At 40.1% G+C, this 144,179-nt stretch overlaps 1 protein-coding gene across 2 annotated transcripts; it reads right to left on the reverse strand.

Moving 5' to 3' along the window:
- Positions 1-12,486: 12,486 nt before the first annotated feature.
- Positions 12,487-109,678, reverse strand: LOC122563692 (bone morphogenetic protein 7-like). 2 transcript variants are annotated; one of them, XM_043717755.2, is made up of 7 exons: positions 109,025-109,678; positions 55,151-55,343; positions 36,617-36,765; positions 31,528-31,725; positions 30,431-30,507; positions 24,403-24,513; positions 12,487-13,540 (listed from the first exon to the last, which is right to left on the reverse strand). In XM_043717755.2, exons 1-7 carry the CDS (start codon positions 109,413-109,415, stop codon positions 13,391-13,393), a joined length of 1,269 nt encoding a protein of 422 aa, XP_043573690.1. In that variant the 5' UTR covers positions 109,416-109,678; the 3' UTR covers positions 12,487-13,390. The 2 variants fall into 2 exon arrangements, with proteins under 2 accessions (XP_043573690.1, XP_043573688.1); XM_043717753.2 differs by having other exon boundaries at positions 30,431-30,510.
- Positions 109,679-144,179: the final 34,501 nt, after the last annotated feature.

Below are 144,179 nucleotides of genomic sequence, written 5' to 3' on the forward strand. Positions count from 1 at the left end.
CTGAGACTTCATGACGCGTCAGAGTGACTTCAGCTCACCATTTGCTCCAAAGGACCGCTATGTTGGACAGCATGTTCAGGGAATGCTTCTTGGGCACCAGCCACATACGCCCACATTCATGGACATTGGCATTTGATATGTGCCAGCCTCTAATGACTCCCATGGCCCCATCTCTGAACCATTTACAGTACGCATCTCCATTTCAATGTAGCACCTTGGAACACAATGGCAGCTATTACTATAATGCTGCAACAAGGATACTTTTTCTCAGGGATACACACCCAGTTCATAGGCTGGACTTGGCTGCATCTCTCAGCTGTTTGCTTGCTTTCCTAGTGCTCACACATTATGACCCTATCTAAATGCTTGCAGGATCGCTGCCTTGCCTTGACTTTTGCACTTTGCTCCTCAACCAGAGATGCCAGGCTCATAATACTGCTAATTTGTTGTGGTGTTAAGCGCAGATACAAAACCAGGTTGCTTATCATGGTTATCAGCAATTCTTAGTCAGTGCAGGGAGGTGGTCAGAGAGGTCCCAGTACAATAAGTCTCTGCGAGCAGTCCAGGGGCTTAGGCACGGTTAGTCAGACATTTTGGGGCAGTCAGATTCAGGATGTCCTACTAATAAGGGGTAAGGAGCTGAATGTCAGGCATTCTCACATTCCGCTTAATTCTTTCTGCTCTAATGTGTTTTTTTTTGGAAGAGAGAAAATTAAGTATCAAGGGGAATTAAAATGGGTGACACAGATAGTGCTATTAATGTAGGTGTGGAGGTATTCTAACAGAATGATTAAGGAGCACAGAGAGTGAGCAGGGTTAGTAGTGTTGGGGTTTAGGTGGGTGACAATGAGTGAGGGAAGATGTTGCAGGGAAATGGTAGAGCATGAGCTTTGCTATGAGTTGAGTACGAAGCTCACTTGAATATGAATGGTGGCACTGTTGGAGTGGAGAAGGCACTCATCTTCAGACTATTCTGACATAGTGTGATGTTATGGCCTTACTCTGTTGGTCCTGGGGGAAGAGGACATCCTGCATCTGTGCCACCCATCCAGCAGGACCTCTAGGTCGTGGACCAGAAATCTGAAATAACTCCTTAGAGGCAGGTTTCTCATCACCAGTCACCTTTTATTTATATGGAGAGTCCTTGACATTGATTCAGCTCCCTAAGAGCCAGCTCTCAGAGTGAGCAGGATGTCTGACATGCCTATTCTTATCTGTCAGCCAGGGATCCCTGATTGGACCAGGTTAACAACCCAAATCTGGGAATTCATATTTTATGAGGTCCACCTGAATGACCTCGTTACAATCACTACAACAGTGATGTCCTATTGTCCCTTCTTTGCCACAACTGGGATACATGTTGGGAACTGGGCAGGGAAAGTTCTGAACTAACATTGATTTTCTGGGTGCTCTATGACCTTTTAAAGATGATGCTGATGTCAGTCAATTCTGGGATGTCCGTTGAGTGGTGAATTGTTCCTGGAATGGCAGTGGTAGGATGGATGAGAATCATGCAAAAGAGATGCCATAAGGCAGGCAGTTAATGAGGATAGTTTGATAAGATACAGCAAGAAAACTCACATAAGCAAAACAAAATCACAATATTCAGGCCATAATGTGCAGGCAATAACAATAAATTGGGCTGCAATTTTAAAAGTTCTCTACTGATGAGAGCAGGTCATTGAAATATTCAAGAATGATTTAATCAAGGTGTTGATTTACAAGTGAATCAATGTTTATGAGAGTGGGAACAGTGGGGAAAGCAGGCAGGAAAATGGGTTGAGGTTACAAATATACATTATCTGTGTATATGTGACGAGAATTATTGAACAGTGGAGTAGGCTTGAAGGGTTGAATGATCTGAGTTAACAATTAGTTTTCAAATGTTCTTTGCTTTTAATGCTTGTTTTAAGCAACAGATGATAAATGAGCCTGGAATCTCATTCGGTAAAAGAAAAAAAATAGGCTGACTGGTAGAGTAAATTCCACTCTGTGGAATTTTGGTTATGTTAAACTAATCCCTATTTTGACAGTAAGCAAAAGAGGACCAATGAATGTCACATATATAAACTTTCTGAAGGCACCGGAGAATATTTGACACAAGACTTTAATGACAATATGGTTAATATTAGTAGAGGTAAAATTAAAAATCTTGATAGTATTAGATGTAACTGTTCAATTTCAGTTGTAACAATTCTTCAGAGCAAGGAATTGAAAGCCATACAAAATGAGTGAGTTACCTTGGAAACTAGTAGACTCAAAGCTGAGATAAAGTGGCCTGCAAAAAGTTGAAGAATTATAAATGTGTGATACAGAATTTATATGATTGAGAGGCTCTATGGATAATTGAAATGAACTTCTTCCTTTCATATGCTTGAATAAAATCTCTCTTGCTTGAACCATGCCGACACAAGAATGGTCTTACAGTAATTAAAGTTAAAGTATATGGAATTGGAGACTAATTGACCAATAAGTTGGAAGCAGAGTATTGGTATAAGAGAGTCATTTGTGAATTGGCAGGCAGTGACAAGAGGTAACATCAGGGTTGATACAGTACTGAGGTCCTAAACATTTGCCCTGTAAATACATTACTCAAATTTGTTAAAAGAGGGGGGCATATTCAAATGTATCTGTCACTATAAGCTAGGCGGTCTATCAAAATTGAAAAAAAGATGAAGATATATCTATACATTGGTGCCTATGTGTCTATATATATAAATGGATTAGATTAAACTGAGTGGTGGAACAGTGACAGCTGGAGTTTTAAGTAGTAACTGTTGACTAAAGTGGGAAATATGGAGTGGAGGGGTGGATGAACAAAGGCATTTGGAGTAGGGGTAGGGTTTGATAAATGTGCTGTTGGCTTCAGAGGCATGCTGTAATTTAACTGTGACCTCAGTAGTCATGCAAAAGATATTCCATTAGAAGATCGGACCCAGAGCAGTTCCAGGCAGCCACTGCCTGCGGCTAAATCATCATGAATATATTGATAATAAATATTGTTTAAAGAAACACCTGCAGGTCTGACCTGAGTTTATCTGAACAGATGAACCCATAGTAAACCATTGAGGGATACTATTCAAATCTTCTTTAGATCTCTTCTTTTTCAAAGGCATCATTTACTCCCATATCAATTGATCAAACATTTGTTGAGAGTTGACTCACACTGTTCCTACATCTACTTGTTTGATTATAATTATTTGCAGTAACAACACCAATATGTCTTGTGATCTGAAGTGAATTGTTGTGCATATCACATTGCTAATGTTTGAATCACTCTAAATCAGATGGATCACGTATTTAGTGAGTGAAGGCATGATAAAAATTTTACTTTTTAAAATAGAACATATTATGCAAAAGCCAAGACATTGAGTGGAACCTATTTCCAAGCTGGAGCAGTGTGTTTAACTTTGGTGATCATTCTTTAGGGTTGACATGAAACCTTTGAAGAGAGTAAGGAAGAGATTTATTAGAATGGTTTCAAGCATGAAAAATTGCACTTATATGGATAGATGGGAGAATCTAAGGCTCTCTTCAGAGAAAGCTAAGAGGTGATCTTTTAGAAATTTAGGATCATGAAGGATTGAAACAGATAGAAAAAAAAACTGCTTCCAATAACTGACAGAATGACAACTAGAGGGCACATATTTACAGTGTTTGGCAAAAGAACCAGAGGCAATATAAGGAAAAGCTGTTTTTTGCTTGAGTGGTTACGATTGGAATGCAATAGCTAATTGTGCAATGGATCTGAATCAATAATATTCTTCAAAAGATAATTAGAAAACTATATTGATTAAGAAAGAAAAATATAAGAATATGGGATTAAAGTAAAGGTGGGGCTAATTGGATTGCACTGTGAAACAGTAAGGTAGACTCAATAGATTAAATAAATACCTCAAGTGCTGTATATTCAATGATTGTATAGAATCAGTAAGCTGCTCTATTTCAAGACAAGGTGAACAAACAGAAGGACAGGTAGGAGTGCATCATTGAATTCAAACATTACTTCTTCCAGTGATACTAAATAAAGAATATGCCACACTTTCCTGCATCAGTGAGTTAACTTGCTTCATTTAAACAAATGTCTTCCAACAGTTCTTCCAACATGTCAAACTCAGTCCGTGTAACATTCTCTTGAAAACCTTACTGCCTACACAACATACCATTTTAAAATAAAACAGCCTATGGTCTGGTTTTCATCTTGTAGAAATTCTGGCAAATACATGCCTTACTTAACTTCCAATAAATAACAGTTTAATGTTTTACGTTCAGTTTTGAGTCTAGGAATGAATAATACTTAAATAATTCAACAAATCATCTCTCATTAACAAGTCTGGGTGAAATTTGAGCTGATTTCCTGAGTTGATTTATCCAGATAAGAATATCTAAAAGCCATTGATTGAAGGTAATCCTTTCTTGCAGAATTAGCAAGGAAGAAATCAGACAAGACATGAACTAAAACTATTTATTAGCTACAAGATCAACATTTAAATACTGAGTATATGGCTGAGTATAGATACAAATATAAAGTCTGCTAGAGATAAATTGCAGTTTGAATTTCAACAATTAATGGACAAAGAGACTTACAAAATGAATAGCAGAGATCATAAAGAAAAAACAGCAATTTCTTCATTGTTTATTACTAACAGCACCAATAACCATCAAGTTAAGGCTGAGACTAGTAGGTGAAACTATTCAAAATTGATGAAATTACGTTAGGAGTAACTCGCTAGATAGTCAGCAAGGTAACAGACTTAGAAGATTAATCAACTGGTCAGATGTATGCCTTGATGAATGCTAATGGTTGGCAATGTTGGAGAGCATATTTGAGATGGTTTCCTGCCTTATCTGGAACAATAGCATTAACGTCTGGAGCATTGTCTCAATGACTCTCAGAAGCACTGGGATTGTATTTCCAATTTGAATCCTAGGTCTGGCTAAACTCACTTTACTTATGACTAATGATATCTGAGCTTGCCTAATTCTTATTTTTCCTGATCTCAGACATTTTGTATAATTAGCTCTGAAACTGGCAGCTGTACCCAGTATTTAACTTATTTCAATGTTGCTGTTGAAAGAACCTAGCTAAGTAAAGATGACTACAAAGAGAATCTCCCTCTGATTACAAGGAGAAGTTGAGGCAATTTAAGAAAGTCAAATAAAAAATGCTTCTTCATTTCTCACAAATATTATAGACTACTAATATTACAGAAGCACCAAGTACTTTCCTAAAGCTTTAAAAATTTCCTTTTGTGATACTATGTCTTTAAAAGGTGTATTTTATCTTTGTTTTTCTTGAAGAGAGATATTGAGCCATAGGTACTGAGCTGTTTCCTCCAAGCCAATAATGTAAACAGCTTGTGAGACCTTGAGGTTCTTTTTTTAAGTTGCAACAATAGAAGCAACATGAATGGGTGGAGTCAGGCTCCCACAGAACTAGGGTTTGAATTTAGCTTTCAGTAATTGTTGGGGTTTTGAAGTTGGTTGTGGAAGCTGCATACCTATCTCTCTACCAGAATTTTCTCTTAGTGTTTTTCCCTGTGGACTAGAGAAACATCGCATGTGAGACAATCTATTTTATTGAATTTGCATTGCTAAGGGTGTGTATATGGGCTGTTACTATATTGGAACAGTTGCTGTTTGGTAGTTAAATAATCTATTATTCTGTTACATTTTCCAGTAGAGTTAAAGTTATACCAATTCTTCTTTCTTGAGTTTGTATTTTAACTGTATGGTAAGAATAAAGTGTCTTTTGCTTAAAACCAAGTAGGTTAACCAATTGAATTGCAACTGGATCTCAGCACCTTACACTTGCCTTTGAATAAGATAAAAGTTAGGGTCTGGGCTATCTCCTTGATATATTTGAAGGGAGTTTGGTCTGATTCATATACTTTCTTTACAACCAGCCAATCTTTAGAGACATATTGTCGGGGTTTCCCAATGTCAAATCTCTCATCACCAACAATCAGTATGCTTTCTGAGAAATATCAACATAGTTAGAGGCTTGAATATTTTGAGGCTAACCAATTCTGTGAACCTTTAGCTAAAACAAGCAGGATTCACGGTTGCAATCAAAGGATAAACTAAAACATAACATTTTCCCTTGTACAAGATCTTGGTCATAGAGTCATAGAGATATACAGCATGGAAACAGACCCCTCGGTCCAACCCGTCCATGCCGACCAGATATCCCAACCCGAACTAGTCCCACCTGCCAGCACCCGGCCCATATCCCTCCAAACCCTTCCTATTCACATACCCATCCAAATTCCTCTTAAATGTTGCAATTGTACCAGCCTCCACCACTTCCTCTGGCAGCTCATTCCATACCCGTACCACCCTCTGTGTGAAAACGTTGCCCCTTAGGTCTCTTTTAAATCTTTCCCCTCTCATCCTAAACCTATGCCCTCTATTTCTGGACTCCCTGACCCCAGGGAAAAGACTTTGTCTATTTACCCAATCCATGCCCCTCATAATTTTGTAAACCTCTACAAGGTCACCCCTCAGCCTCCTTTAGCTAGAGTACTGTATCCAGTTTGGTGCTGCCAGATAGTGGGGAATATTGAAAAATATGCAAATGAGTGCCAGAATTTTGATTTCCAGTGTCTTTTTTTAAAACACCTTGGTTACTCAAATAGAGTCAAAGAGAAGAATAGGTAAAATTCAGATAAGGTTGCTTTTGGATGATTTAATTGAATTATCAAATGATGATACAATTAGAATGTGTTTTTGAGGAAGATTATTTAAACTGAATTGATTAGAGAGGATTCTGACTTACTTATGTAAGGGTAATTCTAGTTTGGAATTTCCATTTTTTTCTAGAACAGGTTGCTAAATCTTGTTTTGTACACTCATTCACTACATTCCTTCAAAAGAGAACTGGTCTTGCTACTGGATGAGGTGGAGATTACCTTGTAACTCATAGGAATCTACTCTACATCAGGGTCAATGTGATCTCTTTGATTAATTTTAATTTCTTCAAAAGTTTGGAATTGAACTTCTTCGACTTTTCTTTTAGCCTAATTGACCTAAGTTTTTATCAGGGATTTTGATGTCTCCAAAGAGTTTAAATAGCTTCTGGTCGGTTGGATATAAGGCATTGTAACAATTTGGGACAAACTAGATAGACATGTTAGTCTTTTCCTGTCTGACGTTGCCATATGTTTGTGTGTCTAGATGATTCCACTTTACTACTCACCTTTTCTACCTATCAAGAGGTCTCATTCAAATACGAGGGGACATGACATGACTATTATCACTTAACATTTGACTCCTTCCAAACATTTTCATAAGACAAGTGAGGAATGTCTCATTTTTGCGCATAATTCTTTATTGTGTAACTGACTCAGGGAATTTTTTTATGTATTTAAATGATGGGATGTAGGAGTGCTTGATTAGGTCAGCCACTCACCCAGTTGCTACATTCCTCACTAACCAATCCAGTTTAAATAATCTTCCTTTATGACACATTCTATTTGTATCATCATTTGATAATTCAATTAAATCATCCAAAAACAACCTTAACTGAATTTTACCTATTCTTCTCTTTGACCCTATTTGAGTAACCAAGGTGTTTTAAACTGGAAACCAAAGTTCTGGCCCTCATTTGCATATTTTTCAATATTCCCCACTATTTGGCAGCACCAAACTGCATGCAGTACTCTAACTAAAGCCTTACCAAGGTCTTGTACAAGGGAAAATGTTATGTTTTAGTTTATCCTTTGATTGCAACTACAAATCCTGTTTCTTTTAGCTAAAAGTTCACAGACCTAATTGCCTAGAGGCCAGTTGACTCTCAATCACGTTATGAGGATTTTGAATCACACATGGGCCAGACTAGGTAAGGATGGCAGATTTCCTTCCCTAAAAGACTTCAGAACCAGGTGAGTTTTGGCAACAATCAAAAACAAAAAAATCATCACCACTTGGCCAATTTTAAAAATTTACTTCAAATTGCTCCATTCCTATATGAGATTTGAACCCATGTAATTAAGCTTGGGGATCATGGACTACAAGTTTAGTAATATTACCACTACACCACCACCTTCCTGAACCTCAATTAGCCACAGCTACATGGTCTGAACTGTTGCAGCAAATCTAACCAGAGGATGTCAACACCAGTGAAATACTGCATGAAAGATTTTCAGTTGTAGCTAAAAGTGGCAAACAACATTCGTCATAGAATCACAGAGTCATAGAGATCTACAGCACAGGAACAAATCCTTCGGTCCAACTCATCCACGCCGACCAAATATCCTAACCTAATTTAGTCCCATTTGCCAACACTTGGCCCATATCCCTCTGGACCTTTCCTATGCATACACCCTCCAGATGCCTTTTAAATGTTGTAATTCAGCCCACTGGCCCATCTGATCAAGATCTCGGTGTACTCTGAAGTAACCTTCTTTGCTAACCACTACACAGGACAAAAAAGCTGCAGATTCTGAAATCCAATGTAGACAAGCAGGAGTCTGGAAAAACACAGCAAGCCAGGCAGCATCAAGAGGTGGAGAAGTCAATGTTTCGAGTGTAATACAAGTCTGAAGAAGGATTACACCCGCAACATTGATTTCTCTACTTCCTGATGCTGTCTGGCTAGCTGTGTTCTTCCAGCCTCCTGCTTGTCTAAAGTAAACCGTTGGCATTTCATACTCAGGTTACCATTTTAAATATTGAAAGAAGTTGATTATCTTGTAGAGTCTTCCAATCCATAAGATTCTTCATAAAAGACAGATTGAGGGAAGTCTGCATCCTCACATGTCAGACTGTACTATGCCTTCTGTGAGCAAGAATTACGTTCCTTGGAAAACTTCTATCGTGTTGGTTTGTTTATAATTTACCTTCCAGGATAACTAAAACTGCAACCAATGGCATCAAGAATTTATTTTTATACACGGTCACAGATTTGTAAGCCCTGCCAGAGCTTATTTTGGCAAGTATTACTCCATGAGGAAAATCTGGTATTTTCTGATTCAATTTTTCTACACTAACAATACTGTACATGGATCAGACATGCTTTGGGTACAGTAATAGAACCTAATGAGGCAACAAACTTCATTAAAAAAGAAAAAGTCTAATTTTTAATGTGTGAAATTTGTAAAACTGGAAACACTACAGTCACCAAAAATGAGTAACAGAGTTATTGATAAGGTTACGTTGCCATTATTTCAGTAGCTTGTGTTATCAGACTGGACAAATCTATGAAATACTGGGCTGAATGTTATAAGAAGTTATAAGTGTCAATATGGTGAGTTTCATGAAGGGTTTCTCATCCTGAGTTTGAGCAAGATTTCTTACATTGTTGTTCTAAAACTCGCCTTTTTACCCATGCACCATGCCTCTATGGTACTCTGTTCCTACTGTCTCCTAACAATGTAAACAACTTCCCAACATCCACTCTGTCCAGGCCATTCAGTATTCTATATGCTTCAATTAGATCCCCCTCATCCTTCTTTATTAAAATGCCAGTAGTTACCGGCTGCCATCCTAAAAAAGACTTCTTTATGCCTCTCTGCCTGGTCTGGTCACTCCTTGGTCAGGGCCCTTCATTCAATTTGGTCAGGGAAAAGGGGCCACAGTTCAGCCCTCAGGTCAGCTCAAAGAAGGTTAGTGGAGGTTATCAATGCCAATGCTGTGGTAGGGAATATAGGGAAGTCAATTCCTGGGATTGGAGGCAGAATATTTGGATGCAGAGGAGTTAATAATTATGAAGGAGGGAAATTCAACATACAAAAGTAGAGATTATAGTGCATAGCAGGGTATGGGGGGAGTAGTGCAGCACATTATTTGGCAAAACCAGGCTGAAGAACTGGGGCTCAGGGAATAATTATGGGAGATGTAGTAGTATTTCAAAGAGGTGGAAGAGAATGTTTGGAAGCTCAGTACTGATGGGCTTGAAAGGGAATGCAGGGAAGAAAGGAACATGAAAGCTTAGGGTTGGGGAGGGGCCTTGTTAACCAAACTGAGTTTGCGACTCCCCATGCCAAGCATGATCTGTGTTGTCTTCCATAATCTGTGACTCTTAAATGCAAATTGGAAATGGAAAATGGCTGCTACCAAAGCTGGAGTGGGCAGAGAAAGTGTTTCATTTTCTTTCTGAGCACTTGGACTGTAGTTTGTGAGCAATGTGAGGCCATTCAAGGAATAATTGCATTAATCAGGTACTGTCAGAGTATAGAATGAATTTATCACCCTGGAGTTGTTCAGGGAGAGGTGGGCGCCGCAGGGAGTGGAGTGCATTATTTCCCCTCCAACTCGATTTTGATTTAGTCCCTACCTTCCCCTTCACTGTTTGATCACACAGCACTGCCCTTTGATGTGAAGGGCAGTGCTTGTCACTGGCCACTCGGGTGTTTTCCAATCTTCCTGGTGGTGGAAATTGAATAAAGATTCGTGCACTTTGTGTCTCTCACTGTGTCTCACACGTATACACACACACCATGGTGCTGGGGAAAAAAATAAGCACTACCGCACATAGGTGGTAGTGTGGGGGTTAAATTAAAAAAAAAGAAAAAAAAAGAAAAAAAATAGAATGAATTTATCTATAATCATAGCACCCTGCAAGTGAAATGCTTGCAGTCTCCAACTGTGTGGGGTACGAATTCTGGTCAGAAGTAATCCTCACCTTGTTAATAGTCATTGTAAATTGATGATTATCATTTCTAAATGCATTGGTGATCTGTGGACTGATATCAGTCTCTGTCCTTGGCTTACTGTGCTGGGACCACCTCTCTGAACGCTTTGTCACTTTTCCTGACTTCAGACTACTCTTCATAGACTTTGAGACTTGGCCATTTGGCTTAAGAAATGCAGTGTGCTTGTTGCATAAACTGCTGGCATATGGTGCAGATGTGAGATTGCCTTAGCAGTACTGTACAGCAAAATGTGTGCCCCCTTGACTGATCACTGCTGACAACCATGACAAGCTGCCTGGCTTTATGTCTGTGCTAAACAGCAAGGCAAGGCAGAGGTACTGTGAGCCTTCCAGCTCTGGCTGAGGGGGCAAAGACTAAAAAGGCAAGGCATAGATGCAGTGAGCATTGAAGCAGATGAAAAGTGAATGATTGTTAAGTGAGCAACACTGAGCTGTACCCTGATCCAATACATGAGCCTGTCCCTGTACATAGTGTGTCCTGACAGCAGTATTACCATGAAAGGTGCTGGTGCACTCCACAATGCAGTCCTGATGTGCCAAACTGAATCGTAAGCAAGTAGGTGCATACCATGAGGATGCAGAAAGATTGGCATACATCTGATGCCAACCATCATGGTTGGTGTTTGTGAATAATCGCTGCCCATGGAGCATGCCTTGAGATGTTGGTGAGTGCCGCCCAAGATGGAAGACTGGAGGAGCACCAGTGGATTGGAATTGCCAGGTATCCCCTCAGACTTTCATGTTTGCCATTGTACTATCTAGTTTCTATTTTATTTTTGAGATTTTTATCTCCTGGTTGTATTTATTTTTCATTTTTTAATATACCCCCACACTACTGCCTAATAGCAGTAGTGAGCATGCTGTGAGTATCTAAGCAGATGCAAAGTGAACGGTGGTAAGACAGCAAGCAAGCAACACTGGGGTGGCACGTTGGCTCAATGGTTAGCACTTCTGCATCACCTTGCCAGGGATCCTGGTTTGATTCCCACCTCGGGTGACTGTCTGTGTGGGTTTCTCCCGTGTCTGTGTGGGTTTCCTCCCACAATCCAAAGATGTGGAGGTCAGGTGAATTGGTCATGCTAAATTGCTCATAGTGTTAGGTGCATTAGTCAGGGGTAAATATAGGGGAATGGGTCTGGGTGGGTTACTCTTCAAAGGGTCAGTGTGGACTTGTTGGGCTGAAGAGCCTGTTTCCATATTGTAGAGAATCTAATCTAATGTAATTTCTGTTGATCTCACCCTTTTTTCCCAAACGAGTTGCCAATGCCCACATCATTCAGGGGCTAGCAAAATTTTGCCTATTGTCACACAAGATGTACATTACCCTTGTTATAATACTATTATCCTTTACATATGCATTTTTCTGTGCCTTTTGATCTCATGAAAACTCAGAATAAAGCTTGAGGTATTCCACATCTTTCATCATTACAACGGAGCAGAGTCATAGATCATACACGAAGCCACTAAATGCTGCTTGATAATTCTTTCTTGTCATAAGAGCAATTGTTTCATATCATGAGACACCTCATCAAAATGGCTCCAGCTATAACTATATAATTCTGCTGACTGGCAAAGTCAGTGTGAACACTAGCAAAACATAAAGACCCAACAAAAGGTCTACAAAGACTCCATATTATAATTGAGAAATAACAGATATCTCTTACAAAATGAGTTCTTTTTGCACAATGTTTTCGAATATAAGATAAAGTATGGAAGTCCAGTCTGCTTCTGGCAGCTGCTGTAGATTGTTTAATCCAAGACTAAAAATGAACCACTTGTGATTTGTCTTTTAAACTTCCAACTTAACCATTTGGGTCTCAGCCAGTCATATAGCAATGCAGGATAATTTGGAGGATAAGAGAGGGAGACCAAGTCAATTAGTTGTCTGTTCTGGATGTGCACTGGAATGCTCATAGGTAGGGATTTTCTGATTATCTTGTTACAAAAATCTACTCATTTACATTTCTTGCTGCAAGTCATCAAATAATTAAGTTGATTCTACAAAATCTCATTTACTCACAGACCATAACTTGAGACCTCAAAATACATACAGTTCTATAAACGTGGAAATAGTTTAGTAAAGCACAGTTTTTTTGCAATGAAGACTTGCTCACTGAAGAGTTAAACAGCTTACAGTGAAGTCAACACCTCAATGACACTTTAGGGTTAATCCTGTTTACAATACAGGCAAAAATGAAAACACAAATGTAAGCATTACATTTATTAAAAAGCTACTTTAAATTATTTTTTCAATCAGTAGTGCTGTGTCAATCAACATAATACACAGTATTGTCTGTTGTAGAAACAGAATGTACATAATGAGGAGAAGGAGGGTGCACAGTCTTCCCTATCTGTGGGTTATAGAGTCTTAGTCACCAGCAGGATGAATCAATGTCTTTTTTCCAAATTGTCTATTTTGTTTGTACAAGGGCAAAAAAGCAAGGTAATTTGGTACAGTATTATCAAAAATATTATTTAAAAATTTTTCTTCTCTTCAGTGTTGAAGTGCAAGTGCTTTGGTATATTTAGATAACGTTATCTTGGACCATTTTATTTATATCTAAAGGCTTTAAAAATGAAATTCGACTGTACAGATCTAAATGAAATTGCGATATATTAAATATTAACACTTGGCAATACAAAGGAGACTGCAGTGCTTTGTTCACTTGCTATTTTCTCGATGATATTCTTCCTTGAATATTTTACCAAGCACAATTGCAACACACTTGGAAAAGATTATTGACAGCCACATGACTTTGCCACCATATTCCGGTACTTTTTTAATATCACATTGTATTTCTCATCAAAGTAGAGTACTGAAGTGGCACTAAGTTTTGTTGGTGCACAACATGGCTTTGGAACTGCTTCTGGCTTCAACAGGTGAGCCTGTTAAGAGAAGAAAATATCTTAAATTTGTTTTTTGTTTTCTCCAGTGCATGACTAGACAATTTTCCTCTCCATGGACATCAAAAGTAATTTCCAGGTTCCAAATAGTAGGACATTAATCAATGCTCCAGACAATACGTCAGACAATATGCTCCTGGCAGGTAGCATGTGAGAATCCAACAGGAAAGGTATCATCACCTTCATCGACAAGGAGAAAAGGGACGAGGGAGGAGTAGCAGAAAGCCTTCAACAGGATATTGCACACATACATGAGGGATATGCTCTCCAATTTAGGCTTTGGGAGGGAATCCAATTGCTTTACACCAACATCAGTAGCACAGTGCAAAGTAACAGGTGGAGTCTAGGTCGGTTGATCAGATCTGGGGTTAGACATGACTGCCCATTCCTCCTGCCTTGTTTGTGTGTTGTGTAAAACCCTTTTGCTGAGTTCCTTAGGAAGGATGTGAGCTTAAGAGGGGTGATTACTCCAGGCAACGAGGGCCTGCAGATCAAGGCCTCCCTACATTGACAACGGTGCCGTTTTATGCTTGGATCTGCTCATGAGCATCTTCACCAAGTACAAACTGACCTCAGGAGCAAAGGTTATTTAAGGCAAGGGCGAGACTGGGAACTGAGCCGACCAATTCTTTATCCCCTTCATTGGTCAGGTCAGATTATCTGAAGGTGTTGGGGACATAATCCGAGGGGCTTCGGAGTGCATGAAAACTTCAGAGGACCATATTGCCAAGGTGTTAGGCAGAAACTGGGCTTATGGGAGCATCGCTCCCTCTCCATTGTGGGTAAAAGCCTGGTCATCAGGTGTGAGCTATTCTCAATATTATAGCACAGATCTGGCCTATTCCCCAATCCTGCACCACTCCACTCACCTGAGCCATCTTCCACTTCATCTGGAGGTCAAAGATAAACTGTATCCACAGGGACACCATGCATGAACCTGTAGATAAGGTGGAAGGGTAGTTGGATATATCCAACACTGCCCTCAAGCTAATGGCTACCTTTGTGTGTTGCTGTATTAGGTTATGTGTAGACTGTCAGATCACAAACACCATGTGTCACTTTGGAATGAGGTTCCACTTGTCCTTGGTGTTACCAGGATGGCCTGGACTTGGTGCCATGGAACACTCCGAGTTGTGTTCGAATGGAGCATTCCATATCACTTGCCCCTCGTTGGAAAATTTGTAAAGGAAAACATCTTTGACCATTAGATCATCAGGAAGTGGTCAGCAGGTAACGACCTCAGGATCCGATAGGAAAGGGACAGAATGAATTCTGTTGTGTGGTTCCCTGAGCAGACTGTCAAAGTCATTCGGCAGAATACCCTATCGCTAGAACTTTCCAACAAGCACCAAGATGTAGCTTGGCTGGTGGCCCGTCAAATCATTCATGTACACCTGGACTCTCTCCGCCACCACACACTGCCCTCAAAGTGGCTGCACTGGTGAAGACACTGTCACACATTTCCTTCTAAAATCTGCCTATTCAAAGAAGGTCTGTTGGGAGACACAATGGTTTTTGTCAAGGTTCATCCTGAGCATCTATGTGATGTGGAACTCTAGGCTTTACAGGCTGTTTCCCAGGACGCACACTGAGACAAACATTGACTGTGCCTGGAGGACATTCAAAGGCAGATGACCTCAGGGCACGGTTGGGAATATTGGGCTGGGATATCATAGCAATTAAGAGAGTTGGCTCAGGGATGGACAAGACTGGCAGCTTAATGTTCCAAGGTACAGATGCTATAGGAAGGATAGAAAAGGGGGCAGAGAGGAGGGGAAATGGCATTTTTGATGAGGGATAACATTATGTCTGTACTTAGGGAAGACATTCCTGGGAATACATCCAGGGAAATTACTTGGGTGGAACTGAGAAATAAGAAAGGGATGATCACCTTATTGGGATTGTACGATACATCCCCAAATAGTCAGCAGGAATTTGAGAAAGAAATTTCTCAGTTATCTGTAAGAATAATAGGGTGATAGTGGTAGGGGATTTTAACTTTCCAAACGTCGACTGGGACTGCCATTGTGTTAAGGGCTTGGAGGGAGATAATTTGTTAAGCGTGTACAAGAACATTTTCTGATTCAGTATGTGGATGTACCTACTAGAGAAGGTGCAAAACTTGACTTACTCTTGGGAAATAAAGCTGAGGTGTCAGTGGGGGAACACTTTGGGGCCAATGACTATAATTCTATTAGTTTTAAAATAGTGATGGAAAAGGATAGACCTGATCTAAAATTTAAAGTTCTAAATTGAAGGAAGGTCAATTTTGACAGTATTAGGCAAGAACTTTCAAATGTTGATTGGGGGCAGATGTTCACAGGTAAAGGGAGAGCTAGAAAATGGGAAGCCTTCAGAAATGAGATAACGAGAGTCCTGTTAGATCCTGTTAGTCCTATAGATCGGTGAGCCTGACATCAGTGGTGGGCAGGTTGTCGGAAGGAATTCTGAGGGACAGGGTTTACATATATTTGGAAAGGCAAGGGCTGATTAGGAATAGTCTTTTGTGCACAGAAAATCATGTCTCAATAACTTGTTTGAGTTTTTTGAAGAAGTATTGAAGAGGATTGATGCAGACAGAGTGATAGATGTGATCTAAATGGACTTCAGTAAGGTGCTTGACAGGTTCTTCATGGTAGACTAGTTAGCAAGATTAGATCACATGAAATACAGGGAGAACTAGCCAATTAGGTACATAACTGGCTCGAAGATAGAAGACAGAGGGTATTGGTGGAGGGTTGATTTTCAGGCTGGAGGCCTGTGACCAGTGATGTGCCACAAGGATCGATGCTGGGTCCATTGCTTTTCCTCATTTATATAAATTATTTGGATGTGAACATAGGAGATACCTTGAGTAAGTTTACAGATGACACCAAAATTGGAGAGAGAGTCGACAGTGAAGAAAGTTACGTCAGAGTTCAAAGCAATCTTGATCAGATGGGCCAATGGGCCGAGGAGTGGCAGAAAGCATTTAGTTTAGATAAATGTGATATGCCACAATTTGGGAAAGGCAAATCAAAGCAGGACTTATACATTAATGGTGAGGTCCTGGGGAGAGTTGCTGAACAAAGAGACCTTGGAGTACAGTTTCACTGTTCCTTGAAAATGGACTTGCAGGTAGATGGATTGTGAGGAAGACATTTCGTATGCTTGCCTTTATTGGTCAGTGCATTGAGATCAGGAGTTGGGAGGTCATGTTGCAGCTGTACAGAACATTGGTTAGGCCACTTTTGGAATACCGTGTGCAATTCTAGTCTCCCTACTATAGGAAGGATGTTGCGAAACTTGAAAAGATTTAAAAGGATGTTGACAGGGTTGGAGTGTTTGAGCTACAGGAGAGGCTGAATAGGCTGGGGCTGTTTTCCCTCGAGCGTTGGAGGCTGAGGGGTGACCTTATAGAGGTTTATAAAATTATGAGGGGCCCCACAACTGCTGAAGCTGGATTGGGGGCTGCGCCGGGTGCGGGTTGAGCAGGCCCACTGGGTTGCTGTTCACAGGCGCGGGTTGGATCAGCGCCCCCGCCTGGCCCAAGTGCGACTCCAGCACTATAGGGACAAGCAAATGTTGCTGGAGGCCTCCAGAGCTTTGGGGAAGGATCCCCAAGCCGTGGTATCCAAAGGATCCAAAATAATGCTGTTTCAGGACTTCTCTCTAGTCGTGGTACGTAAGACGAGGTAAAGAAATGTCTGAGGGATTTAAGTATTCAGTACTCCTTGAGATACCTGACAACGCTGCGCTTCAGTCACGGAGGATCTGTGTATAATTTCAGTTCGCCAAAAAAAAAGCAAAAGAATTTTTGGATGCTCTTAAATGGACTGAAGGACCTGAATTATATGGACATTTTTTTTCTTTACCCCCTTTTGTTCCTCCTTCTCCCCCTTTTTCTTCTGATTTTTTTCTGGGGGGGGTCTTTTAACTTTTATTTATAATTTGCTTGGTTTATCTGGTTGTTGGGGAGTGTTTTGAGTTTTTCCAGTTCTTTTTGAATATTTTCTGAGATCGTAATTTTATACATTTTTTTTCATGATGCTGCTTTGTTAAGAATGTCTACGGTAATATTATGGAGGGGCTGGGTTGGATGCCCACTTTTAATTTCCTTATTATAAGACATTGGTATTTCATTTTATTTAGCGATGTCTGGGGCGAGAGCATAGCTCCAGCTGGAAGGTGTTATGGTGGGATTATTGGACAGTAGGAGTGCCCCCTGTGGTCAAGGGGGAAAGACCCCTTTTAGCTATATCTTATGTTATTTTTTAGGAGCAATTTTTAGTAGTTTTAAAAATGTTGTTTTTTTAAACTTATGTGGATTGTTCACAGTTTTTACTCAACGCTTGTTGTGTGGGGTTCTTCCTCCTGGGGGGTCTCAGACTTTCTTGGGCGATCATGCCCAGCCATTCGTTTAAATGGTGCACCTGGAATGTTAAAGGGAGCCACTCGCCAATAAAAAGGAAAGATATTATCAAGTCTTAAAAAAGAGGGTTGATGTAGCCCTTTTACAGGAGACATACCTAACTGACAAGGAACACTTGAAGCCGCAGCAGGGAGGATTTGGCTAGATGTTCTTTTCATCCTTCTGCTAGAATAGTAGGGGAGTGGCCATTCTTATTCGGAAAAATCTTCCAATCTTCCAATCCAAATGTTAAGCCAGATAAAAGATGAGTCCAGATGGTTTATAATACTTAAAGCTCTAATATATGGAGAGGAGTATGGGATTTTGAATGTATATTGTCCCCCGCACATCCTTTTAAATTCATAACAGATGCGTTCTCCAGGCTGATGGCCCTTGGGGGTATATCACATAATTATAGGGGGAGATTTTAATTGTATCATTGATCCCAAGGCGGACAGGATACCTAGGAGCTCTGCGGGCATATCTCTGCTATCTAGGCAGTTGGTTGATCTGAATAGGGAGCTGAGACTGGTAGATATGTGGAGGTGTCTTCAACCTGAGGGTAGAGATTTCACTTTTTATTCTAACCCACACAAGTGCCATACCAGAATTGATTTTTTTTCTCCCCTCAACCTTTCTGAGTTTGATACTGTCCAGTAAAATAGGGAATATAGCTATTTCTGACCATGCAGCAGTCTATATGGAGGTCATATGGAGACTAGTGGTGATAAGATAGACTCCCGACACTGGAGGTCATATGGAGACTAGTGGTGATAAGATAGACTCCCGACACTGGAGGTCATATGGAGACTAGTGGTGATAAGATAGACTCCCGACACTGGTGTATGGACCCTTTCCTACTGAAGGATAGTAAGTTCATAGAATAGTTCTTGCAGGAATTTAAAGTTTTCTGGGACATTAACTTAGGTACAGCCAGTAATCCATCGGTGATGTGGGAGACTGCTAAGGCATATGTGCGTGGCTTAATTGTTTCATATTCTGCAACCCAGAAACGACAGAGGGGAGAATAACAACGTCTGTTCGAAGCTCGCCTGAAGGCAGCTGAGTCAGCATATGCTGATAGGCCATCCATAATTAAATTACAGCGGATTACAGCCCTCAGGACTACCTTGAATGCTACACTTACTCAAACAGCAAAGAGGGAGATACTATTTGCGAAGCAGAGACTATCTTGAATAAGCTGGGCAGGTAACTAGCATACCTTGCTAGAAAGAAGAAGGCTCCCCAATCCATTACATCTATTAGAGATGGTGTTGGTACTTTGATTTGTGATCCTAAAAAGATCAACTCAGCTTTTAGAAAATTTTATTTTGAGCTGTACCAGTCAGAGGGCTGTGAAGATAGAACGAGAAGGATGGAGTCTTTTTTTTAAGAATCTAGATCTTTCGGGCATAACCTCAGAGCAGGTGTCCTCTTTGAATGCCCCCCTGACAACTCAGGAGGTGCAGGAGGTGGTGAGGCAGCTCCAGAGTGGCAAAGCGTCGGGGCCAGGTGGATTCCAGGTTGAGTTTTATAAAGAGTTTATAGATGAGTTGGCTGGACCACTTATAGACATGTACAACTACTCATTTAGTCAGGGTTATCTCCCGCCCTTCCTGAGAGAAGCAAATATCTCTCTCATCCTCAAGAAAGGGAAAGCCCCAGATGATGACTGTACCTTGTATGGCCTATATTCTTATTAAATGTGGACTTTAAAATCCTCTTGAAAAATGCTGGGAATAAGACTGGAGAAGGTTTTGCCATTTATTACAAAAGAGGATCAGACGAGGTTTATTAAGGGTTGCAGATCTACTATTAATATCAGAAGAGTGTTAAATATGGTACAAGTCTCCCAGCAAAAAGCAATACTGGCATTAGTTGTCTCCTTAGATGCAGAGAAAGCATTCGATTGGGTAGAATGGCCATACCTTTTTTTATACTGTGGAACGGTTTGGTATTGGAGAGTTTTTTACTAAATTGGTCACAGTTTTATATAATGACCTGAAAGAAGCGGTGATTACCAATGGCATAAGATCGGATAGTTTTAGTGTCAGCAGAGGTTGTCATCAAGGGTGCCCTCCCTCGCCACTATTATTTACACTAGTGATCGAACTGCTGGCGGAAGCCATCCGAACTGACCACAGTATAATGGCCCCGGAGGTAGGATAGGCAAGCATATGCGGATGATGTTCTTCTTTTCTTAAATGATCCATTAACATCTATGCTCCTCTTAATTCAAGTGGTTAACTTATTTGGTGTGTTTTCAGGGTACAAAATTAATTTCACAAAATTAGAGGCCATGCCAGTAGAAGGTCTTATCAGCATATCCAATTTTGAGGATGGATTCCGCTTCCCCTTTCAGTGATCACTGGGAGGTTTTCTCTATTTAGATATTTTTATTACCCCGTATTTGGTCAGTTCTATAAAGCTAATTATATTCATTTATTAGAGAAAATAAGGCAGGACCTCCAGCGTTGGGAAGGTCTCCCGATATCCTGGTTTGGAAGAATAGCTTTGGTTAAGATAAATATCCTCCCACGCTTATTATACCCCATGAGAATGCTTCCCTTGATGTTGCCAAGACAGGCGCTGCGCAAGCTTTATGGTTGGCTTGGTTCCTTTGTTTGGAATCATAGACAATCCTTTATTAAATTAGATAAATTACAGCTCCCACAAGTAAGGGGAGGTCCAGATTTTCTGCATTTTAGAAAGTGCCAACTAAGCTCTTTGCTATCATATGTGGCTGACTGGGTCTCTTGCGATTCACAATCAATTTGGCTGGATATTGAGGCTTCCCAATCAAAATGCCCCCTCATCAATCTATTGTTTATGGATAAGATGAGAACGGTCACAGATCATTATAAAAGCCCGATTGTCCTAAACACAATCAAAGCTTGGAGGATGATGCAACAGGGTGAGGGTAATCTACAAAAAATCTCCCCCTTTACCCCCATAGTGGGAATGCTGGGATTTCAGCCAGGCTTGACAGATGCTGAATTTAAAATCTAGGAGTCCAGAGGAATCTCCTGCTTGGGAGATTTATTTGATGTCCTTTGAACAGCTATGTAAGAAGATCGAGTTGCCTAGCAAGGATCTCTTTCAATATTTTCAAGTACGAGACTTTGTACAAAAAAAAGACCACACTGATGACCAATCCTTATAAATCAGATATGGAAAGGAGAGTGCTTTGGCCGATGGGTGCACCCTCGGTCAGTACTCTTTATCACTCGCTGGATAATAAGGACATGAAACGGCTGTATAAAACGTGGACTCAAGAATTAGGGATGGAAATCCCCTTAGAGATGTGCGAGGATATCTGGGAAAATGCCAGGAAGATCTCTATTTATAGAACTCAAGCTATTCAATTGAAGATACTTCATAGGGCTCATATAGCACCTGAGCGACTTGCAAAGTTTAAGACTGGAGCATCTCCAATATGTCCTAAATGTCAAATAGACGTTGGTACTCTCACTCATTGTTTGTGGACATGCCATAAGATTTGTAGATACTGGGACAGTGTAGCGAATGCTTTGGCAAAGATTTTGGGAACAGAGATTGGGTTAGACTAGGTGTCTCTCCTTTTGGGCTCTTCAAATTTTCCCTCTCTAGATGGATATGGGAAGAAATTATTTTCTATCCTCCCCTTTTGTGCAAGGAAAAACATATTAGCAAGCTGAGTATCTGAAAGTCCTCCTGGACTTTTGAACTGGCATTGGATAGTTATGGAATATGTCCCTCTAGACTTCCTTACAAATATGGTGCACCAAAAAACGGAATTGTTTTATAGAACGTGGTGGCCCTTCCTGAGCTACACTGATGCAGATGTACCGGCCATACTGTCGAGGCCCTAGGGCCTTTGATTAGCCATGAGGACTATGTCTGTCAATTCGGGAATCCCTGGGAGGAAGAATCCTGTATAAATACAGCTTTTGTTATGACTTGACATAATTTTACTTTGAATGCTTATTTATTTATTTACTTTTTCCTTTTTTCCCTCTTCTTTTGCTGTTAGTTATGTACTGTACTGTAGTTTTTTTGTTAATATATCGAGTTTTTCTTTTTATATCTTATTTTATGTATTGGTAGTTTGTAGAGTAGATTAGTAGTTAGCTTTTTTAATATTGATATTGTCATTATACTGTAAAGTGATTACACTATTTTGTATTAGTTTTGTAATTTTGTAAAAAACCTAAAAACTTTTTTTCTTTTCAATAAAAATATTTATTTTAAAAAATTATGAGGGACAAGGTCTTTTCCCTGGAGTGGGGGAGTCCTAAACTAGAGGTTTAAGGTGAAAGGGGAGAGATTTAAAAGGGACCTAAAAGGCAACTTTTTCATGCAGAGGGAGGTGTTATGTGTGGAATGAGCTGCCACAGGAAGTGGTGGAGGCTGATACAATTACAACATTTGAGAAGCATCTGGATGGGTATATGAATAGGAAGGGTTTAGAGGGATATGATCCAAATGTTGGCAAATGGGACTACATAAATTTAGGATATTTGTCGGCATGGACAAGTTGGACCAAAGAGTCTATTTACATGTTGTATGTCTTTATGACTCTACAACTTGACCAAAGACGCTCTTTGTTAAAGAACTGACTTCAAATGAGTGTTGCAGACTGGCACACTCCTGTGTCCAGGACAACGTGCTGTGAGGCACATGAAAGCTTGAGGCAGCTGCTGCCAATGCGTAGTAGGGAAATACCACCATCTAAGGTCTTTCAGTCAAATTACAATGGGGGCCTGTTCAGTTCTCAGACCCTCCTATTACCTAACGCATGGGAGATGTCAAATTCCAGTTTGTTGTTTGTGTCATTTTTTCCCTCCGCAAAGCATGTATGGAAGAGAGTAAAAATCCTTTGTATATTCTTATAGTTTTTTAAATCAATAAAGCTTTTTTTAAACAATAAAACAAAACTCAGAATCTTTTTGTCAGCGCCAATAGAAATTATTTCCTTTAAGTTGCTGCATGTGCAGCTGCATAAAAACATTTACAAATTCTATGCACAACAACAATCTAGGAACCATTTTCAATTCTAGCAGAAATGACTGGACTCGAAAAGTTAACTCTTTTTCTTATAGGGATGCTGCCAGACCGCTGTGTTTCTTCATCACTTTCTGTTTTTGTTTGAAAAAAAAGAGTAATTACTGTTTAGTGATCCTGGAAATCTCAGTTTACATTTGTGAAATGTTTTGTCATGATAGAAATGTTCATATTTTAAGTTTTCAAGCTTATCTTAGATTCTTTCTTCATGCACTCATAATAATTCATTAAGCTATCTAAAATTTTAAATAAATAAACGCAGTCATTGTTTTTACTTCCTCTTTTGCTTCTTTTTGATTGATTGCTTAATTCTTTGCTAACTGATTGCCAGATTTGAACTGGCAAAAGAAAAATCCCAGTCAGAGAGATCACGACAGCTTTGGCAGCATCTTTCTTCATGGTCAGCAGTAGGACTTATGCTTCCCCGTTGAATGCAGCATCTAGGACTCTCAATCTTTCATCCCGTCCCTCCCTATGGAGTAATATAAGTCAACCCATCCTGGGATTTGGGACAGGATCAGCTTTAGGACAACTATCAGACAGAGATCATGCATTAATACACTTCTGAATGCACAAAGGACTAATAGGAATTCTCAAGCTTCCTATCTTCCAGGTAGGTTTTGATGTTGATTCCAACTACATTCCAGAATTTGAACATGTGATACACACCGACTTCTTATTGCAAAACTGACTGAACATATATAATCATTCAGTGGTGCTGTCTTTAGGATTAGGGGACACTAAAGACTGCAGATGCTGGAAATCAGAGTCAGTAGATGTGAAGCTGGAAGACACATCGGAGCAGCAGGAAAGTCAAAGCTTTGGGCTGAAACCCTTTATCTTAATGAAGGTTTCAACCCGAAACATTGACTTCCCTGCTCCTTGAATGCTGTCTGACCTGTTATACTTTTCCAGCTGTCTTTAGGATTAAATGACTTTACTTTTTGTTGGATTGATAAAGTTAAGACTGCAGATGCTGGAGATCAGAGTTGAGAGTGTGTTGCTGGGAAAACACAGCAGGTCAGGCAGCATCCGAGGAGCAGGAGAATTGACGTTTCGGGCATAAGCCCTTCATCAGGATTGCCCTGTACACAAAACAGCTGTGAGTCTTTGTACATGAAAAGGTCAATGCCTTTCAAAATGGTCCACTGACTATGAAGCACCACGAATTTCTGAAGAGTCACAATACATGCCATTTAAATATTTCTTTTACCTTTAATATTATACCCACATGAACCATCTTCCCTTTAATTTAGTTTCAATATTTATTTTTTCAATTTTTTTCAGAAAGTGCATACTTTTTTATATTTGATACATGTTTCATTTATAAGTCACTACTACAAGCTGTGTTAAATGCATGGCAGCAATTCAGAAATAGGCTGACCCTGGTCAAAGGGACTCATACACTTACCAATGTCTGAACAACTGCATGGTTGGTTGCATTCATGTGGGAGTCAAGTGGAAATGAACATTCTCCATCACAATAAAATGCTGCGTAACCCTCTGGTGCAATTATCCAATCCTACATTGATAGACAGAAAAAGTTAATCCACACAGACCATCATTTCTACTCACGTGGTCAGTTTGACTTTGATGAAAGACATTTCTTTGAAAAACTTTATCCATCCACAGTGCCTATCTAATTAAAAGGAATTCAGATTCATCAACAGAATTTAATTCAGTCATGGATCTCTCTCTTCTCAAATGCTCTAGCTTTTCTTATTTTCTTTCTGTCCTTTTCATTCCTTTTCATTTTAACTTTTTTTTAGAATTAGCATAATGATCACATGATTTCTTATTTCCTTAAGTTGTCAAGAAGATACAAATGCACTTAAGAACCCCTCTCATATGAACATTTGGATACTTCCATTAGTGAATGACCATAAGACCATAAGACCATAAGACAATGAAGCAGAAATAGGCCATTCAGCCCATTGATTCTGCTACACCATTCAATAAGACTATGACTGTTCTGATAATCTTTAGCTTCATTTTCCTGCCTTATTCCCATATTCCTTGATTCCCTTACTGATTAAAAACCCCTCTATCTCAGCCTTGAATATACTTAAATACCCAGCCTTGACAGCCCTGCATGGTAAAGAATTCCAAAGATTCACTACTCTCTGAGAGAAGAAATTCCTGCTCAATCTCTGCCTTAAATGTGCATCCCCTTACTTTGAGATTATGCCCTCTAGTCCTAGATTGTCCCACAAGAGGCAACAACTTCTCTAGTCTGTCAAGCCCCCCTAAGAAACTTATCTATTTCAGTAAGATTCTCTCTCATTCTTCAAAGAATGGACACCCAACAATATTCAACTTCTCCTCATAAGAAAAACTCTCCATATTAGAATCAATCTAGTGAACCTTCCCTAGATTTCTGCCAATGCCAGTATATCTTTCCTTAACAAAATGAACCAACTCTGTTCATAGTATTCCAGATGTGGTCTGACTAATGCCTTAAATAGTTTTACCAAGTCCTCCTTATTTTTATACTTCAGTCCCTTTTAGATAAAGACCATTTGCTTTATTATCTACTGAACTCAGATGCTATCTTTTTGTCGACTTGGCCTCTCTGTACTGTAGCTTTCTGCAGTTTTTCCCCTTTAAATAACATTGATTTCTCCTATTCTTCCTGCACATTTCCCACATTATATTCCATTGGCCAAGTTTTTACCTATTCACTCAATCTGTCTATATCCCTTTGTAGATTCATTGTGTCATCCTCATTACTTCCCTTCCCAACTATTTTTGTATCATCTATAAACTTGGTAATAATATATTCACTTCTGTCATGCAAGCCATTAATATATATAGTAAATAATTGATCCCTCTGGGATTCCATCATACAGGTTGTCATCCTGAAAATGCCCCCTTTATCCCAATGCTCTGTCTTCTATAATTATGCTAATTCCCTCATCCATTCCAATATACTACCCCCAATACCAGATACTCTTATTTATTCTGTAGCTTTATCTGTGGTAATTCATTAAACACCTTTGGAAACCTAAATATATTACATCTATTGGTTTTTCTTTATCTATTCAGCTTGCTACCTCCTCAAAGAACTGTAATAAATTTGTCAGACTTGGTTTCCTCTTCATGAAGCCATGCTGACTCTGCTTGATGGTATTTATTATGCATTTCTAAATGCTTTGCTATTATATCCTTTAAAATGGACTGTAACATTTCCCTAACTGGCCAATCCTCTGGGACATTCCCAAACTAAGGATTCTTGGAAGTTTATTTCAATTATTTCATTACCCCTGCAGCTACGTTTTCTAAAGTTTTGAGATGTAAACGATTTGTGGACATAACAGCCTTTAGCCCCATTAGTTTCCCTGGTACTTTTTTCTTAGTGATTGTTATTGTATTTATTTTTCCCTCCCTCCCTTGGGCCCATTGATTATTTAGTGATCTTGGAAGACTGATACAAATTATTTATTAAACTTCTCTGTCACTTCCTGGTTCTCTATTGTTATTTCCTCAGCCTAATTCTCTAAGGGACCTACAATCATCTTGGCTTCTATTTTCCTTTTTTATATTTTTAAAGAAGCTCTTACTCTCCACTTTCATAATACCTGTCAGTTTGCCCTCATAATTTATTTTCTCCCTCTTCATGTTTTTTTCATCATAGAAGCATAAACAAAGAAGATTGGATTAGGAAGAGACCATTCGGCCTTTCAAGCCTGGTTCACCATTCATCATGATCATGGCCGATCATCCAATTCAATAGCTTAATCCTGCTTTCTCCCTATAACCTTTGATCCCATTCACCCCAATTGTTATATCTAGCCACTTCTTGAATAAATTCAATGTTTTGGCATCAACTACTTCCTGTGATAACGAATTCCACAGGCTCACCACTCTTTGTGTGAAGAAAAGTCTCCTCATCACTGTGCTAAATGGTCCACCCAGAATCCTCAGACTGTGATCCCTGGTTCTGGATGCACCCACTATTGGGAACATCCTTCCTGCATCTACCCTGTCTAGTCCTGTTAGGATTTTATAAGTCTCTTTGAGACCCGCCCTCCCCTACTCATCTGAACTCCAGCGAAAACAATCCTAATCTAGTCAATCTATCCTCATGTGTCAGTCCCCCGAATCAGCTGGTAAACCTTTGCTGTACTCTCTCAAGAGCAAGAACATCCTTCTTTAGAAAAGGAGACCAAAACTGCACATAATATTCTAGGTGTGGCCTCACCAAGACCCTGTATAACTGCAATGACACATCCCTGCTTCAGTACTCAAAAGCTCTCACAATGAAGGCCAACATACCATTTGCCTTCTTTATTGTCTTTTGCACTTCCATGCTCACCTTCAGTGGCTGGTGCACAAAGACACCCAGGTCCTGCTGCACAATCCCTTCTTCCAATTTACAGCCGTTCAGGTAATAACCTGCCTTTGTGTTTTTATTTCCAAAGTGAATAGCCTCGCATTTATCCAAATTATACTGCGTCTGCCATTGATTTGCCCACTTGCCCAACCTGTCCAGATCATGCTGAAGGATCTCTGCATCCTCATCACAGTTCACCCTCCTTCCCAACTTGGTATTATTTGCAAACTTTGAGATGTTACATTTTGTTACCTCATTTAATTCATTAACATATATTGTGAATAGCTGGGGTCCGATCCCTGTGGCACCCCACTAGTAACTTCCAACCAATTTGAAAAGGATGCATTAATTCCTATGCTTTGTTTCCTCTCTGCCAACCAGCTTTCTATCCATTTCAAGACACTTCCCTCAATCCCATACACTTTAATCTTGCACAATAATCTCTTATGCAGGACTTGTCAAATACTTTCTGAAAGTCCAAATATACCACATTGACTGGCTCCCCCTTGTCAACTCTACGAGTTGCACCTTCATTGAATTTCAACAGATTAGTCGAGCATAATTTCCCCTTCATAAATCTATGCTTGTTGTGTCTGATTCTGCCATTTTTGTAGACTTTGAGAACTTTCCTAATCTTCTGGTTTATGACTATGCTTTGCCATATTGTATGTTTTTTTCCTTTCACTAGTTTTTTTACTGTCTTAACTTCCTTGGCTAACCATGGTTGGTTTATCCTCATTTTAGAATCCCTCTTTCTCTGGGATATATCTTTGCTGTAAGCCATGAGCTGTTTTCTCAAAGATCTGCTATTGTTCCTCAGCCATTTTTTCTGCTAAATGTCTGTCATAGTCTACTCCAGCCAATCCAGCCCTCCTTCCAGTGTAATTACCTTTATTTATGTTTAGTACAGTTGTCACTCAGTCTCAAATTGGATGCTAAATTCTACCATGCAATGGTCACTGTTCTCTAATGTAACTCTAAGATTGTTTATTAAATCTGCCAAATCCAAAATAGCCTGATCCCTGGTTGGATCTACCAGATATTGTTTCAGGAAACTGTCCCATATACACTCTATTAATTCTTCCTCATAGCTACCTTTGTCAATTTGACTTTCCCCATCCATATGAAGATTAAAGCCACCCATGATTAATGTAATGCCTTTAAAAATAAAATTCCTTAATTATGCCTTAACTTATTCTCTATCCTACAGACCAGCTGCTCTTAGGGCCTACAGATGACTCTCACTAGTATCTTCTTCCCTTGTTATTTCTTACCTCCACCCATATAGATTCGACAACATCGATTCAAAAATGAATGTAGCTCATTTGGCTGTGCTCAGTTAAAAAAAAAATGAACTGAGTAATAATACTAGTCCATTGCATGTAAAGTGTTAATTTTATTTTCTGAATGAAGCAATTTTCTGCAAACATGCATATACTTACTTCATTCTCATTATATATAAACAATTGTTACACAATTATTTTTTTCAGTTCCTCCTGCACAAAAGGAAAGAAGTTAGAACATGAAAGCTGAGAATATTTTGGCAGCCACCAATGAGTTTTTACGTCTGCTCTGGTATAAGAGGCTAGTTTACACTACCCATAAGATTTAGAATTACTTGTATGCTCATCTGTCTCTGATAATAGTTTCATTTTCCATTTTAATTCCTTTGACTTCATATTGAAAGCTTTAGTAGAACAACAAAGCAAGGTTATTTAGCAATATTATGGCCATGATGCTAAATGTCTTCCATAATAATCAAGATTTAGGCTGGAAGAGAATTCAGTGTGTTCATTACAATAAATACTTCCTACATATATGTCTTAGTTATGCCAAAATGTTCACATTTTATTCTGAATCAAACAGGGTTAGTGTCAATGGTGAAGAAATGAGGATTGGATAACCATAGATTAGATCTTGAAATATATCTTGGGTGACTCCTTACAACTTATGCAAAGTTTCATTTTAGATGTTTTACTATGTTTGTAAGTTAAATGAGATGTAATTGTATTCTTAATGACATCTAATCCATCAAGCTTTAAAACTTGAATCCAAGTCTAAAAAGTGTTTGACTGCATTAATTGACACCAACATCCAAGATGTTGACTGCTTTTACTTCCCAATAAGGAAACATTCATCTCCTTAGATAACAATCTAATACCTTCTTCTTCCTACAATCAAAGTTGGATAATGCCTCCCCACGCCCCACACCTCGACATTAGCAGATCTGGCAGTTTGAGAGAAAACTTGTGGTGCTTCAGAGACACGAGATGAATTTAAATTCATGTCAATGACAGCACTGTCACAGCACAGGATAGATTTTGGGATAATCTAACGGTATGACTATTATATATTTGATCGTCCATATGCATCGTCTTGATGTACATTTGGAGTATGATTATCACTTATTAGTTCGTGAGAAACTGAAAGCTGTGAATTGCTGTTATTGCTGATTGTCGGTTCCCAATGACTGAAGCAGTGACTGGTACTTATATTGTTTCATCAGCCTGAAGAGGCTCCTATATTTCAGCATCTTGGGAAATCCTGCTTTCACAGGTCATAGTAAAATCTATCTGCATGACGTAATGCACGTTGTTGAGAACTATATGAGCTCCTGGAAATTTGGAGGTATGGTGAGAAGCCATAGCCTGTGCATTCTGATCTCCTGAGAAGCCAGTTGTGTTTACAGAAGCAATATAATGGTTAAAAATTCATTAAATTCTTGCAAAGTGTGAAAATCAATGTGAGTGTAGGTACATGCGCCTTGATCATTTGCTGCCAAGTGTAAATTGGACTGAAGAGTGCACCATGATGCACATGATTGATACGTGTTGCCCAAGGAAAGAAATGGATGTACTTTAATACCAATTTTAAAACAGTAAATATATCCAATTAATACTAGTGGAAACAGTTGTCATTTAGTTAAAAATTATCGGTGAAGTCAAAAATTAATGAACTGGCGAAGAAAAAGCAAATAACTAATGCAAACACATAAAACCCATCTTGGAAAACTGGAAGGGCTTCAGTCACCAATTTGCTCATAAGGTTACACATTAAAAACACCTACATACATTTTCTGCCCATCACAGAAATAGAGGCACCTTACCTGCCAGCCAAGGTCGCGGAAGCTAACGTACAGATCATGTCTCTTACATACTCGCCTGTGATCTCCAGAATAACGGGCTGCTTAATATGCGTAATTTAAAAAAAGACAAAACAAATCATATTGTGGTAACTAACCCACTTATCTTTGAGTTTAAAAAAGCAATGTGGAATAAGTTCTAGACCAGCCTCACAGGAGATTCATTGGGTGATGGAGTGAACACAATGGGCAGAATTTAATCCAGGCCATGAACTTTTAATGAAGCCAGTTATATCAGATGCCGGCTAAGGCACCAGTGATGGGCCCACTCTGGAATCAAGGATACTGGTGTGAAATTCCATTGCTGTCCATTGCTGTTAATGCCGCTGGGAGCAGTGGGGGTTGAGTGTTAGATGCAAAGGCAGGGGACTGGACTTTTGGGATGCTATTCCCGACGCCAACTCTGTCGGCACAGAGTGCCTTTGAGTGAGTGACTTCCCTGAAAGCCTTTGGGCATCCCATGTGCCAACTTCTCCACCAATTGTTGATTCAAACCAAGTCCATGTAAGAACTTCTGAATGGGAAGACCATCCATGACTCTTCCTGGCCTGGACTTAATCAGGCAGAAGTTAGAAAACAACTGGGTTCCAAACTAACACTCTTGCCCAATTAAAAGCCACTATCACCTCCAAAATTGCTGCAGCAGGGGAATTAATTTCCATCCTCTACTCTCATCAGCCTTCTAATTATGCTTGTTTACTTAAAGGTAGCATTTTAAGATTTTTGATTTCTCTTTGTAATTTACCTTCTCCACAGGGGCTGTTCTATCCTTACTCTCTCTCCTTGCTCTGAATTCCTCAACCACTCAATGTTACATAGCCCATTATCAATAATTTATGTAGTTTTTGAGTACTGTGACAATACTTTTGCACCAAAATTAAGAATTAGTTACATAACAACTTGAAATACAATATTCTAACTCAGCTTTGATTCAGGTTTCTGGGCGATAGTATGTCTTTCATGACATAAGGGAAAACAACTAAAGTAATACATTAGACTCATAGTTTAATGCAAATTTAATCTGTACAATATTAGTTATGGTCACATGTTGACTGCGTTACCTGATGTGCTAGGTAGTTTCTCACAGGATTCCTGTGATTGGTTGTGCTTCTTACGACCTCTGCGTGGTTTTGTAGTCCGTGTTGTACGAATTGGTGCTGGACTTGCTCTGAAAAAGGTTACCATGAATGGCTGCTTTGAACGGGCTCCTCGTCGTCCTACCAGCCCAACAGAGTCAGGGTCTAGACTGCGTCCAGGAGCTTAACATGGAGCAGTGAACAATCAGGAGAAAGTGAGGACTGCAGATGCTGGACATTAAAGTCAAAAAATGTGGTGCGGGAAACGCACAGCAGGTCAGGTAGCATCCGAGGAGCAGAAGAGTTGACGTTTCGTTTCATTTCAGGAATGATGAAGAGCTTATGCTCAAAACATCGAATCTCCTGCTCCTCGGATGCTGCCTGATTGGCTGTGTTTTTCCAGCACCACACTTTTTGGCAGTGAACAATCAGTACATTATCCAATTTTACATGACTGCTACTTTAAATATCACTTGGATTTTTAAAACACAAAAATGTAGTAGATCTTTCTATCTTTATCTGTCCAAGCTAGGCCCTGTAGTTGGCTCTTAGAATGTGCTGGCAGACGTTTGCTAGATGGCTGGCTAAGCCACTCAAAAACCAGAACTGCTGCGTTTTTAAAATGAATGGCTGAGTTTCCTACCTTCACTGACTTGGATATATTTTCCACAATCTTCACTATTGTTATAATGGATGTTCATGACAGTGTCAGCACATAATTAGCTTCTGCAGCATTAATTTCATTTTCCAGAACATCCTGCGAACATATGGCCATTAAAGTAAATAAAATTGGGATTCATAGCTGCATGTCATATAAGGCCTTATGCAAACTATGCCTTGGAGTAGCAGGCCACATAAACTCACTTCTAAGTTACTACATGGTGTGTTCCTAGTCTCAGCTGTAACTCCATAAGGAGCACAGTCAATTATCCCCAAATCTGGGAGGGAAATTCAGAGGAACCATTTTGCAAGACTACTACAGTGTACAATCCACCCCCCTTCTTCCCCCCATCACGGATGGTTTGAAAATTACATCAGAAGTCATCAAGCAGCAGTTTGTTGGCTCTTTAAACCAGGTACAGGTATAAAGAGACAAAGGGAGAGGAAAAAATAATTAGCAACTTTTAATATGCTGCAGAAACAAAGTGGATTTTTACTCCTTATGTTCATTCAGGTGAGATAGAGAAGGGCATGAAAAAGATGGGGGAGTTGCATCACTGATTAAGGAGAATGTCACAGCTGTACTAAGAGAGGACATCTTGGATCACATATCCAGAGAGGCCATATGGATAGAACTCAGGAATAAGAAAGGTGCAATCACTATGATGGGTTACGTTGTAGGCCTCCCAATAGCCAATGGGAAATAGAGGAAAAGATATGTAGGCAAATCAGGGAAAGATGTAAAAACAACAGAGTTGCTATAGTGGGTGATTTTAACTGCCCCAGCATTGATTGGGACTCCTTTATTGCCAGGAACCTAGATGGGGCAAGATTTGAGAGAGGTGTGAAAAGGTGTGGCGCTGGAAAAGCACAGCCAGTCGAGGAGCAGGAGAGTTGACGTTTCGAGCGTAAGCAATTCATCAGGAATTTCTCCCAGAATTTGAGAGAATTAAAACTACATTTAAATTGTTCAAGACAAAAATAAAAATTGCTGCAAATGCTCAGCAGGTCTGGCAGCATCTGTGGAGAGAAATCAGAGTTAATGTTTCAGGTCGGGTGACCCTTCCTCAGAACCCTTCCAGCAATTTCTATTTTTGTCTCTGATTTACAGCATCCGCAGTTCTTTCGGTTTTATGTAGATAGTCCAACTAGGGAAGGGGCTGTGCTTAACTGTGTATTGGAGAATAAGCCTGGCCTCGTGGTTGAAATTTCAGTGGGGGAGCATTTAGGAACAGTGATCATAATTTCATAAGTTTTAAGATAGTAATAGATAAGGATAAGACTGGTTCTTGGGTGAAACTGCTAAATTGAGGGAAAGCTAATTCAAGCAGTATTAGTCAGAAACTGTGAAAGTTAGATTGGGAGTGTTGGCTATTTGAGGGTAAATCCACATCTGACATGTGGGAGTCTTTTAAAGGCCAATTGGTCAGAGTTCAGGATCAGCATGACCCTGTGGGGATGAAAGATATGAAAGATTCAGGAACCTTCGATGACAGAAGATATTGAAAGATTAGTCAAAAAGAAAAGGAAGACCATTGAGGAATATAAAGAAAGTAGAAAATAACTTTAACAAGAAATTAGGAGGGTCAGAAAGGGCCACGAATTGTCCTTGGCAAGTATGATTAAGGAGAATCCCAAGGCAATTTATACATAAATTAGGAACAAGAGGGTAGCTAGTGAATGGGCAGGTCCACTCAAGGACAAAGGAGGGAATTTATAAGTTGAGCCAGAGGAAGTGGGTGAGGCCCTTGATGAGTACTTTGCGTAGGTATTCACTAAGCAGAAGGACATGGATCATGGTAAGTTTAAGGAAGGGTATGTTGATATTCTGGAGTATGATGATATTAAGGAGGATGAGGAGAAGACATTAAGTTGGATAAGTCCCAGGACCTGAAGGGATCTATCTCAGGATACTGAAGGAGGCAAGGGAGGAGATTGCTGGAACCTTGACTGGGATCATTGTGTTTTCTTTAGGTCCCAGAAGACTGGAGAATAGCCAATATTGTTCCTTTGCTTAAGAAGGGCAACAGGGATAATCCAGGAAATTATAGGTCAGTAAGCCTTACACTAGTGGTAGGTTAATTATTGGAGAAGATTCTTAGGGACAGGATTTACTTGCAGTTGGAGAAGAATGAACTTATTATGGATAATCAGCATTGGCTCGTGCAAGGGAGATCATGTCTCACAAACTTGATTTTTTGAGGAAATGATAAAGATGATTAATGAGGTTACAGCAGTAGATGTTGTCTATATGGACTTTGCTAAAGCATTTGACCAGCTCCCTCATGATAGGCTGGTTCAGAAGTTTAAGTAGCATTGGATCAATGGCAAGTTGGCAAATTGGATAGCAAATTGGTTGGGTCATAGGAGACAGAGGTTAGTTATGGATGAGTGTTTTTCTGACTGGAATTTTGTGACCAGTGGTGTTTCACAAAGATCAGTGCTGGGACCTATTTTGTTTGTCATAATATATAAATGATTTGAAAGAAAATGTTGGCCATCTGATTAGTAAATTTGACACAAAAGTTGGTGGAATTATGAATAGTGAGGAAGATTGCCAAAGGATATGGCAAGATATAGATCAGTTGGAACGTTTTGCGGAGAAATGGCAGATGGAGTTTAATATGGATAAGTGTGAGGTGATGTATCTTGAGTGGTCAAATGCAAGAGAAAAATGTACAATAAATGTCAGGACCCTCACAAGCATTGATATATAGAGGGATCTTGGGGTGCAAGTTCATAACTCCCTGAAAGTGGCAACACAAGTGGTAAAAAAGGCATATGTCATGCTTGCCTTCATTGGTCAGGCCATTGAGAATAATAGTTGGCAAGTTATATTGCAGCTATATGAAACTTTAGTGAGGCCACATTTGTTGTATTGTGTGCAGTTCTGGAAGAATGTGGAGACTTTGGAGGGGGTGCACAAGAGGCGACGAGGATGTTGCCTGGAGTGGAGTAAATTAGCTAGAAGGAGAGGTTGGACAAACTTGGGGATTGTTTTTGCTACAGTGTCAGAGGCTGAGGAGCAATCAGATAGAAGTATGTAAAGGTATGAGAGGCATGGATAGGGTGGGTAGTTAAAGTCATTTTCCCAGGATGGAAAGGTCAAATACCAGGAGGATAGCTTTAAGGTGAGAGTGGAAAAGTTTATAAGACATGTGCGAGGACCGTTTTTTATACTGAGGGTTGTAGGTGCCTGAAATGCACTGCTGGAGTGGTGGTAAAAGTTTAAAAAAATCACACAACACCAGGTTATAGTCCAGCAGGTTTATTTGGAAGCACTAACTTTCGGAGCGCTGCTCCTTCATCAGGTGGTGGTAGAAGAAGATTTGTTCACAAAGTTTAAGAGGCATTTATACAGATATGTAAACAGGCAGGGAATAGAAGGATATTGACCTTGTGCAGGCAGATGGGATTATTTGAGAATGACATCATGGTCAGCATAGACACAATGGGCCAAAGGGCCTGTTCCTGTGCTTTGCTGTTCTAAGTTCTATGATCTTTTTGTGATTTTTTTGACTTCAAATAAATTAAATGTGAAGTTTTTGCAAGATTCACTTAAAATATTGAATATGCAGCAGTGGGCATACACGGACAATGTTAGTTTTTACTCCTCCCTCCAGTACTCATCAAAACAATAGTCAATTAAAAGTGGAGCTGGAAAGGCACAGCAGGTCAGGCAGCATCGGAGGAGCAGGAAAGTCAATCTTTCGGGTCAGAACTCTTCATCAGGAACAATAGATCCATGTCAAGAGATGAGTAGTGAAATCACAAAGCAATATCCTGCTCACGGTTTTGCTACTTGTACCTACCATAATGATGTTTAAAATGATGTGAAAGAAAGTTAAAATCGTGTTTTTTAAAAGAAAAGCTCTACTTATTTTGTTTAGTGTATTTTAAAAATGTAATTAGAAGAAATTTATTTGGAGGTGACAGCACTTAAAATTAATAAGGAAAAGGAGGCAGAACTGGCAGTGTTGTATCCACATTTCCACCCTTCAATGCTGTGTGAAGAAAAGTATGAGAGTTAGTTCTTCCAAATGCTCTGAGCTATATTGTTAATGAGGCAAGGAAGATGATCTGGTATAATTACATGTGCTAATAAACCAGATGCATAGTTGGTTAAGGACTATGCACATCTTAAAATTACCTTACAAACCATGAAATGTTCATGTTGCAATAAATAAGAATTGAATCAATGACAGATTGAAACATTCACTTTTGGTTAACACTTCCATTAAAGGCATGCTATAGGAAAATACCTTATAATGCTTGAACCAAAAACTTTAGTTGCCTGGGCCAGGGGTGGGAGTGAAATCTTTTTAGAACAAACACTCAAAAATAATAAGAAATTGCAATCTAGTGTGACTTATTTTAATCTTGGAAGTTAATTATGTGACTTTAAATATAATACCTTCCTCAGTTTCCACACAAAGGCGCAGACCCAGATTATAATGAGGATTCATCAGCCAATCGTTGCTTGTTGCTGTGATGTCAAACTCCAACCACCCTTCTTCTGTGGGCCATACTTCTTGATTGTCCAATAGGAGGAGCTCTGGTTCTCTACAAATGGAAAAAGAAGGCAGTCAATTTGAGCTGACGGATAGGGAATTATGATCTGTGGCCTTATAAATACCAACAACCTACAAATAATAAAAACCTCAAAGGAACATTGCAGGGAAATTACAACACAAGATATAACATAGAGTCATAAAAAGCATAAAGTCAGGTGACCATGTATAAGTTTGAAGGAATCTCTTAAAGGTCATGTAGAGCAATGTAGTTAGCTCCAAGGCAACTGAAATATCATAACAGCATCAAAATTAGATAAAACTTGATCTCCTCCATTTTTGAGCTTCCCTGAAAACACAATACAGGTCATTCTATTCAATTTTATGGAATCATACAATCATTACAGTCCAGATTGAGGCTACTTGGACCATCGAGTCAACGCCAATCTCTGAAGAGCATCCCCCCATACCCTATCCCCGTAATCCTGCCTTTCCCATGACTAACCACCATGCCTGCACATCGCTGGACACCATGGGAAATTTAGCATGGCCAATCCATCTACTCTTTAATGTCTTCTCTGTTTGCTTCTGTGCTATTATCTCTGGGGTTCCCTAAGAATCCATCCTTGGCTCACTCTTATTTTTTATTTACATGCTGCCCTTTGTATATCACCATAAGATCCGGCTGCATGTGTGCTGATTATACCAGGCTCTGTCGCTCTGCCACTTCTCTTGACCTCTCTGCCATTACTGATTTGTCATGATGCTTGCCCAATAAGAGAAAGCTTTCTCCAACTAAATATCAGGATAACCAGAGTCATTGTCTTCAATCTCCACCACAACCTTAATTTCCAAGCCAGCCACTCCATTCCTCTCCTTGGTGATTGTCTGAGGCTTAACTAGATCCTTGGCAACTTTGATGTCTTATTTCATCTTGGGATAAACTTCAGACCATGTATCCACTCTATCATTAAGACCATTTACTTGCATATCACCTGTTTCTACTTTGCCTCAGCTCCCTTGCTGCTGAAATCATCATCCATGTCATTGTTCTCTCTGGACTGGAATATTTCAATGAACTATGGCCGCCTTCCCATTTTCCACCATAAACTTGCATTCAACCAAAAAACTTTGGCCATATCCTAAGTGACACCATGTTCTACATCCTTTACCCTATGCTTGCTGAGACACACACAGGATGCTGCCTGAACTGCTGTGCTCTTCCAGCACCACTAATCCAGAGACACATAGACTCCCAGTTTGTCAATACCTCAATTTAAAACTCTCACCCTTATTTTCATTTTCCTCCATGGCTCCTCTATCCTGATCTCTGTAACCTCCCTAAAATCTTCAGAAATGACTGGAATCTCTGTGTTCTTCAATTCTGTCCTCTGGTATATTCCTGACTTTAATTTCTAACACTGACAGATATGTTTTCACTTGCAGTGGCCCAAGGAAAGGAATTGTCCCTTAAACCTCTTCAACCTTTCTATATCTCTTTCTTGTCAGAAGACACTTCTTAAAACCTATATCTTCATTTGTATTTCCTTGGCTGGCTAAGTGACAAACATTTTTGATAGCCATTCTATGAAGTGTCTTGTAATATTTAACTACATTCCAAGTGCTATCTAAATGCAGGTAGCTGTTGCTAGAGTGGATGAAGGCTTAGCACCTGTTAGAATGCATTTGGTAACCATTAGGAAAAACATTATTTAAAAGGCAGCCCTGTAGACTGTTAATGGAATGTTTGGAGATTACAGTTGCAAATATGTTTCTGTGGGGTGCTCTTGACTATTTTAACATACTTTTAAGGTAATATTCAGTAATGAACATTATTCATCAGATCCTTTTGAGAAAGAACCTCAAACAACTGTGCATGTGGACAGAGTAAACTGATGGATTCTGACTGCTGTCATTTGCAGAGTTCCAGGTTTAAGTACTGATATGATGAAATAACCATATGCTGAGTGTGGCACCTCAGATTAAAGCATTCTCTATCTTAGTGTGAAGGAACACTGCATAGATTAGCAAGTGAATGGAATCTGTCATACACTTAAAACAAGCTGTCAACTGAAGACTGAGATGAATATTCCAGTAACTGTCTCAAGCTGCAGCTTTACAGTATATGCAGTTGTGCAATTTCAGGTTTATCTCATTAATATTTCATACTCCGTAGATGCTAAAGTTTTGGGAGTAGGGTGGGATAGAAGGGAAAGTAGGTTTCTTCTCTTACCTCAACTTTTGATGTTATCCTTAACAGTTGTGAGCTAAATATATGATTTGGTTGAAACAAGGTTAAATCTGCATCCCCAATGTACAGCTCTCAAAACAACTGTCCAGACTCCAGTTGTCATAACCTTGCCAAATTTCTCCAAACTGGCAATCGCAAACCCTAATCCTCCTGAGCCTCTCCTTTATTTCTATTCTGCTGGTACTTCATCCTCAAACCTCCATTAAATTCCTGTTCAGAGATGGACGTTTCCTCGAATTTCTGCAAAGCATTCCCTCCCAGCTACTTTTAAACTTACCTTTTTTTAACAAACGGCATATTCCGTTGTTAGTAACCTCAAGCTTACAGTTTCCAATTGTCCTTTCTTGATTAACCTCTTGAGCAGTGAAGCAACATATTGAGATGAACTAAAATACCAACAAGTTTGCCTTTTTACTTCATTCTCTTTGACTAATTAATAAAGCTACCTACAATGGAGTGTGTGCAATGCAGAGTCATTGTAGTCAGCCATGTGTATTGTTACAGTCATGTAGCATAGCTGCCACCTCAGCAAGCATAGAAGCTACACTATATACAAGCCTGAGTTCTTATAACAATAAGTGTTGTTAATAAACTCAAGTAATCTGTATTGACCAGAATCTGGTCTTCTTTGATTGTGTTACATGAGCTAACACAGGTAAACACTCAAACCATATCAGACTGGCAATGGTGGTGTCACCCATCACGGTTGCACTGTTAGGAACTAAATGCTGGTGGAAGCCAGTTGGCACTAAAGGCTGTAAAGGTGATAGCACAATGGCAGTGTGAAGAGCTCTGTTTTCTAACCATCACTCTGAATTCAGAGATGAAGTTTGCAACTAACAACCAAGATTACAACCTATACTGAAGCATAACAAATTCAATGGAGGAGAAATGTTTATGAGTATTCTCTTCCTCTTTAAAAAAGTGCATCTGTTTCAAGAAGCTTTGCTTTGCTCTGCTTTCGCAAAGTGAACATAGAACATAGAAAGTGATCTTCAGACGAAACACAGCAAAAAAAGTTTATAAGAAATATTCTATTTACTATTGAGGTATTACTTGTATCCAAACATTGGGTGATTCCATTGATTGTGTTTTTTCAGAAATTGCATGAAAGCTGCAATTACCCTGATATCTCTTTTGGCGAGAATGCTATGTACAATGACTACTCAAATATTATTTTAAAGCCACAACTTTTAAAACAGCAACAATAAGAAAGATAAAAAAAAAACAAGAGAAGCCAACAACAATAATAAATAATATTACATTGCAATACAGATTCTTTGCATCCAGGCATTTTTAAAGAACATTAACCTGCACAATAAAGATGGAAAACATACAGTTGAGCATGGATTGGTGCTCCATTGACATCTATCACAACTTCACTTATTTAAAGAAAGGATAAATCTTGACTTCACAGATCAATAAATAGCTGATAAAAGAAAGTCACTCAAACTTTGGAAAATGAAGGGTTAAGAAGAATAACAACACTCGTGGGTGTTTCTAATGATGACTGCAAAGATCCTGACAAAAGGTTTGCAATTTTTGTTTTAGGAGGTCAGCTTAATGCTTGAGTCAATTTCAGAACTTTCAGACCTGAGTTCATATAATACTGACAATAGCTAGCTGAAACAACCAACCAGTCCTAAGGCAGATGACGATGCAAACGTAAGAAATGTGATTTCACCAAAACTAACTTAGCTAAAAGGTTTATGGAACTAGTCACTGCCTCTGCAACAATTAAATCCTTTTAAAAGGTACTTTTAGTCAAATGCATAAACAGATGATCAAAATCACTGCTTGCAGATAGATGCATGCTTGAGTAATTTTAGATGGTCTACAGCATCTAAAGGTATTTGACTGTACAACAAGTATTGTGGCCATCATTATTTCAGCAGCATAAGCAGTAAAACATTCAAATCTTATAAGAGATGTGACTTGGCTCACCCACCAAAATAGGGTTCAGCATTTCATGGCATATGCAAGATATGTTCTACAAGAAGACATTACTTAAAACAGGGAAGAATCCAAGTGCCCAGAGAAACACAAAGTGAAACACAATGCTCCATAGGGGCATGTAAAGAAAACTCAAGCAAGGAACAATGCCAAGAATGTTTCCAAACTTTCATTCACAGCACACAAGTGTGTCAATGAAGACCAGGAGGTATCTGCAATGTTACTGCTAATAGATCCCTGTCAAATAGTACTTGTGGTGAACTCCAAACACCACATGCACATCATCAGAGAAGCTGAAGCCTATATGTCCACTCAAATAATATACCCTGAAAGCAATGGACAACATGCACTAAAAACCAAGATTGATACTGGTGCAAGTGTGAATACTATCCCTTAACACACCTTACATGAAATATACTTAGAAAACTGGCATAATGTGGTGCAGTTCATGCATACTAAGCAATACCATGCATTGACATTTTCCATCTTCAATGTCAATATGGCTCTTCGGGATGGACACCTGCAAACTTTTATATCATTGAAACAGTTAAATCAACTATTATTGGTCTACCAATGTATGCAGATCTATGTATAAGTATGATCCATGAGGTAAGAAATGCATAAATTGCAACACCAAAGGTTCCAGTCCATAACATCAAGTTTATCCATGGTCTGATTGACCTTTATCCAGATAGGTTTGACTGTAGCAATACATTGATATCATAGTCATCGAGTCATAGAGATGTACAGCATGGAAATAGACCCTTTGGTCCAACCCGTCCATGCTGACCAAATATCCCAACCCAATCTAGTCCCATCTGCCAGCACCAGGCTCATATCCCTCCAAACCCTTCCTATTCATATCCCCTTCCAAATGCCTCTTAAATGTTGCAATTGTACCAGCCTCCACCACATCCTCTGGCAGCTCATTCCATACACGTACCACCCTCTGCGTGAAAACGTTGCCCCTTAGGTGTCTTTTATATCTTTCCCCTCTCACCCTAAACCTATGCCCTCTAGTTCTGGACTCCCCAACCCCAGGGAAAAGACTTTGTTTATTTATCCTATCTCTGCCCCTCATAATTTTGTAAACCTCTATAAGGTCACCCCTCAGCCTCCGACACTCCAGGGAAAACAGCCCCAGCCTGTTCAGCTTCTCCCTGTGGCTCAGATCCTCCAACCCTGGCAACATCCTTGTAAATCTTTTCTGAACCCTTTCAAGTTTCACAACATCTTTCCGATAGGAAGGAGACCAGAATTGCATGCAATATTCCAACAGTGGCCTAACCAATGTCCTGTACAGCCGGACCTCCCAACTACTGTACTCAATACTCAATACTATCCTATCTACCTGCGACTCCACTTTCAAGGAGCTATGAACCTGCACTCCAAGGTCTCTTTGTTTCCAAGTTGTACCAGCCTTCTCCCTAACAGAGGTAATAGCTTGGGAAGCTTTTTTCCTCCTAGTTAGGTAAGCCAGATAGCTACCAGGCTAATCTCCGAATTCAAACAGGCTTTGTTTGGCAAAGGAGACCTTTTTTTTAGCCACTTGTGTGTGCATTGAGTCAAGAGCAGCCCGGAGACCTGTGACCTGCTGAAGCTTAACCAATGACGGCCTATTATAATATGTTTTCTCAGCTACCTTCAGCCGGGTCTTCAGCATCCATTGCTGCTCCTCCCTCTGCCTCTTTCTAGTCGTCGAATATGAAATGATCAGACCTCGTAAATATGCTTTAGTGGCCTCCCAAAGCATTGCCAGATTACTAGCCATATCTGAATTAATATCCCAAAAGAGCCTGAACTCTCTTGTAATATATTTAATAAATTTACTATCCCCTAACAAAAATGGATCCATACACCAGTGACGTGCATCCATTCCACTAGCCTTGATTTTAACATCTAAATACACTCTTCTTCACCCAAAGAGTGGTGGCTGTGTGGAATGCTCTGCCCCAGAAGGCAGTGGAGGCCCAGTCTCTGGATTCGTTTAAGAAAGAGTTAGATAGAGCTCTCAAAGATAGTGGAATCAAGGGTTATGGAGATAAGGCAGGAACAGGATACTGATTAGGAATGATCAGCCATGATCATGTTGAATGGCGGTGCAGGCCCGAAGAGCTGAATGGCCTACTCCTGCACCTATTGTCTATTGTCTATTGTCTATTGGTGCATGATCCAAAACAGCTATATCCTTAACAGTTAGAGCTAAGAGCAGCAAGGAGGGGACATGAAAAGTCCTTAGTTGGTAGGATAAGGATTCCTATAGGTATGTCAGGAATAAAAGAATGACTAGGGTAGGAAAAGGTCCAGTCAAGGATAGTAGTGGGAAGTTGCGTGTGGAGGCTGAAGAGATTGGGGAGACACTGAATGAATACTTTTCGTCAGTATTCACTCAGGAACAGGACATTGTTGCCGATGTGAATATTGAGTCACAATTAATTAGAATGGACGGCTTTGAGGTATGTAGGGAAGAGGTGTTGGAAATTCTGGAAAGGGTGAAAATAGATAAGTCCCCTGGGCCTGATGGCATTTATCCTAGGATTCTCTGGGAAGCAAGGGAGGAGATTGCAGAGCCATTGGCCTTGATTTTTATGTCCTCGTTGTCTACAGGAATATGCCAGTAGACTGGAGGATAGCAAATGTGGTTCCCTTGTTCAAGAAGGGGAGTAGGGATTAGATTAGATTAGATTACAGTGTGGAAACAGGCCCTTCGGCCCAACAAGTCCACACCGACCCGCCGAAGCGCAACCCACCCATACCCCTACATTTACCCCTTACCTAACACTACGGGCAATTTAGCATGGCCAATTCACCTGACCTGCATATCTTTGGATTGTGGGAGGAAACCGGAGCACCCGGACGAAACCCACGCAGACACGGGGAGAACATGCAAACTCCACACAGTCAGTCGCTTGAGTCGGGAATTGAACCTGGGTCTCTGCGCTGTGAGGCAGCAGTGCTAACCACTGTGCCACCGTGCCGCCCACTAGGATAACCCTAGTAACTATAGGCCGGTGAGTCTCACTTCTGTTGTGGGCAAAGTCTTAGAGAGAATTGTAAGGGATAGGATTTATGAACATCTGGATAGGAATAATGTGAGCTGAAAATGTGTTGCTGGAAAAGTGCAGCAGGTCAGGCAGCATCCAAGGAACAGGAGAATCGACGTTTCAGGCATAAGCCCTTCTTCAGGAATAATGTGATCAAGGATAGTCAGCATGGTTTTGTGAAGGGCAGGTCGTGCCTCACAAACCTTATTGAATTCTTTGAGAAGGTGACTAAGGAGGTAGACGAGGGTAAAGCGGTAGATGTGGTGTATATGGATTTTAATAAGGCGTTTGATAAGGTTCCCCATGGTAGGCTACTGCAAAAAATACGGAGGTATGGCATTGAGGGTAAGTTGGAGGTTTGGATTAGGAATTGGCTGGCTGGAAGAAGACAGAGGGTAGTAGTTGATGGTAAAGGTTCATCTTGGAGTGCAGTTACTAGCAGAGTTCCGCAAGGATCTGTTTTGGGACCATTGCTGTTTGTCATTTTTATAAATGACCTGGAGGAGGGGCTAGAAGGTTGGGTGAACAAGTTTGCGGATGATACGAAAGTCGGTGGAGTTGTTGATAGTGAGGAAGGATGTGTCAGGTTACAGCGGGATATAGATAAATTGCAGAGCTGGGCAGAATGGTGGCAAATGGAGTTCAATGTAGGTAAGTGTGAGGTGATTCACTTTGGTAAGAGTAACAAAAAGACGGGGTACTGGGCTAATGGTCGGATTCTTGGTAGTGTGGATGAGCAGAGGGATCTTGGTGTCCATGTACACAGATCTCTGAAAGTTGCCACCCAGGTAAATAGTGCGGTGAAGAAGGCATATGGCGTACTGGCTTTTATTGGTAGAGGAATTGAGTTCCGGAGCCCTGAGGTCATGTTACAGTTGTATAAGACTCTGGTGCGGCCGCATCTGGAGTATTGTGTGCAGTTTTGGTCGCCATACTATAGGAAGGATGTGGAGGCACTGGAACGGGTGCAGAGGAGGTTTACCAGGATGTTGCCTGGTATGGTAGAAAGATTGTATGAGGAAAGGCTGAGGCACTTGGGGCTGTTTTCATTGGAGAAAAGAAGGTTTAGGGGTGACTTGATAGAGGTGTACAAGATGATTAGGGGTTTAGATAGGGTTGACCATGAGAACCTTTTTCCACGTATGGAGTCAGCTATTACGAGGGGGCATAGCTTTAAATTAAGGGGTGGTAGGTATAGGACAGATGTTAGGGGTAGATTCTTTACTCAGCGTGTCGTGAGTTCATGGAATGCCCTGCCAGTAGCAGTGGTGGACTCTCCCTCTTTATGGGCATTTAAAAGGGCATTGGATAGGCATATGGAGGATAGTGGGCTAGTGTAGGTTAGGTGGGCTTGGATCGGCGCAACATCGAGGGCCAAAGGGCCTGTACTGCGCTGTATTTTTCTATGTTCTATGTTCTATATTCCCAATTTTGCACGCCAATGTTCTGTCCAAACTGTCAGTTGGCATAAAAAACATGTCAATTCACGTATGGCACTTATGTGGGTTGGAATAGAACGTGAAGTCACTTCCATTAGGGTGGAGGTACCTCCACACATCCACTAATCCCAACTCATCGTGCATATCCACCAACTGCTTAGACTGCGTGGGTGTTTTACCTGCGTGGGTGTACTTGCCAGGCCCTTTGACATCCTGTCAATCTCTGAATCTATTAAGTGATTAAAATCTCCTCCTATAATTACATGGCGAACCCCAAGATTCATTAATTTAGCCATTGCATCAATTAGAAATTTAAGAGGGTGCGCTGGGGGACAATATACATTCAAAACACCATATTCTTTTCCATGTATTAGGGCTTTAAGAATGATAAACCATCTATTTTCATCCTTAATCTGCTCTGTTACCTGGAAAGGGAGGTTCCTTCTTATTAGTATGGCCACTCCTCCACACTTAGATCTGAAGGATGAGAAAAATATCCTGTCATAACCCCCTGCTGCAGTTTCCAATGTTCCTTATCAGTTAGATGTGTATCCTGCAGCAGGGCAATATCCACCCTTTCCTTCCTGAGGCTTGATAAGACCTTATTTCCTTTAATAGGAGAATGGCTCCCTTTTATATTCCAGGTGCACCACCTGAACAAATCACTAGCCATGGTCATCTAGGGCAGCCCGTGGGTTCCCAGGAGGAGGGAACTTATCTGAGGTGTGATGAGCTACAAAGATATTAATTCTATGCGATCCAAGAACTATTGCTATAAAATCAACTACAACTAAAAAAAAACACTACATTTAACTGAAACAGACACCCAAATAACCCCCAATTCGCTCGAACTCTTCCCCCTTGCCCATGGGGGCACCCCTCCCAATCCTTACTACCATCTTAGCTCCCTCTAGCTGAGGCCATGTCCTAGCCCCAGGCAATTCACAAATGAAGAAAACCTGTTGTTTAAATTCTGAGAGTTAACAATGGATACCCACCGCCCCTGCATTCATCTTAGCCACAGATATAACCATCCCCAGGACAAAATCAAGAGGACAGCAGTAAATAAAAGGAACCCTAGATAAGACCCAACCGACCAATTATATAAAATAATTCCAATTTTACAATTTTACAACAAAACAGTACATATAAAACCAAGAAAAAGGGAAAAGGGGAGGTAAGTAGAAAGGGGGTTAATAAAAAAAAGCCCTGAACCATTGTCCAGAATGGTGCCCCCTCCCCTCCCATCCCAGCTCAGGTCCTTCAATTCAAAGACTTCACAAAGGCCTTTGCCTTTTCTGCAGAGTCAAAGATCTTGAAGGATCCGAACCTGGTCTTCCAGCGTTCGGATTCTTCCTCCCGAGACCTCGGTAATGGTCTCCTCCACTGCCCCCAGTCTTTGTTCCAACAGCTGGATGTCCTGCTCATGCTTTATTAGCATGGCAGACAGTGGCTCAACTGCTGCTTGAATCCATTCTCGGAGTTTGGCAAACTCCGAGAGTAAGGGCTGTTATCCTGCCGGATCAATAGGGGCCATCTTGGGAGACTCAGCACTGGCTGCAGGCACCCCCAATGCTGTAGTGGAGTGTCCTGTCTGCTGTGTTCCTTTAGGTCCCTTTCCTTTACCGGATTTCATACTGGCCTTAAAGCTGTCCCAGACAATTTCAGCATCTCCAAATATTCAGTAAGTTTAAATTAATACTTTTTTCTCCTGGAAGTGAGTGATAAGGGGGGGGGGGGGGTGCGGGGTGGGGGTAAACATCTACCTTGCTCGGGGGTGTGGCACAGAGTCCAGCACAGCAGACCACTCAGACTGCCGCCATCTTGGATCCCCCAAACATGACACAAACCTCCATCAGTTCATGGCAGCAGTAAGGAAACATGACCCTGTTTCCAACAAGTCTTATCAAGTCAACATAGGCATATAAATTTATTCAGATCAATCTACTGGTAAAATGGTATTAGACATAATCCTACCAAAATAAAAGTTGTGCATAGGTTGCCCATATCACAAACCAAAAGTGACTGAGAAAAGTGTCTCAGTTTCTTCAACTTTTCATCTCCATATATACCAAATTTATCCACAAAGTCTCTACTGTTCATGATCTTACCTGCAAAGATACATTATACACATGGCAGGAAGATCACCAACATATTTTTCAATCTCTCAAAAATGCTCTATCATCCAGCATGTAGTTCTTCAATATTATGATCCCACCACACTCACTATGTTGGAAGTAGATGCATCTCAGATAGGCCTCAAAGCATGTCTATTACAGGATGACAAGCCAATTGAATTCAGTTCGCGGTTCCATATAACAGCTCAAGAAAACTTCTCCAACATTGAAAAAGAAACTTCTGCTCTAGTTTTCAGAATGCAATGGTTTCTCACAAACTTATTTAACAAGCATTTTATTGTCCCACAATGTGTTGGAAATTATCCCAGGCACAACTCACAAGTGTCCCTCCATGACTCTAATGACTACATATGAAGAACCAAGGGTATAATTTGGAAATATGATACAAACCAGGTTCACAGATGAATATCTCTGATTCTCTTAGCAAACTTCCAAATCCTAACAAGAACAAATCCTAACAAGGGAGTTCCTCAACAAATTGTGTACAACTGTCCGCAGTACATTAATGGACCTTTGCAAGACATATGAAGGAAGTGGAATGTCCAACATGTTACCACTTTATACTAACCTCAACCTGACAGTTTTGCAGAATGCATTGTCTATATGGTAAAATCCAAGAGAGTGAAGTATAAAGCGACGTGCCAAGATTTTTGGTTAACTGTGCTAAATCTATGTAATACTCTTCAAGATAATGGTTTAGCATCACTGGCAGCTCTCAGGTTTGGAAGACAAATCCACATAGTTCCTCTCGCAAATTCACAGCAGCCAAACATATGTGCATGGCACATCTTTGGACACAAGGGACAAAATGGAATAGGAACAGAACAATGAAAATGAACAGTTATCTCAAATTGAACCAAGCCAAAGGTAAAAGTTGGAGATTTTCATGTAAACACATAGGTTTGTGGAAGGATTCCATATCAGGTAACATTTAAAAAAAAAAATGGTTGAATCCTGCAAAGAAATAGTTGACACAGTCAAGCATCATATTATTAACCACTCATCTCAAAGGATGACAACCAAGATAGTGAAAGTATGATTCATGACAACACATCCAAAACAAATGATGCACATCCACCATAACAAAGAGCCACGTTGTTATAACTGTGTAAGTACTGGATCCATTTGTGCTGTATATCTATCAAAGCACTATTTTATTGAGCTGAAAATGTGTTGCTGGAAAAGCGCAGCAGATCAGGCAGCATCCAAGGAACAGGAGAATCGACGTTTCAGGCATAAGCCCTTCTTCAGGAATGCCTGAAGAAGGGCTTACGCCTGAAACGTCGATTCTCCTGTTCCTTGGATGCTGCCTGATCTGCTGCGCTTTTCCAGCAACACATTTTCAGCTCTAATCTCCAGCATCTGCAGTCCTCACTTTCTCCTCACTATTTTATTGAGTAGACTTGATGTATCCACATGCATTCTTGTATAAGAGGATAGGGATATTGGGATAGGGTTCCCATTCTTTAAAGGAAAAAAGGGAAATGCTGTACTATTGCATAGAAAGGAGAGTACCTTTAAGATAGTTAGGTGGCATCATGTCCTTTGATGTCCAGTATAAAGGTCCTTACATCATTTCAGCAGTCACAGTACAATGGAATCGGTGCACTATGTTGTCATTGCAGTCATCTATTTTCAGTGTTACAATCATGTAATCAGCTGTAACATTAGTAAACATAGAACCCTGACTATGTGTAAGTGTGAGTTCTTATAACATTGTAAATAGTTAGTGTTGTTCATAAATTACAAAATGTCTGCTGTACAGCTGCATCAAAGCACTATTTTATAGTGTTTCACAGCTGTAAACTGACATCCATCTGCAATATGGAAAATTGTTCAGGTATGTCTTGCACACTAAAACAAGGACAAACCCAAATCAGCTAATTATTGCCCCATTATTCTACTCTCAACCATCAGTAAAGTTGGGGAACAGGTCATCAACAGTGCTATCAAGAAGCAGTTGCTTAGCGATAAACTGCTTATTGATGCTGAGTCTATTTCAGGGGTACTCCAGGGCCACTCAGCTCCTGAGATTATTGCAAACTTGATTCAAACTTGCACAAAAGAGCTGAATTCCAGAGGTGAGGTTAGAATGACTGCCCCAGACATCAAAGCTTGATTTGACTAAGTGTGGCATCAAGGAATCCAAGGAAAACTAGAGCAAATTGGAAAAAGGGGAAAAACTCTCCATTGGTTGAAGTCATATCTGACGCAAAGGAAGATGTTTGTAGTCATTAGAGGTTATTCATTTTAGTGCAGGGATATCTCTTCAGGAGTTCCTCAGAGTGGTGTGCTAGGCCCAATCATCTTCAGCTGCTAGAAGGTCAAAAGTGGGGATGTTCACTGATGACTGCACAATGTTCAGCACCACACATGACTCAAGAAACCCATGTCCAAATGTAGCAAGACAATAGTCAGGCTTAGGTTGACAAGTGACAAGTAACATTTGAACCCTGGTGTTCATACCAGCTGCAAGTGCCAAACAATGAGCATTGATAATGAGAGAGAATCTAACTGTTGTCCCTTAATATTGAATAGCATTACCATCACTGAGTCCCCCACTATCAATGTTCTGGGGGTTGCTATTGACCAAAAATTGAACTGGACAATCGACGTTTCGGGCAAAAGGGCTTTTTACCGGAAATGTCGATTTTCCTGCTCCTTGGATGCTGCCTGACCTGCTGTGCTTTTCCAGCACCACTCTAATCTAGACTCTGGTTTCCAGCATCTGCAGTCCTTGTTTTTACCCAGAAATTGAACTGGACTAGGCATATAAATACTGTGTCTTTAAGTGCAGATCAAAGGCTTGGAATCCTGCAAAAAAAACTTATCTCCTGATTTGACAAAGTCTGTCCGCAATATATAAGGAACAAGTCCAGGAGTGTGATGGAATAGTCCTCACTTGTCTGAATGACTGCAGCTCCAACAACACAAGAAACCTGACATTATACAGGACAAAGCAGCCTGCCTTTTTGGCATTACATCCACTAACATACACACTCTCCATCACCTACACACACTAGCAGCAGAGTGTACCATCTACATGATGCATTGCAGAAATTCGCCAAGACCTCTTTAACATTTTCCAAAACTGACAACCATTAACATCTAGAAAGACAACGGCATAGATACATGGGAATGACATCTTTTCCAAACTCTACTCTAAGGCACTCATCACCGTGGCTTTGTAAAATATTGCTGTTCCTTCACTAGGTCAAAATGCTGCAACTCCCTCCCTAATAGAATTGTGCATATACCTATACAAACTGGACTGCAGTGGTTCAAGAAGGCAGCTTACTATCACCAACTTTCAAGGGCAATTAGGAATGTTAAATAAATGCTGATTCAGCCAGCAATACCCACATCCCTTGAATGAAAAATAATCCACTCTCCACAGTCTATGTTACGTGGGCTAACATATAGAAAAACATTTAGACCACATCATACAGGCAATGGTGTTTGATGCAAGAAACCACATCCGTAACTATTCAACAGGAGAATTATTCCAGCAAATAAGGATAAGAGCCAACTGCACATTCTTAGTGTGAAACTTCATTTTTCTGGGAGTTTATATCAGGAAATGAGACACAGGCTGACCTGATTTTCTGTTGATAGCAGACCAGAGCCTTTATGAGATTCCCTAGTGTGCACATCCAAAGAGCAAGGCTTTCTTCTGGGATCTAAAAGTGGAACTGTATTCTGGAGACTCCAAGTGCCATGGCTACTATATTCAGTCTGTTGGGTGTTGCTTTATAACTCTAATATCAGAGTTTCAATCTGTGTTTTAATTATTATTTGGATTCAGAGTTCCCCAAATGTCAAATCTGAGATAGGTTTACTAAGATGAAGGGTAGTGGTGGGGAATAAGCAAACATTTGCTGATACAGAATCCTTCACCGCATCACAATATACTATTCACATTTTCACAGGATTGATGAGGGAAACAACTGACCATAGTCAGAACAGTTTATTTTATCCATTGAGAGCCTATCTTTCTGGGTGTGGGAGTCAAGCTTGAAAATGGAAATCAAATAAGGAACATCAAATAAGACATTTTGATTTTTAAAATATTTTACAATAACTATATTTGAATTCATTTCATCCATAAGTGCTCTACTTTTACAACTCTGTGCAGCTGGTATGAACACCAGATAGTGCCATTGGAATAAGTTTATTCCTCTCTTTTGGGTTGACATCTCCATGCTACATCGTGAATTGGGCAGCAACTAGACAACGAAACAGCCTAAAAACTCATCCCGGCATTAGATAGCCCTGGGATTTGAACTCTTGACTGTCTGCCTGTCAGACCAGCTCTCAGCACGAATGACTAGACTGCCTCACTTAAAGTCCTTTGATCCCATGATTTTATCTATACTGCTTATTCTACCCAGGAAATGCTATTTTCAATAAACATTTTGTTGGGTCTCATGAGAGGTGATAGCAACTAACTGAATAACAGTCATAAAAAGAAACAGAAATGCAAATAACAGCTCTGATCAAGAGTCCCACCCAAAATTTTAATCAAGCTTTTTCTTTCAGATGCCAACCATATATTTTGAGCTGGGCATGCTTTTATTTTTGAAAAATTAGTTCTGCTCACATCACTTAAAGGTCCCCGTGGTGCTAAATGAATTCTCCTCCTAGTTGTTTTGCTAAATATATTCAGTTTTGACATTTACTATCAGCTCCACTGACATTTGTTTTAAAAATAATTCAAGGGATGTAGTTATTGTTGGCAAGGCCAGCATTTATTGCCTATCCCTAATTGCCCTTGAGATGGTAGTGGTTAGCTGCCTTCTTGAACTAAGACGTTCGGACACCCACAGTACTGCTAGAAAGGAAATTCCAGAATTTTGACTCCCAGCCCCTCACTGCCCAACCCACCATCTATTACCCAACTGGTGATACAGTTCCAAGTCACCCTGGTGTGTGGCTTGGAGGGGAACTTGTAAGTGGTTGTGTTTTCAAACTTGGCATCCCCAGAAAAAAACTACTAAAACATGCTTAATACTGGATTAGGTTGAACATCTATTCAATGCCTATTAATAAGCATATTTTTCTCTGGTTACCAATGACTCATGTCTATTGCTCAGTGTTCTGTTGCATCGATCTAACCAATGGGCCATTAAGTGAGCAACAACTATCTAAAAATATCATCTTGGGAACATTAGGGCTAAATCAGTGGTAACAGTAAAATGTTATTTTGTAAAACTTACTCATTGAAGGATTACCTTTCCAAAACCATGACTCTACCAGCTGGAAGGATACGGGCAGCAAATGCACAGGAACACTACCCATGTCCAGTGACCATGTCCCTTGCAAGTGCAGCCAGGCTCCTAACTGTGGCAATTATCTCTCTCTAATTTTAATGGAATTCTACTTTTATGATCATTATCTTTATGTCTCTTTATGTTGACCATGTCTCCTTTATGCCCATACAGTTCTAAATTATGCTTACATTCAATATGAAATTTCTAAACCCTTAAAAGCCTCAAACAAATATTATCCTCCTACAACCTCCCAGCTGCTATATATCTTGAAACATTTCTGTACCTACAGCGACCCACACCATTCCTTTACCTTCACTAAATCAAATTCCTGGAACACCCTTCCTAACAACACTACAGATATACATACACTGCATGGAGAAGGTGGCTAACCACTACCTTCTCATGAGAAATTAAGGATAGACAATAAATGCTGAGGGAGCTAGCAATGCCCCCTCCTAAGAAAGAATTTTTAAAAACCCTTTTGAAAATTGGCTTAGCTCATACGTGCATTTGGATATTTACCAGAAAGGTGACAGGTTCAATACCCAATATATTCTGAGTTCGTTAATCCTGATGAAGGATGAAATCATGTGTTACAGTCAATCTCCCTATTAGTCAGCATGGTAGCATAGTGGTTAGCACTGCTACCTCTCAGCACCAGGGTATCTCCACACCACATTCCTGCTCTCTCCTCAAATCTTTGATGGCTTGAGCTTAAAAAATCTATTTCTTTTCAAAATATATTCAGTGGCTTGGCCTCCACAGACTTCTGTGGTAATGAATTTGACAGGTTGACAATTGAGTGAAGACATTTCTCTTCATCTCAGTCTAAAATGGGCCTACCACGTATCCTGAAATTGTGACATCTTGTTCTGAAACCACACCATGCCCCAGCCCCCAGCACTCAGCCAGAGAATACAGCTTTCCTGCATCCAGAGTTCCATCTCTGAATTTCAATGATTCAATGAGATCCCCTCATTTAAAAATAAATCTTGCTTATTATTGGGATTTGCACATGAATAGCATGAGCATCAGTAGAATGTACTTCAGGAATGGTCAATGCCTTCAGGAAAGATAGAGGTGAAACTATTTGGCAAAGCATTGTGAAAATGTTATCAGTGACAGTAACAGGGGTGTCCCCTCCCAATTGGGGAACACTTCAGCAGTCAAGGACATTCAGCCTCGGATCCTTGGGTAACCATCCTCCAAAGAGGATCTTGGGACAGGCAACAATGCAAAGTGGCCAAGCGTCAGCTGATAGCCAAGTTTGGTACCCATGAGATGTCCTCAACCGGGACCTTGGGTCCATGTCACACTATAGGTGACCCCACTGCACCTTACTTTCTCTCTCACACACACACACACACACTACACACACACACACACACACACACACACACACACACACACACACACACACACACACACACACACACACACACACACACACACACACACACACACACACACACACACACACACACCTTACATCTTACGTACCCACACTCATGCAAACTCACTCTCATACACACGGTCTCTGTCATACACACCGACATACAAACCCCCCACCCTCCACCCCCACGCACACACCCTCTCACAGGCTTCTACTCCATCACACTCACACACACTTTACCAAACTTGCACATAAGCAAACACACAGTCTCTCACATGCACACACTCACATTTACTCAGTCATTCTATCTCTCTCTCTCTCTCTCATGCATGCACACACACATATAAATCTATGGGGTGAATTTGTATTTGCAGATACATTCTATTTTGCTTAAAAAATGCACAATCTGCAGGCAGTCAATCCATGTAATATTTGGTAAATTGCATTTTGGAAATAGAACCAGTCTGACTCAAGATTGGGATACAGACAGACTCTAACCTCACACCTTTAATGCGCTGTCTGAGCTGAGATGTCACTTTTTAAAAATAAAATCTTAAGTTATTTTGAGAATGTGACTTTAAAGAAGTTCTGGGATTTACATATTAATGAACTGAAACTTGCGACCCATTCTAAAAGATGAAAGACTTAACAACAGTCTAGGTTTGTTCAAAAATCATTTCAGTTGCATGACACTGTAATCTTTTGCTATAAATTTTGTGTCTTATGGTCCTGCTCCACAACCACCTGGTGAAGGAGCAGTGCTCCGAAAGCTAGTGCGCCCAAATAAACCTGTTGAACTATAAGTCGGTGCTGAGTAATTTTTAACTTTGTCCACCCCAATCCAACACTGGCTCAGTGAATGCAGCATTTTTTAGTTTTGGGAAGGGGAAAATACTCCTGTAAACTGCAGGTTAGATGACTCCATGAATAATGAATGGTATGTACTAACCTGTCCTGGAGCACCTGCAACACTTGGTAAATTGTGATATGAAGGGTCATGTTCCCATGGAAATTGTCATTGGCTCCTTTGTAGATCCTAAACTCTGCAGCAGTTACCATTTCACCACGAGGAATCTGAGTTAAATCGAACTTAAATTCTTTCCACTGTGCCTTGTGGTGAAAAACATCTTCATTGTGCTCCACTGTCAAAACAACAACAAAAAGAGCCATTGTTAAACTTGTACCATCTCCAATCCTATGTGAATGCTGCTCTATAATTGGGTACTAGATAAAATGGGAGAGAACTCCAGTTGAGCTCTGCTCCTGCCTGTACTCTGAAACTCCATAGGTTTGGAGAACTGTGGAGGTAATTATGTTTCCTACACTAATATAATCTTCCACGGAGATTTTTATTTTATTAATTGTATACTACTACAAGAAATAGAGAAACTTAATCTCCTCAAAGATCAGATTTTAGTAGAATACTTTCATCATCAATACAGGGTTAACGCTTGCTAAATAAAGTATTTTCAATAGTTAACTAGCAAAGTATTTTAAAGAGAATGTATCCCTTCCTTGTAATTTTCCCCCTTATTCTCCTGTTCCCCGTAGAGTTTTTAATACAGACCAAATTACTTTGTCAAATGTAGGTTCAGCAGTGATTTACTATAGTGCCACTCCTGATACATAAGTCAACTTTTCAGAATGTTTTTGACTCTCACAACCACTCAACGCATATTCCATACAAGGAATTCACTGTGACTGGACATTGTAGCATGGCTAAGGTGAGAAGTTTGGTGATTAAAGATTAAAACTTCTCAATAGTTCTATTTTGCTGTACTTTAACAGTCACATTACACAATGTTGACTAACATAATCTTCACTTTGTGCTGATTCTATTTTCTTCATGTAAAGCAAGGAAAGGGTAGTGGTTCATAAACCAAAACGAAATCCAGAGACATAATTATAGGAATGTTCCGCTTTTAAAAATAAACTCCCAAAGAGAAGGAATTAATTAAAGGGCAAAAAAGGGTGTGTTTCAGAAATAAAAAGGTTACTGAAGATTTTATGTTTTTCTAAATCACGTGCCTCTGAAACTATCAGACATTTTAAACTGGTCTTACTCCAAAGCCGAGATGATGTTACTGGCAGAAGCAGGAATCTTCCATCTAGAAAGATATTTTGAACTTCCTTTGATGTGACTGCTCTTGGTTCTGTTTTCTCGAAATAGATATGGGACAAAATTTCCACTCAGTTCCATTGACAAAGCCAATGGAAAAGATTAAGGAATGTCAAGCATCTTATCCAATGCAAATTGAGTTCCCTTGATCATTGATGGTGGTTTGAAAAACATTGTGCAGGAAACCAGCCCTGCCCACAAAACTGGATACACCCCTGTAAAATTAATCAACATGGCACATTTCTGTCAACTGATCTTGCTTGGAGCCTTTGGTGCAAGTGCATTTGTCGACACTTCAAAATTTGTTTAAAAATTTGAGAAGAAACTGACTAGTGTGGATCAGTGAAACTAGCAAAGGTTTCTTCTTCAAAAATTAATTTCCAGTTATTTAATATTAAGTTGCTCATAGATGCTGAAGCAGCCACTCTTATTAAAAATGTGTATTTTATTTTCTTGATAAAATCATTTTCAGCTGTCTCAACAAAATAGCACCACGTTACCATTCTTAAAAATATCGTAGAAGATAAACAAAGACATTCCAATAGGCTGTTTAATTGTCCTAGTTCTGGGAAGATTTGATGTTTGTGGTTATGCAAGTGTTTTTTGAGCAAAAACTAAAAACATCACTTTAGAAAGAAAAGCATAATTTTGAGCTCAATTGACAATTATCAAATCTGGACTCCCAATTGTGAATCCAAAATGAACTGTCTTAAATATTCATTCACTTTTTAAAAGCATTTTTGGGCAAACATGTGTATATCCTCAATAGCCAAAGTTTTCCCTGATATTTTGTGTTGGTACGTTACCTTGCTTGGAATTAACATCGAAAGCTTGCAAAATTTGATAATATTAACTGGGTTTTGTCACATTTGAACAGTTGTTGAAAGCTAACTTTTTGACATTGAGAATAAATTCTGCAGATCTTTGCAAACTTTTTTTTTCTATTGTATGAATTACAACTTAATTAGATACATATGTTGGTACGAATCCATATGTATGAGCATATATCCACTCATGGTCACATTACCTTCAGCACCCAGACATTACATAAACATTGGTTCTGGGATTCACAATATCACCTAGCTCATAAGCCTGAACTAGTTAGATTGAAATTGAATTTTGTCAAATATGGTATTCTGAATTATTTATAGTATATTGCACATTCAGCTCTTTTCTTTCACTGGTTGACCTGCTGCGGTATTTATTCAGGAATGCCGAGGGTTGGAACTTGTCTGCTTATGATATTCAAACATGTCCAATTTTGGGTAGCAGAGCCAGACAGAGGGTTGAAAATTCATCACAACACGGAAATGGAGTACATTAATGGAAGGCACTGGAAACAGGGCTTAAATGTTACAGGTAACATTTGTGTCACTTAATTATCAAGTAATGGTTATAATAAACCCAACTTTCTCCTCTTGACTTTCAAAGGCATTGCTATCACCAAGTTATCATTGACTCAGAACTAAATTGGATCAAACACCATAATATACCATTGGACCAGTCCATGCTACAAGAATAGAGTACTATCTTGGTACTGTGAAGTGTGGCTTACTCCCTAGTCCCTAAAAACCTATAATCCTGCACCAAGCTCAAATCACGAGTGAGATGGTATACTCACCATTTGCCAAGAAGAGCACAACACTCAGGAAACTCTACGCTATCTGGAACATAGTTGCTTACTTAAACTCTACTGTTGGGCCAAGCATCGATGTTTTGTAACAAGCTTTAGCTGCAGCATGCACAATTGACAGGATACAATTATTCTTCAGTATCCTTCAATTCCCCATTTAAAACCACTGTGGGGGTACCTTTAACATTGGGTGAAGGAGGAGGCCCTTGGGGAAAAGAATCCTTTTCAGTAAATATGGCCTTTCCATCCTCATTTTGTTCAGAATTATTTAGACTTCTGTATATTGTCATGACCAGGTGAGGAGGGGTAATCAGCTCTCCTCTTTTTAAACACCTCATGGACAGTCGCAACATTTTTATTTTGAACATTGCTGCAAAAAGTCCCATTTTGTCAGTGATATCCAAGTTCTGTACTGCCAAATATAATTCTTAAAGATTTCTGTTGAGCATATGAATATGATGGGTATATGAATAGGAAGAGTTTGGAGGGATATTTGCTGGGTGCTGGCAGGTGGGACTAGATTGGGTTGGGATATCTAGTCTGCATGGACGGGTTGGACCTAAGGGTCTGTTTCCGTGCTGTACATCTCTATGACTCTATGACTCTATAAAGCTCATACACTTCCACTAAAGTGGAATTAATTAGTTTAAAATGGAGGAGCCACATTGGAACGTTTTTTTGAATGAAAGAGGGAGGAAATTTATTATCCCCAAAATAATAAATGCAACATCGACACAACAGAATCACAGGTAGTAACCATACAAAGAAGGTGAGAGAGGGATGTTTAGGGATGTCAGGCAGCTAAACGCAACTTCAGTTTAAAGCTCTGAGAGTAGTTGACTTGGTAGCATGATGAGGGTCCTGGCTGTTTAGCTGTTGGCCTTATTTCTTTTATAAACTGGCAACATTTACAGAAACCCTTGAATTCCTGGTGAATAGTTGTTGTTTTAAATCACTTTTCACAGGGAACTAGCTTTTGCGTTTGATGACAAGCAAAGTGAGTGAGAGGGAGAGTCACGATTTTTCTTTAATTTTCTCATTGTTTCAATTTGGAACTGTAAATTGAAGTTAAGAATTGAACATTGAACAGCCCCTTATTTTAAAATAGAAGAGAAAAAAGAGCAGATATTTTCTAGTGGGAATTGGCCTAGAAAGACAATGCAACTTAAGTTGAATTGGTACCATATTGTTGCTAATCCAAGGCTGGCAGCTAGATAGACTTTGAATCAGGGAGAATGGGTTACGACTGACTAGGGTTTGGTAGGAGGCAGTGAAACCTTTTGGAGACTTCCAGAGATGGTGATGTGTGGTTTTAGTCTCCAGTTATTGAATTGTGAAGGTTCTGGGAAAAGAATCAGAGTCTGTAAGAAATAATTAAATATTGTTAGAAGTCTGCTGAAACTGTTTGCATTAACCAGTGACTTCAGAATTCAAGCAAGACATTTGTTCTACTTGCCTGTGAACAACCTATTGTCCAAGGGTTTCATGAAACTGGAAACTTTATTGAACTGGAAAATTATTATTCTTTTGCTTTCTTTCTTAATTTATCCCTTAAGCATGTCTGTCTGTCAGGTATGATTAAAGGAAATTGGGATTTAGATCATAGATATTAATTTTATTACTTTGTTGTTTATCTGCTCTATTAAAGTTACATTAAACTTTTATTTAAGTGATAAACTTAGTGTTCAAGATCTGTTCTTCAAAAAGTCTGGTTAGGAACAATTAGGCAATTTTAAAGGTCATTGGATGTTTTAATTTCATTGTGTTGTGAATCAAGTGATCATGAAGCTGATTTGGTTTGGCTTTCTATCCCTGTGTTGCAACATCTTCCAGTTCATGCTTGTATATCCATTCTTTTCTTGTCTCTGGTTTGTTGTTTAAAAGCAGCAGTTGACATATAGTTCATTGTGTGTTCTGGGATCTAGCTCCATCGTCATCAGAAACTTGCCAACTGGCAGGTAAACCTTTCTTCTTCCAGTATGTAACTTCCAGAATGATGTGAAGCAGCAAGGAGATATAGTTTCAGTGCCTCTTTATAAGAATGTTAATTTTATCTTTGACTGATTCTCATTTTCTCATGGTTTCTTGAACTTGGGCCCAACCTGGTCAGGTAACCACACATATGTTCTATACATTACTTATTCTCAACTTGGCCAGAAAATACAAGGATAGAAGATGACACTATGAGAAAATATGGTTGGATTTGAAAATAAATAAATTAAAAATTTGGGATGGGATTCCTTTGTTTGTGATTGGTGGTTAGCTTTTCCTAAATCTCTAGATATTTCAGTAAATCAGCACAGTTTACAAACAGACCCCAATTATATCAATCAATGAGTAAAATGTTACTCTCAAAATTCAAATTCATGCTATAACCAAAATGTTTATTCATCTCATAGGTAAGAGATTTCTTCAGAATTGATTGATATACAAGTAGGGTGACAAAACGTCTGGAAATGAACCTTCTAGCTCAGTGAGCAAACTTACATCCAGAACCTCAACCTGAGCTACAAATCTTCTCAAAACTTGCTAATACAAGAGCAAGTTATAACCAATATATACTGTATTGTACATCATACTCAACACTGCAGAAGAGAAAATAAAAGGATAGAATTTAAAACATGATGAAAGTAAATAGGAGTGAATTTCACTTGTCTGGAGGTAGTGAGATGGGGGAAAATATTTGGGCGAGTTGGCCCTGGAGAGAAACTTGCCCCATTCTTGCTATCACACTAAGTATGGTCTGAGCGAGAAGGTCCATGGGCCACCAATTAAAGTTCTTAAATGGTTAATTGGCAGCCACGTAAAGGCCTTAACTTGTGACCTCCCCATGCATCTACCTTCCCTGTGAGTGAGAAACTTGAATGGTGACCTGGGCTGGCAGGTTAGGGTTCTTTTTGTGTTGCATATTCTGAGGATAAGTCATGGCCTAGCAGACTTCAGGACCTAGAAGGGTCGGGCCTTTGATAGGGAGACAGCTGTTCATGATCCAGATACCCAGTATCCTGGCCTCTGATTTGCTGAGAAACTTGTCTACACTTGCCTGTCAGCTCTTAATTGACTGGCAAGTGAAGGCTATGTTTTCTTGATAGTTGGGGTGTGATTTTAGTCACTGCCTAACACACTTTTGCCACACTTGAATCAAAAGGGAAAATTCGGCTTGTAGTTACTGATATGCAGAACACCCCTAAACATGCAGAAAAATTATAATATTAATTCTACTGCTCAATGTTTAAAGTCACAGCCCAAAATTATGGTATTGACACGTTTATAGAGATCAGTACTTTGTTCAGGTTTTTAAATTTTATTATGTCAGCGGTTTGCTCCAACGGTGTGTGTGTGTGTGTGTGTGTGCAGGGGGTGGGAATACTATTTCTTTCATGAAGCCTTTTGAATATGTGAGTAGAGCAGCTGAATTGGAGACGGAAATAGAAGTGAATATTTTTCAGCCGCAGACACATGGTGAAAGGCTGAATCAGAGAAGGGTGACTTGGCAGATACTGTAAGAGACCATACATTGCTATTCACTAGTTGATTTTATCCAAACAGTATTATATTTTTATTAACTTGTCTGAGGTGAGAATAAATAGTGAGTTAAAACCAACAGAGCCAGGAATGCAGGTTTACTGAAGTCTTTACAAAATTTACAACCTCACAGCTCAGTGAGAGAAAAAGAACATAAACATTCCCAGCACCAAAGTATTTCCTGATTATTAAAATATCCTTAGAAAAAATATATCTTAACACACTAAAGATCAAGTGTGTAAAATCACAAGATACTTTGGCTTGAGAGTGGCCATTTGGCCAGTCTGAGTTCACAGCATAGAATTTACTACACAGAAACAGACCAGTTAGTTCAACTTGCCAATTGTTACTGCCCGACATACTTATTGGCTGGAGAAAGCAATCATTCAGAATATTTACTCTCCCTTGCTGTTCTCTTTTGCATCTTGAAATACTCTAATTTTTAATTCTAATTTATTTATTAATTCAAATTTCTTCCCTGACAGTTTCCTCTGCCACTGAAGATGGGTGAAGGCAATGATTTCATCCCAATTGTTAGTCTGATTGTCTGTAAACAACATTTCAAAAACTTAATGGACAGATTTCAACAAAACCTGGTACATGGAGAGGGTATGACCCAAAGAAGAACTGAATAGTTGTTGATGAAATCATGGATCCATACCAAATGCTGCAAGTTTTTCAAGTGATCCATTATCATTGGGAGATACAGAAATTTTTAAAAGAAGTAAAATTACTGTATGTGGATTTACTTAGCATGGTTTTGATGGTTTAGAAACTTGTCGATTGTCTTAGCTGCTGTGCAACAAGTTGTTGAAGCTCTGAGCAGAGTTTTCAGAACAGGTTGTTCGATGCAGCTTGTCTGGAAGCCTTCACAGTGGGGTGGAAACTCTTGAATAAAAATATTTCTTTTTTCAGTGCTGCAGGTACAGAGCATCAAACAGGGCAAGGAAATGCCTGGAGGAAGAGCTGTGTAGTTGTAGCAATGTTGGGTTAATATAGTGTGATAAAGCTTTATGTTCCATAGACTGCTCTTTCCACTTGTCACCTTCCCCATTTCAGATGGGGTCAGTAATGTTTTCACCCTGTTTTGTCTGTAAATAATATTTTTGAAAAACTAATCAACAGATCACAATGACACATGAAATATAGTAAAGGTATGGTTGGGGGAAGCATTGATTAGTTGTTGGTGGAGATTTGTGTTTGGATGCTGAAATTATTTTCAAGAATCCATTAACATTAGGAGATAGGGCATGTTGACATTATTTTTAACATTGTTATAGGTTGGTTTATTTAATTTTTAAAAAAATTTAGAATGTTGCTGATTAATTTTGAATGTTGTGGACTGTCTCAGCTGCTGTAAGACCATAAGACCATAAGACATAGGAGTGGAAGTAAGACCATTCGGCCCAGCGAGTCCACTCCGCCATTCAATCATGGCTGATGGGCATCTCAACTCCACTTACCCACATTCTCCCCGTAGCCCTTAATTCCTTGTGACATCAAGAATTTATTAATTTCTGCCTTGAAGATATTTAGCGTCCCGGCCTCCACTGCACTCTGTGGCATGAATTCCACAGGCCCACCACTCTCTGGCTGAAGAAATGTCTCCGCATTTCTGTTCTGAATTTACCCCCTCTAATTCTAAGGCTGTGTCCACGGGTCCTAGTCTCCTCACCTAATGGAAACAATTTCCTAGCGTCCACCCTCTCCAAGCCATGTATTATCTTGTAAGTTTCTATTAGATCTCCCCTTAATCTTCTAAACTCCAATGAATACAATCCCAGGATCCTCAGCCGTTCCGCATATGTTAGACCTACCATTCCAGGGATCATCCATGTGAATCTCCGCTGGATACGCTCCAGTGCCAGTATGTCCTTCCTGAGGTGTGGGGACCAAAACTGGACACAGTACTCCAAATGGGGCCTAACCAGAGCTTTATCAACAGTGCTTTTATATTCCAACCCTCTTGAGATAATTGACAACATTGCATTCGCTTTCTTAATCACGGACACAACTTGCAGAGAATCCTCGACTAGCACTCCCAGATCGCTCTGTACTTTGGCTTTATGAATTTTCTCACCATTTAGAAAGTAGTCCATGCTTGTATTCTTTTTTCCAAAGTGCAAGACCTCGCATTTGCTCACATTGAATTCCATCAGCCATTTCCTGGACCACTCTTCCAAACTGTCTAGATCCTTCTGCAGCCTCCCCACTTCCTCAGTACTACCTGCCTGTCCACCTAACTTTGTATCATCAGTAAACTTCGCTAGAATGCCCCCAGTCCCTTCATCCAGATCATTAATATATAATGTGAACAGCTGCGGCCCCAACACTGAACCCTGCGGGACACCGCTTGTCACCGGCTGCCATTCCGAAAAAGAACCTTTTATCCCAACTCTCTGCCTTCTGTCAGACAGCTAATCCTCAATCCATATGAGTAGCTCACCTCGTACACCATGGGCCCTCACCTTGCTCAGCAGCCTCCCGTGTGGCACCTTATCAAAAGCCTTTTGGAAGTCTAGATAGATAACATCCACTGGGTTTCCCTGGTCTAACCTACTTGTCACCTCTTCAAAGAACTCCAACAGGTTTGTCAGGCACAACCTCCCCTTACTAAATCCATGTTGACTTGTTCTAATCCGACCCTGCTCTTCCAAGAATTTAGAAACCTCATCCTTAATGATGGATTCTAGAATTTTACCAACAACCGAGGTTAGGCTAATTGGCCTATAATTTTCCATCTTTTGCCTTGATCCTTTCTTGAACAAAGGGGTTACAACAGCAATCTTCCAATCATCCGGGACTTTCCCTGACTCCAGTGACTTTTGAAAGATCTCAACCAACGCCTCCGCTATTTCCTCAGCCACTTCCATCAGAACTCTGTGTTGCAATTAATCACAGTTGTTAAAATGTGAGCAGAGCTTGGAGAACAGGTTGTTGGATATGGATTGGCTCGAAGCCTCCTCGATGAAGTCAGAGGTCTAAATAAAGACAAATTATCTTCTTCAGATTTGTAGTTAGAGCATTGATCATTTTATGTATTTGTAACAATATTGAGTTAGAGAGTGGCAGAGCTATATGCTATATAGAGAGCCTGCATCTTTTATCATCCCTGTGAACCCCCCTTCTTCCTTTCTGTGGAATTTATAGAGGTAATTTTCCATTCTTATTTTATTTATAACTTTCTGTTGATCCATTGTGTCAACTTTGTTTAGGTGGCTGTTGCTAGTTTTGGGCTTGCACTTGTCCCATCAACATTGCTAAAACATACATTTCATCTGTCTTCACCTGAAATGTTGATTAATATCCTGTTTTTATCATTTAGACCATTTAGTATTCAAAACTTGTTTATTTGTTTCTGTGCTTGTCTAGTTCCAGCCTCTTGAGCAACCTGTGATTTTAATAGCTTCACATTGGCAACTGTGCTTTCTGCTGGCTAGGCCCTCAACTCTGGAATTCCCTTCCTATATGTTCCTGCCTCACCACCTCATCTTCTTCCTTTAATATGTTCCATAACACTCACTTCTCTGACCATGCATTTGGCCATCTGTCCTAATGCTTGATATGGTTGTCTTCGAAAGCATCATGAGATGTTTTATGATACACATATTATAGAGGTCAGTTTAGCTCAATTGGCTGAATGGTAGTTAGTGCTGCACTAACAGCATGGGTTTAACTCCTACACTGGCTGAAGTTACTGTGAAGGATTCTCCTTCTCAATCTCTCCCCATGTCTGAGGTGTAGTTGCCTTCAGGTTAAATCACCACCAGTTGTTGCTCACTTTTTATTATTGAGAAAGGTTTTTATTTTTTACAAAATTGTAAAAATACAAAATGTAGTATAACTACCTTAACTTACAAAAACATTAACAATAAACTACCTACTACTCTACAAAAAAAACCCAATACTATCACAAAAGTATGGAACAATCTTTCCACGTTATAATTTGATAAATAATTGAATGTAGCAAGTTAGTTAAAAATAATTTAACTTATACTAAACTAACTTAACTTAGCCTAGATTAAGTCAAACTAGACAAAATCAACTTAATTTAATTTAATTTGGTTTGAGTTGAGTTTATTTAAGTTAAATTAAATTATACCTGGCGCACTTTCTGAAGCTCCATTCCACGGGAGCATCAGTTATTATACCTGCACTTATTCAAGTCTCCTCCCCCCAAGGTCCCTGGACCGCCAAACCCGGCCCTCATGGCTATATAAAGGCCCTGGTCAATATGGCTGACAGGTCTGTGTCAATGTAATTTAAAAAGGCTGCCACATCTTATAGAATAGTTCCGTTTTCTGGTACACTGCATTTGTAAGAAAATCCAGGGGAACGTGCTGCATCACTAGTCTATGTCACCCCATGAGACCTGGGTTTTTTTTCTGAGGTTCAGGTCATTAAAATGTTCTTCCTTATACAATATGTGAGAATATTGAATAATCTCTTCCCATCTTCATCTAGTGAAGGCAGATTCAGCAATCCCAAAAGAAGGGATACCGGATCCACCCTAACTTCAATTCCCAGGATCTTCTCCACCTCATTCAATATGGCACCCCAGTACCCACGGATCTTATGACACAATCACAGACAATGTGTCAGGGAGCCACTGCTTGTTTTACATTTTGGGCACCCTGGAATTGCTCCTTTCTTGAATTTTGCTAATCGCTCCGGGTCCATATGGGCACTATGGAGAATCTTCAATTGCATAGCCTGCACTTAATTGCACATTGAGATCTTTTTCACATTCTTCCATATGTTTTCCCATGTTTCAGATGATACTTCTAACCCTAGCTCCTGACTCCAGACTCCGTAGAGTCTTTCCATATCTTCCACAGTGCCCTCTCTCTGTAAATGACATAGAGTACTGACCAAGAGAGTGTCCGATAGAGCATTGTTCTCTCCATGTTGGACTTGTAGTTCTGAGTTAACAGTATGGTCCTTCTCTGTATGGTCCCTAACCTGAAACTAATGGAAGAGGTCCCTACTGGGTAGCCCATATTTGCATCTTAACTGGTCATGAGACATCAGGATCTTTCCTTCAAGTAGGCCTTCCAAACAGGAGACTCCCTTGACCTCCTATGCTTTAAAGCCAGAATCCACTGACCCCGGCCTAAATCCTGGGGCTCCAACTAAGGGAGTAAATGGTGAGGTCTTATGCATGTTGCCCTTGGCCTGCTGTATCACCGTCCATGCTTTAACCGTGTTGAAATTAATCGGGCGTCTACAATGCTCAGTAACAGATTTCATCCTATTTATAAACAGCAAATTACAGAGGGCACACCTTGCCTGGGAGGCCTCGATGTCAAGCTATATTGACCTCGGATCCTTCCACACCCAGTCACTCACATAGCACAATAGGGCACTTATTTGGTATCACTTAAAATCTGGGAGATCTATCACCCCATACCCTGTGGAAGTTGCAATTCGGTGAATTTAATAAGAGGGCGCCTATGACGCCAAATGAAGGATCCAAGGCAACCATTGAGCCTCTGCAGCACTTGTCGGGCAACAGCAATGGGAGCATACTCATGGGATTTGGCAGCCGAGGAATAACATTCATTTTAATCAGGGCTATTTGGTCTAACCATGATATTGATAACCCTTCCCATCACTGAAGATCTTGTTTTATCCTTTAAACAATTGCACAAAGTTAGCTCAATACAACTGGTGGAAAGTGGGGGTAATAAAAATACCCAAATAAAGAAAACCTTTTTGTGACCACCGGAAAGGGAATTGTGTTCCATCCTCCAGGTCAGGCACTCCAATTTTGTAAAATTAATTTTATATCCTGAGAACATGCTGAATAAGTTAATCTTTTCTATTAACCGGGGTACAGACTTTTCCGGGTTAGTCAGAAAGAGAAGGCCATCATCAGCGTAAAGAGTAACTTTGTACTCTCCCATTCCTACCTTTGGGGCAACTATTTTAGAGTCTTTCCATATAGCCTCTGTCAGCGGTTTGATTACTAAGGTAAATAGCAGCGTCAAGAGAGGACACCCTTGTCGGCTCCCTCTCTCAATGCAAAATTATCTGATTTTACCTCATTTGTAAGGACCGCTGCCATTGGGTCGTCATATATCTCTGCCACCCACCTAGAGAAAGCCCTCCCAAGGCCAGAATGTTCCAGGTCACCAAAAAGATATGGCCACTCCACTCCACTCGATCAAACACCTTTTCTGTGTCCATGGAGACCACCAAGCCTGGAACTGACCTCTGCTGACATACCTGTACTATATTCAACACTCTCCTGATATTATTGGAAGAGTTATGACCCTTAATAATAATGGTTAGCACTTTCTCTCGTCTCAAAGCCAGGATTTTAGACAGGATTTTAAAATCTATGTTCAGCAGTGAGATAGGTCTATACGAGGTACAGTCCTCAGGATCTTTCCCTCTCTTTAGAATAAGGGAGATATTGGCTCCCCTAAGAGAGGGTGGAAGACAGTCCTGGCCATATTAGCGGTTGTACATGCCCAATATTGGCTCGGCCAACATGTTTATAGGTTCCTTGTAGAACTCACTCGGGAACCCCACCGGGCCAGGTGCTTTGCCATTTTGGAGCTGCTTTACTGCCACTTGTATCCCTTGTATTATTAAGGGTGCATTCTAAAGGGAGGTTTGCTCTGCATTTACACCTGGGAGGTCCAGATTCTCAAAAAGGATTCCATCCTTGCTATTCCATCCTCACCACCCTTCGACCGATTTAACTCTGCGTAAAATTTCCTAAGTGTCGTATTAATCCTCTTAGACTCGCAAGTGATAGTACCAGTTCCCTCCCTAATGAACACAATGGACTTGGGGCACTTTTCTTTCTGATCAAGTATAACAGGTATCTACCTGGCTTATATCTGTATTCAAATAATCTTTGCTTCACAAAGGAGACCTGTCTCTTTGCCACCTGGGTAAGTACTGAGTTCAGAGCAGCCCAGAGAGTTGTGACCTGCTGTAGCTTAGTGACAGACGGTCCGTCATAATAAGCCAATTTGGCTGCCTTCAGCTGGGCCTCAGCATACCTTGCTGTTCTTCTCTCTGCCTCTTCCTGGTTGCTGAATATGAAATAATTAATCCCCTTTAATAAGTCTTGGTAGTCTCCAAGAGCATTGATGGTTACCCAAGTTAATGTCCCAGAGGTCCTAAACTCCCTGGTGAAGCACTCTATGAATTTGCTATCCTTCAAAAGAAATGGATCCATGTTCCAATGCTGCATGGCTATTCCACTACCTCTGATCTTAACATCCAAGTATACTGCCACATGGTCCGAAATGGCTATATTCCAAATCCTGCAGGATAACTCCGAACCCAGGTAGGTTGATGGAACAAAAAACACAATACTTCTTGTATGACACTTGTGCGGGTTGGAATAAAAGTTAAAATCCCTACTATTAGGTTGGGGACATCTCTACACACCCACCAACCCCAACTCCCCACATCAGTCCACCAACTGTCAGGATTGAGGCAAGATATCCAAGAGACCTCTTGGCATCCTGTCCACCTCGGAGTCCACGAGTCAGTTAAAGTCTCCTCCTATAATTTTATGGCGCACCCCAAGAGCCATCAATTTAGAGAATGCATTGATTAAACATTTAAGGGGGTGGACCGGAAGACAATAGACGTTCAGGATGCTGACTCCTCCCTGTGTATTAAGGCCTTAAGGATGATGAACTGCCCATATTCATCCTTAATTTGGACTATTATCTGAAATAGGAGGTTCTTCTATACTAGTATGGCCACTCCACTACTTTTAGAATTGAAAGAGGAAAAGAATACCCTACCAAACCCTCCCTGTTGTAGTTTCAAATGTTCTTTGTCATTCAAGTGTGTTTCTTGTAGCAGGGCAATGTCAACCCTCTCCTTTCTGAGGTTTGAGAGCACTCTCTTTCTTTTGATTGGGCAATGACTCCCCTTTCTGTTCCAGGGGCACCATCGAAACGAACAACTAGCCATAACCATCCCACAACCCCCTGAGGGGAAGAAGCTTACTCAAGGTGCACCAAGTGGAGAAAAAATAGGATTCATGAAATCTAAAAACTAATGCTATAGATACTACACAAACTAAAAAACTAACAACTACTCCTAAATTAAACAAACATATATACAAACAACTGGAAATTTCCCCCTCGCTCATAGGGGGCACTCATCCAAATCCCTACTACCATCATGGTTCCTTCCAGCTAAGGCTGTGCCCCAAATCCAAGCAGTACAGAGACAAAGAAAACCTATTATTTACACACGTGAAAATCAAAAGTGGATGCCCAATCCATCCCCTCCTAATGTCAACCCCATTCATTTTAATAAAAGAGATAACCACCCCAGACCCAGAAAAGGACAAGGAAATAAACAGGAATTAGTAAAAGTAAAAGGGAAAAACCAACAACCAAGAGAGCAAAGGATATACCATTGTCCATAATTTTTCTGACCCAGACCATCTGTTACAAAGAGTCTAGAAAATCCCTTGCTTTCTCTGCTGAGTCAAAATTGTAAACAGACCTTCCTTGGTTGAAGCGCAGTACTGCCAGGTATCTCACAGAGTATTGGATACTCACTTCTTTCAAACTCTTCCTCATTCCATCAAAAGATTTTCTCTTCTTGATTACAGCCCCAGAGAAGTCTTGGAAAAACATAATTTTTGACCCCTTGTACACCAGATCCTCTGAGTCTTTTCCCAGCCTTCTGGAGGCTTCCACTATCATTTGCTTCTCCTTGTAACACTGGAGTCACACTAGAACCGGGCGGGGACGCTGATCCAACCCAGATCTGCGCATCGCAATCCGGTGGGCCCACTCCACATTCACCTTCCATCCCGAGAAACTGCGGGAGCCACTGCTCCAGGAAGCTGACCAGGCTCTTACCTTCTTCACATTCTGAAGCCCAACTAACCATAAGTTCTTTCTTCAAACTCGATTCTTGAGGTCGTTGACCTGGTCCACAGGGCCCGAATCTGGCCTTCCAGTGTTTGGATCCTGCCCTCCAAATTCTCCACTGTGGTCTCCGATGGTTGCCTCTCTCTCTCTAATGAGAGCTCTTTGGGCGGCCTGATGGCTCAGTGGTTAGCACTGCTGCCTCCCAGTGCTAGGGACCCAGGTTTGATTCCAGCCTCGGGCAACTGTCTATGTAGAGTTTGCACATTCTCCCCTTGTCTGTTTCATCTGGGTGCTCTGATTTCCTCCCACAATCCAAAGATGTGCAGGTTAGGTGAATTGGCCATGCTAAATTGCCCATAATGTTCAGGGATGTGTAAGTTAGGTGCATTAGTTATGGGAATGGGTCTGGGTGGGTTACTCTTTGGAGGGTCAGTGTGGACTTGTTGGGCCAAAGGGCCTGTTTCCACACTGTAGGGTCTCTATTCTATGGTCTGGTAAGACTATGGCAATTTTACCATTACATAAATACATTTTATTGTTGTTATGTTTGCATTTCACAACCAGTTAAAATTTGATTACCCCGGCATTATTGAGCTTCAATGGCACTATGCTGTCCAATTTCAGTATTTTACTTACAATTTGCAGCAAAAAGTGATCATTGTTTCTCATGGGATCTTTTCTCAATAATTATTACTATTGAAAGGAGAGTCAGGAATGTACATAGGAGATCACCTCTCCACTACAACACTGATCTCGCTCATGCAACATCAGCACGTAGATGACCGTGGCACCTCTGTTCTCTTGGAACAGAATCTTTAAGCCTTGCTTAATGCCTTCATGTAAGCATATGGAAGGATTGGTCTCAGCTTCAACCTCAAGAAGACTTCAATCCTTTATCAACCCACCACAGGTCAAGATTAAGATCTGTGGAGAAATCATCCTAAATGTGGAATGTTCCTTTGACCTGGGAAGCTATCTGTCCTCTAAAGCTAACGTTGATGTGGAGACTCAACATCACGGTGAATCTGCAAGCATTGCCTTCAGACACCTGAGGATGAGAACCTTTGACAATCATGACTTCTATTCTGATATTAAGATCCTTGTGTGTAAGACTGTCATCCTTCTGATTCTTCTATGTGGCTCTGAAATATGGACTAAGTATAGATGCCATCCCAAGGTCCTTGAGAAGTACCATGAATGCTGTTTGATATGGATTCTCCGCACCAGCTGGAGGACAGGTTTATTAAGATCAATGTCCTTGAAGCAACTAATAGCACTAGCATTGAGGTCATAATCAATTAGACCAATTCCACTGGGCTGGCCATGTGCTTAGGATGCCTGAGTTCCAAGTGCCAAAATAAAACATCTTTGCCCAGCTCAGGGAATGAAGGGAAGACAAAGGAAGCATTTCAAAGAATCCCTCAAGTCTTCCTCAAGAAATGCAACACAGATGTTAATGCATGGGAGACTCTTGTTCAGACAAACTGACTCGGAAGAAGCTCCTTCACGAACTGACACAATTCTTTCAGAACACTTGTTGGCAATATGAAATACAGAAAACAAACCTGAGAACTAATGCTATGATCTCAAGGCCAAGATCTGATTCCAGAAGCTACAAACACCTGTCAAATGTGTGGTCAGAAATGCAGCTCAAGGATCAGGCTCATCATCCACACAAGGACCCACGGATCCCATGACCAGCCACACAGAATTTCCTAGGTGGATAACCATAATTGTTAGGAAGTGATTACTGATGACTGCTTAATGGCCCGTGGAGGTTGAGTGTTTCACCTAGTTTGTATGCACGGTTTGATTGCTAGCAGGACTTCAATCCCAAATCGACCAGAGAACTCTGAAACCTCCTTCTGTTGCATAACTGATACCTAATTGTCTAGAACAAAGAACAATACAACACAAGAACAGGCCATTCAGCCCTTCAAACCTGCAACAACGCACTTTGCCCTTCCAAAATAAATGGTCTTCACTTACAGGATCTATGTCCCCCTATTCATGTATTCATCCAGGTGCTTCTTGAATGCTGCTATTGTGTCCACCACCTCGTCTGTCAGCGCGTTCCTGGCACTAATGACTCCGTGTGAAAAACTTGCCTCACACACCTCTTCTAGACTCCAACCCCTACCACCCCCCCACCCACCCCCCATCCCCCTAACCCGGCCCTTGAACCTTGCCATTCACAATCTTATAAACTTCTATCAGGTTGCCCCTCAACATCCTGCATTCCAGTGAAAACAAACCCGGTCTAGCCAATCTTTTTTCATAGCTATAATTCCCTATACCAAGCAACATCCTGGTAAACATTTTCTGTACCCTCTCCAAAGCATCCACATCCTTCCGGTAGTGTGGTGACCAGAACTGTATACAATCTAGATCCACAAAGATAATGGGCCAATGCGTGAGGGACAGCAGGGGGCCTGAGACCAGGGGAAATGGAACCTTAAAGATATGCGTCTTCAAGGGTACAGCAGGACAAATAGAACAGGAGAGTTTCATCAAAGAGAGAAAAGCATGGAAATGTAAAACAGTTAAGTTTTATAAAATATCTAATGAAAGAGCATACATTTTAGTTAAAAAAAACCCAAAGAACATTACAAGGGCAGGACTCTCACTGTTTAAGATGTTCCTGGGAAGGGGAAATCTCAGGCTCAGTCCATCTACACTAGGGAAATGAGCTGCTCATGGGTGAAGGGAACAATAATATTTGCCATCTGCGTGACGGCCTCTCATCTCCTGGGACCATGATGAAGTACTCGCCACATTAAAAGAAATGAACTTACAATTACATTGCTTTTCATCCTTATTTACTTAAAGTATCTTCTGAGACCATCTAATCAGAAGTGTATGACAATCACGCACAGGGATGGGTTCCCACCCAGTGGAACAACCCTTCTGGAAACCCTGGTGAAAAGTCGTTTGAATGAAGTGCTTCCTTTGCTTGCACCAGATTTTATGCTTAAGACTTTAATTATAATCAAAAGCAGGAATAAACACAGACCAAATATAAATATGCAAAGTCATTATCTGTAAATCTTGTAGTTGACGTAAAGGAGCTGTTTCCATTGGATAATACCATTGCGACCAAGACAGCTTTACAGCAGACACCCAAGTTTTTAGGCTGAGAATATTCAAAATGAGTAATTTTTTCAAAACAAAAGGCACTGTGAGGGTAGTTTTAGGTGGAGTGTGTTGTCTGATGTTGCCAGAAGGTTGGTCCATGCAGACGGCCAGGTTAGTGCCAATGAGTATTCACTGCCAAATGGGTAACCTGATACAGTCACCAGTTTTCAGCCACCCCAATATTAGGCCATATGATATAAATGCACATGCATGGGAGCCTGGGCTTCATAAATAAAGTCATGGAATACAAAAGTAAGAAAGCTATAATGAAAAAAAAACACTATACTGACCTCAATTGGAGCATTGTTTCCAATTCTGAGCACTGCACTTTAGGAATTTTATGAAGGCTGTAAAGGGGTTGCACAAACATTTTACAAGAATTTTTCTATTGATGAGGGACTTCAATTACAAAAATGGATGAGAGAAGTCGGTGTTGATCTCCTTAAAGAAGATGATTTAATACAGCTATTCAAAATCATGAGGGATTTATACAGAGCAAATAGAGCGAAATTGCTCCCATTGGTGGAAAGTTTGAAAACCAAAGGACACTCTCTTGAGATGAGTGGAAAAAGAACTTACAGCGACAAGAGAGAAAATTATATTCAAACAGAAAATGGTTAGGATTGAGAGTGCACTGAGTGTAATAGAGATAGAATCGAAAAGGAATTGGATACGCAAATTAAAAGAAAGAATTTGCCAGGCTATGGAGAAACAGTGGGGGAGTGGAACAAGCTGAATTGCTCTTGCAGAGTCAACATGGATACAACAGGAAAAATGGTCTCCTGCTGTCCCGTAACCATTTTATATAGAAGCTGACCTGGTTGGCAAGAAAGGTAGAGGGCAGGAGTTGAAGGGAATGAGAGTGGAAGAACCTGCATTATTCTTTTGGATCCTGGATAAGAACTCAACCTCCTGACCCCACAGAAAAAACATTTGAAAAATCTGCTGATTATGATTTCTCTTATGTTGTTCATTTGGTAAAGCCATGATGGTGCTTTGTATGGTATTCAGTTATCTGGTATTTGATTGTGTTGCTGCTTTTCTGTGTCGCGGGTACGGTTACACACAAAGCTGGTTGCTGCAGACAAAATACAATTTTGTCCAATTTTCAACATTGCAGTGGATATTATAGGACATTGATTTGCACATGAAAAGGACCAAAATGTCTGAGCCAGACAGCAAATGTATCCACCTAATGGAAGGCTCCCTTCAGGTTCTTGACAGTTGCAGAACCAAGACAGCAAACCACCTTTTCCTATTTACTCTGGGCAACCCATTAAAGTCAAGACTCAAAATTCTGATTTTTAAAACAGGATTTATCTTTTCATACTTTTGCATCAAAGCTACCCACAAAATTGTCAATGAATTTCCATCAATGAAAAATAAACTTCTGTCTTCAAATCACTCTTCTGAAGAAGAATCACACACAGCTCAAAACCTTAACATTGTTTCTATCTCCACTGTGGTGTAGCGAGACCATTAGATAAATTCTGGCAGCCTTTCAGTGGCTTACTGCTGGGGTAGAGGTGGGCCCAGAGTGAGTGCCTCAGCAATTACTGGTCCTTTCTTTGTCTGATCTCTGCTTCCTTCCTGAAACTTACTGAAACTTTGATAGCACCTCATCATTTCATCTCCCTCCTGGAGCTACAGCTACTGGCAGCACCATACCAATTACTGCCTCCTGCTTTCCCTCCTGGGTGACAGGACTTGTATTCAGTCAAAAGGTTCAGCCCACTGCATATGTTTTACATGTAATTGAGAAATAGGAATAAGCTGTATGTCCACCATTTCAAAACTTGGGAGAAAGTTGCGAGTGTGCAGCACAGGTACCCATTCCTCTGCTCATACGTATGAGTCATAGATACCTGCAAAAGATCATTCCATACTTCATTCTAGAAAAGTACAAACATGTGGAAACCAACCAAAATAGAGCAGTTTAACTGCTCAAGATCAGGGTATGATATTACTGTCAGACTTTCTTCTATGATTTTCCATAATGAGATCAAGTCCTTGCTTGGCTATCTGAAGATATATCAAGATGAGGAAAGAAATCTCTCCAGGGCAAGCAAGGGAAATCCAGGGGTGAATTAATCCACACACCTTTTAGACTAGGATTAGCAGCAAATCCAAAATTGGTGAAGAAAATGGGATTATAACTGAAGTTTTGCTAATGATGAAACCCTTAACACTGTGAATAAGTATTGTGACATTGCATATCATGAATTAAATCTAAAATTGGATCTTTATTTTGAAAAAAAAATCAGAAGTGCGGTGTCTAGCTTTCAGTTAAAAAGCAGCTGTTTAAAACTCTATCTGGTAGCAACCTTGATAAAGAACTTTTCACACTTCTTGTTGGTTATGGAGGGTCCATCTATAGGGAGGGGGTAAATCAGATGGAAAATGAAGAGCTGGTGGATGAGTTGAGTATCTTTTCAATTAATAAAGAAAGTCAGAATATGAGAAAATAGTTTCAGCTTGAGTTAATTCACTCATAGTAAAATGATAAATAAATCATATATGCTTTCCTTTATTGGTCAATGCATTGAGCATAGGAGTTGGGAGGTCATGTTGCGGCTGTACAGGACATTGGTCAGGCCACTTTTGGAATATTGTATGCAATTCTGGTCTCCCTCCTCTAGGAAGGATGCTGTGAAACTTGAAAGAGTTCAGAAAGATTTACAAGAATGTTGTCAGGATTGGAGGGTTTGAGCTATAGGGAGAGGCTGAATAGGCTGGGGCTGTTTTCCCTGGACTGTCAGAGGCAGAGGGGTGACCTTACAGAGGTATATAAAATTATGAGGGCATGAATAAGTTAAATAGACAAGGTCTTTTCCCTAGGTTGGGGGAGTCCAGAACTAGATTAGATTAGATTCCCTACAGTGTGGAAACAGGCCCTTCGGTCCAACAAGTCCACACCGACCCTCCGAAGAGTAACCCATCCAGACCTATTTCCCTCTGACTAATGCACCTAACACTACGGGCAACTTAGCATGGTCAATCCACCTGACCTGCACATCTCTGGACTGTGGGAAGAAACCCACGCAGACACGGGGAGAATGTGCAAACGCCACACTCTCGCCAGAGGCTGGAATCGAACTTGGGACTCTGGTGCTGTGAGGCCTCAGTGCTAACCAATGAGCCACCGTGCCGCCCGTTAGAGGGCATAGGTTTAGGGTGAGAAAGGAAAGATTTAAAAGGGACCTAAAGGGCAACTTTTTCACACAAAAGGTGGTGCGAGTGTGAAATGAGCTGCCAGAGGAAGTAGTAGAGGCTGGTACAATTGCAACATTTAAAAGGTATCTGGATGCGTATATAAATAGAAAGGGTTTAGAGGGATATGGAACTAGATTATTTTAGGATGTCTGGTCAGCATGGACAAGTTGGACGGAAGGGTCTGTTTCCATGCTGTACATCTCTATGACTCTATAAATCAGCCACCTCAGAAAGGAAATGCCAACAAATAACATTGATATATTGCATTTAACATAATAAAACATCTCTCGGGGCTTCACAGGAACATTAGAAGACAAAAAATGACTTTGAGCCACATTAATCAGATGACCAAAAGCTTGTTCAGATTGGCTTTAAGGAGTGTGGTAAAGATGGCAGAGAGGTAAAGAGGGGGAAAGGCTTATAGAAGGTATTCTAGGGCTTGAAGCTTAGGCAAATGAAGACACAGATACTGTACTATAAAAGGAGCTAACAATAGGGTAGTTGATAACTACCAGTGATATAATGTCAGGTCATGTGTTGAAAGTCATATTCTACTGTAGTTGTGTAGTGTCCTCTCCCTCCTCTCTAGATCTTGTATGCAGTAGAATAAAAGGTTCTGGCTACAAAGACTTCTTCCCTGTCCATTTCGGAACAAGCTTACAACATGGTGGCAACAGTAAAACTGGAAAACCTGTCCTTTGGAGAACCGTACAAAGCAGCGCCTGGCACGGCACAACAACTTAAACAAAGGCAAGATGCAAAGGAAGCCATATTTTGTCACTAAAGCAGGATGGGAGAAAAAGCAGTATTCAGGGGAAGGAAGTCAATGCAACTGTCAGAGATCAGAGTAGGCTTTTCCAGGCAATAGTTCAGACTGACAAAGCGCAACAAAAACCGAAAAACACGGAGAAAACAGAACCCAGAAATAAACAAAACGTGAACAGGCAGGCTCCAGCATTAAGCAAACCAGCATAACTTGGAGCATACAGTCTCCATCTGGAAGGGTAACCAGCAGATACTGGGAACAGTTAAAGCTTTGGTCAGTTAAAATGGCGGAAATCATGATAAATGATCTCAGAAGGTAAGAGAAACTAGTGAAATTTCACCTGACTTCTGGCAAAATATATCTATGAAGTAACCTTGTGAAAGAAAAGACCCTCTACTACTAGAATAGACCCAGGCGTTCTATATTTGATGCTGATGATATATTGACAAAACAAGGAATTGCTGAGAATCCAGCAATATATGACCAAGCACTGAAGGCTTTTCATGACATTAGACAGAACATACTAAATTCAGCAGACACATTTAGGACTCAAAAGAGAGCATACGCTCATTTGTGAAGGACTTTGACTGACTTAGAGACAATCGGTGTCAATCAAGGTTCCTGATGATTGAGTTTTAAATTATCTCAAGTTTATAAGAGATAGAATGTGGGAGATCCACAAACATTACATTGAATTAGTCTAACACAGAGTTAACAAAGTTGTGAATTAAGATTTAAGCAGCAAAAGAGTTGAGACAGTGAGTTGGAGTGGGAGGTGATGTTTAGGGTGAATGGTGGCATTTTCAGCATCAAATATTAAGCAAAGGTGTAACCAAACTATGGATGACAAGGAGGGATCATTTACCTTGTTCACAATCACTGGATGTCATTGTGACTTTGGTACTATGGCATGTGGGGAGAAACTAAATTGAAGGGTTTAAAGGATGGAGTTCTGCGTACAGACTTGGCAGACTTTCCCAGTATGTGCAGGCCCAAAAACAAAATTCATTTATGTAGCACCTTTGAGTGAGTAAAACTTCCAGAGTTTCATTTAGCAGAAACTCTTTAAATTGCAAAATAACAACTGTTAATTTGGTAACTCCCCTACTGGGTGATGTGGATTCCTAAACACCCACTTTGTGTCACTCACTCACTCCCTCAGTACAGGTGGTAGTTGCTAACTGGATTGATGAAGTGAGTGATTGATACTATTACCATGTTATGACATTTAAAAATTACTACATGAGTGATTGCAATACAAAATGAGCTGTTTGAATCCATTGGATTTCTTGGAATTTTTTTCTTTTTTGAACTAATATTTTGTGTGACCTTTTTTTCTCCAACTATTAGTAAGTGTTAATGATTTTTCCAGGATAAAGGCTGAACTCTGCCTGTTCAAATGTTGAGTGAGTCACAGATGCACTTTTAGTTTCTGCTGTAATGTTGTGGTTGGTTCTTCAGTTCCAACAGAGATTTTAATACAAATGTGTGGATTCCTGTCCTTGGGAATTGGAGGAAGCCACATTGAAGGCTGGCCATTTGGCAGCATCATCATGTTAATGCAGGAACCACACCAAAGACAACATTCAGCCTGGTAAACCACACAGTAAACTTAAATCAGGTTTATACAAGACCAACTCATCCAAATTTTTTCTAAAATTTGCTCCTGAGTTTGGAGTGTCACTGGGAAGGCCTGCATTTGTTGCCTATCTGTACTTGTCCTTGAGAAGGTGGTGGTGAGCTACTGCCTTGAATGACTGGAGTCCACATGATGGAAGTACACTTACATTAGTATTAGGAAGTGAGTTCCAGATTTCAACCCAGCGATGGTGAAATAACTGCAATATTGTTCCAAATCTGGATGGTGTGTGAGACTCTACAAGTGGTGGTGTTCCAATGCATCTGCTGCCCTTCTTTCTTCTAAGAGATAGACACCACACATTTGGTACTGTGGAGGGTGACTTGGTGAATTGCTTCAGCACATCCCATGAATAGTACAGTCTGTTTACCACCGACATACAGTGGCAACAAAGTGAATGCTTTAGGTGATGGACGGGGTGCCAGTCAAGCAGCTGCTCTGTCTTGCAAGGTGTTGACCTTTTCAAGTGTTGTTGCAGACAAGTGGACAGAATTCCAGAGTGCTCCTGACTTATTCATCAAAACACAAACTTTAGGGAGTCATCAAGGTATAATTTGCTGCACTTTCACTCTTGCAAGATAAAATGTAGCAGAAATTTGTCATGGATGTTGAGAGAATCAGGTGGCTATTTTCTGAATGCCCATTTTATTTCCAGCCCAATATCTATTTTCATTGTTCCAAGTAGAATTTCGGGTGGGATATATAACAGGCAATTCATGTGATACTGTTTGTATGATGCTGCTGCTGAGATTTATAGTCTATGATCTTCTCCACTCTCAGGCTGCTTGTGATCAGCTGCCTTCCTGCAGGCATATGTTTTGGATATAATCTCCAGGTGCATCATTATAGAGGTTGTTTGAAGATTAAGAAATATCACAGATCTGAAGTATTTATTGGGCGTGTATTCATGTACTTCCCAGTGGGAGGTGCCAACATTGGATAATGGAATATTCATTGTGTGCCCATTAATATTATGAACTCCTAGCCCAACACTGCGCAGAATAAATATAGAGTAAATCTTCCTGGACATGGTTTCAAAATGACATTTTAACCACCAATAATAGAATGGAATAGGTCCATTCCATTATTCCAATTGCATTGAGACGAATTTGAATCAAAAGCCAGTTGTGGTACAAATGTTATCAATTTAAAGGCCTATTTACACTATGGATTTGTATTCACAAGATTTTTTTTCTCACTGTCAATATGTCAGTATACTTTAAATAGACAGAATATGTCAGAATATCTTTAAGGTGTTCCTCAGCCCCTATATCCTGTCCCTATCTCTGTAAACCCTCCAGCCTCTACACCCCCTCCCTATCTCTGTAATCTCCTCCAGCCTCTACACCCCCTCCATATGTTCTATATATGCTCATGATATCATACAGTATTACAACATGTGACCTGAAAGAATAAATCTCTCAGGTGTCATCTTACTGGGATCACTTGAAGCATTACAGAGCACAAGTTGTAGCTCTTCTGTTGTAAAAGAATGCCTTAATGCAAACCTACCCCCATATGAGTCTGTCAACATAATAATTACTTATAATAGCCAGATGTAATAAACATCGGTTGGATCTTTCAGTACCACGTTACCTATGCCTAGTTTTTTAATGTTATGACGGTTAACATAAGCATTGCCACATCAGCTAAAATATTCTGCTGGAGGCAAAACCCACATCAGGTACTAGATTATAGCAACCTAAACAGTTCATACAGATTTATGACCAACATGCAAGAAGGGGAGACTTTCACTTCAGAAGGCTTTTGGGAAAGTCCCCCTCACGAGTCTGGTTAGAAAATTTAAAATAGATAGGATAGAAGGGAATGTACTAGCATGGATTAATGATTGGCTAATAGACAGAAAACAGAGTAGAAATAAATGCTTTTGTTTCTGATTTTCAGCATCTGTAATTCTTTGGCTTTTTTTAGGAATAAATGTGTCAGTTTCGCACTGGCAGGATGTTGGGGTACTGCAAGGATCAGTACTTGGATTCCAGCTGTTAACAAAAACTGAAAACTGAAATGCAGGTGCAGCAAGCTATTTGGAAGGCTAACAGGATGATAGCCTTCATTGGAAAAGAAGTTGAGTACAGGAATAGTGATGTCTTACTTCAACTTTACAAGAGCTTGGTTAGACCATACCTGGAGTATTGTGTGCAGTTTTGGTCTCCTTATCTCAGTAAAGATGTTATTGCCCTAGAAGGATTGCAATGAAGGCTCATCAGACATACTCCCTGGATGGAGAAACTCTCCTCTGAAGAGACATTGGGCAAACTGGGCCTGTATTCTCTACATATTCAAAAAAGTGAGAGGTGATCTCCTTGAAACCTACAAAATACTTAAAGTAATATACAGGACAGATGCAGGGAGCTGTTTCCTCTAAATAAGAGTCTAGAATCAGGGAGCACAATCTAAAAATAAAGGGTGATGCCACTTACATTTGAGATGTTTTTACTCAGATAGTTGTGAAGAAGCTTAGTCTTTTAGTATGTTGAAAGCAGGGACTGACAGATTTGAGATTACCAATGGCATACAGGAGTATGGGGATGGGGAGGTAAAAGAAATTGAAGTTTTCGATCAACCATGATATATTGATGGGTTGAATAGCTTACCTTTGTTCTTATTTTCGTCAGTAATCCGATCCACGATTTCAGCTCAAGACTCAAAATTGCTTGTATTAATTTACCCTAAACTGGGTTTGAAACTGACCTTGTGACTATCAGATTGAAGCTAGTTTGTTCAATCATTACTGATTATCCCAGCAGTTACAAAGGCACAGGCACAAACATTTGCTCACTGTCATAGAAACTGTCAAAGGGACAGCTCTATTAAGCCAACCTTCATTAATGTATATCTGTGCTGTTGATAAACTGCTTTTTCATCTGTACAAGGCTTGAGTTATGATTTTAGATACAGGAAGAGAAGGTAAACCATAAAATAATAGAAAGCTATTGCATAGAAAAAGACTATTTGGCCCATCATACCTCTACTAACGCTTTGGAAGAGCTAACCAATTAATTCCTCACCCACATCCTATCTGCAAGAGGAGTCTCTGAGATAGCCAAGCAGGTCTGTAATCAGTGGTGAAGCTAGCCCTGTGGAGGCAGCACTCTTCTTCTGATTTATCTTTCCAGAAGGTGTAACCACCACCATGTAATTTGAGCTAGCCTTCTCCACTGACTGGGTCCCACTTAGGCTGGTGATGTCAATGTTGGAATGTCTGAGTTCCCAGGCACTGATAGCAGTTCCAATCTGTCACTGTCAAGGTTGTCCATGAGCGTCCTGACATGTCAGGTTCCACGCTGAATTTTGAGAGCAAGAACACCTGTACGTGAATTATTTTAATGTGGGGTGGCGATTGTATAGCAGGTACCACATGGGTTTGAGAGAGCAAAGCCTTGCTTTACTGAGAAGGGTGTCCAAGCTAACTGGTGATAAGGCTCCACTGTTTGAGCCTATGGCAAACACACATACTGCTACTGTCCTCAACACTGCCCAAACAACACTTCCTTGATGCTGACAGGGTAGGTACAGAATGGTTCTTAAATGCCCAGTGCAGGTCTCAGATCATGAATAACAAGCTACTGCTCTCTATTTTCCTCCTCTTTCAGCTCTTTTATGGGAGTGCAGTCTGGTAATGCCTCACCAAAATGTTCACTCATGTGGACCAGGATAGAGTTGGTGAATTTGAAGCCAATACAATTGAATTTGGTGTGCAATGCTTACACCTTCAGCAGGGTCTGCTGAATAAGATTAGATTACCTACAGTGTGGAAACAGGCCCTTCGGCCCAACCAGTCCACACTGACCCTCCAAAGGGTAACCCACCCAGACCCATTTCCTTCTGACTAATGCACCTAACATTATGGGCAATTTACCGAGGCCAATTTACCTGACCTGCACATCTTTGGACTGTGGGAGGAAACTCGTGCAGACACAGGGAGAATGTGCAAACTCCACACAGACAGTCACCTGAGGCTGGAATCAAACCTGGGACCCTGGTGCTGTGAGGCAGAAGTGCTAACCATTGAGCCACAATGCCACCCCAAATTCCTACAAATAAAAACAGTTGCTGCTCCTTATCCTTCTCATTGTTAACTATAGTTTTGAATTTTATACTAACTCCATGAACTTTGAAAGTAAACCCACTTTCAAAAATACAGGTCATTAATACATATCAAAAAGAGCAGTAGCCCTAATACTGAACACTGGGGAATACCACTGAATAGCCTTTAGTCTGAATGAAACAATTTACTACTATTCTCTGTTTTCTGTCTTAGTTAAATTCTTATATTTTACCACTGTCCTGACCCTTTAATTTTGACAGTATTATGACTCTGATAGGATGAATGTGCTGGTAATCAAGTACCACTACTCTATAATACATACCGAAAGTGTAAATGTCCAAATGAATCACCAAGACAGTTAAATTGCTTTCCTTTCACTGTGATCTAGGTCAGAAAATAGACTCCCATGAGGTTTCATCAATAACCATAAAAGCTTATGACAAACTAACTTATTCTTTAACAAGTGGCAAAATGGGTTATTAAATACTGCTTTGCAAACTTAAACTGTACCCCTTTTAAACCCAAATACACATACATTCATACAGAAACAGAACAAAGAACTCTAGAATTATTATGAATGGACAGAAAATAGTCAAAATGCAAATCCTTTAGGTCAAGATTCCAAACCACAAGGGAGGAATGAAGTGATGTTTTTGTAGTTCTTTCAGTTGACAAGATCACTTCATTGTCTCCTGCAAGGTAATGGACAATCCTCTGTTTGTGTCGCCGGTTAGACCCAGGTCTTTTGTTAAGTTCGCAGTTCAGTTTTTCAAACTGTCTTTTACTCACAGAGGGAGAGGGAAAGAAGAATAGGCAGAGAGAAAGAGAAGGAGAGAATTCTTTCTCACAACAGTACGGGATTTATTTCTATGGGTAGATTGATAAAGAGAGTGAGACAGGCAGAGTCCTGCATTTGCTGCAGGCTAAATGGAAGTCTCTTTTCAACTGCGTCACTCCACAGTTTATGGCAAAACAAGAAGGAACAGTCCAAAGGCTGCTCTTGGTGACCTGCATCCCAATGCTCCTTTCATTGACTTGTCTAGCAAAAGTAACAAACCTATCTTATCACTCTCTAGACCTTCTCCAAAGGTCAACTTGATCTTTTATCAACAATAAAGAAAGCATATCACACTTCCACTTTTGATCTTCAAGTTTCAAAAAGTCACCTGATAGACTCACTGCATCCTGGGAATTGTCCAAAACTTCAAGTTTTCTAGTTTTCATTCCAAAATAAATATGTGGTTCTAACAAGTCATAAAACAAACTCAGTCATAAAAGAAGAGATACTCTCAAAGGTTTTGATCAATGATTAAGACCAATGAAATATTTAGAAATTTGAACATTCATTGTTATGTCTGGGTCAAGGTATAATTTTTGAAATCTGTCCCCTTCTGTTAATTACCAGTTTTCTCACTACTTGTCTGGTGAAGTATTTATTTTCTTACACTGTCCTGGCCACATTTTGGACAGGCCTGTGATTGACAAGCCACACGAATACCTATTACTAAGACGATGCCTATAATAGTACTTTGGGATAGTTGGTCACCCCACCCTATTCAACATTCCACAAATAGTTATAGTTTGAATCAGACCCAGCCTGGTGTGTCACCAGAGCTTGAGGATGATGGAGCGAAAGTGACAACAGTGAAAAATTCAACTGAATTCTACTCAAGTCTCATTTCTGATGAAGGGCTTTTGCCCAAAACGTCGATTTTCCTGCTCCTCGGATGCTGCCTGACCTGCTGTGCTTTTCCAGCACCACTCTAATCTTGACAGCTTCCATTTTAACTGGCTGTATAAAATAAAGGCACAGAGCCTGGCATTTGGCAGTTCTCCTAGTTTCTTGTTATAATTTCAGTGGGAGACCAGCAGAATCCACCAAATAAATAGTGCAAACAGCTGTTTTCAACAGATTATATTATCAGGGCTTTAAACTGGTTCTGCCACAGTTGCAACAAAAAAGATTGGGAGAAACTCTGGAATTTCAGAACCGAAGCTTTTATTGCAGAAATGTCATGCCTGAAGTATTAACTTTGCTATGTCAGAGGCTGAAGGATTCACACACGTTTCTACATTCTGTTTTATTTAGCAGGAGTTCTTTTTATTACAGTAGGGTTTTTAAAATATAATAGTATTAGATCATCCGTGTGTGTGACTAAGGTGCAAGTTTCTCTATAAGCACAATACATTCCATTGGACATCTTAAAAAAAATCTTTTAATCACATCCTGTCCAGGACATTCAGCAAATAGTGGTATTAGTATAAGCGTTTTGTAAGTGAGCATTAACTTTACCTCATGAATTCCTCTCCTTAGATAAAATTTAATTCTTTTCAATCTTGTTTGAATATGTCTTCACATGTGAATTCTTGAGTGCCAAGGTGTGAGGCACTTTGGAAATCCCTCACCTCCTAAACTCACTGTGTCTACAGCACCATTCTGATGTTACACTAACGTCGATTTTCTTGCTCCTCGGATGCTGCCTGACCTGCTGTGCTTTTCCAGTACCACTCTAATCTAGACTCTGAGCTCCAGCATCTGCAGTCCTCACTTTCACCTTAAAATGGAAGCTGTCCTTCCTCATTGGAATTCAAAATGGAGGAACACTAGCATAATGTCTTGTCAAAAGATGGTGCATGTGGATGAAATAGTTTACTGCTACCATCCACTTCCCTTGACTAGGTTTAACAGTCTTCGGGATTTACACTGATAGAGGAAAACCAATAGTGAGTCTTAACTAGAAGGTGATTTTGTGTTAAAGAAGATATAGCCTGTTGCGAAATAGTAATTGGGTATAAGTTACATTGGTAAGTTAGATGTTGTTTCTATGACACTGGGAGATCTGTGAACATAGGGCTTAATTCTACAAGATCAAATCATTCTTTAAGATTTTGTCTTTCCCCATACAAGTCTTTATGAAGTCATCAGATTGCTTAATGCATGAAATCTTTCAGAACCATGACCTTATTCTACAAAAGAAACAAATTCTAGCTCATTAAATGTTGTGCTATCTGGGTTCAGAAGAAATTTATCGGGATGTTGTCAGCTATGGAAGGCTTGAGTGATAAAGAAAGGTTGGCACTTTTTTCACTGGAACTTAGGAAGTTGGGAGGCGATCTGATAGAAGTTATAAAATAATGATGTGTATAGATACGGTTAATAACAGGTGTCTTTTCCCTAGGTTGGGGGATTTCAAGACTTTAAGGTGAGAGGAGATTTAAAAAAGACATGAGGGGAAAATGTTTTACACAGAGACTGGTTTGTGTGTGAAATGAACTTCCTGAGGTTGTGGTGGATGTGGATACAATTACAACATTTAAAATATATTTGGATAGATACATGAATAGGAAAGGTTTGGAGGTATATGGGCCAGGAGCAGGCAGGTGGGACTAGTTTAGTTTGGGATTATGTTTGGCACAGATTGGTTGGATCAAAGAGTCTGTTTCCATGCTGTATGCCTGTATGACTCTATCTCACAATTGAAAATACTTAATTAGATAATTATATGTTTTGCTCTTGTGATTATTTTTCATCAATCTATTCAGACATGTTGTGGCACACCTCTGGGGAACGTAAGACCTGGACTGGATCTTCTGGCCCTGAGGAAGGGATACTGCCACTATACCACAATAACCAAATTAAAGTGCCTTCTCTGATATCGTGTTGGCATTCTTTAAAGAGTGACTATGTTTCCTGAAGAAAAGTCTTATTGAATTTAAAATGTTAACTCTGTTTATCTCTCCACAAATGTGCCAAACCTGCTGAGTTTCTTAAGTACTTTGCTTTTATTTCAGATTTCTAGTATCTGCAGAATTTTACCTTAAATAGAATAAGGTACAGTTCAAATTTCAATGCACATGAGAGCTTGTTCTTTTTAATTTGTTAAAGAAGAAAATTTTGTGTAGTACAGGGAACTGGTCGGCATCAGAATGGTTTAGGATGTGAGGGATTTCCAAACTGCCTCATACCTGGGGTGGGGTATGTAATAGTGGGAGAGAACTCAACACAGAAATCTGGATTGTACTTGTGGATCCTAGATCTCCTCCTGGCCACATTGTAAGTGTCTTTTTTGTACATATAAATGTCCCTTAAATGTACTCACCAGCTTCCTAGCAGTTTCACATAACAGGGTAGCTCCAGTAGGGACCTGTTTAGGAGCAGGCTAAAATTCCATTGGGTTCCACCTGCATATCTTAGGACACCCAATTTCCACCTACTGTTATCAAAACTGGTGCCTTAGAATCACAGATCAATGATCTATTTTAACTGAAGTTCCATGCTTTTCCAGCCAGTTTGGAAGGGTTGAAATTGCTCCTGATATCTCAGATTTCCAAAAGCTCCATCTGTATTCTTCAGTCACCTCCTTTTAGTTAATGCAGGGCTGTGAATTTATTCATTGCTTAATGAATTAGAGTCATAGAGTCATAGAGATGTACAGCATGGAAACAGACCCTTCGGTCCAACCCGACCATGCTGACCAGCTATCCCAACTCAATCTAGTCCCACCTGCCAGCACCCGGCCCATATCCCTCCAAACCCTTCCTATTCATATACCCATCCAAATGCCTCTTAAATGTTGCAATTGTACCAGATTTCACCACATCCTCTGGCAGCTCATTCATACACGTACCACCCACTGTGTGTGAAAAGGTTGTCCCTTAGGTCTCTTTTATATCTTTCCTCTCTCACCCTAAACCTATGCCCTCTAGTTCTGGACTCCCTGACACCAGGGAAAAGACTTTGTCTATTTATCCTATCTATTCTCCTCATAATTTTGTAAACCTCTATAAGGTCACCCCTCAGCCTCCGATGCTCCAGGGAAAACAGCCCCAGCCTGTTCAGCCTCTCCCTGTAGCTCAGATCCTCCAACCCTGGCAACATCCTTGTAAATCTTTTCTGAACCCTTTCAAGTTTCACAACATCTTTCCGATAGGAAGGAGACCAGAATCTAAACAGGCAATATTCCAACAGTGGCCTAACCAATGTCCTGTACAGCCACAACATGACCTCCCAACTACTGTACTCAATACTCTGACCAATAAAGGAAAACCTACCAAACGCCTTCTTCACTATCCTATCTACCTGCGACTCCACTTTCAAGGAGTTATGAACCTGCACTCCAAGGTCTCTTTGTTCAGCAACATTCCCTCGGACCTTACCATTAAGTGTATAAGTCCTGCTAAGATTTGCTTTCCCAAAATGCAGCACCTTGCATTTATCTGAATTAAACTCCATCTGCCACTTCTCAACCCATTGGCCATCTGGTCCAGGTCTTGTTGTAATCTGAGGTAACCCTCTTCACTGTCCACTACACCTCCAATTTTTGTGTCATCTGCAAATTTACTAACTGTACCTCTTATGCTCGCATCCAAATCATTTATGTAAATGATAAAATGTAGAAGGCCCAGCACCGATCCTTGTGGCACTCCACTGGTCACAGGCCTCCAGTCTGAAAAACAACCCTCCACCACCACCCTCTGTCTTCTACCTTTGAACCAGTTCTGTATCCAAATGGCTAGTTCTCCCTGTATCTATGAATTATCAGGTTAAAAAACAATTCTTAAAAGAGGCACAATTACCTGTAAAATTACCCACAAGACAGATTCACCGTTTCAAGTCAAAACGACATGATCACAGCACAGGTATGATTACAGTTTTTAAAAACTATATTTCCAGAGAAAAACAAACTTATTGAAACCATTTGTAGTGGAACCGGAATTACATTTATCCCAGTTTACAGTTCAACTCAATTAAAACAGATGGCTTTAGCCGAGCTTTCACAGTGAACAATAAGGCTTCCTCCACACTCAAAGCTAATGCACCGTTAAACAGTTATTGTTCAAGAGGTTCATTTGGTTTCAGAGATAAAGACAGCAAATGACTTCAGAACAAACTTCAGAACACAAAACTGAAACACCACTGCATTAACATCTTACAAGAGACTTCTGTGGTTTCTCAGTGGTTTGTCGGTATTTTTCAGGGATGTAGAAAATTTTGTCTGACTTCATTAAATACAAAAATATATCTTATCATAAACCTTAAATTATATCTAATGAGAACAGCCAGGCGTTTAAATGCAGAAAGAAATTCTGGTGAACAGGTCAAATGTGAAGACCAGATCAACATGTGGAACAGCATTGTGGGTCTATGTAGAGTAAATGGATTGCACCAGTTCAAAAAGGCAGTTCACCTCCATCTTCTCAAGGGCAACTAAGGATGGGCAATATATGGTGGGCCAGCCAGTGATGCCCATGTCCCACAAATGAATCAAAAAATTGTAACATCGCTCTGGCCAATTTGCATAGAGTGCAGTTGTGTCCCGGCAAAGCATAACACTGTAGAATCAATGTATCTCATGGTGTTTAGCACGTTTCCTTTGTGTTCACTCACTTTGTACTTACTTGAATGCTCCCAGCATCTTTTCTAAGTCTTGCTTTGCCCTGCCTTTTTGTGTTTTGCCATTTCATTAAGGACTTACAGGCTCACAGTACATCTGTTTTGCCTTGCTATTTATCACAGACACTATGCCAAGCAGCAAGTCATGTTTGCCAGAATTGAGGGGGTGGATACATTGCTATATGGCACTCTTATAAATCAATGTCACACCTGCAGCATGTGTCAGCAGCTTATTTGAATAGCAAGACCGAATCAAATGGCCATGTTACAAAGTCGAAGGGGAATCAGTCAGATTGAGAGGGACAAATAATAGTCATTGATACCACCCCAGTGGGTCAAGGGCAGCGTCCAGTCTCAGTCCAGGGCTTCAACACAGTCAGCCAACCACTTGTGGCAGTCAGAGTCAGGAGTTTTGTATCCTTGCATTCCGGGGCAACAGCCACAGTGAGTCCTGCAGATCTAGTGCAACAAATCCAGGGATTAGCTGTAAGTCAGTCAGGGAGATGCATGGAAAACAATCTGGAGTCTGTTCAGTCATCATTTTGGCTGTTATTCCAAGTCAGTTAGCGGGCTGGGCCATTGTCAGTCCTGGACAATGGTACACTGGGCATTAGGGAAAGAGTAGCACTTCTTCAGGTAGGGTCCTATTCTGGTATGTATAAAACTAAACAAAGAACTGAAGGTACTGGAAATCTGAAACAAAAACAGGAAGTGAAAGAGAAACTCAGGAGATCTGGCAACAGCTGTGGAGAGAAAAACAGTATTAATGCTTCAAGTCCAGAGACCCTTCATCAGAATCCCTACATGCTGTGAAGGGCTATTCATAGCTAGCTGTGTTTGACGTAATGCACTACATCTGGTATAATGGACCCTTTAAGCAGAGCAGCAACTTTGAAAGCTTGGCTGTTTCTATGGCGCAAGTGGTGGAAATCCCAGCAGATCCTGGTGAGAACGTGTACTGCTGGTGAGTGCAAGAAAGCACATGAGCAGCACCGTAGAGAATGTGTGATGCATTGATAGTGAGGTGAATTGTGAGACATAACTCGCTAGAGCACAAAGACAGAAACCCTTGTCAAATTCCCCAAAATTGACACTTAGCTGATTTTTGTTGAAATTCAGTCCTATGCCTCCTTGTACATTTCTTAGCAGTTTGGAAGATGGTAATCAGGTTCAGTGTTGTGCAACTTCTGTAACAATGAGTTTTCTCCTGCTACTTTGAGATGATTTTGCATATGAAACAGTAGCACTTGTTCAAGTTAACTTGCTCAGCTGTATGTAGATGAGAACCCACTTGATCCCATCAAGGCAGGTGGTGCAATGGCACTTCTTAAGAATAGTCTTTTTTGTGTCTTATAATGAAATGCTTTTGTTTTGTTTTTGCCAAGCTCTCCAGCTGCAATTAATGAAACAGGAGGGAAGAGAAATTCATGCCTGCCCCGGGTATTTCAGCTAAGAAATGATTGTCACACATTTGTATAACTCCAGAGAAGCAGAAAATAAGGTTGTGTCCATGTCACCTCACAGGAGGTTCCCACTCTCAGCATTCAGGGAAAGTGATGGGCAAAATAAAAGGAGACATGGCCTTGGGCAAAGAAGGAAAGCTGAGAAGAAAAGCCCCTGTATAATGTACCCTTTAAGCAGAGCAGCAACTTTGAAAGCTCCTGAGCAGCCACATCAAAATCAACCCCTCTATGTAAATTTGCAAACTATTTAATGGGATTGCATATTTAAATGAATCAGACATGCAGTCCATGAAAAAAAACTCAATGTACATTGTTCTGGTACTTCCCTAAAATATAGGACTTAGTATAGTCTGATTCCTCATGACAAGCCTTCATAGCTCAGAGAAAAAAAAAGAGCAAAACAACTTTTAAAAATTGAAAGGAGAATATGAGAACTTTAAATAAAAGCTGCAAAATTCTATACAATTGTGCAATAATTTTCCTCCATTTAGCGTCCTATTTTTATGGGCACAGCTGAGGCAGCTGATATGGATGAACTGGGGAGAAAAGGGTAATCCGCAGCAGACATCTTGGGGTGCTTTTTCTCATTTTGCTTCAGGCAAGCAATGATTTTTGTCAGTAATATGGTTGCCAACTCTGGTAGATATAGCCCTAGAAACTTAGCAGTCGAAGAGCCTTTTCTTTTCTCCACTTATATTTCATAAATGACAGCACTCAAAGAAAATTAAGAGAAAAATCATGGTATTCTTTCAATGCTGTTATGATTTTTCTCCAAGGTTGCTCACAGCAGTGCCTAACAGATTAATCTTGAACTTTTTTAGAAATTCCAGGACAATCTAGATTGTTTTTGGAAACCTTGCGTCAGTTAATGGAACGTGGCATTGGGGCTACTTGTGCTGGGCACGTTGCTCCGAAAGTGATGCTACAAAACCTGGAAAGTAGTCTACATTTTTTAAAAAATATGTATACTTGGCTTTATTTCCAATTTTTTATTGCTTTTAAAATTAAAAGTTACTTTTCAAACTTAAATTTCTTTAAGTATTGACGGAATTTTAAAATTGTTTTAAACCCATATTTTTAACTCGATTGGAAATGAAGGAGACTCTTTTGTTCCTCTGTTTTGATGAGGAAGAGGAGATCAGTAGGGAATTTAGGCTGAAAAGACACCATATGCTTCCTTCACCAAACAAAAGCTGAGTTATGCCAGCTGCCAGACAGCTGCAGGCGTAGCTCATAAGAAAGTCCTTGAGCTGACAAAGATCTAAGGCCAATTTCAAAATGAACTCTCCTCCGGTATTCCTTTTTTCTGACAAGTTCAACTCAGTTGTTGGCTTACTTAGTCTCCACAACTTTCTCAGTAGCGATTTAGAAAGTTTTCTGCTAGTACTCTAACATGTCCTCCTCTACCTTGCCCCAAATCATTCAACACAGCCATCCATACCAAAGATATTTTGCTGAGAACAAATCTGAAACCCTTCCTTTGAAACACTTATTCTTGATGTGGAGATGCCGGTGTTGGACTGGGGTGTACAAAGTTAAAAATCACACAACACCAGGTTATAGTCCAACAGATTTATTTGGAAGTACTAGCTTTCGGAGCAGTGTTGGGCTATAACCTGGTATTGTGTGATTTTTAACTTTGCACTTATTCTGGTGAGAGGTTCACAAACGGCTGGCTGATGATTTGCAGCGAGAGTGGTGGAAGTTTTAAGTGCTATCATTTAGCTGGTCTTGGGTCATCAATCATTTTCCCTTTAAGAATCCTGAAGGCAGGTTGTGTGTCATTATCCCAAAAAACATTTTGATAAAGTCACTCCCACTGGTCCTATTTTGCCTCCTTTGAACTCAACAGTAGATTCCTTTAATTATCCTGAAGAAGCACCAGCTTCCGTCATTTCACTGAGTACTCAGTGGTGCCAAATTTAATAGATACAATATGGATAGCGGGTAGAATCTTACCATCTTTGAAAATACTCTTGCATTTGGGAACTAATATACCACCCAACTAAGACTGTGGGTCAGCACCACACACGCATGATTTTCCCCAGAGACACAGACAATGAAGATTCTGCCTCTGGGAGTCTCTCCAGTTCAGGATGATGGGTGAAAGAATACAGTAATTCTTGTATTTTAGTTGGCAGGACTTGTTTTTGGCCTATCCAAGCCAGCTTCCTTGCACCTTTGCAAATTTATTTTGGCAAGGTTTAACACTAAATCAGCCAACTAATTTCCTTGACAAAGCTTGTTGTTGTTTTAAGTATTCTTTCCAAGAGCCATCAGAGTAGTATATCATTAAGGTAAACTACACAATTAGGAACATCGATTGCAACTCGATTCTTTGTTCTCTAGAAGGTTGATGGAGTATTTTTTCGCCCAAATAACATCACTCAGAATTGGAAAAGACTGGATGATGTGACAAAGGTCAGCTTTTTTTAAGCTCTGGGTGTTAAAGGAACTTGCTAGCATTCCTTGAAGAACATATTGGTAAGAAATCTGTCACTGCCAACACAGAATTTCAAATGAGGAATTAGATAGGAGTCTGCCTTTGTTACTGCATTGACCTTTCGGTGGTCTGTACAGAATCTGGTTGAACCATTAGGGCTAACACAACTGGGGAATTTCAGCTGCATTGACTCGATTGAATTAGACAGTTTTCTGACATGTAGTGGATTTCTGTTTCCACTTGGGTTTGTTTCTCTGGACTTAAGCAAAAGAATGACATTTGATAGAAGAAGATTCTTCTACATACACATCATGCGCAGCTAAAATTGTATACCCTGGTTTGTCCCTATAGACTCTTGGTTGTCAGTAACCTTATAAGATCTTTTAATTCTTCTAAATCTAAATATGAAAGCATGGTATTTAACCTCCCTAATAGTTCATTCATACAATCACAGAATCCTACTGTAGTAGCAGGCCAGGCAGCTCATTGCGTCCATACCAACTCGCTGAAGAGCATCCCACCCCTACCCACTCCCCTACCCTATCCATGTAACCTTGCATTTCCTGTGGCTAATCCACCTAATGCACATCCCTGGACACTATGGACAATTCATCATGGCTAATTCACCTAATCTGCACATCTTTGGATGGTGGAAAGAAACTGGAACACCTGGGGGAAACCTGCACAGACATGGAGAAGCTGCAAACTCCGCCCAGACAGTCATCTGAGGCTGGAATTAGACTCAGGCCTCTGGCACTGTGAAGCAGCAGTGCTAACCACTGAGCCACTGTGCTGCCCATTAGCTACCCAGATGATAGGTGGTTCAATTTAGGAATTCTCTAGGCCTCCCTTATAAGTTCACCTTGTAAAAGGCAATAATATCAACACCTCATCACCTGGTTGAAATGCTTGTCAGCTTATTCGGTGATAGTTATTTGTCATGTATAAGGTGTACTTGAGCTACTCTGGAGGCTCCTCTGAGCTATTCTTGGAACACAGTGTCACAGAGCTAGACCCTTTTTTTTCTAAAAGCTGTTCCTTGGCTCAAGGAGACTCTGTCGTTGATTTCTTTCAGAGAGGCAAAAAAACTGGGCCAGGCCCCAATCAGTCTGGCTTGGTACAGAGATGAAGAAGATTTTGACAGGCCTTTTGTTTATATGTAAACAGATGAGACTTCAGGCCAAAGTGGTCATGTTTTAGAAATGACGTGTATAAAGAAAGGGGAGTGGTCAGCTCTCTAGCTGAGCAGTTTTAGTTCAGTCTCGAACTGGTTGAAAGTTCAACAGGGAGCTGTGCGGAAACTCTTTCTCTGCCCTTCAACTTTAACCTGTAAGCATGTGTTTCATTTATACTGGTTTTTCAAGGGAATTTGCTTATTGTGACTGTTGTGTATATTTGGAACAACATAATTAAGTTTGGTTGGATAGACTGGGTTTTGAAGGGGTTCTTTACTCTGTTCTTTGTGTTTCATTGTGTAATTTTGTGAATTAATCTTTGTCTGTTTTAAAATCTAGTAGTCAACCTAGCCAACTTAATTCAGGTAATTTTCACTGTACATTTACCAAACAAATTGCAAAGTTATGGTCTGAGCTGCCTGCTTAAGAATATTTTGAGTGGTCTGGCTTAGTCCATAACAACGGCTCCATAGTCTAATATAGATGACTCATCTTTCTGTCCTCGATTAGTTTGAGAGGACATTATTACATGTCCATAAACTAATTCAAAAAGGACTAGAACCAATACACTCATTTAGTGAATCTCCTGCAGCAAATAAAAGAAATTTGAATCATTTTTCCAGATTTGATGATGTTCATGACAGTATGCCTTAATCATCATTTTGTGGGTTTGATGGTAACTTTCTACAGCTCCTTGGTCAATGTGGGTGGATTTTAATTATGTTATACACAGACTATTCATAACTACTTGAAAAGTTTGAGACATGAAATTGAAACCTTGGTCCAACTGGATCTTCATCATTGGTTCAGGTAAGTATGTATGTACCTATCAGGCAGGAAAGAAATGGTCGTATGAGGGAGCCTTGGTTGACGAGAGAGGTTGAATGTCTGGTAAAGAGGAAGAAGGAGGCTTACATAAGGTTGAGGAAACAGGATTCAGACAGAGCAGTGGAGGGATACAGGATAGCCAGAAGGGACCTGAAGAAAGGGATTAGGAGAGCTAAGAGAGGGCATGAAAAATCGTTGGCGGATAGGATCAAGGATAACCCCAAGGCATTTTATGCGTATGTGAGAAACCTGAGAATGACGAGAACGAGGGTAGGTCCGATCAAGGACAGTAGTGGGAGACTGTGTATTGAGTCGGAAGAGATAGGAGAGGTCTTGAACAAGTACTTCTCTTCAGTATTTACGAACGAGAGGGACCGTATTGTAGAAGAGGAGAGTGTGAAATGGACTGGTAAACTAGAAGAGATACCTGTTAGGAAGGAAGATGTGTTGGACATTTTGAACAACTTGAGGATAGACAAGTCCCCCGGGCCTGACGGGATATATCCTAGGATTATGTGGGAAGCAAGAGAGGAAATTGCAGTACCGTTGGCAATGATCTTCTCGTCTTCACTGGCAACGGGGGTGGTACCAGGGGACTGGAGAGTAGCGAATGTTGTGCCCCTGTTCAAAAAAGGGAATAGGGATAACCCCGGGAATTACAGGCCTGTTAGTCTTACTTCTGTGGTAGGCAAAGTAATGGAAAGGGTACTGAGGGATAGGATTTATGAGTATCTGGAAAGACATTGCTTGATTAGGGACAGCCAGCACGGATTTGTGAAGGGTAGGTCTTGCCTTACAAGTCTTATTGAATTCTTCGAGGAGGTGACCAAGCATGTGGATGAGGGTAGAGCAGTGGATGTAGTGTACATGGATTTTAGTAAGGCATTTGATAAGGTTCCCCATGGTAGGCTTATGCGGAAAGTCAGGAGGCATGGGATAGAGGGAAATTTGGCCAATTGGATAGAAAACTGGCTAACCGGTCGAAGGCAGAGAGTGGTGGTAGATGGTAAATATTCAGTCTGGAGCCCAGTTACAAGTGGAGTTCCGCAGGGATCAGTTCTGGGTCCTCTGCTGTTTGTAATTTTTATTAGTGACTTAGATGAGGGAGTCGAAGGGTGGGTCAGTAAATTTGCAGATGATACGAAGATAGGTGGAGTTGTGGACAGTGAGGAGGGCTGTTGTCGGCTGCAGAGGGACTTAGATATGATGCAGAGCTGGGCTGAGGAGTGGCAGATGGAGTTCAACCCTGCCAAGTGTGAGGTTGTCCATTTTGGAAGAACAAATAAGAATGCGGAATACAGGGTTAATGGTAGGGTTCTTAGTCAGGTGGAGGAACAGAGGGATCTTGGGGTCTATGTACATAGATCTTTGAAGGTTGCCACTCAGGTGGATAGAGTTTGTAAGAAGGCCTATGGAGTATTATCGTTCATTAGCAGAGGGATTGAATTCAAGAGTCGTGAAGTGATGTTGCAGCTGTACAGGACTTTGGTTAGGCCACAGTTGGAGTACTGTGTGCAGTTCTGGTCGCCTCACTTTAGGAAAGATGTGGAAGCTTTGGAGAGGGTGCAGAGAAGATTTACCAGGATGTTGCCTGGAATGGAGAGGAAGTCGTACGAGGATAGGTTGAGAGTTCTCGGCCTTTTCTCGTTGGAACGGCGAAGGATGAGGGGTGACTTGATAGAGGTTTATAAGATGATCAGAGGAATAGATAGAGTAGACAGTCAGAAACTTTTTCCCCGGGTACAACAGAGTGTTACAAGGGGACATAAATATAAGGTGAAGGGTGGAAGGTATAGGGGAGATGTCAGGGGTGGGTTCTTTACCCAGAGAGTGGTGGGGGCATGGAATGCGCTGCCCGTGGGAGTGGTAGAGTCGGAATCATTGGCGACCTTTAAGCGGCATTTGGATAGGTACATGGATGGGTACTTAATCTAGGTTAGAAGTTCGGCACAACATCGTGGGCCGAAGGGCCTGTTCTGTGCTGTATTGTTCTATGTTCTATGTTCTATTAATCCATATTGAATGAAGAACTGGGTTAACTTCTCTGCTACTCACTCAGCAGAAATTGATCTCAAGGGAATGGTCTCTGGGAATTAATTAGCTATGTGCATAATTGTAAGGACATACTCGTAATTGTGATGTCTTTCATTAGGGTTCCACACAGTGTCTCGACTTCCTACTAAAATATTCCTTAAAAATGAAATGGCAATTCAAGATATTGGGTGAATTGCATGCTGTGTTTTTCCACCATGTGACAGGAGTTTTCCTTAATATTTCTTGACGATACTTGGGCAATATCACTGTCATTTGCAATTCTGTGAGAAGACTTCCACTTTCTCATCAAAATCCCAATTTTAATTCAGTAACATGCTGGAACTCCTTCAACTTCAACTTCAGTTTGAGTCAATTAGACGACCTAAAATTCTGGTCTGTGGTGCTGAGCTTCGATCCTAAAAGTCTTCTTTAATGCATCTTTTGGATTAACCAAATTCCCAAATAATGGTTCAGGTAACCAAATATCAGTCTGTGGTGCAAATGTGACCTATGATGACAAACTTTGTTTCACAATTTCTCGGGTCACTACACATGAAGGAAAAATTCCTGGAACCTTTTCCTGTAACTGCTCCATCTGTTTAACCTCAGTTGGTTTTTCCATGATTACTGAATAAGTTATAACCTTTGCTCCTGCCAAATCATTCCCTAGAAGTAGGTCAACTGCATATATTAGTTAACTATCCCGACTGTTGAAGTTCCAGCTTTTAGGTCATACATGAGGTGTACTCAATAACAAGAATTGAAGCATACTCCCTGCTAATATTGTTAACTAAATCTTAGGCATTCATACAGTCACAGAGCATGGGAAACATACCCTTTAGTCCAACCAGCCCATGGTGACCATAATCCCAAACTAAATTACTCCCACCTGCGTGTGCCTGACCCATATCCTTCCAAACATATCCTATTCATATACTTACCTAAATATCTTCTAAATGTTGCAACTGTATCTGCATCCACCAATTCCTCTGGAAGTTCATTCCACACACAAACCACTTTGAGTAAAAAAAAGCCCCTCATATGTTTTTACAATCTTTAGCCCCGCTGGTGAAAACGTCATGCCTTTCCCCAGTTTAAAAAAAGACTTTGAATGGCTCCTGTGCTGCTACTTATGTTAGGTTTACTTGTCTCATTGGAGGAATAAGAAGCTATTTTTCCTTCTGATAAAAAAAAGTCTCAGGTACTTGGTTTACTTTCTCTGAACTCACAGCAGTGTTTATACAAATTTAAACAACTCCCCAGTGTGTCCTGGATTGGACTCAGATCCTTCCTTGTCAGAGTGTTTCAGAGTCAGATGCTTCCTTTTTACAATCCAGTTTTTTTATGCTGGTGTTCCCTCTTTCACTTCCTTTCCTCTTTCTTTCTTCTTTTCCTTTGCTTCAAATGCATTTTTTCCTTTCATTCTTCTTTCCCTAGAGTGCTACTACTTTTTCTCTGTCCTCTCTCTGGAGTTCAAGGTTTCCCATTTCCATTTATTTCTCTATTTCAGGCTGCAGTTGAATTCTCGCCAGCTCAATGGGATTCACCTTCTGACTTGCTTTGCTGTTCTTCCAATTTTAAACATTGTGCTATTTCCTCAAATACATCTGCTTTCTGAGCTCCTGCTTTTAGTTCTAACAATTGTGACATTTCAATTAGCCTAACCCTGATTTTTTATTAAAATAATCACTTGGATAAATCCTCCATCTCTTCTGATTCTGTGAAATATTCTGACAAGTAAGGATCTGAGTTTAATCCAATACAGGAAGTTGTTTAATTTATATATAAACTTTGCGGAGTGTGCTGGGAAATTAAACTAGACTTTGTTTGAAAGAGTTAGCAACTGCATAAGTTTTACTGATGCAATAATGCACAAGATACCTGGACTTTCCTTTTATCCCTTTCACAATATTAGCCCATTTAGAATTAAACAATATTTGCCTTGAGAATGCTACTGCAAGGTGCTGCTTTTCTGGCAGGTGGGAGTAATGCCCTATTGCTCTCACTCCACCACTCTCAGAACATGAATCTAACAATAGTTTATACAAATTACAAGATGCTTTCTCTACATTAAACTTAGAATGAAATGATCCAGCTAACAGGTTTCTTTAATAACTACAAAATTATCATTTTATTATAGAACAAAACCCATTCAGAGAAGGTGCAGAATTGGTTAATTGACACGATTTGTAAGGTGAAAATGTACATGTTTAGCCTTCTAAATAATACAAAGCACACTCTCTCTTCAGGCGAAGAGAAACAAAATTGTTTCTCTCTGCAGAAATTCATTACAGAGGCACAACTTGCTCAAGAAATGCAATATTTTGAGTTCAGTTGCTCCTCCATATGAAGTCAGGTTTCACACTGAATCCACTACAAAGTTACTTCAGATATAGGAAACAAAAGCTGGGCAGTTTGTTCTTGATCGGCTATCCCAGATTGATTTGTTATCAGAAATAACTCTCCAACCCACAGAGTACTTGAAACAAGGTAGCCACCATTCCATCATCATTCAAAACTCAAGACCTCAAAAAACAATTGAATATGAAGCAGCTTTACAACAGATGGTGTGGTCTAATAAGAGATCCTCTTGTATGGAAGCTATGGCAGAAGCCATGGCAGCTAAAAGAGAATGGTGCCTTCTCAGAAAATCTAACAAATGTGAAGTTAAAATTTGCTTCAGCTGCCAGACCATCATAGCCTGCAGCTGCGGTCTGGCATCACTCAGACACAGACTCTGATCCACGGTCATAACTGGCCTTGTAATAACCTCAGTGAGTAGCTGCTCTATGCCTGGTCAGGCCTGGCCTTCCCCTCAATGGCTCGCAGGCAGGATGGGTTTGCTAAATTACATGCCTGTCTGTCTTTGTTCCTGTCCCCATCGTGTTAGGATAAATATCCAGTGCCAAGCCTCAGGAGTGGGAGAGTTGTGGTGCACCTCTGGCAATATAGCTACCAATAAGGTGAATTCGTTCACAAGGACACAAAACAAATATGTGAAAAACATTTAGTTTATCATGTCTCCTGTATCTCAAAGTCCACAAATTTCCTGTATTATCTAATTGTATCATAAATGAATTTACTAGTTTCATCTCCAGCTACCAGGAAGCTGATTATAAATGTGAAAATGATTACTGCAACATCTGTTCAAATTGTATTTTTACCAGTACATTCCTTTGCCCTTTGTCTAGGCTTATCTAGTCTTTATGCTCATCCTAGTGTTATAGAGAAATGTAGAAACCAAGAGCAGGAGGAGGCCATTCGGTCCTTCGAGCATGCTCTGTCATTCAATGTGATCACAGCTGATCCTCTATCTCAATGCCACATTCAGTTTTCTCCTCATACCCCTTGATGCCTCCAAAATCTAAAATTGTATCTTTCTTTCTTGAATATTTTCAGTGACTTGGCCTTCACTGTCTTCTGTGGTAAAGAATACAGATTCACTACCCTTTGTGTGAAGAAATATTCCCTCATCTCAGTCCTAAATGATCTATCCCCTACCCTGAGTCGGTGTCTCCTGATTCCAGCACCTACAACCAGGAAAATCTCCTCCCTGTATCTCATCTGTCCAGCCCTGCTAGAATTTTATACATTTCAGTTGGATCCCTTCTTATTTGACCAACCTCTGGTGAATACAGGCAGGGTTGAAATAATCCCTCCTCATAGGACAGTCCTGCCATCCCCATTACCAGTCTAGTGAACATCCGCTGTCCTTCCTCTATGGCAAGTATACCCTTTCTTAGTTAAGGAGATCAAAACTGCACAGTACTCCAGGTACAGTCTCACCAGTGCTCTGCATGACTGCAGCAAGACATCTCCAGTTTTGAATTCAAATCCTCTTGCAAGGAAGGTCAAAAATCCAGTTGCCTTCCTAACTGCTGCTGCACCTGCCTTTCTACTTTCTGTGACAGATGTACAAGGACACCCAGATCCCTTTGTGCATCCACATTTTCCAATATGTCACAATTTAAATAATACTTTCCTTTTTTCATACTGAAGTGTATAACTTCACATTTAGCCATGTTATACTTCATCTGATGTGTATTTACCTACTCATTCGACTTATTGGAATCCCTTGAAGCTCTTTGCATCCTTCTGACAGCTCCCACCCACATTTGGAAATTTGGTTTCCCCATCCAGGTAATTTATATATATTGTGAATAATTGTATACCACTAGTCACTGTCTGTCACTTGTAAAAGAAATCCCATTTCTTCCTATTCTCTGTTTCCTGTCTTGATCCATGCCAATATATTGCATTGGCTAATTATCACAGTGTTTCTTTAATCTATCTAAAATCTATTAAAAATGTAATCCATTTAGAATGAATTTGATAATAGAAGATCTGATGCTTGTACCTTTGATGGTCTTTGATTGCTTTGATACAGCAATATTTCAAAATCAATAATGTGCTTTGTCCTCTGATTCACAAAAATAAAACCTTGACATCCTGAATTGTTTTGGATAGTGCTTTTTGTGCGTTAGTCCCTAACAATGTACAAGTCATGCTTTTTTCAAAGCAGAAGCTTGCAGGATGGGAGTAGGCCTTCCCACACTGAATGCACTCACTGGATTCACAACACACAAACCACTCCAGGATCCCTCATGGGTACCTGCCTCCACTTCACTTGAGGCATCACACTCTGACACTTCATGTTCCATAATACCACTGAGTGAGCTGCTTCCCTCCAACATCATCCACCAAACTTTTAGCATTAAGCCATTTCCCTCTGAACTGTTCTCTAAAGCTGCTTTCTAGCTACTTGCTCATCAATATAGGTGTGGCCACCCATGTCCAGCACATGGTGACTCTGTGGGGTTCAGGATCCCAGACACGTTGTATTTTACCCCAAACCCTGATACACCAATTTCACACAAAAATCTTTGCAACAATTGGAAGGTCAGTCCTGTCAGCTTTGTGATCTGTCAATGTTTTTCTTCTCAGAGTTTCTCTCTCAGTTATCTTGGATGCCATCTCAAATGCTCAGTTTAGTGTCTTGCGTTGCTCAGCTATCTATCCATTCATGTGAAATTGGGGTTGGAATGCTTCCTTTGATTTGGGCAGGGGTATAGTGTCTGCCACTACCTCCCCCGGCTGGGCAGAGGTGGGTTCCCTTCCGTGGTTAGTCTTCCAACTAAGCGCATCGGCACTTAGATCACTTTTGCTCATTGGTATCTGGTCTGGAATGAAGTAAGTTCAGTGACACATTGAGTTTCTGTTGTTTCAAGCTCATGGATATTCAGAAATAGCTGAGAGGGTTGTTGTCTATAAACACTTCAAACTCTCCAATGATCAGAATATCTCTGAACTTTTATTCAAGTCTCAAACTGGAGTCATTCTGCATATTTCTCTCACTTGGCTTATGGCTCCAACTGGTGTAAATGATAACCAGTCTTTTTTGTCCTTGACTCTGTGACAGTACCCCACTTAGGCCAAGGAAGCTAACAGGGGTTGCCAGTATGAAAGGGAATTAATAATGCAACAAGTTTCTGTTTGAGGGTTATGAAAGGAATCTTCTCATGCCAGGGTCCAACTCCCTGTTATGCCCATGGAGTATCACACTGTGTATATCTTTTCCCACCGGTTCCTTCAACATTCTTTGATTTCCACAGCAAGTTGTGGGGAAGCCAACAGTGCATATACTAGCATAATCTCCTATAGTAAATAGCCAGAGCAAGAAACCCAGGCAGCTCCCTCTCTGTCTGGGCAGAGGCCACTTCTACTCTTCTAAACTGAATGCAATGCACCCGGGGCCAATTTAATACCGCTTGGATTGTGCCATTGTCAGGTGTAGTGCCTTCCCGAGTAATGAGGTCCTGCAGAACTATATTGTTATTGCAGTCACTTCTCTTTGACTTTCAAATTAAACTATATACATTGGCTAAGATGTATCTAGTTTTTCAAAGGTCTCCTCAAATGTTGACAGGAGCTAAGTATAGTGTTGAGATAAACAGAGGGTCTGAAAATTAAAGGTGCTAAGAGCTTTTCCATTACACACATGAAGATGGTAGAGGCACTACAGAGCCTAAATGGCATTCTTGTGCATTCATAAAGTCATCAGTGCCCATTTGAAATGTTGTGTTTTCCTTGTCTTGTTCAACGAAGGATAGTGGATTATAATGATGGGCCAGGTCAATGCTGCAGAAATATGTAGCACCTTTGAGAATTTATAACACATTGTCAAAGATGCTCACCCTCAACCTAGAATTCAAAGTCTTTGCATTGAATACCCAGTAGTTGATATAGATTCTCAGTTTTCCATCTTTCATCTTCATGAAGACTACAGGGGACATGTACAGGTTTAATGACTCTCCCTGATTAACTGGGATTTTTGAAGGTGTTCAGTTACCATATCCTTGATTATAGACTCCGATAATTTTGCCATCACAGATGTTGGGTTAACTGGTCTGTAATTACTTGTTTTCCCTTTGTCACCCTTCTTAAAGAGCAGAGTGATAAAAGTACAACTCCCGAATCCAGGGAATTCTGATAGATTTTGGTTAGGGCATTGCTCTCCTAACTTCTTTAACACCTGTGGATGGAAACCATTAGACCCTGGGGATTTGTCAGTTCTACTAATTCCCCCATTTTTGATGATTTACTGAAGCTAATTTTATTTAGAACCTGTCCCTGATCCTGTTAATTTTTTTTAGCACTTTCAGCAAGCTACCCTCCTTTGCTGCTGTCAATATTGAAGCAAAACAGTTGTTCAGAATGTCTGCCATTTCCCCATTGTCATTGACAGTATCCCAATTCTCAGCCTTCAATGGACCACTAGTACTATTAACTAGCTGCCTTTGCTTATTATCTATAAAGCAATGATAATGAGGAAATAAGTAGAGTTAGGAAATACATATTTCTAGAACTAATTATTTCACATGTAAAATATTAAAAGAAATTGATGAAGAAATTGCAGCTACTTAGTCAGAATTTTCTGACTGAAGTTTTCTTTGACTAAACCCTATGGTCAGGTCTGACTGATTGAACTGAATTTTCTGAGCAGGTCACCAGCATTGTAGAGAGGCAACTCTCTCTATGAATATTGGTTATAAGAACATCTGGAAGATATCTGATGAGGTATCATACAAGAGAGTAGTGGAAATTTGGAATTTGCTCTCTCAGACTTGTGTAGATGCAGAGATCATTTAAATTTCCAAGATGGACATCAACAGGTTATTTAGGTAAGATATCAAGGGATATGGAAGAAAGATGGACAAATGGAGTTAAGGGACAGCTTAGTTGAGATTGACTGGAATGGCAGAAGGGGCTGGGCAGCTTATTGCTGTACTTATGGTCCTTTAAAACCTCCTGACTTAGTTATTCAAATTCTCTCTAGACAAGTGTCCCTCATCTTCCATTAGCTCCAGCTCTATCATTCTGCTGCCAGTATCCTATCTTGTATCAATTCCTCCAGTCATCATATCTGGGCTGACCTACATTGGTTCTCAAATCCCCAAAACATCAAATTTACAATTCTCATTTTTGTGTGGAAATCACTTTGGCCTTCCTTTCTTAACTCTGTGACCTCTAACAGAACTACAATCCTCTAAGAACTCTGAATTCCTCCAACATTGGCTTCTTCGCTTCTGTAAATTTCCATACCCCACCATCAGCTGGTACTCCTTCAGGCCTTAAGCTTTGACATTTCCTCGTATTATGTCTTTCAATCCCACTTTTTAAAAAAATGCTTCCTTAACAGACACCTCTTTTAGCATATTTTTAGTTACCCTTCTACGCCTCCTCCTTTAACTGGTAAGGACATTTTGTCTGATTATACTACTGCAATGTTTTTCTACATTAAAGGTACAATATCAATTCAAGTTATTGGCCCAACATTTCTATCAAGATAATGATGATGAGGCTAATTAGGCTAGCAAATATTTTCACATCAATGGCACAGTAATTTCAGATAGGACAGTTATAGGGTCAAACTCTAAAATCACAAAAGTGTTATCTGAATTGTGCCTGTCTTTAATTTTACAAAAAAAGTCCTTGATTCACTACTAAATTCAGTTGAATGGCATGAAGTTGTTGTATTGTCAAGTAGATATGAACTAAAACTTGAGATATTGTAATTTCATTTTTTTTAACTGATGTGCTAACTGTCAGTTACTGCCTGTTGAATTGACTAGTTCTGAAAATTAGCTTTTACAACTGTGGAGATCCAAAGATCCTGGTTTAATTGAAAATTTTAAAAGTGAGAGTTTTAATTAATTCTTCCTCCTTTCCTTTCTGTCTCAGTCCAATCTTTCTATCCCTCTCTATTTCTCTTCTTGTACCTGAAGTGACAATTAATTCACTGACTTTAACCTATACTTCCATCTCAGACTACTCAATGTTCATTTCACAATCCTCCAATCAAGTTGGTTCAGGAAATGCAGTTGCTTTCCTCCTTCACTTATAGAACCAGATTTTTTTCCTCTCACTGTAGTGCTATTAGCTTGCACTTCCAAAAAGCTGTCGCACAAAAAAGCTTTCGAAACAGCTAAGATACAAAGGAAAAAATATAACTAAAGGCAGATTGCCATCAGGTGCCCTGTGACATCAAAGTATGGCCCATCGATGCATACATAATGCTTATTTTAAAGTTATAAAGATGGGGAAGTGAAAGAACTTAAAGCTGTCTTTGAAATTGAATCTACTTTGGGGCAAATACAATTCATGCTTTAGAATTTCAGTGTTTCCTGAAATGTTAAAAGAAAGCAATAATCAGGTTAAGTATACATTTTGTTTAATGAATTTAAAGAGACTATAAATCCTTTCCATGTTCTTATACAAAAAATACATAGGGTTGAATCTTATAGGGGCCTGAAGATGTGGCTAGGGCAAGAAATCTGGCAGAATTACCCAAGAAGTCCAAAGCCCATCTTAACATCAGGGGCAACTTGGTGCACTTTTTAACTGCGTTTTGGACATCTTGACAAGATTCTCTTGAGGCAGCAGTGAGTTATTTATCAAGGACAATTACTGCTTATTCACAACCTTATTAGCTGTAAAATTTATCTCATTAATATGCATTCACTGCGAGTAATTTAGATGTTGACATGGAATTCCTGACATGGAATTCAGAGTGGGCTCCTGGTGACTTCAACTTGCTCCTTGCTCCAAAGACCTCCATATTTGATACTGGGCACCAACATGGCATGCTCCATAGGCACTGGCACATGCACATCACATTCATTGACATTTGACATTGGCATCAGATGTGCCAGCTAAGAATCCTCAATACGCATCTGAACCACTTATAATATGCTTCTGCACGCCAATGTTGCTTCTTGGGCTGAAACGACAGCCATCATTGTAAAACTGCTGCAGGGACACTCTGTGCTCAAGCACACACATCCAAATCATTGACTGGACCATGCTGCATTTCTGGGCTATTTGGTGACTTACTTATTTTGAGCCTACCTGGATGGTCATAGAATCCTTGCCTTGCCTTTTTGAGCCTTGCCTTTCAAGCAGAGATACCAGGCTCTCAGTTCTGCTGAATGGCCTGGTCATTTAGTGCAGATTTATAGGAAGGAACCTTGTTATGGTTGTTCTAAGTCAAGGGGGATAGTTTTCACTCAGGGGGTCCTGGTACAGTAGGTGAGGGGCAGCCTCCACTAGCTTGCAGGTGGACAGTCAGCTGTTCAGGGTAGTCAGAGACAACATCCTCTCCATATAAGGCAAGAGGAGCTGAATGTCAGGCAGGTCACCACCCACCTCGACTCTTTCTGCCCTACTGTGGGCTGTTTTCTGCCTGGAATGAGAGGGAGGCAGATATTAAGGCAGATGAAAACAGGTGGCACAGCTGTTATGTTTGGTGCAGGTGTCCTGAGTGAGTATACAGAGTTATTGGCATTGGGGGATTGGGGTGGGTGATAGTGAGTGAGGGAAGATGTTGCAGGCAATAGTGACGATGATAGAGCGTGAGGATTGATGGGAGATAGTTACAGTAGCAAAGATAGAGTGAGTGTGAGGCATCAGACAGCAGATGGACAAAAACATTGATCCTCTTCCTACATGTCTGGGCATTCCTTCAGGGAGAGGAGATTGCACTGACCTGTGCTGACAACCTTGCTACAGCTCCACTACTACTCCTGGGAGAAGAGGATGCTCTGCATCTGCACAGCCCTGTCCAGCAGGACCTCCTGGTCCCTGCTCACAAAGGAAGGTGACAATTCCCCTCTCTGCCAAGACTGGGGCAAATATCAGGAATCATGCAGGATAGCTCTGGACTGACCATATTTGACTGGGTGCATACTGGATCATCAAAGATGGTGCCGATGCCAGGAATGCTGGTCCATTCTGGGATAATCCACCAATGGTGAGTTCTTCTGAGTACAGCGAATGGTCGAATGGTGCTAGAATCAGATGGGGTAGGCAGCATGAGGGTGGGGTGGCTAGTTAATGAGGTGTATGTTCAGTAAGATGTAGCAAGAAAATGTACTAAGCCTCATAGAGAGAAACCCTCCATGAAACTTGACAAAACTGGCAGCTAAAAATGCAAGATTCAACCCATGGAAATTACAGGAATAGGCTATGTGCCACACATTCATACTTCATGGTTAGGCAAGTGTTAAGTTATGCCTGGATTTTATCATGTGTTGACAAAACCACAATCATTCCAATTCCCAGCCTAAGTTAATTACAGGTATTCTGTAACTCCCACAAATGTTTCTTAAATTGGTGGTGAACTCCATTGGATTCTGAAGAAAACAAATCTAATCTTATATTAATCCAACATTTATAAACTGATGTTATATTGTCACTGTATTAGGAATTGTGGGAAAGAACCTACCCTTGGTATATAACTGTGTGATTCCCCTACGGCACACTTAAGGTCACCTGGATGTTTATTCCATGAAGGAATATGTGCAACTTCCAAAATAGAAACTGCAGTAATAAACATTTTCTAATCTAATAAAATAGGAATGACAAATTCTAATAAAATGATTTTTCAAAAAGAACATAAAAAGCCAGCTACCCAGTTACAGTTAACAACTTAAAATGTACACATTGTTAAAAGGAAACTAACGCAATACTCTTTAGGACCACTATTGACCTTTATTTCACAATCTTTTACCATATCCAAAGCCAAATGTGAGAATCCATCTGAAGTTAGCAGATACATGTGTGCTTGATGACATTGTATAGATGGAAGCATTGAGTTGGGTGCCAGCAGTACACCAGTGCCGATACAACATTGCACAGCAGACTTTTTTTTACTCCGCATTGAATGAATTCAGAAAATTCTCACAAGGACAATAGATCTGTGCCACACTGCACTATTGTTAAGTTTGCAGTTAAACTGAAGCCGCTGTTAAACTGAAGTATTATGAGATTACTTCTACCAACTGGCATTACATTTTCTAAAATGTAAAACACCAAATTGACTTCATGCTATGAATTGCACACCAATGAGAAGTCAAAGTCTTCAGCTTATAGCAACTGTTGGCAGGAGACCATGCCAGCATTCGACTCATTAAAGACGTGGACTGTACACGTGTAATACGCAAAGCTTTTTCTTTTCAAACTTACCTACATTGACAAAGCTCATAATGGTATCTGCTTGACTGAGGAAGGTCTCCTCAAGAGGTCTCCGAGTGCTCTGGAACACATGAAAAGGCAATGAAGCTCCTTGCCACTTGTCTGACTCTTCATTGGCCATGGTGCGATAAAGGTCCAGCATGAAAACTGGAGCGGACGATGAGCGTTTGACAGAGAGCAAAGGTTTGGGACGCCGAGGTAAACCCAAAATAGACAAGATCTCTTTTTGCATTTCTCGCCTCTCCCTGCTGTTTAGTCTCCGATGGATAAAGCTTGAATGAGACCGCTGCTTCATCAAGCTGCCATTGACCAAGTCCAGAAACAGTCCCAAAAAGCAGATCAGAAGAAAAACTGTTTTGTCACCCCTCCGCATTCCAGCCATAACCAATACTTTTGTTTCTTTCAATTGATTTTTTTTTTGTTATTGATGGAAAATGTCAGTTCTTTGAACAGTTTCAAAAATTCCTCCAAAATGCTTCACGAGCATGTAATGAGATATTAGTATTCCTTAGATGAATTGTATCTGCCGCAATTAAAATACAGACATCGATAGGGGAGAAAAGTGCTGCAAAATTATTCCAGCTTTTTGTCAATCATGGTTAAAACTGTCCCTTGAACTTTAAATCCCTTCAGAAAATATGACAGTTGAATTCGGTTGCAGACTTACACTTTCAGCTCCTGAGCCTCCAGAGTCTGTATTTATCGAGTCTCAAGCTGCTGAAATGACTCAGGCTGATTCCCCAGGGTTTGCTACTATCTGACTGGTTTGGCTGTTGTTGGATGATAGGTACAACCTCAGGCCATTCAAACACCACAGCATCCGCATACTCCAGACTTGAGCCATACCATCTATATATAGACTAATCACAGCACATTCACAGAATCTTGAGGTTATACAGTGCCTAAATTCATGCGTCCATGAAGCCTGTCATTTAAAATAAGCTTAACCCTTTCATTTGTTTTATTTTGTTCATGCTCATTTTTCATTTTAAGGTAGTTAATTTCCGAATGTTTTTAAGTTGTTTGAATTTTGGGCTTGTTTGTAATTTGACTGTTTATTTTGCTTTATGAGTTGTATAAAATTCAAACTAAACTTCATCTGTTTCACAGCAGCTTCAGCTCAATTGAACCTGCAGATGAAAACATTAATCAACTGTTCAAAATTACAAGGTACTGAGAGAACTGTAAACATCAGTTACAGTTGCTCCAGAAACAGATTCTTTAGACCTAAATATCTAGTTGTACCAGTAAATAAGCTGGAAATTCTTGACTTGTCTGCTTCTATCTTACAGGATATTTTTCTGTATAAGTGCATTGCTGACATTCGAGAAGACAAATGGTTAATAGTGCGCAAATGTTTGGGAAATAGGAAGTATTAAAAAGTAAGAAGGGTAATTCACATATTATTTAGGTGTAAGATCGGTGGGACCAAATATATATGCCACAGGTTGGAAATAATTGTCTGAACCATTTCCATATCGTGATTAACAACCTCAAAGAGAAAACCCCTCATATCAGTGACAACATAAACTCCCAGACACTGTTGAGATTGGGGCTGAGATTGTTGATCAGACAGGATGGGTGAGGCAGACATCAGAAATCCACTGGGTAGTAGCTGATTGTCTCAGCTGCCAGCTCTGTGACAGATCTTCAATCATCCATCTCGAGTCAACTCCATCCACTTCAGGATCAAAATAAAGAAAACAATCATAGAACTATGTGAAATAATGTGTTGACGCAGGAGTTTCTAGGAAAAAGACAACTCATTAGTAACGGATCTCTTAGAGGTTGTAGACTGCAGAGGAAATCACAAATCATTATGTTGCAGAAGGTGGCCATTTGGCCCATCATGCCTGCACTGGCTCTCTGATGAGCATCATGACTTTGTACCATCCTCGTACCCTTTCCCGAAAGTCTTGCACATTATTTTTATTTAAATGACCATTTAACGCTCTCTTGAATGTCTCATTTGAACCTGTCTCCATCTTACTTCCAGGCAGTGCATTCCGACCCAAACCATTCACTGTGTGAAAATGTTCCTTCTTATATCACATTTCTTTCCTTTGCAAATCATTTTAAGTCTGTATCCTATCACTTGTGATCTGTTTACAAGTGGGTTTAGCTTCTCCCTGTCAACTCCATGAGGAGCTTTCAGAAGTTTGAAAACTTCAAACGAATCATAAATAAATTATCTGCATTGCATATTGCTAAAGTCATTGTAGGGTCAGTGGGTGTTTTTAATAAATCTACTGGTTACTTGCATCAAGATCATGCCGTCCTCTCAACCCCTCTCTCATTGTTTAAAATGTTGTTGGAAAACCACCTTTTTTGAGCAACCTTTGATCACCTGCTGTGACATGTCCTTGTCTGGATTGGTGTTATCATCTCATAATGCTCCTATGAGCACCTGGGGATAGTTTGTGTCAGGGAGCTGTATAAATGTAAGTTGTTGGTGCTATTGATCATCATAAAGATGAAATTGCTTGAAATGCACTTTGATAATATTTAAATGGAGCCTTTTTATTATGCTCAGCTTTCCCATCTCCAGCTCTAAAATATCTTGCCATCCAAATTCAATCACCAAGGTCAGTAGAAAGCTACTCTCTCAGGTTAGTACCAGATCCAAATTCACAGTTTGTTTTTAAAAAAATGCTAATAAAATTAAGGAACAGAAACTTTATAAAAAGAGTTCAATATTCAGACAAAACAAAATACCTGGAAAACTAGAAATCTGAACTAAAAACAGAGAGAATACTGTAGATACTCAATAGATCTGGCAGCATCTGTAGAAAGAGAGTTCATATCATATCTAAATGGTTACATTTCTACTTCAGTATTTAGAATTCACTCTTCAAAGCCTCAGAAAGTGGAATCACTAAATATATTGCAGCAGACTCAGAGCTCATTACTATCACAGTTTCTGCCAAATGCGCAGCTTGTTTACATCATGTGTTTCTGTTCCACTTAATTTTTTCACTGGTATGTTGGGCTCATTTCAAAGCACAGAATGGTAGGAAACATTGTCTTTGTTGAAATTACCACAAATCATACTTTTAACACAATTTATTTCTGAAGAACAGAAAGCATAAAATGCATTTTTTTAAAGATTCCCTACAGTATGGAAACAGGCCCTTCAGTTCAACAAGTCCACACCAACCCTCGGAAGAGTAACCCACCCCCATTCTGACTACTGCACCTAACACTATGGACAATTGAGCATGGCCAATTCACCTGACCTGCACATCTTTTGGATTGTGGGAGGAAACTGGAGCACCCAGAGGAAACCCACACAGACACAGGGAGCATGTGCAAACTCCACAAAGACAGTTGCCTGAGGCTGGAATCGAACCTGGGACCCTGGAGCTGTGAGGTAGCAGTGCTAACCACTGAGCTACCAAGCCACCCCGCCACCCCAAAAGCTCACTTTTGGTCAGGAACTAGCTTAATATTTAGCCATTTCCCAACTTTTCTCCTTCCATCCCAATTAAACTGGAGAAAGGAAAATGAAAGGTAGGCTTTTATTGGAATACTCTACTGAGGGTAGTGAGGTATATAGGAATTGTTTAATAAAGATCTGTATTGTTAAAAATTGTGACTCTATTGTGAGCACTCATCAGTTTTCTTCTTCACTAGTCAAGTCATTGGCAGGAAGTTGGATGGACATGATTAATGGTACAATTTCGCATCACTATGTTGTCTGCCCCATGAGCAGTCAAAGTAGCCACTGGTCATATTGGTCTTGGACAACATTTAGATATTTCAGACAATCACCAATGAATAACACTGGGACTCATGGTCAAGTTCATAAGAGTCTTAATGCTTTGACCCCTATGGCTCCTAACCATCCAGATTTACCTGACAATTCACAGTCAGTGAATGTCATCCTGGTCAAACTAGCAACTAACCTCCACACTTTGAATCAGCTTCACTGGCAAAATATTGATGGGACCTAAGGCCTCCAGCTCTGCTGTACACTTCTACCTGGACTGAATAAATTTCAATCCTTTGGTATTTTCTACAGTATTATTATACCTTCGCTATTGTTAATCCAACGAATTCAACAATCCAACATTCCTGATGAAGGGCTCCGTCTCGAAACATTGATTTTCCTGCTCCTAGGATGCTGCCTGACCTGCTGTAATTTTCCAGCAACATACTCTCAACTCTGATCTCCACCATCTGCAGACCTCACTGTCTCCTACCTGTAGCTAGAGTCTAATATAATAAAGTGACTTTTGTTCAGTACTGAAACTTGGTCTGTGCTTTTTATCAACTTGGATCTGAAAGTCAGGTAAACTGGGGAACTTCATGTACTTTTGAAAGGTTTTTAACTCTTGTGATGACTCTGGGTGAAGCTGGGCTCAATTTCCAACACATCACTCCAGTAAGTTGTGGCATACCCTTCACAGGTCAACTGCATTAGACAGACACTTAGATAGCACAGCTTAAAGACATCTGTTATCAAATAATCCTGCATGAGAATCTCATGTATTGGCCAACTATCTTGACAATGTCCTCCCCATAATCAATCCTGACCATATCATTTAACATTTCCAATTAATCTGAGTAATGGCTGTCAACAGAAGTAATGTGAGATGATCTGTAAAGTTTCACCTAAGTTCCACAATTCACAAACGATCATCTGCTCAAAGTCCAGGAGTTGCTCACCTCACTAGACTAGAAAATGATCTCATTAATATTCTACAAGCAATGCTGCCTTTTTTAGGCCACTAGGGGATTGAAGATGGGGAAAAAAGTTCTCAATATTACTACCATATATAAAATCTCAAACTGCGTATGTGTGTGCACGTGTGTGCCTCAAACACGTGCACACACGTGTTTGAGTATATTGAGAGTGCAATATACTCTCAAATCAAGTTGGCGATGTGCAAGGTCCACATGGAGGCCTCTCACTGCCTTTTTTGTCAGAGGTCTCAATATCACAATGTTTTGAGGGCACTGTCTCAATGCTCTTTGTATGTGTGCAATTGATAAATAATCACATTACTGAGAAGCTGCTTCATTTCTGATATTGCCCACAAAAGCTCATTGAAGCATTTAGGTTCATTTAGTCGAGACGGGTAGTCAAATCATGAGATCCTCACATAGAATTATGTGAGGACTGATGCCTTTACCCTGTACAGTGTGCATGCCAGTTTCATGCTATTTCCCCTTGAAGGTGAATCTGCATCCTCAGAGAGTGGAAAAAAAAACTTACTTTCCCCATTGCAGGTGTGGTAGCAACTGTGTCTCACTTTGATATCGCATATTGTAGCGAGAAGTGACCGAGGAGGATTCTGGGGGAAGTTAGCTCGCTCACCACAACAGAATTGTGAAGGAGCCACTGTTAAAGAACAGTCCTGCTAGAAAATTTGTTTATGGCTTAGAAACAGCAGAACCTCAGCAGGGACCAGTGAATATGGCAAGAACTTTGGAAAGCTTTTGATGAGTGTTGCATATAAAATGTAAAAAGTTTTAGATTCACAGTACATCTTGGACAGTTATATCTGTGTGCAGTACCAGAGGGTAGCAGCCCTTGAACAACATTTGGTTGATTTGGAGTACTGACTCTCTTTGCCGTGCACATTCAAGGAGGAGTGCACAGATGGCAGAAGAACGGGTGACCATTTGGGGAAAGGAAACGAGACAGCAGGTCCAGGAAACGTGTGGATGACTCAAGGGAAAACCATACTACCCATGGTGCCTGAGGCTACTCTGGGAAAAGAGATGAAGGCATAGGCAGATTAGAAAAATAGTAGTAGGTGACTCAATCTTTCAAGGCATAGACAGTCTAGTGTGCAGTTTAGATCATGGGTCCCACTTGGTCTTTTGCCTCACAGGTGCAAGGATTTAAGGACATAACAGAACAGCTTCTGGAAAGTTTTCCACAGCGTGGTGGTGGGGAGAATTGGAGAGATGTGGTTGAATAATGGGCTTATTCCTGGAAGTGCTAGTGAGGACAAAAGAGAGAAAATGGGGAAAAGGAATTGAGGGGATGCTTGAGTGTTGACAGTAAACAAAGAAATGGTCACATTCTGATGGTTGAGAGATAAGGGCAGGATTAAATTGTTTGTATGTAAATGCATGGAATATAGTGAAGATAATTGGAGAAATTGCTGTAGGGGGATATGACATAGGAGCTTTGACAGAAATATGGCTCAAGCCAGACAGGGCAGAATATACTTAACATCCTGAGGTCTAAGGGTTTTAGTGGAAACAGGATGGGTAAAATGAAGGAGTTGTAGCAGTCTTGGTCAAAGATAGCCCTTGAATGCAATGCAGTTCCCAAATTATAAACTGTGTGTTTGGAGGTTTGAAACAGGAAGGGAGCAGTGACCTTGTTGGTTATCTATTACAGATGTTCAAACAGTGTGGAAGAAGTAGCAGAAAGCATTTGTAGGCAGATAATGGAAATCTGCAGGACAGATAAGGTTATGACAGTTGGTGATTTCTGTTACCCTAGAGTAGACAATAGACAATAGGTACAGGAGTAGGCCATTCTGCCCTTCGAGTCTGCACCACCATTCATTATGATCGTGGCTGATCATCCTCAATCAGTATCCTGTTCCTGCCTTATCCCCATAACCCTTGATTCCACTATCCTTAAGAGCTCTATCCAACTCTTTCTTGAAAATATCCAGAGACTTGGCCTCCACAGCCTTCTGGGGCAGAGCATTCCATACACCCACCGTTCTCTGGGTGAAGAAGTTTCTCCTCAACTCTGTTCTAAATGGCCTACCCCTTATTTTTAAACTGTGTCCTCTGGTTCGGGAATCACCCATCAGTGGAGACATGCTTCCTGCCTCCAGAGTGTCCAATCCTTTAATAATCTTATACGTCTCAATCAGATCCCCTCTCAGCCTTCTAAACTCAAGGGTATACAAGCCCAGTCGCTCCAATCTTTCAACGTAAGATAGTCCCACCATTCCGGGAATTGACCTCATGAACCTATGCTGCACTCCCTCAATAGCCAGAATGTCTTTCCTCAAATTTGGAGACCAAAACTGCACACAATATTCCAGGTGCGGTCTCACCAGGGCCCTGTACAGATGCAGAAGAACTTCTTTGCTTCTATACTCAATTCCTCTTGTTATGAAAGCCAGCATGCTATTAGCTTTCTTCACTGCCTGCTGTACCTGCATGCTTGCTTTCATTGACTGATGCACAAGAACACCTAGATCTCGTACTGCCCCTTTACCTGACTTGACTCCATTTAGGTAGTAATCTGCCTTCCTGTTCTTGCCACCAAAGTGGATAACCACACATTTATCCACATTAAACTGCATCTGCCATGCCTCTGTCCATTCACTTAGCCTGTCCAGGTCACCCTGTAACCTCCTAACATCTTCCTCACATTTCACCCTTCCACCCAGCTTTGTATCATCAGCAAATTTGCTAATATTACTTTTAATACCATCATCTATATCATTAATGTATATTGTAAAAAGCTGCGGTCCCAGCACTGATCCCTGCGGTACCCCACTGGTCACCACCTGCCATTCCGAAAGGGAGCCGTTTATCACTACTCTTTGTTTCCTGTCAGCCAACCAATTTTCAATCCAAGTCGGTATTTTGCCCCCAATACCATGCGCCCTAATTTTGCTCACTAACCTCCTATGTGGGACTTTATCAAAGGCTTTCTGAAAGTCCAGGTACACTACATCTACTGGATCTCCCTTGCCCATCTGCAGAGTTACATCCTCAAAAAATTCCAGAAGATTAGTCAAGCATGACTTCCCCTTCATAAATCCATGCTGACTCTGACCTATCCTGTTACTGCTATCCAGATGTGTCGTAATTTCATCCTTTATAATTGACTCCAGCATCTTTCCCACCACTGAGGTCAGGCTAATTGGTTTATAATTCCCTGCTTTCTCTCTCCCTCCTTTCTTAAAAAGTGGGACAACATTAGCCACCCTCCAATCCGCAGGAACTGATCCTGAATCTATAGAACATTGGAAAATGATCACCAACGCATCCACGATTTCTAGAGCCACCTACTTCAGTACCCTGGGATGTAGACCATCAGGTCCCGGGGACTTATCAGCCTTCAGACCTAACAGTCTCTCCAACGCCATTTCCTGGCAAATATAAATTCCCATCAATTCAGGTCCTTCAGCCACTATTACCTCTGGGAGATTGCTTGTGTCTTCCCCAGTGAACACAGATCTGAAATACCAATTCAATTCTTCTGCCATTTCTTTGTTCCCCGTAATATATTCACATGTTTCTGTCTTCAAGGGCCCAATTTTAGTCTTAACCATTTTTTTTCCTTTCACATACCTAAAAAATACCTTTATATTTTTGGCCAGTTTACCTTCGTACCTCATTTTTTCTCTGCGTATTTCCTTCTTAGCTATCCTCTGTTGTTCTTTAAAAGCTTCCCGGTCCTCCGTTTTCCCACTCATCTTTGCTATGTTATACTTTTTCTCTTTTGACTTTGTATGTTTCTTAACTTCCCTCGTCAGCCACGGCCGCCCATGCCTCCTCTTAGGATCTTTCTTCCTTTTTGGAATGAACTAATCCTGCATCTTCTGTATTATACACAGAAATACCTGTCATTGTTGCTCCACTGGTAAAAAGATAGAGTGTGGAGTATGGAAGGAGAGAAAGTGCTGCAATGTGTACAGGACAACGTTCTGGAACAGTATGTTTCCAGTCCCAGCTAGAGTTGAGCTGGATCTGGTCCTAGGAAATGAGGCAAGTGAAGTGGAGAACATCAGAGTGGGAGGTATAGCGATTGAAATGAGGTTGGCCAGATAGGTTTCATAGAATATGAGGGTTGTTAATCTGGTTCAATCAGGGAACCCTGACTGACAGATAAGAACCGGAGTGTCAAGACATCCTGTTCACACAGAGCTGGTTCTGAGGAAGCTGGATCAGGGTCAAGGACTCTTCACATGTAAATAAAGGGTGACTTGATGACAGGATACCAGCCTCTGTTGGATTATTTCAGGAGGGATTTGGGAAATAGCAATCATAATACAATAAAGTTCAAAATTTAATTGGAAAAGGATAAATCCATTCAAGGATTAAAATCCCAGATCAGAAAAGGGTAGATTTTAGCAGCCTACAATCTGAAATGCAGCAGGTTGATTTGAAATGCAGTTTGGTGGATACAACGATGGATGAAAAATGGGAGACTTTCAAAAGAGAGATGAATAAGGTGCAAGCTAGGTACATACCCATGAGAAATAAATACATGGTATCCAGAGCTAGAGTACCCTGGATGACTGAACTTGCTGAATTGTTGTTGTGGTTCTGTTCGCCGAGCTGGGAATTTGTGTTGCAGACGTTTCGTCCCCTTACTAGGTGATATCCTCAGTGCTTGGGAGCCTCCTGTGAAGCGCTTCTGTGATGTTTCCTTAGGCATTTATAGTGGTTTGCCGAATTGTATTTGCAGATACATTGTATATTGTTTAAAAAGCATACATGTGACATTTTATTTTCCTACTTTGGAAATAGAATCAAGATTAGAATACAGAGAGATTCTAACCTCACACCTTTAATGCATTGTCTGAGCTGAGATGTCATCTTCTTTCTAACAAAACCCAAAATTATCTCAGGAGTGTGATTTGAAAGAAGTTCTGGGATTTACTTATTAATGAATTGCTACTTGCATTCTAAAAGATGAAAGACTTAACAGCAATCTAGGTGTATTCAATATATCGTATCAGTTGCATGACATTATGATCTTTAGATATAAATTCTGTGTCTTGTGTTCCTGTTCCACTAGCTACTTGACGAAGGAAAAGCACTCCAAATAAACATGTTGGACTATAATCTGATGTTGTCTGATTTTTAACTTTGTCCACCTCAGTCCAGCATCGGCACTTCCACATTACATAGAGATGGGCATTTCTCAGACTGGAGAGGAGTTGAAAGTGGTGTTCCTTAAGGATTGATGTTGGGACCATTGCTTTTTCTGATTTACATAAATGATTTTAAGATGGGAGTTGAGGGAAAAATCTCCAAATTTTCAGAAGCAACTAAGCTAGGGAGAACTGTGAACTGTGAGGATGATGTTGAGTGACTTCAGAGGACATTGACAAGTTGGCCAAATGGCCAGACACTGACAGATGAATTTTAATGCAGAGAAAGGAAAGGTAAAGCATTTTGGCAGAAGAAACATGGGGAGACAATACAGGTTCAATGGTACAAATTTGAGGGGAGTATAGGATCAGAGGGTCTCTGGGAATCAAATATATAAATCGCTGAAAGTGGCCAGGCAAGTTGAAACAGCTGTTAAGAGAGAAAGAGTATAAAAACAAAAAAGGGATGTTACACCTCTACAAATCACTAGTCAGACCACATTTAGAATATTTGTGTTTAATTCTGGGTACCTTATTTAAGGAAGGATGTTAAAGCCCTGGAGAGAGTACATAGAAAATTTACTAGAATGGTACCAGCAATGAGGGATTTTAAATACAAGGTAAGATTTGAGCAATTGGGTTTATTCTCCATGGAGCAGAGAAGATTATGAGGTGAAAAAAAACACCCAGATGAACTGTGGATGCTGTAAATTTGAAATTGTTGGAAAATCTCAGGTCAGGCAGCATTTGTGAAGAGAAATCAGAAGTACTGAAGAAGCGTCAGTGGACCTGAAACGTTAAGTCTGAATTCTCTCCAGAGATGCTACCAGATGCTTAGATTTTCCCGCAATTGCTATTTTTGTTTAAGAGGTGACCTGTTTGAGGTGTCCAAAATTATGAACAATTTTGACAGGGTAAAGGAGGAAATTGTATTTCCATTAGTTGGCATGTCAGTAACTAGGGGGGGGGGTCACAATTTCAAGATTGTCAGTTAGAGAGCTAGTAACTTGAGGAGAAACTTCTTTAATCAGAATTGTTAGGATTTGGAATGTGCTGCCTGGGAGAGTGGTGGAGGTGGATTCCATAGGAGATTTCAAAAGAGCTGCATATATATTTAAAAGTGTTGACTTTAGAGAGATATAGAGATAGGGCTGAACATTTGGGACTACCTTGGTTGCATTTTCGGGAGGTGATACAGGCAGGATAGGTTGAATGACCTCATTCTGCATTGTAAGATTCTCAGCATTCTATATGTGATTTAGATGAGGATGTAAGACAACACAGGTACTGCTTCAGTAATGAATCACAGGTTCTGCCTTTCAGTCTAGTCTTTCATCGTCCTTTCTGCCTTGCCCTCCCTGCTAACCTCATAAGGATGAAGGCACTGTCTGTCGTACTAAGAAGCATCCAGAGGAATAGATGAGGAACACATCTGTCTAGAAGCCCAGGACCAGCAGCAAACTCCATTGGATGTGGTGAAGTCTCCTATTGTGGAGTTTCAGCAAAAGGTGCCGTCATGATGTGGCAAAATGGAGGACTCCCATAGTATCTTGCAGCACAGCAGTGTCGGAAGAAGCAAAGCAGAAAGGGCTTCTTTGTAAGCCTCCTTTAGTGGAACTGAGCTACATAAAGCCAACTTTGACTGTAAATTGTTTTGTTGCTGAAATTTAATCCCAACTGCAAATGTACTCACTAGTTTTATATTTTACTAAAGTTCAGATTACAAATTGATAGAAGCCTTCACAATATCAGATGTGTCCTCATTTAATGATGACAAAGTTTCATGTTGGTTTGGGCGTGTTCAAAGTCTGATTGTTCAGACTGGGTTAGAAAGTCATGCAGCACTGAGGATGGCTAGCCTCTGTGTTTATTCTTATAGCTGCAGCTAGATATGACAGTTGAAAATGTGATGATGCATTTACAATGACATTTCACCTGTGCCAGCCATGTGCCTTATAAGGTTTTCTTTTATCTTATCCTCCCACTACATTTCAGTGCTGTTCCAGTGTCCCAACAAAAATAACTTCGTTAGCTATGTCCTTTAGAATTGTACAGCAACATATGGTGAATGGCAGTTCCTGGCTTGTAGAATTTGTTATAATGCAGGTCTAGGATTTAAAAAGATGCTGGCAGCACAAGTCCCAGAAGATCCCAGCAGTGGCAAGTTATTCTGCTGCTGGTGAGTGCAAGATAGTGCAAGAGTGACACCATTGTGTCTTAGTACATACATAGCAAGGTAAGCTGCTAAGATTTATGTGACACAACCCACTTGAGCTCACGGAGAAAAAAATCCCATTGAACTACCTGAAATAGACACTTAGCCAAGTTTGGGTAAAATTCACTCCTCTGTTTCTCTTTTTAAGGCACAGATATACCTTGAATGATCTTCGGTAAAAGCCAGGGGAAGAACAGAGAGAGAGAGAGAGAGAGAGAGAGAGACCTTCAATACACAGGGTTGCAGGGAATCAATGCAAGGAAAAAGCAAAACCTTCTAACAGAAGAATTCGAAAGAAGACAAATGTTATCTACAAAATAAAGAAAAGAATAAAATAGGAGTGGAGCCTTTTACACTCATTGTTACAGCCTTTCTGCATCAGAACTTAGTTTTTTCCCCTTTCATTATTTAATTAACATACATTGAGGTGGAAGACTATATTTCAGAAAGATAAATTTGAAATGGGACAATGCAGAAAGCTGCAGACAGGTGAGGACAGCGGTGACAGTTGAGCAATATTTAGTGAAGGGCGTAAAGTGAACGAGCAGGACTTTAGATGAGGTGAGTTTAAACCTTGGGATTCTGCACAGAGAATGTCACAGAAGTTGAGAATTAAAGTAACAAAATAAAGGCTTTCATGCTGGTTAGGATGAGGTAAAGATTAAGAAAATGTTGCAAAAGTGGAAACAAGCAGAGTCATTTTTTGAAAAACAATGTTCCAAATAATTTTGTTCCCAAAGATTCTCATTCCTTCTTATTATATTTAATTATATATAATTGGATATAATTAAACTTAACATTTCCCACTTTTGGATAACATTTTGGAAAATCTCATAGTTTTTGATGCAGGTATTATAATCAGTTTTAAATGATTCCTTCATCTCTGCATGTGGGTAAGGAGTGACAGATGCTTTCCCATCAGTTGAAGTGTCTTCAGATATCAAATTCATAAAAATTGATATCCAAGCTGATTATAAGGTACCATATAACCACTAAAAAAGCCATGATATTGACTCCTGATGACATCAAGGTTACTAAACAGATTTAATTTAACCACATTAGTTCCATGTGGTCTTCATTCAGATAAGCCAACACATGTTTTGAAACATGTTAACTGAAGACTGAAGTTAATTACAGATTCATGATGTCTCAGAGACATTGAGCTTAACCCCCTCTGAGGGTTCACAGTGCCATAAGGGTGAATTGCTTGAAATTCTGGAATCTTTCTTTCTTGCATAATTTCTAGATTACTAACATAAATCACAAATACATTTATAAAATTCAAATAGCAACCAAACTTCTCATTCACATCGAAGGCACTAAATTTAAACCAATGTGTTTAGAGAGGCAAGTTATTCCCCCTTACACTCAACATTCAATGATAAAATAGCAGCATTAGTGTGTGTCAGTGGGACTCTTGATTTGATAGGAGATATCACAGGAGACTAGGATCTAACTTGAAGCTAATTGTACTCAGTTAATTTGAATCTGGGAATCAAATTATAAGCTGTTTAATTAGCAATGTGTGGAGGCTGATAATTAGAACAAAGACTTGCATTTATACTGTGCCATCTAATTCTCAAATATGTTGAAAGGAGTGTATACAAAAATTGAGGCTGAAGCAAGGGGGCTGAAGTGGAGTAATGCAAAGTGTGGCCTCAAGATGTTCTAAAAAGAGAGAACGGAGAGATGTTTTCATTGAAAGTTGCAAGACATTTTCAATATGGATTAAACAGTCAGGTCTAGCAGTTATAGTTGGTAAAGAATAGTAAATTTATTGTCATTACGTCTAGGACTATCCATACTTTGTTACAATAACTTATTTTATTCATCCAGAGTTCAATATAATCATTGTGGATATGTGTTATGTCATTTTTAGTACAGTCAACAAAAAAATAATTACTGCATCTCTCTCCTGTAGCTAAAGGAATTTTATCTTCCTGTTCATTGCTGTCTACTTGAATTTCTTTAACTTACACATTCCTTTTGGCATGGTTTTAGAATTAGAACTAAAAGCATAAGACCCTCCAAGCCCATTAAGTGTGCACTACCAAAATACAAGGTGATGGCTAAGTCTTTACATAAACTTCACTTTGTACCCTATTCTTATATTCCTTGATTCCATTAGATCCCCAAAACGTCTATCAGTCTCTGAACATCCAACGTTCTTTAGACAGAGAATTCCAAAGGCTCAAATTTGTAATGTGTGCGAAGATATTTCTCCTCATCTCAGTCCTAAATAGACAATCTGAAACTACGAATCCTTAGCTCTATCCTGTCAAGCTTCTCAAAACGTTTCATATTTCACAGAGAATGTGCACACATTCTACTCAATCCCTCTTCACAGGACAGACTTTTCATTCTAGGAAATGATCCAGCAAGACTTTGTTGCACCTCTTTTAAGGCAAAGAGTGTAAAACTGCACACAGTTTGCAGGTGTAGTTTTACTAGAGCTCTATAAAATTATAGCCAGTCTTTTGACTTTTATATTCCAACCATCTTGAAATAAAAAGTAATTAAATACCATTTACCTTCTAATAGCTTGCTATATTTGCATGTTGATTTTATGGGTCAGGTACAAACAGCTCCAAATCCTTCTGATTACCAATATTTATCATAGACCCCTTATTTTCTGTAAGGGGTCCGTATCTTTTACATATTTGTAAAAGCTATTACAATCTGTTACTCTTGTATACTACTTTCTACCACAATTGATTGCTTAATCATCTCTTGCTGATTTTAGAATTTCAACTCTTTTTGGCAAAATCATATGCTTCTACTCTTAATCTAATACTATCCCGAACTTAGATAGCCATAATTTCATACTTATCCAATGGAGATTTTGTCCCTTAATGGAATGTATTTTCATTGATAATTATGCATTATTTATCAAAAATTGTATACTATCCTTATCTACTGTCATATGTTTAATCTGATCTTGGAATCTACCTCAGCCAACTCACCCCTTTGATTTCTATAATTGGTTTTGCTTAAACCTAAAAGTCTTGATTTAGATTTTAAAACATCATTCTTAAGTCTACCATGAAACATATCATTTTCACACAATGACCAGGATTCTCCTGGGAAGACTTCCTTTTAAGATTACTAAGTAATCCTGTCTCATTACACAGCAACAGACCTCAAATAATCTGTTTCTTGGTTGATTAATTGATTTTCAAGAATATTTTCTGAAATTCATACTATTAATTCATCCTGTAAGCTGTTTCATCAACTTGCTTACCCACTTTACATAAAGATTAAACATTTTAAGGATTTTTTGCATTACTCTTGATACAAATTCCTCCAATTTTTTGAGATATTACTCAGTCCAATGCAATTATTATTCTGATGGGATCGTTAAAGTACACATACTAGTATTTTGTAAACATTGGTATTTCATAACTCAATCCAACTGATTCTATGTCTTGGTTTTCTGGGGTAAGATCCTTTTTCGTTATTAACGTTATGTCATCATTTATCATCTTATATACATCTCCGTTCCATGTTCTTCACCTTTTTCTCAAGTACCCTGAAATATTCAGTTCCGAACTTTTGTCACTAGCAACAACATCTTGACAATGAGAATGAGATCAAACCTATTTAGCTTCATTTATGTCATTTATTGACTTGTTACAAATTTCTCATGCATTCAGAAAAAGCACCTTAAATTTTCAGTCCTTTTTTCTGATTTGGCTCTGGTTGCCACACTCTATTACCATTATTAAACACTGTGTCCCCTTCCCTAACATTCTGCTCGACAGCCTTGGTAGTTCTTAGACTTAAAAACTTCCTCTAAACTGAAATTTCATTCATCAGTATTCCCTTGAAGTCTTATCTCCCACCTGAGTTATTTGATTCACTAAGACATTTGTAGCAATTTGGCTTAAGTGAAGTTTGTTGTAGTAGAACTGCTCCCTCTTTGCCTAGTACAGGTGCCAATTGAAACCTGTGCTTCACATGTTATTGTCTTAGTTGTACATTTAAATCTTTAAACTTGTTGCTTCCGTACCAATTTATGCAGGGGTCAGGTGATGGTCCACAGGTGAATGCCACCACCGTTGAACATGGAAAGAGGTAATGTTCCATGTTCAACCTGGAACAAATTGTCAACCTGGTATGTCTAGCTTTCTCAAAACAAATGGTTTTGAATTTCAATGAAACTTGATGCACAGATTGGTTATGGCCCAAGGAGGAATTGATTTTTCTACCCCCGCACAAAGATGCAGACTCACATCCAATAATTTTTGCAAGATTCATTAATATTGCGATATAGGATGAATTGATTTTTTAAAAAAATATTGTGTATTGTTTTAGAATGTTGTGGACAGTCTCAGCTGCTGTAGTGGGATTTGTCACAGCTGTCAAAATGTGAATGGAGTTTTCAGATCAGGTTTTGGATGCGGAATGGTTTGAGGCTTCCTTAGTGAGATGGAAGATCTTATACAAAAAAAAATTCCTTTTAGGCTTTTTACTTACATAGCAGGGAAAAAACCTCGAACTTCTGTCACAATGTTAACGCTATTACAATTGCACAGAGATATGCACTCTACTAAGCGCTTTTTGAGATTCTGCTTTTGACTTTATACCATGGCTCCTCAAACCCCCTCTACATAACCTTGTTCTTTATTTATTGATTCCTGCTTAGGCCACAACGACTGGATTCACTCTCTCCTCTAAATTCCTCCCAAACCTTTTTTTAACCTGAGCACTGGCATTCAACACAGCCTTTGCTTTGCCCAATTCCAGCAAACACCATTTATCCCAGTACTGTTCTCCGTACTATCTATTAAAACCATATTTCTTTCTGCTCCTCCCTTAAATGCCATTCTGTACCACAGAGTTGTGAACTTGATATTCATCATAATGCAGCCTTTATTCCTATCCACACCAGTCGCAAATTCCTTGTACTTATTGGATGGACTGAAGCTCCTCTACCTCACACTGCAGTCTCCTTACCTGGCTGACTTGTAGTCATGAGAGGAAGTGAGGACTACAATGCCTCTCTACAAAATCTTACGTGCTGCAAATGCAGAACAGCTTTTGCAATGCCATCTCTAGCCTACCTTGGTTTTATGTAATTATGGTTTCAATTGAACTTTTTTGTAAAACATTTAAATAAAAAGGAACATGTCCTTCTGCACTGAATTCCCATCCTAGCAAATTGTCAACTTGCCACTTTTTAAGATTTATGGGTGCTTTATTGCTATGTGTGTTTATTCTTTCTGTACTTTTGTCTGCCAGCTCTTTTGCCTTTAAATACTATTTCTTTTGATTTAATCGTCTGTTAGTTGCTACAATCTTTTTAATACTTTTTATATTGCAATCTTTCAGACTATTCTATGCTTCATGGGGACTTTGTTCACCACTGCATGATGGATAAGTTAATACCCGGTACCTGTCAAATTCAAGTGTTGATTTGGAAAGAATTCTTGATCTTGGTCAGATGGGCTGAGGAATGTCAGGCAGAGTTTAATTTATATAAATGAGAGGTGCTTCATTTTGGAAAGGCAAATCAAGGTAGGACTTTGTACATTTAATAGTAAGATTCTGGGGAGTGTTGCTGAACAAAGAAACCTTGGAGTATAGGTTCACAGTTCCTTGAAAGTGGAGTCACAGGTATACAGGGCCAGTGAAGTTGGTGTTTAGTATGCTTGCCTTTATTGGTGGGTGCACTGAATATAGGAGTTGGGAAGCTATGTTGCAGCTGTATAGGAGGTTGGTAAGGCCACATTTGGAATACTACATGCAATTCTGGCCTCCCTGCTATAGGAAGAATGTTGTGAAACTTGAAAGGGTTCAGAAAAGATTTGCAATGATGTTGCCAGGATTGGAAGTTTGAGCTATACGGACCGGCTGAATAGGCTGGGGCTATTTTCCCTGGAGCAATGGAGGCTGAGGGGTACTCTTATAGAAGTTTATATGTTCATGCGGGGCATGGATAGGGTGAATAGCCAAGGTATTTTCCAAGGGTAGGTTAGTCCAATACTAAAGGGCATCGGTTTAAGGTGAGGGGATAAAGATTTAAAATGGACCTAAAGGGAAACTTTTTCAAAGACGGTAGTGTGTGTATGGAATGAACTCCAAAGGAAGTGGTGAAGGCTGGTACAATTACATCATTTAAAAGTCATAGGGATGAATATATGAATAGGAACGGTTTAGCGGGATATGGACCAAATGATGACAAATGGGACTAGATTTATTTATGTTATCTGGTCAGCAGGCACTAGTTGGATTGAAGGGTCAATTTCATGTCGTACAGCTCTTTGATTCTATAAATGGATAGTTAGTGGATTAACTAACGATATTGTGATGCAGTGATAGTGTCCCAAACCCTGGACCTGGAGGCCCAGATTCAAATCCCACCCACTCCAGAAGTGTGTAATAACATTTTTGAACGTGGTGATTAGAAAAAGAGATTAAGTTAAAAAAAATAGATGTACTAGTCCTTTTACATTTACACTTGAATTGTGCTGCAGGGTTATTTACAGCTGACTATGCACCTTGTCCGTTATCACTAAGTAAATTCAAGCTATAACAAAATTGCTATCCCCTATTCCTATACTGACAAGTTTAAGTGTTTGCATATAGCAATCTTCATGTAGATATGAATTAGGAGCAGGCCTGCTCCAACAATTGAAAAGATCATTGCTAATCTAATCGTGGCCTCAACTCTACTTTCCTGTCTACCCTCTATACCTTTCAACTCCCCTTTGTCAATTGAGAATCTAACTAACAGCCTTGAAAATATTCAATGACCCTGCCTCCACTGGCTCTGTGGGGAATACATTTCCACAGACTAACCACCTTCTGAGAGAAAAGCCTTCTCTTCATCTGTCTGATAAGACATCTCTTAATTTTAAATTGCATTTCCTAGTTATAGACTCCAATCAATTTGTAACATTTATTGTGGTTCTATTCGCCGAGCTGGGAATTTGTGTTGCAGACGTTTCATCCCCTGTCTAGGTGACATCCTCAGTGCTTGTGAGCCTCCTGTGAAGCACTTCTGTGATGTTTCCTCTGGCATTTATAGTGGTTTGTCTCTGCTCCTTCTGGTTGTCAGTTCCAGCTGTCCGTTGCAGTGGTCAGTATATTGGGTCCAGGTCGATGTGCTTATTGATTGAATCTGTGGATGAATGCCATGCCTCTAGGAATTCCCTGGCTGTTCTCTGTTTGGCTTGTCCTATAATAGTAGTGTTGTCCCAGTCAAACTCATGTTGCTTGTCATCCGCGTGTGTGGCTACTAAGGATAGCTGGTCGTGTCGTTTCGTGGCTAGTTGGTGTTCATGGATGCAGATCGTTAGCTGTCTTCCTGTTTGTCCCATGTTGTGTTTTGTGCAGTCCGTGCATGGGATTTTGTACACTACATTGGTTTTGCTCATGCTGGGTATCGGGTCCTTCGTTCTGGTGAGTTGTTGTCTGAGTGTGGCTGTTGGTTTGTGTGCTGTTATGAGTCCTAGTGGTTGCAGTAGTCTGGCTGTCAGTTCGGAAATGCTCCTGATGTATGGTAGTGTGGCTAGTCCTTTGGGTTGCGGCAAGTCCTCGTTCCGTTGTCTTTCCCTTAGGCATCTGTTGATGAACTTGCGCGGGTATTGTTTTTGGTGAATACGTTGTATAGGTGTTCTTCTTCCTCTTTTTGCAGTTCTGGTGTACTGCAGTGTGTTGTGGCCCTTTTGAACAGTGTCTTGATGCAACTTCTTTTGTGTGTGTTGCTTTCGTAGTTCAGGACTTGGTCTGTGTGTGTGGCTTTCCTGTATACCTTTGTGGTGAATTCTCCGTTAGGTGTTCTCTGTACCATCACGTCTAGGAAAGGGAGTTGGTTGTCCTTTTCTTCCTCTCTAGTGAATCGGATTCCTGTGAATGTGGCGTTGATGATCCGGTGTGTGTTCTCTATTTCTGTGTTTTTAATGATTACAAAGGTATCATCCACATATCTGACCCAGAGTTTGGGTTGAATTTGCGGCAAGACTGTTTGTTCTAATCTTTGCATTACCGCTTCTACTATGAGTCCAGAGATGGGTGAGCCCATGGGTGTGCCGTTGATTTGTTCATGTATTTGGTTGTTGAATGTGAAGTGAGTTGTGAGGCACAGGTCCAGTAGTTTGAGTATGCCGTCTTTGTTGATAGGTTCACCGTCCTGTTGTGTGTTCTGTATGTCCAGCAGGTTGGCTATTGTTTCTCTGGCTAGGGTTTTGTCGGTAGAGGTGAACAGTGCCATTACATCGAATGAGACCATAGTTTCTTCCTTGTCTATGTGTATATTTCTGATGATGTCCAAGAATTCCTGTGTTGACTGTATAGAGTGTCTGGATCCGCTGATCAGGTGTTTCAGTTTCTGCTGTAGTCCCTGGTAGTGATACTATGGGTCTGAGTGGGATGTCTGGTTTGTGCACTTTAGGTAGTCCATAGAATCTGGGGGTGTTGTTGCTTTCAGGTGTCATTCTTTGTAGGTCCGACCTGGTTATCTGTCAGTTTTTTTGTAGGTTCCTCAGGGTGTTGTTTATCCTATTGGTGAGCTGTGGGGTGGGGTTTTTGAAGTTAACCACCAATCAGGAATGGACCCGGACCATAGAACAGGCCGTCACCATAGGACAGAACAGGACCACACACCGCAAAAAAACGGCGCTAAAGAAAAAATGGCCAAACTAACACACAATAGAGAGGACACCACAACACACACCTGGGTTAGAAACCTCTCCCACAGACAGCTCACAGACAGGGAAAGAACAATACTGGCCAAGGGACTCAACTACAACCACAGGGACGCCAAGACAGCAGACTTCCTAGCAGCACTAGAATGCACACTCAGGAATAATGGACTGACAGAAGAGACACAACAAACAGAACTTTAGGATATTCTGAGAATGTAATGAACCCCAATATAAATACCAGGTCCTATTTGCCTTGGATGTCAGTTATACTGATACTTTGTCAGTGAGTGAGGAGTGAGGTTCACATATCAATTTCCTAACTAGAGAAGGAGCATACTGTAGCACGGGGACATGATAAATTATGTTTATCTTATGTTTATATATTACTTCTAAAGCAATATAAAATATTCCAAAGTACCTCACAGGGACATTACAAAAAGAAACATGTAGTTGAACCAGAGAGAATGTGAGGGTAGATGGACAAAAGTTTGGATGAAGTGTTCAATTTTAACAAGAACCTCAAAGGAAGAACACAAGGTACTGCTGTGGAAAGCTTTAGGGAGGGATTTCCAGAGCTTAGTCCCAGAATAAGGGCACACATTTAAAACTGAGATAGAAACAAATTTCTTCTCTCAGAGGTTACTGAATGCTGGCATTCCATACCCCAGAGTTGTGTAGGCTAGATTACAAAATATTTAAAGTGGAGGAGGTAAATATATTTTTGAAACAGTGGGGAGTTGAGGATTATGATGACCTGGTACGCAAGAGGAGTTGAGGACTGGAGGAGATCAGCCATATTCGTTTAGAATGGTGGGGCAGACTTTTGGGGCTGAATGGCCTACTCCTGCTCCTATTTTCTATTTTCTCATGTCTTAGAATTTAGGCAGGTGAAGGAGGAGTTACCAATGGCAAACAGTTAAAATCGGAGCTTCACAATAGGCCGGAAGTAAAAACAGCAGAGATATCTTATAGATGAAGACAGAGGTGGGGAGGGATGAGACCACAAAGAATTTACAAGTTAGAATCATAATGTTAAAAGGCATTGCATAACCAGAACCTAGCACAGGTCAATAAGCACAAGGCGGTGGATGAACAGGATTAGCTGCATGTTAGATCAGAATCGTGAAAGACCTCATATTTGGGAGGCAGAAATTGGCCAGCAAGCAGTGAGTTAAAATTGTTAACTTTGGGATAAAAAAGGCATGGATGAGGGTTTCAGCAGGTGAAGGACTGAGGCAGGATCTCACTGAAGGTATGGATGCATTGCAAGCGCACCTTGGGATTAAATATAACAATGCGAGGGAGAGGGATGTACTTGGAGAACAGGGAACAGAGTTTATGCTGGGAGCTGAAAACAATACATCAGTCTTCCCAGTATTTAAATGAAAGAAATTTCTGCCGGGTGAGAGACAAGTAGTCTGACAATTTAGAGATGGGTATCAGCAGCATACTATTGGAAACTGATGTGTTTTGGATATCGCCTCTAGGTAAGAAACAGGATGGACAGATTCTTGGGAGACACCAGATAACAGAGTGGGAATGGGAGGAGAAATCTTTGATAGCAATTTTCTGTCTATGATTATGTAGATGAGATGGAATCAAGAGGGCAGTGGGGAGAAATTAAAGTACAAAAATACTGTCACTGAAAATTAGAATATTGTATAAAGCTCTTCTCATCCTTTCAAATTTTAATATCTATCATCTTGTAGCTAACAGTTCTGAATAGAACGACCATGCAGTATCAAAGCAAGGCAGCAGTTTACTGCAGTGTTTGAACACAAGTTAGGCACCCACTTCAGCTGAGATCTGAGGGAGTGCTGCAATGTTGGAGGCGCTGTCTTTAGGATGAGATGCTAAAATGATATTTCTTTATTCCGTTTAGATGTGAAAAATCTCATGAAGGAGAACAGGAAATTTGTCTTGGGCCTGGGGAAACAGTTCTTTGATCTTCTTGTGAACTAAATATCTAAGCATTGTCTCTATGTTTTATGGGATCGGTGATGCACGAATTGGTAGCTGTGTTTGCATACGCATTAAAAACCAATTGTTTAAAGACCCCATATTGTTCACTGATGCCCTCCAAAGAAATGAACTTCCAACCCTACAGAGTCTGGCCTATGTGTGCCTCCAATTCCACAGTAAAGTGGTTGGTTCACAATGCTCTCTGAAGTGGCCTGGAAGCCACACTGTTGTCAAGGAAACCAGGGACGGGCAACAAATGCAGCCTGGCCAACATTGCCCACATCCTGAGGACATTTTTTTGAAGAAAGGAATGGTATTGGCAGTACATTTAAAAAAAACTGAACATTGCATAAACAATTGTTCTTCATGAAGAGATACAACTATGAAATATTTAACATTCACAATTCAAATCTTGTATGGCACCTTCCAGCAATTTTGTAATGTGAGGATTGGAACCCTACCTTTCAAGGAGACAGAAAGACTCCCTGATGCTGTGCAGTTAGAAATGCTCAGTGAAGAACTTCTCCACTTTGTTCGGATCATTAAACAAGCTGCTTCTGCTGTTAATTTCATGAGTTTTTTGTAGAAATAGGGTTTAACCAATGGAGGAGGCGTTATTCATGTTCTTTGAGAAAGTTGCAATTATTTTTAACAAGCATCTAACTCTTTTGTCAGGGAACATTGTGCGGCTAGAAACAGAAGTAGCACTGGTTCAGGATTTCATATTTGTGGTTGGAAAGAGTGCCAGGCCAGAATGTTATCCACTTTTGTATTCAATTCAGTGTCTCACCCCAGTTGCAACTTCAAATGGAAATCAGATGTTTGCAGCTTCATCAGCCATCCATTTATCAAGACCTCAAAGTATTATTAACTTGTTTCATTTACCTATTGCAGTTTCTTTACAGGCTGGAAAATAACCACTACCTCATCTCCTTTCCAGGCTTTTGGGTTTACTTTTTGACTTCTATGTACATTTCAACATTGCTGCAAACATCTAGTCACACACTACCACTTTCCAGTAACCATTACTCCAAACTTCATTGTTTCCTTATTAGCATATGACAGATATTTGCTTTAGTGAGGTGAAAGACCCATTTTTGTGACAGCTTGTGTGTGCTCGACACCTTGATGCTCTAAAAGTGCAAGTCTAACGATTTGTACTGGGGTTATTTGATTAACTGCTTAATCCAAGACCTTATTGGTCTTTGGCAAAGAGTCTTGTCCACTTTGATGTTGATTGCTCCTGTGGAGTGTTGAATAATAGATTGGTATACGCCACTGTCCATTGTGTTTACAACTACTTAACCTTTTAACCTCAATAAGTCAGGGAAGATATTGCATGGCCTCTTGCAGAAATATTTGCATGATCTATAACCACGGGTTGGGTGCCAGAGAGTGACTAATAGGGACTACCTTTAAGGAGGGATCTAAGGAGAAGCCTAGGAACTATAGACTTCAGTGGTGGTTAAGATGTTGGAAGTGATTCTGAAAGATAAGACTTAATTGCATTTGGAGAGGCAAGCAATGATTAGGGATAGGTAGCATAGTTTTGTGCGAGAGAAATCGTGTCTCACAAGCTTGAGTGTATTTTCTGAGGAAGTAACTAAGAAGATTGATGAGGTCACAGCATTAGACATTATTTACTTGGACTTCAGGTAAGCCTTTTGGAAGGGTCTGCATGGTAGACTAACCAGTTAGATCCCATGGGATTCAGGGTGATCTTGTCAGTTTCACACAAAATTGATTTAATGACAGAAAAGAGTACTGGTGGAGGGCCGATTTTTGGACTGGAGGTCTGTGATCAGTGTTCCATAGGGTCTACCTTTGTTTGTCATATGTATGTTATTTAGATGAGAATACAGAAGGCATAGTTAGTAAGTTAACAGATGACATTAAGATTTATGGTATAGTTGACAGGCAAGAAGGTTATCTGAGAATATGAAGAGACCTTGATCAATTAAGCCAATAGGCTGAAGAGTGGCAGATGGGGTTTAATTTGCATAAATGCGAGGTATTACATTTTGGTAAAATAAACAAGGGCAGGACTTTTACAATTAAAAGTAGGCCCTTGGGTGGTGTTGTAGAACAGAGAGACCTTGGGGTTCAGGTACATTATTCTTTGAACTTTGCATCACATATAGATAGGGTGGTTAAAAAGGCTTTTAACAAGCTTGCATTCATTGCTCAGTCCTTTGAGTATAGGAGTTGCAACATTATGCTGAGGTTGTACAAGACATTGGTGAAGCCTCTTCTGGACTACTGTGTCCAGTTGCCTTGTTCTGGAAGGATATTATTAAGCCACAGAGTTCAGATGCGATTTACCAGGATATTGCCAGGAATATAGTGTTTGAACAAAGAAAATTACAGCGCATGAACAGGTCCTTCGGCCCTCCAAGCCTGTGCTGATCCAGATCCTTTATCCAAACCTGATGCCTATTTTCTAAGGATCTGTATCCCTCTGCTCTCTGCACATTCATGTATCTGTCTAGATACATCTTAAATGATGCTATTGTACCTGCCTCTAACACTTCTGCTGGCAACATGTTCCAGTCACCACCACCCTCTGTGTAAAGAACATTCCATGCATTCCTTAAACTTTACCCCCCTCACCTTGAACTCATGACCATACTAATTGAGGTCCACCCCTACCCCCAACCAGGAAAAAGCTTCTTGCTATCCACCCTGTCTGTATCTCTCATGATTTTATAGACCTCAATCAGGTCCCCTCTCAACTTCAGTCTTTCTAATGAAAATGATCCTAATCTACTCAACCTCTCTTTATAGCTAGCATCCTCCATACCAGGCAACATCCTGGTGAACCTCCTCTGCACCCTTTCCAAAGTATCCACATCCTTTTGGCAATGTGGTGACCAGAGCTGTATGAGGTATTCCAAATGTGGCTGAACCAAAGTCCTTTACAATTGTAACATGACCTGCCAACTCTTGTACTCAATACCCCATCCGATGAAGGAAAGCATCGACTCTATCGACTTGCAGTGCCACCTTCAGGATACAATGGACCTATGCACCCAGACCTTTACGCAGGGCTTTTCCATTCACCACATAGTTCGTTCTTGAATTGGATTTTCCAAAATGCATCATTGTGCATTTCCCCAGATTGAACGCCATCTGCCATTTTTCTGCCAGATTCTCCAATCTATCTATATTCTGCTGCATTCTCTGACAGTCCCCTTCACTATCTGCTACTCCACCAATCTTAGTGTCATCTAAAAACGTGCTAATCAGACCACCTATACGTTCCTCCAGAACATTTATGTACATCACAAACAACAGTGGTCCCAACATGGACCCCTGTGGAACACCACTAGTCATAGTTCTCCATTTTGAGAAACTCCCTTCCAGTACTACTCTCTGTCTCCTGCTGCCCAGCCAGTTCTCTATCCAACTAGCTTGTATACCCTGGACCCCGTGCGACTTCATTTTCTCCATCAGCCTACCATAGGGAACTTTATCAAATGCCTTACTGAAGTCCATGTATATGACATCTACAGCCCTTCCCTCATCAATCAATATAGTAACTTAATAAAATTCTTTGAGGAAGTGGCAAAGACACTTCCCTGCACAAAACTATGTTGCCTATCACTGATAAGCTCATTTTCTTCCAAATGTAAGGAGATCCTATTCCTCATGATCTTCTCCAGCAGCCTCCTACCACTGACATCAGGCTCATCAGTCTATAATTACCTAGATTGTCCCTGCTACCCTTCTTAAGGGGACAACTTTAGCAATTCTCCAGTCGTCCGGGACCTCACCTGTGTGCAAGGATGCTGCAGAGATATCTGTTAAAGTCTCAGCTATTTATAAGGCGTTATAAAGAGTGACTGGATAGGCTGAGACATTTTTCACTGAGTATAGAAGGTTGAGTGGTGACCTTCTAGAAGTTTTTAAAATCATGAGAGGTATAGGTAAGATGAATGGCAGATGTCTTTTTCCTAGGATGGGAAAATTAAAGAATCAGGACTAAATCTTAAGGTGAGAGATAAAAGATTGGGGGATTTTTTTTTAAACAGAGAATGGTTTGTATGTAGAGTAAGCTTCCAGAGAAAGTGGTGGATGCAGGTACAGTTACAACAGTTAAAAGACAGTTAGATAAGTACATGAATAAGAAAAGATTTGGAGGGATATGGGCCAAGTGCAGGCAGGTGGGACTAGTTTAGCTTGGGATTATTGTCAGCATGGGCTGATTGGATTGAAGGGTCTGTTTCCATGCTGTATGACTCTATAAATTGAAGACTTGCTTGGAGATGTAAATCATGAAGACAGATTGTTTGGCTATGTTGCCAAACACAAACCATAAACACATATTTCATTGGGAGGATGCAATCATTAAACAAAGTTGAAAAGAATCAAAATTTTCCCCTTGCTTCTCTGCACAGTGTCAAAAAACTAATGTCAAAGCTAACGTTGGTATTCACTAGAATCCTTCGTAAAAATATCTGTGACAAATAACTCTTGCATCAGTACTTAGATTTAGAATTGCGTGCTCTCAGGGAAAGACTACCAGCACTATGAAATTATCTGTGAGTGGGAGATAACAGCTAATTATAGCCAGGCCATCCAAGAAAGCATTCAGCCTTCCTGTTTAAAAACACTTTCCATGTGATAGTACTGTAGTAGATGTGGTTCTCTACATTAACTCAATGTTAAGTGCAGCAAGGAATAGAGATTGCAAAGTTAACATTCTCTTGGCTTTTATCTGGAAAAGTGTATAAGATAACATATGATCTTAACTTAAAAGAAAATATATTAGCTTCACGTTTACTTGCCAAAATCAGAGTACATAGTGTCTTCATGGATAATGCAAGGTGGGAGTAGATGAAATGACTAAATAAAATTTTTAAAACAAAACCATATTGCACACAGTATTGAAGATATGAATTTCATAGAAAATTTGACAATGCCAAAACACTTGCTAAATGTATAGGATGCAATCATAGCAGGATGCCCGTTGCTATTTTTATTCTCCTGGATTGGTTGCAGGCAATTAGAGTTTAAATTCAAAACTTTAAATTCAATACAACGTTAAAAATTACCTGAGTTGCATAACTATGAAAAGTCTGATTAAAAACAATGTATCTTGGAATAAAACGAAAGATGAAGCGATGTCGGTTTAATTAGTTGCATGAATAAATTAATAGAAATAATACAGGAACTTGAATGAACAGACACTTTAATTTTCTATGTGAGATTTGAAAGGGTCAAGAATTTATTTTCTTTATCCAGCATCGGCCTTAGATTGGAAATCCTCAAATCCTAGCAGTCACGAGCTTACACACACAGTTGCCATAAAATAACACAGAAATGGCTGTCACACTCAAGGAAAGCGGTTATAGGGTACAGAGGGAAAAAAAAATCACATGGTGCAGTTGCTAGTTAGCTTCTGAGGTCACGGTTGACCCTGGCAAGATACTGAGACCATTCCCTCCACGACTCACTCCCTTGTTAGGTCCTCGACCCCACAACCAACCCACCCTCCCCTCCCAACACCTTCCCCTGCCACCACAAGTAGTGCAAAATCTGTGCCCACACCTCCCCCCTCACCTCCATCCAAGGCTCTGAAGGATCCTTCCACATCCAACAGAGATTTACCTGTACTTCCACACACGTCATCTACTGTGTCCGTTGTTCTCTATGTGGTCTCCTCTACATTGGGGAGACAGGATGCCAAGTTGCGAATGTTTCAGAGAACATCTCTGGGACATGCACTAAACAATCCCACCATCCTGTGGCCGAATACTTTAACTCACACTCCCACTCCGCCAAGGAGATGCAAGTCCTGGATCCTCCTCCACTGCCAAACTCTAGCCACCTGACGCCTGGAGGAAGAATGCCTCATCTTCTGCCTCAGGACCCTCCAACCACACAGGATCAATGTGGATTTCACCAGTTTCCTCATTTCCCCTCTCCCACCTTATCCCAGAACCTTCCAACTCAGCACTGCCCTCTTGAACTGTCCTACCTGTCCACCCTCTCCTATCACCTTCAGCCCCACCTTCATCTACCTATTACATTCCCGGTTACCTTCCCCACCCCCTCCCATTTAACTTTCTGCCCCCTTGGGCCATCCCCTCATTCCTGATGAAGAGCGTATGCTCGAAACGTCGACTCTCCTGCTCCTCGGATCCTGCCTGACTGGCTGTGATTTTCCAGCACCATACTCTTGCAGCATCTGCAGTCCTCATTTTCCCCTGGCAAGATACTGCAAAAAGAATTTTACTGAGCATATGCCTTGTGTTTAACTTGACTCAAAGAGACCTTGATGTGCATAAAATTTATCTAAAAATAGGACTAATACACATATTTGGATGACATAAATCTAAATGTAGTTTGAGTTTTTTTGCTACTGGAACTGATACATTTAAGTTAAATGAGAAAATTTGATAAGGGGTGCAATATTGAAAAAAGGTTTAATTTAAATGACAACTAGCAAAAGTTCAAAAAACTTTAGGGTCACTATTTAGATTAATAGAAGTTAATGTACCACAGTAACTGTGATGTATCAGTTATAGGTCTGTAAATTACAGTATACTATGTTGAATGCAAGACTGAGATTTTAATTAGTGTAATATACAATTTGTGCAAGAGAAACAAGGTTCTTAAATGAGATGAAATTTGTGCTGAAACAGAACCATTGCAAGATGCTGTATACTCACTAAGACTGCTTTCAAATATAACATGCTTCAACTATGCATGTAACTTCACTCATCTCATCTGCTGACTGAGACAGAAAACTGTACCAAACCAAGTAGAGAAATCTTCAATGAGACATGCTCACCTTAAAGAGCTCACAAAAAAACAGACTAAATTCTATATTGTAAAAATATTATTGTAAACACAGAGAATGCTGGAGAAGGGTTTGATTGTGGACTGAATTGGGAAAAGGAATGTTTTACAATAAAGGACTAAGAAAGGAAATGTACTTTTTTAAAGATTAGATTAGATTCCCTACAGTGTGGAAACAGGCCCTTCGGCCCAACAAGTCCACACCGACCCGCCGAAGCGTAACCCACCCAGACCCATTCTCCTACATTTACCCCTTCACCTAACACTACGGGCAATTTAACATGGCCAATTCACTTAACCTGCACATTTTTGGATTGTGGGAGGAAACCCACGCAGACACGGGGAGAATGTGCAAACTCCACACAGAGAGTCTAAAAAGCAAGTTTCTGTAAGAATTGTTTACACTGTTGGTTTGTAAGCAGTGAGAAAGTATAAAAACGGCACAGCACTGGGGCATTTGTAAGATTCCACCAGTAACAGTAGTTGATTGGTTTGTAGAATTGTGAGGAACGGTGGTTGCCAAAGATCATCAGCCTGATAAAAACTTTGACTGGTTCTTGGGTAGCTGAAAATCTGGGTGGTATGAAAGATACAGGGATAAACTCTGATCTTTGGAGTGGGAGATGGTATATGGATGTGTTTGTCACTCCAGTAATATACCTGAAGCTAAAGAGGTCAGTGCTTTTTCCAACTAGTTGCTGTAAGCTATTGATTTTAATCAATAAGTCAAAGTGTTTACAATTTGTGACCCAGTCACTCCTTGCCTCCTGCATTAAGTGAAAACACCTGAAGGAAAACCTTGGAGAACTAAAAATTCTAAAATAAAAGGAACATTCCATCAAATCCTGAGGACTGGTGTCCTTGAACTATTTCCCCAGTATTTTCTTACTCTCCATCCATAACATCGATGTTTCATATTAACTTGTATTTTTGTGGTTTTTTAAAAGGGTTTAGAGTTTTAACAAGTAAAGCTATGCATTGACAGTTCATAGTTGTTTATCAATGGTTAGAGTCTATTTACAGGCACAGCATTTGTCATAAATAGGTCAGAAATCCTGGTCCATGTTTTCCGTTAACCTGTATCTATCAGACTGGTAACTCCAGAACCTTGATAAATCTTTTTTTCTTTTAATTTCTTTGACAGTTCCTGGAATAATGGGGCTTGATTTCTAATGCACTACCCCAGTGAGGGGTAACATGACATGAAAAAGTTTTCAAAGCAGCCATCTGTGAGAATTTATAAAGCATAATAAACAAGAATTTTGGGGTGACAGTGGTGTACGGGTATTGCATCTGGACAGGTAAGCTGATCGCCTAGACCCATGTCCTGGGGACAAATTCCATCATGGTAACTGATGGAATTTAAATTCATCTAATAATATAGAAGTGAAAGTTAGTCTCAGCAATGGGAGATGATGAAATTACTGTTGATGGGAAAAACTCAAGGAAGGAAATCTGCTGACCTTCTCTGATCTGGTTTACATGTGACTCCACATTGATGCACAACAAGGTGGCAACCTTTGTTCAATAGCAATCAGGGGTGTGCAGCAAATACTGGCTTTGACAGTAACCCCTTTCATCTCTTGAAAGAGGAAAACAAAGCTTGCATTTAGAACTATAATCTGAATATTAGTTACAATAATTATAGAGACTGATAACTTTGAACTTAATTATTACCTGTAAAGGATGATACAATAAGATTTTTGGACCATTATCTAATCACTACCTTTTTGGACAATTTTAGTTTGAACCAAAGAATATCCCATTTTTGTTCTTCACAGATACAATTGAGTCTGTCCTTTACAGAAACATTCCATTTCCTCAGAATAAATCCAGTGATTCTTAGTTACTATAGCTTTATTCCTATTCTTTTCGCAGCCTGCTAATTTGCATCTTAAAACTGCCTTTTACAGTGAGATTTCCTTTACAGACGATCCATATAGCCAAATTAGATGATTCTAAGTCTTGTTTTAACTTCCCAAGAATTTGATTTTATAATCCAAACATGAGTTTTCCCTCATATTCCTGCGTAGTGAACTTCAGCTGCTCCCTCTCATCTGTATAAGGCAGACTCCTGCTACTGGTATTTATGAAAAGTTTGAAACCTGATCTTTAAGATTGCTTTCTCTGCATGTTTCCACATGGTAATGTGAATCTTGCTGCTTCTGGATATGGAATGTTTCAGTATCTGAGGAATCATGAATGGTAGTGAATGTTGTGCAGTCATCAGCAAACATCTGCACTTATGGTGAAACATCATTGAGGATGCATTTGAAAATGGTTGGGTCTGGGACATTATTCTGAGGAACTTCATGGGGTCGTGTGGTGTAGTGGTAATGTCCATACCTCTGAGGCAAGAGACCAAGGGTGAAGTCACAGTTGCTCCAGTTGTGTGTCATGACACATCGGAGCAGATTAATTACAAAATACCTATCCAGAGGAACGCCTGCTGAGATGTCAAGTCTGAGACAAATGTTCTCCAACAATCACAACCATCTTTCTTTGTGTTAAATATGACTGATCAGCAGAAAATTTTCACTGATTCCTATGGACTTCAGTTAGGGCTCCTTGTTCCACAGTCAGTCAAAGGAGAGCATGGGGATATTAGTGGAGTGTCCACTGTTACTGGCTGTTGACTTGTTCATTACAATTTATGATGAAATGTGGCAGGACTGCACAGCTTGGATTTTGCAGTTACATAGTTTGTGCTGTTTGGTTTGCAGATAGTCCTGTGTTGCAGTTGCACCAGTTTGTCACCTTGTTAAATATTCCTGGTGGTGGTGCTACTGCTGCTGACATGCTTAATTGAAATCAGAGTTGATCACTAATGATTCTTGTTTTGATGGTAATGCTAGAGTGGGGGGGATTAGCAGGATCATTAGGTGAGAGACTGTGATAACACAATTCTACTGCTACTGACACCCCAAAGCATCTCATGAATCTAGTTTTGAGTTGCTAGGTTTGCCTGAAATTTGTCCCATTTAGCACATTGAGATGATCATCCATTGTGTTGTGTGACACTAATGTGAAAATAGGACTTTGTCCCCACAAGGAGTATGTAATGGTAATTCCTACCCATACTGTTATGGTCAGATGCAACTGCAACAGGTAGATTGGTGAGAATGAGTTCAAGTAAATTTTTCTCTTGTCTGTTCTCTCACAACTGCTGTAAATCCAATCCAACAACTAAACCTTTTAGGACTCAAGTCAGTGACTGTCTATTACCAATATGGCTTGGCAGTGCAATGGACTTCTCTACCAAGAGTACTATGTGCCTTCTTGCCACCCTCAGTATGTGTTCTACATGGAGAAATATCAATTCATTAACCAAGGTATTATTTCGTGAATATGACTGTGTCAAACTTTTGTTTGACTAGTCTGTCAGACAGCTATCTTAACTTTGACACATGCACTCAGTTCTCAGTAAGGAAAACTCTGCATGATTGACAGCTGTGTTCTCCCAGGTCAACGTCAGGTTCTCCATATGCTTTCATTCCTCCCTGTAGACTGTGTAGTGGTTTGATACAACTCAATGGCTTGCTAGGCCATTTCAGAAGACACTTCAGAGTCAACTACATTGTTGTAGATCTGGAGTCACATACAGGCTGGACCAAGAAAGAATGTTCAGTGAACCAGATATGGTTTTACAACAATTGACAATGATTACAGTATATAGTCATCAATAAGACTAGCTTTCGAATTCCTGATTTTCTTTTATTGAATTATAATTTTACTTTGTACTCCAGTGGAATATGAACTCATCCCCTGAACATTGACCTGGGGTTCTGAATCATTACTCCAGTGTTACTACCACTATGCCACCACCACTACCCCTCTCTTTTAGATATCAAGATGTTTGAGAGAATTGATGAACTATCTTCAAGTAGTTAGAAGTGCAGGGTTGCCAGTGGCATTTTTGGATGGTTTTCCTTTTAACATAACAACTGACCATTTTCTAAACAAATAGCTTCCTCTTAAATCTGCAAACAGAATTATGTTTCTGGTCCAATTTCAGAAAGATTTTCTTTAAACAAATTTGGACCTTCATTGCAAACTATATATTTTTCTAGAATATACATTGTAGACCGTTCCAAACTGTGACTGGGTCACTATCAGCTGCTTAATTCTGGTAATTATTTTAGCTGCATTTGAGTAATTTCATTTCTGAGCATTCTGTTTGGTTCAATAACAATTTTTGGATTGTGGGACAAAACCGGAGCACCTGGAGGAAACCCATGCAGACACAGGGAGAATGTGCAAACTCCACACAGTCACCCTTGGCTGGAATCGAATCTGGACCCGTGGCGCTGTGAGGCAGTAGTACTAACCACTGAGCCACCGTGCTGCCCCCATATGGCAGATTCTGTACAACATTAATAAATGTGAAGTCATATAGCTTTGGATGAAAAATAACTATTATTTAAATAATGACATATTGCAAAATGTATAAACGGGATCTGGCTATCCTTTTACACCAGTTAATGAAAATTAACAGCCAGCTGTAACAACCAATTAGGAAGGCAAATTGTATATTGTCATTCATTGCAAAAGGATTTAAGTTTGAAGTGGGGATGTCTTACTGCAGTTGTACAGGCCTTGGTGAGAATGCATTGAGTAGCATGTGCAGTTTTCCTCTCCCCATTTATGACAGGATATATGTGCTATTGAGGAAGTGCAACCAAGGTTCACTAGGCTGATGCAAGAGATCTGCAGTGCAAAGATAGACTGATTTGACTGTGCCTACATTCATTAGAGTTTATAATTAGAATAGATCCAATTGAAACATAAAACTTTATGCAGAGTTACACAGCCTAAATACAGGGAGAATATTTTCCCTGGTTGGAGTCTCAAACCAGGAGGCAGTCTCAGGGTATGGGGTTGGTTACTTAGGACTGAGATAAGGAAACCAAACTTTACTTCTTAGGGGAGATGATGGCCTAGTGGTATTATCAATAGAGTATTAATTTAAAAACCCAAGTAATATTCTGGGGAACTGGGTTTGAATCCTAGTGCAGCAGATGATGGAATGTGAATTCAACTAAAACCAGAATTAAGAATTTAACGGTGACCAAAAAAAATCATCATTGACTATAGTGGACTAGATGGACTTTAACTTATGTCCTTTAGGGACAGAAACTGCTATCTCCACCTGGTCTGGCCTAAAGTGGCTCCAGACTCTCAGCAATATGTTTGACTCTGGTTTCCCTCTCGGCAGTTAGGTTTGGTCAATAAATGCTGGTGTATCCATACTGTGAATGCATTAAAAAAACTCAAAAGATGGTTGACCTATGGAATTTGCTACTACCAAAGGCTGTGGAGGTTGTGTAACTGAATATATTCTAGAGAGATTTGTTTTCCCCCCAAGATATTAAAGGTCTGGAGAGAAAACAAGAATACAGCATTGAGACAGAGGGATTAGCCATAATCATATTGAATGGCGGAACAGTGTCAAACGGTTGAATTGTCCACTCTTGCTCTTTGTTTCTATGTGACATAAAGAATGAGAACAAAGCTTGTTTAATTTCTTACCAAATTTGGATCTTAGAAACTTATGTATATCAGTAAACTATCAGTCATCATTTTGAGAGCTGGAATGACTAATTGGGAAGATGGGGAACTGAGAGTCAGACTTGATGTTTCCAGAAATAGAAAAGGTTTGGAAATCCCGAAAAACATTTATGGTCAGAACTTTCACGATTTATCAA

This window comes from Chiloscyllium plagiosum, unplaced genomic scaffold (assembly GCF_037043375.1).
Source record: "Chiloscyllium plagiosum isolate Xiang-an unplaced genomic scaffold, Cpla_swu_hap1 HiC_scaffold_30, whole genome shotgun sequence".
Classification (NCBI taxonomy): Eukaryota; Metazoa; Chordata; class Chondrichthyes; order Orectolobiformes; family Hemiscylliidae; genus Chiloscyllium; species Chiloscyllium plagiosum.

What these genes read in the sequence shown, in the direction of transcription:
- LOC122563692 (XM_043717753.2), bottom strand. Translation starts at nt 109,415, where the DNA reads ATGGCTGGAATGCGGAGGGGTGACAAAACAGTTTTTCTTCTGATCTGC. An exon ending in TATGAGCTTTGTCAATGTAG is followed by an intron (nt 55,344 to 109,024) that starts GTAAGTTTGAAA and finishes TTGTTTTGACAG; the next exon opens with TGGAGCACAATGAAGATGTT. An exon ending in ATGCAGTTGTTCAGACATTG is followed by an intron (nt 13,541 to 24,402) that starts GTAAGTGTATGA and finishes TTCTCTTAACAG; the next exon opens with GCTCACCTGTTGAAGCCAGA.